Source organism: Dermochelys coriacea, chromosome 15 (assembly GCF_009764565.3).
Source record: "Dermochelys coriacea isolate rDerCor1 chromosome 15, rDerCor1.pri.v4, whole genome shotgun sequence".
In the NCBI taxonomy this organism is placed as follows: Eukaryota; Metazoa; Chordata; order Testudines; family Dermochelyidae; genus Dermochelys; species Dermochelys coriacea.
Window position 1 is genome coordinate 1,892,506 of NC_050082.1, and position 130,049 is coordinate 2,022,554.

General features: G+C 47.7%; 1 protein-coding gene and 1 non-coding gene across 18 annotated transcripts; both read left to right on the forward strand.

Annotated features, from left to right (window-relative positions):
* Positions 1 to 16,415: 16,415 nt before the first annotated feature.
* Positions 16,416 to 103,851, forward strand: AP1B1 (adaptor related protein complex 1 subunit beta 1). 17 transcript variants are annotated; one of them, XM_038372957.2, is made up of 24 exons: positions 16,426 to 16,511; positions 43,709 to 43,769; positions 47,256 to 47,361; positions 57,550 to 57,685; positions 59,026 to 59,271; positions 62,781 to 62,971; positions 66,054 to 66,275; positions 69,832 to 69,952; positions 71,056 to 71,151; positions 74,472 to 74,587; positions 78,060 to 78,225; positions 79,622 to 79,720; positions 82,119 to 82,378; positions 83,002 to 83,203; positions 84,278 to 84,298; positions 84,970 to 84,999; positions 85,110 to 85,250; positions 86,103 to 86,248; positions 88,165 to 88,294; positions 89,112 to 89,196; positions 90,292 to 90,378; positions 98,547 to 98,701; positions 100,281 to 100,289; positions 101,596 to 103,851. In XM_038372957.2, exons 2-24 carry the CDS (start codon positions 43,733 to 43,735, stop codon positions 101,668 to 101,670), a joined length of 2,877 nt encoding a protein of 958 aa, XP_038228885.1. In that variant the 5' UTR covers positions 16,426 to 16,511; positions 43,709 to 43,732; the 3' UTR covers positions 101,671 to 103,851. The 17 variants fall into 17 exon arrangements, with proteins under 17 accessions (XP_038228890.1, XP_038228885.1, XP_038228888.1 ...); XM_043497637.1 differs by having other exon boundaries at positions 16,439 to 16,508; positions 43,703 to 43,769; XM_043497633.1 differs by lacking the exon at positions 16,426 to 16,511 and adding an exon at positions 44,114 to 44,219 and having other exon boundaries at positions 43,752 to 43,769.
* LOC119843999 lies at positions 87,305 to 87,404 on the forward strand. The gene has a single exon (XR_005289126.1). It is a non-coding gene; the product is annotated as a small nucleolar RNA SNORD125 (small nucleolar RNA).
* Positions 103,852 to 130,049: the final 26,198 nt, after the last annotated feature.

The following is a 130,049-nucleotide window of genomic DNA, read 5'->3' on the forward strand; positions in this document are numbered from 1 at the left end:
CAGCGCCTGAAGGCTAAGTTTGAACAGCCAGAGACCAGGGCTATTAGCACAGGGCCATAAGGATCAGGGATGCCTTGAGGCAGCAATTTGAAGCTGAAAGCCACTAATATTTGCTGCTATGCTCAGGATTGCAGTGCTTGTAATGCTAGGAGGTGATTGGTGCACATGATGCAATAAGAGAGTTTAATATAATTGTGTGTTGCTTTGCAGTACTCTTTTTGCTTTCAATTAATGGAATAAAGATTGCTTTCAAAGCAACACCATTATTTTATTAAAAGACAACAACCGGAGGAGAGAGTCAAACAAAAAAAAACATCAGGAGGGAGGGGGATGGGGGAAGGGAAGGTCCCAGGAGGAGGGGTCCCAGGACAGTTACAGATTTGTGTATATCCAGGGATCACACCCAACCTTCTCCTCTGGAGTGCAGTGCAGCGGATACTGTACTTCAGCAGGGCCAAACTGCAGAGGGAAGGGTGTTGAGTGCAGTGGGTAGTGGGAGTCCGCAGGGCTGGACTGTGACGGGGTAGGAGTGGAATGCTGCGGGTACAGACTGGAGCCAGGAGGTTGATAAGAATGTGTTGGTGGTGTCTGGGGGGCGCAGGGGAAAGAGTTTTGTGACAGCAGCTGCAGAGAGGGCGGGTGCGGAGCTGCTCGGTTTGAAGAACTAGTATCGCCTGGAGCATGTCTGCTTGGTGCTCCATAACCTTTAAGAGACACTCCGTGGCTTTGTTCTGGTGTGCCACGTTCTCCTTTTGGTCCCTCTTCTTGCTGTCCCACCACTCCTTCAATTCCTGTTTCTCGGTGGCAGAGTGCATCATGAGATTACGCAGAAAGTCCTCCTTAGGTCTTCTTGGTCACTTTCTAATTATGTGCAAGCGTTCAGCCGCCAATAACAAAGAGGGAGGCTGGGCTCCCAAGGTCATATCTGTGAAGTTTAAATGCAACATTTTACAGAAGCAGCATTGTTTGCAACACAGAAAACACTGATTCAGTGCTTTGTGGGGTGGGATAGCTCAGTGGTTTGAGCATTGGTCTGCTAACCTCAGGGTTGTGAGTTCAATAATCCTTGAGGGGGCCATTTAGGGATCTGGGGCAAAAATAGGGGATTGGTCCTGCTTTGAGCAGGGGTTGGACTAGATGACCTCCTGAGGTCCCTTCCAACCCTGATATTCTATGATTCTGTGAAAATACAGCCAGTACTCACAAACCTGACACTAACTGGCTGACCCCAGGCAAGCACACATGAGCCACAAGACTCCCAAAATGGTGAGTAGCCACAGGGCAGGGTAAATCACTCTTCCCGGACCCTGCTGTACATTGGGCATGTGGCTCCTATGGGGAGAGCCAGCACAGTAGGGGGGCCTGAAAATCATTCCTGTCCCCACACTTTCCACAGGAGGTGATCATTATGGAAGATATTTTGCTGCTGAGGGTGAGCAGGGAATCAAGGAAAGGTCTTCTCCAAGTCTACGGCTTCCACCCTCGCCCCTATGCGGCTCACCTGTGTGCAGCAATGGTCCCACCCCGTGACGGCACAGTGGCGTGGGAAAGTTACCATTAATGGGGAAAGAAACAAAGTAGCTCTGCCAAAGAACCTGCGGCAGTGGATTGCCCAGTATCTGCACAAGAGTTTCCTGGAGATCTCTGAGGGAGAATCCCGTGAAGTGAGGGAGTCAATCAACAGCCTATTCCACCGCTCATACTAGGCATGCGGTGGGAGACAAACCTACTTTCTGCAACCCTTCTGCCCTCCTCCCCCCAACAGCTTGCTGCAGCGATTCCCAAAATCAAATCCACTTACTAGGGGGCTCCTCTCCTGTTTGCGCTTTGCCAAGATCCAACAGCTGTGACTGGCTAGGCTCCTCCAGGGTAGAGAAGAGCTCCTGGCTGCATGCATCTCTGACCTCCAAGCCATCCTCTACCTCTGGGTCCCCCTCCCCATCCTTGTCCAAGATTGCCTCCTCTTGGCTCGGTCCACTCTCGACTGGCACGCGAGCCAACAAAGTATCCACAGGGGCCTTCGCAGTGGAGGTGGGGTCACAACGGAGTATCACGTCCAGCTATTTGTAGAACCGGCAGCTCATGGGCCCAGCACCGGACTGGCGGTTTGTCTCCTGTGCCTTGTGGTAGGCATTCCACAGCTCCTTCGCTTTGACCCTGCACTGCACTGTGTCCCGCTCATGGCCCCTTTCTGTCATGAATCATGAAATCTGTAGGTTGGTGTCATAATTCCTACGGCTGGAGCGCAGCTGGGACTGGACAGCCTCCTCTCTCCAAATACCAATGAGGTCATAGAATCATAGAATATCAGGGTTGGAAGGGACCTCAGGAGGTCATCTAGTCCAACCCCCTGCTCAAAGCAGGGCCAATCCCCAACTAAATCATCCCAGCCAGGGCTTTGTCAAGCCTGACCTTAAAAACCTCTAAGGAAGGAGATTCCACCACCTCCCTAGGTAACCCATTCCAGTGTTTCACCACCCTCCTAGTGAAAAAGTTTTTCCGAATATCCAACCTAAACCTCCCCCACTGCAACTTGAGACCATTACTCCTTGTTCTGTCATCTGCCACCACTGAGAACAATCTAGATCAATCCTCTTTGAAACCCCTTTTCAGGTAGTTGAAAGCAGCTATCAAATCGCCCCTCATTCTTCTCTTCTGCAGACTAAACAATCCCAGTTCCCTCAGCCTGTCCTCATAAGTCATGTGTTCCAGTCCCTTAATCATTTTTGTTGCCCTCCGCTGGACGTTTTCCAATTTTTCCACATCCTTCTTGTAGTGTGGGGCCCAAAACTGGACACAGTACTGCAGATGAGGCCTCATCAATGTCAAATAGAGGGGAACGATCACATCCCTTGATCTGCTGGAAATGCCCCTACTTATACAGCCCAAAATGCCGTTGGCCTTCTTGGCAACAAGGGCACACTGTTGACTCATATCCAGCTTCTCGTCCACTGTAACCCCTAGGTCCTTTTCTGCACAACTGCTGCCCTAGCCATTCTGTCCCTAGTCTGTAGCAGTGCATGGGATTCTTCCGTCCTAAGTGCAGGACTCTGCACTTGTCCTTGTTGAACCTCATCAGATTTCTTTTGGCCCAATCCTCTAATTTGTCTAGGTTCCTCTGTATCCTATCCCTACCCTCCAGCATATCTACCTCTCCTCCCAGTTTAGTGTCATCTGAAAACTTGCTGAGGGTGCAATCTACACCATCCTCCAGATCATTTATGAAAATATTGAACAAAACCAGCCCGAGGACCGACCCTTGGGGTATTCCACTTGATACCAGCTGCCAGCTAGACATGGAGCCATTGATCACTATCTGTTGAGCCCAACAATCTAGCCAGCTTTCTATCCACCTTATATTCCATTCATCCAGCCCATACTTCTTTAACTTGCTGGCAAGAATACTGTGGGAGACTGTGTCAAAAGCTTTGCTAAAGTCAAGGAACATCACGTCCACTGCTTTCCCCTCATGCACAGAGCCAGTTATCTCATCATAGAAGGCAATTAGATTAGTCAGGCATGACTTGCCCTTGGTGAATCCATGCTGACTGTTCCTGATCACTTTCCTCTCCTCTAAGGGCTTCAGAATTGATTCCTTGAGGACCTGCTCCATGATTTTTGGCCTGTAGTTTCCTGGATCCTTCTCCTTCCCTTTTTTAAAGATGGGCACTACCTTAGCCTTTTTCCAGTCGTCCGGGACTTCCCCTGATTGCCATGAGTTTTCAAAGATAATGGCCAATGGCTCTGCAATCACATCCGCCAACTTCTTTAGCACTCTCACATGCAGCACATCCGGCCCCATGGACTTGTGCTCATCCAGCTTTTCTAAATAGACCTGAACCACTTCTTTCTCCACAGAGGGCTGGTCACCTCCTCCCCATGCTGTGCTGCCCAGTGCAGTAGTCTGGGAGCTGACCTTGTTCGTGAAGACAGAGGCAAAAAAAGCATTGAGTACATTAGCTTTTCCCACATCCTCTGTCACTAGGTTGCCTCCCTCATTCAATAAGGGGCCCACACTTTCCTTGACTTTCTTCTTGTTGCTAACATACCTGAAGAAACCTTCTGGTTACTCTGAACATCTCTTGCCAGCTGCAACTCCACCTAAGTCCAGCAGCTCAGCCGTGCTCCAAGCGGGGGATCGCCTGGTGGGTGTAGCGGGCTTGGCCACCTGGAAAGATGCTTTGAGACCACTGCACGCACCACCGAGCCAACAAGACGGGGACTTTCAAATTTCAAAAGGAATTTACTGGGTGGGGCTTATGGTTGGTCACCAGAGGGCAAGGCAGTGGAGTTCAAACCGATGACCAGAGAGGCAAGAACAGTCATTGTGGGGCACCTCCCAGAGGCCAATCACCAGACTGTAATCGACCACGGTGTCTACACTGGCCCTGCAGCACTGTACCCCCGGCGCAGAAGGCTGCACGTCTCTCATCGGGGTGGTGTTTTTACAGCACTGCAACTGTGCAGTTTCTGCGCACTCAGTGGCTTGGCCGCGTGACCCCTGGGGAGTTACAGTGCAGAACGCTGCTTCACTGCGCAGAAACCTGCCACTGTAGACAGGGCTGTGGAGTCACAGACAGTCCCCCTGGGGTGCTCTGATCTATCTTGTCTCCTCAGCAAGCCAACCATTGTGAGAGATGATCCCTCACAGCAGGAATCACAGTAAGATTCAAGTTACTTCCAGTCCAAAGGACCAGTCCTTACCCCAGGTCAATTGCACCTTAGATCTCACATCAAAGACCATGCTTGTAGCCAATCTTATAATAAACTATTGAAAGATTTATTAATAGGAAAAAGGAAATAAGTGAGTTATTTACAAGGTTAAAGCAGTTATAGATAGATATATTGATTAGATTAGATATACATACACACACTTACAAGTGAGTTACAATCTTAAGGTTCAAAAGGTAACAGAAGCTTCGATAATAAGGAAGCTCCATATGTCATTAAGAGCTAACCCAGGCTAAGCAGCTGGGAACATCTTGCTCATGGCTAGAAATCCCTGCCCTTCAGATTACAAGCAGCATAGAGATACAGTTCCTTCTTGTTAGGGGGGCTTTATTCCCTTCCCCACTCTTGCACTCTGAGCTGCAAACTCAGCTGATGGAAGGAATTCACTTGCATGACTCATCTTCATGAGGAGGAGGTGGGGGAGAGCAATCAAAGTCCTTTGTCTTCTTTAATGTTCCACAGTAGTTCACCTGGTGTCAATGGGCCTTTCTTGTTGGCCAGGGTGTAACACATTCTGTCCAAGACCAGCATTTCACACTAGTTAATGTCTCTCTCCTGCCTGGTGATTTACACAGTCATGGAGGCTTATACTGCAATACAAATGTTTAAATATTACCTTACAATATGGGTTATAGATGTTATAAGGGAGATTAATGCATGCAGCAATTTACAAACATTCAACAAAGTCTACAAAAGAGATGGGGACAAATTGGAGAGAGTCCAGTGGAGAGTAAACAAAAATGATTAGGGGGCTGTGGCACATGACTTACGAGGAGAGGCTGAGGGAACTGGGATGATTTAGTCTACGGAAGAGAAGAGTGAGGGGAGATTTGATAGCAGCCTTCAACTACCTGGAAGGGGGGTTCCAAAGAGGATGGAGCTCAGCTATTTTCAGTGGTGGCAGATGACAGAACAAGAAGCAATGGTCTAAAGTTGCAGAGGGAGAGGTCTTTGTTGGATATCAGAAAGGTGGTGAAGCACTGGAATGGGTTACCTAGGGAGGTGGTGGAATCTCCATCCTTAGAGGATTTAAGGCCCGACTTGACAAAGCCCTGTCTGGGATGATTTAGTTGGGGGTTGGTCCTGCTTTGAGCAGGGGGTTGGACTAGATGACCTCCTGAGGTCCCTTCCAACCCTGATATTCTATGATTCTAAACACTAAGCACATTTTTATCATCCTAATACCTGTTTTAACAATACTAACACACAGGTGAGCCAGACTGATTTCAGCTATGTATCTGTCAGTGTTCAGTTGAGACATAGGAGACACCTGGTCTGCCACCGTTACAATCGTAGTACATTCGAAGGCAAATCTGGCTCAAAAAGTAATATTTTTTACACTGTAGCATATGCCATGTGTCTGCATGCCTCTATGCCCACCTCCACCCATGAGCCAGCACCCTCCTGCTCCTCTCAGTGTCTGAATGCCCTCATGTTCCATACCTTTTTTCCTACTGATAGTCCTCACCCCTCTCTCCTGCTCCTCCCACTCCCCCTGGAGTCAGCTCAGAGATCAATCTGTTTAGATTCTTAGGGCTAGTCTACACTGGCAACATTAAAGCACTGCCATGGCAGTGGCTTGTATAGTTGTGGCAGAGTGCTGGGAGAGAGCTCTCCAAAAAGCCACCTCCATGAAGGGCATAGCTACAGTGCTGGGAGCACAGCTGGCAGCGCTGGGGCACTGTCTACACCGGTGCTTTACAGCACTGAAACTTGCTGCTCTCAGGGGAGTGTTTATTCCCACCCCTGAGCAAGAAAGTTGCAGAGTTGTAAAGTGTCAGTGTAGACAAGCCCTTATACAGCATCCATCACCAGGATATCTGAACCTACTCCGTGCCATCACCCATGTTCAAGAAAGATGAATTCAAATGGGAACAGGGCCACAGAAGAACTACTAGGTGAGCAGGGGAATAGAGGGCCTATTTTATGAGAGGAGACAGGAAGATCTTGTTTTGTTTAGCAAAATGAAGGCTGTGAGGGGATCTGATTGCTCTCTATTAATACACTGAGGGGTAAACACCAGGAGGGGAAAGAGCTACTGGACTATGGACAAATTTTATGTCCTAAAGGACAATGTTGGCATAAGAACAAACAGGGATAAACTGGCCTTGAATAAATTGAGGCTGAAAGTGAGAAGGTTTCTAACCAACAGAGGAAGGTGGGTCTGGAACAGCCCACCAATAGGAATTGTGGGAGCAAACAATTAGTTTCGAGAGAGAGACGGACAAATTTATGAGTAGGATTGTATGGCGGAGTTGCTTGTGATGGTGGGGGAGCAGGACTCAGTAGTCTTGTCGCTCACTTCTGGTTTATGTCTCATGTTCCTAAAAGCTCATTCTTCAGGGCTTCCCCTTCACACAGGTGATTTGGTTTTTGAGGGGTTTTTTTGTTTTGTTTTTTTGGTCTCCGTCCTCTGAAGTATCAGGGCCAGCCACAGCTGGAAAAAGGACACAGGATAGGGTGGGGGAGGGCTGTGAGGTGGCACTGAGCATTCTCTCCTTCAGGTGCTTGGGGGGCTGGTTCTTGCCCACATGTTCAAGGTCTAATTGACCATATGTGGAGTCAGGAAATGTTTGCATTCTGCTGCAGTGTGGGGTCGCTTGCCAGGATTATCTGGGTGTATCTCACTTAACCATTTCTCTGCCACTGCAGGAGCCTCGGGCACTCATGCACCTCGGTCTCTCCCTGTGGCACATACTAGTCTAGTCTCCTGTGGGCTGTAATACTCTGGTATAATTGCGGTTGCTGGGTTTGGTGTCTGGGTGCTGGGTGGTGATGTTGGCTTGTGATAGACAGGTCAGACTGGATGATCTGGTGGTCCCTTCTGACCTTAAACTCTATGACTATATTATCTGGTCAGACTGGGACCCATACAAAAGTATCTCCAAAGGAATTTTCACCCACTAGAAACACACTAGATATGGTCTTAATAGGTCAAACTGGAGAAGATCACAATCATGGATGTCTAGGACAAGGTCTGAAAGAAATTAACATTCATTTAAGAAGAAGAGAAACTGAACACACACTATATTGTACATACCTGGTCCTCTTCCAAGCAAATCTGGAGCTCAACTGCTATCAATACTGTTTGAGATGAAACTGCAAAAGAAACCCTCCACCTATAGTTGTGCAAAGAAATACTATGTGGACCCAGGAGTTTCTCCACCAATGGCTGCAAAGCAGAACTGGGATATTCCCCCACCACCTGCAGAAACTAGAAAAAAATATCAAATCTGGTGCAACTCCAACCAAAGCAGCCAACAATCCCCCCACTGCAATAAGTCAGAGGATCAAAAACTAAATCCAGACAGAAGCAGAGTCCACTCCTATATGACTTCAGACCAAAGACCCCCATGAACTTTGCACCAACAGACTCCCACCAAACCCTTTGCCTTAACAGACCCTCACACCCTGTAATATGCAGTCTCTGACCAAATACAGACTAAGGCCTTGGCTACACTTGCAAGTCAGAGCACATTAAAGAAGTCCCGGGTGCCCTAACTCCTGAGGTGTCCACACTGGCAAGGCACATAGAGCGCTTGCACTCAACAGCTGGAGCGCTCCTGGTGATCCACCTCGATGAGAAGCATAACGCTTGGAGCTCCCCGGCTGGAGCTCCGCGGTGCCAGTGTAGACACCCTGGTCTATTAATGTACTCTGATTGGCCTCCTGTATTAGCCACTCTGGTCATCACTTTGAGCTCTACTGCCCTGCCCTCAGGTGATCACCCATCAGACCCGCCCTTTAAATTCTCTGGGAATTTTGCAAAAAGAAAAGGAGGACTTGTGGCACCTTAGAGACTAACAAATTTATTTGAGCATAAGCTTTCATGTGCTACAGCTCACTTCATCGGATGCATTCAGTGGAAAATACAGTGAGGAGATGCATCCGATGAAGTGAGCTGTAGCTCACGAAAGCTTATGCTCAAATAAGCTTGTTAGTCTCTAAGGTGCCACAAGTCCTCCTTTTCTTTTTGAGAATACAGACTAACATGGCTGCTACTCTGAAATCTGGGAATTTTGAAAATCCCCTTCCTGTTTGCTCAGCCAGGCGTGGAGTGCTCTCAGTGCATCTTTCCTGGTGACCAGGCCTCCATGCGCAGGCGATCCCCAGTATGGAGCAATGGCGAGGTGCTGGCCTCATCACTGTTTGGGGGGAGGAAACTGTCCAGTCCCAGCTGCGCTCCAGCCGTAGGAATTACGATACCGCCGGGCAGATATCAAGGGTCATGATATAAAGGGGCCATGACCGGGACGCACTGCAGTGCAGGGTTAAAGTGAAGGAGCTGCGGGATGCCTACCACAAAGCCTGCGAGGCAAACCGCCGCCCCGGTGCTGCCCCTGCGACCTGCCGTTTCTACAGAGAGCTGGATGCAATTCTTGGGGCAACCCCACCTCCACTCCGAGGACCACCATGGACACGTCAGAGGCCGTAGCAGCACAGAGTTCAACAGGCCAGGAGGAGGAAAGCGGGAGCAAGGGTGCTGAGGAGGAGGGCCCAGAGCCAGAGGACAGCCAGGCATCCCTAGATGCAGGCAGCCAGGAGCTGTTCTCAAGTCAGGAGGAAGGTAGCCAGTTGCAGTGGATGATGCTTGGGGAAGAACAAGTAGCAGAGGAGGTGCCCAGTAAGTGGCTTTAATTTTGGGAAGGTAGTTGTTCAGTGCGGGCTCTTGGGGCGAGGAGGGTTGCAGAAAGAAGGGTTAGGGCTGCGTGCATGCCTAGATGCGGAATAGGGCGTTGATGTGCTCTCACTTCATGGTAATCAGCCTCAGTGATCTCTTCAAAGGTCTCATCCAGAAGCTGGGCAATCCGCTTGCTCAGGTTCCTTGGCAGAGCTAGTGTGCTCCTTGTCCCAGTAAGGCTAACATGTCCGTGCCGCTGTGCCGTGAGGGGCGGGGGGACCATTGCTGCACACAGGCAAGCTGCATAAGGGCCAGGGCAGAAGCCGCATTGCAGTAGAAGATCCTCCCTTGCTTCCCAGGTCAGCCTCAGCAACGAGATCTCTTCCAGGACGAACTCATCCTGTAGAAAATGTGGGGACAGTGTTCAGTATAGGGGCCCTCTGCAGCTGTTGGCTCTCCCCAAGGCACAGAACCCCAGAGGACAGTACAGCCGTGAAACAATCAGTCCCCCTTGACCCAGTGCTTACTCACCATTCTGGGGCTCCTGTGGGTTATGTGCACTCACTTCGGGACGAGCACTGTACTTGTCTTTAAGTATGGCTGAATCATTGCTCTGTCTGGTGTGAACAATGCTGCCTCTGTTAAGTGTTGCACTTTGGCTTTACAGATGCAACCTTGAGATCCCAGCTGTCCTTTTTATCAACAGCTGAAAGACTGCAAAGAATCAGGAAGCAGCCGCGAATAACCAAAGAACTGAAAATCAAAAAGTACAGGACTGCCGGGAGAGGGAAAGGAAGCTCCACCAGCAGAATGCAGATCGCCGGCACCAAAGCACGGAGCGGCTGCTAAGCATCATGGAGCGCCAAGTGGACTTGATACAGGCGCTCATAGCACTGCAGACAGAGCAGATCCGCCCCCACCCTCCCACGCAGCCCTTGTCCCAAAACTCTTTCCCTTGTGTCCCCATGTCACCACCAACTCACTTTCCCCCAACATTGAGTTTCCTGTTGCCACCAGCTGCCTCCAACACATGTAGCTTCACCACCCAGCCCTGCAAACTACAACCCTGACCCACTGCACTCAACCCCCATCACCATGCATTTTAGCCAGCCTGAAGTGCAGCACTCATTGCACGGCACTTCAGACAGGCTGACTATGATAACAGGACATACGCAAATCTATGATTGTCCCGTTCCCCACCCTCCCACACAGTACAGATGTGTCATACCCTTTCTGTTTCCCCAGCAGTTGTGTTTCTTTTCAATAAATGAATTTTTTGGCTTTAAAACATTTTTTATTGCATTAAGTAAAAGATACCGTAACCCAGGAAAGCAACAGGCACTGCAAGTCAGTGCATCGTATGTAGCAAACACAGATGTCTACTAGCATTGGAACCACTGCACTTCAGTCCCGTGCAGGGCACCAGACATTACTGGTGGTTTTCAGCCTCAAATTGCTCCCTCAAGGCATCCCTAATCCTTGCAGCCCCATGCTGGGCCCCTCTAATAGCCCTGTTCTCTGGCTGTTCAAATTCAACCTCTGGGTGTTGAACCTCTGTGGTCCATGCCTGAGTGAAGCTTTCACCCTTCCCTTCACAAATATTATGGAGGGTACAGCACGTGGCTATAACTGTGGGGATGCTGTCATCAGCCAGGTCCAGCTTCCCATACAGACAGCGCCAGTGGCTCTTTAAATGGACAAAAGCACACTCAACAGTCATTCTGTACTGACTCAGCCTGTTGTTGAACCACTCCTTGCTACTGTCAAGGCTCCCTGTGTAGGGTTCCATGATCCACAGCATTAAAGGGTAAGCAGAGTCTCCAAGGATCACAATGGGCATTTCGACTTCCCCTATGGTGATCTTCTGGCCTGGAAAGAAAGTCCCGGCTTGCAGCTTCCTGAACAGGCCTGTGTTCCGAAAGATGCGTGCGTCATGCACATTTCCGGATCAGCCTGCGTTAATGTCCATGAAATGCCCATGGTGATCCACAAGCGCTTGGAGGATCATAGAGAAATACCCCTTCCAATTTATGTACTCAGAGGCTAGGTGGTCAGGTGCTAGAATTGGAATATGCGTCCCATCTCTCGCCCCTCCGCAGTTAAGGAAACCCATTTGTGCAAAGCCAGCCACAATGTCATGCACGGTGTCCAGAGTCATGGTTCTTCTGAGCAGGATGTGATTAATGGCCCTGCAAATTTGCATCAACACGATTCCAGTGCTCGACTTTCCCACTCCAAACTGGTTAACGACCGATCGGTAGCTGTCTGGAGTTGCCAGCTTCCAGATTGCAGTAGCCACCCACTTCTCCACTGTCAGGGCAACTCTCAATCTCGTGTCCTTGCGCCACAGGGTGGGGGTGAGCTCCTCACACAGTCCCATGAAAGTGGCTTTCCTCATTCGAAAGTTCTGCAGCCACAGCTCGTCATCCCAGATTTGCATGATGATGTGATCCCACCACTCGGTGCTTGTTTCCTGAGCCCAAAAGCAGCGTTTCACAGTGGTGAGCATGTCCATGAAGGCCACAAGCAATCTCGTGTCATTTGCGTTATGCGAGTTGACATCATCATCGGACTACTCACTGTCACTTTGGATCATAAGGCATAACTTGACTGCCATTCGTGACGTGCCGGTGAGACCAATCAACAGACTCCTCAGCAGTTCGGGCTCCATCCCCGCAGACCGAAAGGGAAGACAGAGCGCGCAGTACAAAAAACGTTGAAAGATGGCGCCAAATGTGAACGGAAGCACAGGGATTGCTGGGATGCGAAGTGATGCATCACGGGGCGTTGGGACAGGACCCAGAATGCCTTGGACCCCTCCCACCCCCTTCCCACAAGCCACAGCGCCAGAATGGGAAGAGGTGCTCTGAGGGATAGCTGCCCATAATGCACTGCTCCCAATGTCACTGCAAGTGTGGCCACGCCGTTGCACTGGCAGCTGACAGTGTCAACACATGGCAGCGCTTTCCCTGCTGCAGTCTCAGAGGGATGGTTTAACTCAACGCGCTCTACATTTGCAAGTGTAGCCATGCCCTTAGTGACCATAAACTAGATATAGAAATTGGCCATGTCTACACGAAATCAGCACCGCTGTGATCAATGCAGTGGTGTCAATTTAGCGGGTCTGGTGTAGACATGCTAACTCGTTAGGTAACTGAACTGGCCTAACTTAGATCAACGTACCTCATTAGTGTTGACCAGCCCTTCACACAATACTCTTGGGGGAATTCTGTGCCACTGTGTGTGCACAAAATTCAGGTCCCCCACAGATTTCTTTGCTTCCCTGCAGAAAAATGACTTCCTGACAGGGAAGCAAAGGGAAGCTGCAAGAGCAGTTATGCACCACTCCCTAGCAGAGCAGGTACATCATTTCAGGCACCCAGAGCATCTGGCAAATCACTGCAGGGCTGGGGACACCCCAGGCACAAGTATTCCTGTTCTTCATACAGCTAAGGGTAGCCTAGAATTCCTCCTTACCTGTAAGGGGTTAAGAAGCTCAAATAACTTGGTTGGCACCTGACCAAAAGGACCAATGGGGAAAGAAGATACTTTCAAATCTTGGGGGGAAGGCTTTGTTGTGTGTTCTCTGGGGAAAGCAGAAAAGCATCAGGTCAAAAACTCATTCTCCTATAAACCATCCTGTACAAGTCTCTGATATTACAAAAAAGAGTAAATAAATAAGGCAAGGCGCATTAAATTACCTTTTGTTTTCAACTTGTGAATTTCCCTTTGCTAGAGGGAGGTTTATCCCAGTTTTTTGTAACTTTAAAGTTTTGCCTAGAGGGGAATCCTCTGTGTTTTGAATCTGATTACCCTGTAAAGTATTTTCCATCCTGATTTTACAGAGGTGATTCTTTTACCTTTTCTTTAAATAAAATTCTTCTTTTAAGAACCTGATTGATTTTTCATTGTTCTTAAGATCTAAGGGTTTGGGTCTGTGTTCACCTGAACCAATTGGTGAGGATATTATTCTCAAGCCTTCCCCAGGAAAGGGGGTGTAGGGCTTGGGAGAATATTTTGGGGGAATAGGACTCCCAAGTGGTCCTTTCCCTGGTTCTTTGTCTAAATCACGTGGTGGTGGCAGCGTACTGTTCAAGGACAAGGTGAAATTTGTGCCTTAGGAAGGTTTTTAACCTAGGCTGGTAAAGATAACCATAGGGGGTCTTTCATGTGGGTCCCACATCTGTACCCCAGAGTTCAGAGTGGGGAAGGAACCCTGACAAGCTCATACCCTGAACTGGGATCAGCTGCTAGTCCCGGCTGGGCTGGAGGCAGGAGAGGACAGAACTTCCTCTTCCCCTGCAAGGAGCACCTGGGGCTGCGGCAAAGCCACCCCCAGAAACCTCCCCCAGATGCAAGAAGCTCAGCATCCTCCCCTGCTTCCTGCCCCCATCGCTCCTCAGCTGCTCCCCCATCCACCCAACTCCCATGCATCTGGACCTCCCATACCCAGACATCCCCACCAAGCCTCATCGCATACACCCAGTACCCCCTAGCCCTCCATACCCAAACCCCACCCCACTGAACCTCAACCCCTGCATCTGGAGTCCTTCTGCACCCAGATCACCCCCACTTAGCTCCCTGCACTCAAACCCCCACTCTCACAAGCCCCACCCCCATGCACACCCTGAGCCCCCACATCCACACCCCCACGGCACTGACCAACTAGCTGCCCCACTCCCCCAGCACCCAGACACCACTGCTGAGACCCCACACCCAGACACTTCCACTGAGCCACAAACACCTTTCACCTGGAAGCCCCTGCAGAGTCCCATTGCCCCTGCACCTGGAAACTCCTCAACCCCACCGCAATGAGCCTCTTGCATCCAGATCCCCCACACCTAGACCTTCCCTGAGCTGCCTGCACCAGATTGTTCCACACAGAACCTCTCACCCCGCATCTGAATCCTCCCACTCTGAGCCCCTCCACACTTGTATCTTGCCTGGTCGAGCCTGCCTGCCCCACGCCTGGTGCACGGGGGCAGGTCCAGGACTTGTGCTGTGTCGGGGCCAGGTGCAGCCTCACCACTGAATCCGAATCCTAGGGGTGGGGAGGCTGCAGGGTGATCTTCCACCTTCAAACAATCAGTGGCCTGTGCTCCCCACTGCCATGCTGGGGCCTCTGCATTTATTGATTGAGAAATAAAGCTTGCAGAATTTTAAAATATTGTGTGCAGATTTTTTAATTTTTTGGCGTAGAATGCCCTCAGGAGTAAGACAAAGCACAGTGCAACAAGTTGAGAGAGAGTGCAGCCAGCCCGAGAGAGGAAAAAATAAAGTGTAGGAGTATCAATACCATGATCATACTCGAGCTAGACTATCTGTGTAGAAGAGAGTGTCAGAAAGCTACTTCCTCATATTTTCACTCATGAGAAGACTTTCTATCGGGGAAAATCCTAGAAGAAAGGAAAGTGATGGCAGGGAGAGCATCTTGCTAGGGAGCAAGCTGCCACTGATCAGGAATGGACAATAACAACCAAACCCAGGAGTTTGGGAACATTGGAGTTAATCCCCAGATACACAGGCAAACCCTGTCCTGGACCGATGCTGGGACCGAGAGCAGAGATTTCTGCTCTTTTAACACCCCCCCACCCCAAGCTGCTGGCATGTTGGCATAGTTTGTGATGCCAGTAAACAATTTCAAGTGAACTAGCTCTGCCTCCCAAAATCCCCATGCCCCTCCACTGGATTCCCTCCATCCTCCTCTTCTTCTGGTGATCAAGAACAGTCAACATGGATTCACCAAGGGCAAGTCATGCCTGACCAACCTGTTTGCCTTCTATGACGAGATAACTGGCTCTGTGAATATGGGGAAAACGGTGGATGTGATATATCTTGACTTAACGAAAGCTTTTGATGCTGTCTCCCACAGTACTCGTCAGCAAGTTAAAGAAGTCTGGATTGGACGAATGGGCTATAAGGTGGATAGAAAGCTGGCTAGATCATTGGGCTCAATGGATAGTGATCAATGGTTTGATGTCTATTTGGCAGCCGGTATCAAGTGGAGTGCCCCAGAGGTCGGTTCTGGGACCGGTTTTGTTCAACATCTTTATTAATGATCTGGAGGATGGCGTGGATTGCACCCTCAATAAGTTTGCAGATGACACTAAACTGGGAGGAGAGGTAGATACGCTGGAGGGTAGGGATAGGATACAGAGGGCCCTAGACAAATTCGAAGATTAGGCCAAAAGAAATCTGAGGAGGTTCAACAAGGACAAATGCAGAGTCCTGCACTTAGGACAGAAGAATCCCATGCACCAGTACAGACTAGGGACCGAATGGCTCGGCAGCAGTTCTGCAGAAAAGGACCTAGGGGTGACAGTGGTCGAGAAGCTGGATATGAGTCAGCAGTTGCCCTTGTTGCCAAGAAGACCAATGGCATTTTGGGCTGTATAAGTAGGGGCATGCCAGCAGATCCGAAGGACGTGATCGTTCCCCTCTATTGGACATTGGTGAGGCCTCATGTGGAGTACTGTGTCCAGTTTTGGGCCCCACACTAGAAGGAGGATGTGGAAAAATTGGAAAGCGTCCAGCGGAGGGCAACAAAAATGATTAGGGGGCTGGGGCACATGAGTTACGAGGAGAGGCTGAGGGAACTGGGATTGTTTAGTCTGCGGAAGAGAAGAGTGAGGGGGGTTTGATCGCTGCTTTCAACTCCCTGGAGGGGGGCTCCACAGAGGCTGGCTCTGGACTGTTGGCCCTGGGGGCAATGACAGAAGCAGGAGCACTGGTCCCAGGCTGCAGTGGGGGAGGCCTAGGCTGGATATGAGGAAAGCCTGTTTCCCTGGGGGGTGAAGGCTGCAAGGGGCTCCCTAGGGAGGTGGTGGAAGCCTTGCTGGTTTTTAAGGCCCGGCGGGCCAGAGCCCTGCTGGGGTGACCTAGTGCGGCTCGGTCCTGCTCTGAGCGGGGGCTGGGACTGGAAGCTCCCGAGCTCCCTTCCCGCCGCCATCGCCTCGGCCTCCTCCGGCCCCCTCCCGCTGCGTCCCCCCTCTGCCCCGCCCCACGCGCCCCACGGCCCCGCCCCCACGCGACGCCCCGCCCCGCCCCGCCCCGCCCGTGCCCCGGAAGCGCTCGCCCCCCTGCGCTCACTTCCGCTGGGCCGGTGGCAGCTGCAGGGAGCGCGGAGGAAGCGGTGGGGTCGGAGACCAGAACCGCGCTGGTAGGAGCGCGCTGGGTCCAGTGGCCGCCCTGGCCCAGCTTCCGTAATGCGCCCCCCGCGGGTCCCCCGACCCCTCCAGCGCTGTGACACCCCCCGGCCCGGCTCCCGCACGGCCCCCGCCCCCCCCGTGCTGTGACCCCCCCCCGGCCGGCTCCCGCACGGCCCCCCCCGCCGGCCTGCTGGGTCCCCTCGCCACCCCCCCACGGCCCGGCTTCCCGCACGGCCCCCCCCCGCCGGCCTGCTGGGTCCCTCGCCCCCCCCGTGCTGTGACCCCCCCCCACGGCCCGGCTCCCGCACGGCCCGCCCCCCCGTGCTGTGACCCCCACGGCCCGGCTCCCGCACGGCCCCCCCCGCCGGCCTGCTGGGTCCCTCGCCCCCCCCCGTGCTGTGACCCCCCCACGGCCGGCTCCCGCACGGCCCCGCCCCCCCAGTGCTGTGACCCCCCGGCCCGGCTCCCGCACGGCCCCCCCCGCCGGCCTGCTGGGTCCCTCGCCCCCCCCCCGGCCCGGCTCCCGCACGGCCCCCCCCGCCGGCCTGCTGGGTCCCTCGCCCCCCCAGTGCTGTGACCCCCCCCCGGCCCGGCTCCCGCACGGCCCCGCCCCCCCAGTGCTGTGACCCCCCCGGCCCGGCTCCCGCACGGCCCCCCCCGCCGGCCTGCTGGGTCCCCCGCCCCCGCGTGCTGTGACCCCGCCCCCCCAGTGCTGTGACCCCCCGCCGGCTTGCTGAGTCCCGTGACACCCGCCCGGCCTGGCCCCCGCATTGCCCTGCCCTGCGCCTCCCCCGCCACTCCGGCCTGCTGGGTTCCCCCCCTGACCCCCCCCCGGCCTAGCACCCGCATTGCCCTGCTCTGCTCCTTAGCCCTGTGCCTCCCCCTCCTTCTTCAGCCTGCTGGGCTCTCCCCCTGCCCCAGTCCCTCCCCCCCAGCGTGCCACTGCCCTGGGCCTGGCACCTGCCCTGCTCTGCCCCCGCAATCCCAAACACCTGCTGAATTTTTTCTGGTGTCTTATGTTATTTCTGAATGAGGCCTGCCCGGGGAAAACTGACCACAGGGGATCTTGCCAGTGGGCTGAGTTGGGTTTAGCTGCCTTGTTTATAAATATAGCTCAGTTAACCAGCAAAGTAGCTTCTGTTTAAGACTTGTCTCTTCCCTTAAATAAGAAACACAAAGCAATTTCTAGCTGACAAGTAATCGAGGCCTGCTGCATATTTAATACACATCTGTGGTCTGTGAAGGAAATCATTTAAAAGGGCAGTGATATTTCCATGTAATAAATGGCCTCTGTTCACTTACAGTGTAGAATGCATGTGCCACCTCCCATTCTGCTCGTGTGTGTGTGTGTGTTTTTAAAACCAGTGGGACAGTCTTGTTCTGTTACTCCCACCTCTTCTCTCCACAAGCCCAAATTGGCATGGTACTTCCATGTGAAACTTCAAGTTAGAAGTTGATTTTTGCAAACTGATCTGCTAAATATCTTGAGGCTTCAATTTCTGTGGAAAGTGACATTTTGAAGATGCAGAAACTAATCTTTTGAGTAAATAAGCCAGCACTTGGTATTTTCACAAAATGATTTAAATTCACATTTGCATAGGTGCTCTGATATGAGCACAGTAAAAAGGCCGGGATGGACACTTGGGTCTACTCTTAGCCTTCAGACACTCCTTTTGTACTCACTTTTTCCCTCTGATAATGAACAAATCGTTGAGGTTTTTGTAAGGATCCAGCTTTATGTGGGTGTTTAAAATCAGTTGACAACTTTGCTTCCTGTATAAGAGCTGAGTCTCTATTGCAACAACAGAGGTGTCACTTCTCCACCATTGAATGAAGCTGATGATATGAATTGTTCATTTTATGTTGGCATTAACATTCATGCTTCCACTCCACATGGAGCTTAGTTAGGCTAGGAGCAGGTGCTGCAGAAATGCATTTTTTCTGACCAGTTGCTATGTTGGAGTGGCTATAGGTATGTCCACACTATGGAGACAATGTTGGCATAGTCCTGTATTGTAGTCACAGCCGTACTAACAAAAGGGGTTTTCCTGTAGATATAGGAACACGCACACACACCTGAATGAAGCTGGCATCGTCAATGGAACCCATCTTCATAGCTTTGTCTACACTGATTGGTATAGCTATGGTGGTCGTGTGTGGGTTTTTTTCACACCCCTGACCAATGTAGCTTTGCAGATCTACCTTTTCAGTATAGATTGACAGTCAGTTTCCACTCAACGTGGAGGTTAGTGATCTATCAGATGCCAGCATTTTTAACCCGATTGTAACTATCTAAACTAAAACATAGTAACACTGGAAGGCAATGCCTTCCAAATACCTTTAATTTTTAAACTGGATTAATTGTTGTAAGCGGTTGAATATGCTCTGGAGTAGTGTGGGTAAGTGTATTGCAAAGTGGCTCTTGAAGAGGCCTCGTACTCTTCGTCCTATCTACACCAAAGTATTACAGTGCAACCTCGCAGTTAGAGTAGGATAATATTTTGTGCAATATGAACCTTATTTGTCAATCCAAAATAAAACAGATGCAACTTGACTCAGCAGTAAGTTACATATTGAATTATTTTATATATAATGTGGATTTTTTCCCCCCCTTCTTGACTCCAGGTTATAGACATAGACTTCAGGCTTTGTGGAACCATCATCATTGTGCAGTAGATAACAGTAACTCCACAGTTAATACTGCAGGAGCCATTCTATTCCAAACCTTATTCCCATGCTTAATTTTCTCAGGGAAAAGTAATCCTATATGGGTGAAATTTAAGGAAACTGGTGTTCTTCCTTCTTCTCATCTTACCAACATATAAAACATCTTGTTTTGGAGGTGCTGATGTGTGCATCTGCTCATTTCTGTCAGTAGGATTGACAGAATTTGATTTTTTTATTTATCATGTCAGCAGATTATATCGATTATTTTTAAGCATTTATTTATTTAAATTGTCACAGTTGTGGGAAATTATGGCAGGGGTCGGGCAATTATTTAATGACATGTTAAGATTCAAAAAGTTGAAGTTCGTAAACAGTTAAAACACATTACGGACATTATAAATATTATAAAATCAACAAATCATACCTGTTTTTACTATTCATTTGCAAGAAGCCTAATTTAAAAGTCTAAATCCCTGGATTGATACTGAGTTCTCGGGCAGTATTTTTCTTACTTTTCCTATATGTAAGTTTATTGATAGAAATATTTTGTTGTTGGTTTGTGAGTGTGTACAGGGTGAAATCAGTACTTACTAATAATCTAATCCTTCTAAGCCTATCTATCCATTCCCAGTGAGTACAAGCTTTGTGTGTTGCTGGCTGTCAACTGTCCATCTGGAGTATGGCTTTGTAGTTAAAAAGGAGGTTGCATAAACTATTGGAAATGCTGCCTTAGTGTGACCAAAACATTCTGTTGTGATGTGGGTTTTCAGCTAGGCTGAAACATCTTTTTTTATCCAGAGGTTGAAGACTAGTGTTCTAGTTATGGCACTAACAAAGGGTGCTGCGAGTGTCTCTCTCCCTCTGAGGCTGTCTCTACATTTACTCTTTAAAATTCTTCCAATTGCTCCTACCAATACAGCCCCTCTGGTGGGAACAATGTTAGCGCTAGTGTAGACTGGCTGGTGTTTTGACCATTATATCGTCTAACCTTGATCAGAGCAGTTCCAGAAACTGTGATTAAAAGTGCCAGAAGCCTTCCATGTACTAACTATACTCACTCAAGGTTTCCTCACTGGTGAAAGAGTGAGTGTATAAAAGCGGCTAGTGTAGCCTGGCCCTAAGAGAGCATGAGCGATCTCAGCACATCATTAGAGCTTAGGGATCTGGGTTCAGAGTTATGGAATTTCTAGGCAATCCCCTAGATATGGATATCGCAAAGCATTTAGGCAAGTATTTCTGGCCTCATTTATGCAATTGCTGGTGGATATTATAGTGCATGTGTTACATAAATTAATGTATATCCATGTACGCATTTATGTTGTTTTCATGGCTTATTGCCTCATTGTGCAGAATTTCCACTCCATTTCCCACCTCCATTTCTTATAGCTAATCTGTTTTCCTTTTGTTTTCAAATGGTATATTCAAGAAGTTGGCTATGAAAAAGGATATTTGTTTTTCAGTGTGGGTATCCTGTCTAACATGGAATCAAATGTGCCTTTATTAACAGATCCAAGGATTAGGTGTAAGGGATACTATTTTCTTTATTAATAAAATCTGTTGGATCAAAACCTAGTCAATCCAAGAAATTCTGTATCCTAAATATTTCATAGCCAACACTAAAGGAACACTGCCAACTCAAAATTTAGTTAGCTTTGAAACTGAGGCCTGGTCTACACTAAACAGTAGGTCAACTTAAAGGCAGCTTACGTCAACCTAATTATGTCAGTGTACACACTACAGCCTTGTCCTGCCGGTGTAAGTGCACTGCTGCACCAACATAATTCCACCTCTACGAGGGACATATTTTTTGCTGGTTTAGTTAGGGTGACAGTGTCTGTGTAGACACTGCATTACAGTAGAACCCCAGAATTATAAAATGACCGGTCAACCACACACCTCATTTGGAACTGTAAGTATGCAATCAGGCAGCCACAGAGATGGGGGAGGGGAAAGCAAATACAGTACTGTTATACATAAACTACTAAAAAATTAAGGGAAAGCAGCATTTTTCTTCTGCGTAATAAAGTTTCAAAGCAGTATTAAGTCACTGTTCAGTTGTAAACTTTTGAAAGACCAACCGTAATGTTTTGTTCAGAGATACAAACAACCTCCATTCCAGGTTCGTAACTCTGTGGTTCTACTGTACTTACATTCCCTATTGGCTGTCTCGTCAATTTCGGCCTCCATACTGGAGCCATGAAATTGACAAGAAAGGTGGGCAGCTAGAGCCTGGCTGCTGCCAGGAGGCTCCCCACTCAGGGAGCCAAGAAGTGCAGGTGGCTGTCCCTTGCTCTCAGCTGTGAGCAGGGAGGCGAGAAGTAACTACTGCGGTTGGCTGTAGGCTGACCTAACACAGATCGACTTAAGTGTGTAGTGTAGACATGCCCTGAGTTAACAATACTTTCAGCTGCTGCACTTTCTGTGATTTTTAAAACCATGTCTGTCTTCTTTTAAAAAATGGCTTTTCTCTTGCCATTGCAGTCATCTTAGACAGGTTTTTTCCACCAAATGCATCCGATGAAGTGAGCTGTAGCTCACGAAAGCTTATGCTCTAATAAATTTGTTAGTCTCTAAGGTGCCACAAGTACTCCTTTTCTTTTTGCGAATACAGACTAACATGGCTACTACTCTGAAACCTATCTTAGATGTTGTAGCAGTAGTAGCGAAACAATATGCAGCCACAGTTGTGGGCTTTTCCTTATGCTGAAAGTCTCCAATTCTATAACTAGTGAAGTTAAGGAGTGCTCCACTGTTCTCAATCAGGTCCATAGTTAAGCCCTGATATGAAAGGGTTTTTTAATTTTTTTTACTTCATTATAATATCTTACAGTGCCTCTTATCTTAAAGTGCTTTACGAACAATAAGCCCAATTCTGAAAGGTGTTGAGCTCCAGCAACCTCCATTAACTTTGCTGGAAGCTACAGGGGCACCACCTCTCAGGATCAGACTGTACATACAGAGGAATTGCTTCTACTACCATGGAAATGCAGCCATGTCTAGGGTGGACGGCAGCAGTGGTGCAACAGTACCCTGCAGCACTACACAGCGGCATAGGATAGGAAGAGGAAAATTCTGTATCCAACTGAAGTACAGAGGAACACCAGACAGGCAGAAGCCAATTACCTAAAATGAAATTTGGCCAAAATAACAGGATGAACAAGCTGGCTTTGTGGAAAGTTCCATAGGATCTGAAATGGCCACAGGTGTTCAGGACTTCAGGTTCACAGCTCATGTGAAAGACAGGCTTACGATAGTCTTCAAGCCCTGCCTGGAATTATGCCAGCCCTTCCATATACAGATGTTGTAGTTATTTTAGAGCTTGTATCCAATAGCTTTGACTTTTTGCCAGTTGCTGAAGGTGGTGTGGAGTGTTAGGTTCTCTCTAGCTGGCTGATGGGTTAGATGTAGTACTGTTGAGGGTGCATGTTGTTCTGTAATACAGTGGTTCCCAAACTTCTTGCGGAACAACAATACAATAATACACTGCTCTAATACAAAAAGAAAAGGAGTACTTGTGGCACCTTAGAGACTAACAAATTTATTAGAGCATAAGCTTTCGTGAGCTACAGCTCACTTCATCGGATGCATCACATGAAGTTGATACAATGTGCCAGGCCTAGTTTGGGTTATTTGGTGTATCATCTCTCTTCCATTCCCATGTGTGTGGGTGAGGCTGCTGGCTGTGCACTGTGACTTTCTCTAGCCATAAAATAATCTCCTTCCCCCCCATAGCCCTTCTGTTTCTCCGCTTAGCTGCGCTGATCTCCCCTAAAAGCTTTTGCATAGTTACTCTTGTTTGTTTCTTTGCCTGTCTTATCAGGAAGGATCTGGGATTTCTTGGGATAGTATAATAGAAACATGGTGTAGTGTACACATGTCCAGGAACTCTTTCATCCCTCCTAAAACAGTTGACTTTTTTCCTGTAGTCCAAGATCTAGCTTCTTTTTTGCTGGATTGATATTGATTAGTGTTTTGGGGGTCCCTTGAATTAAAATTGAAGCTGTGAAGGCTTTGAGATTTCGTCTCAACTTTTAATTAGTATGCAGATTTTCTTAGACTCTGGCTTTGTATTCTGTAATTATGGCTCTTAAGCTTTGTAGGTTTTCCACAAGGCAAAGGGTTTTACTACGTAATCATCCTTTATGCTCATGAAATAGCGCTGCTGGTCCTGGCTTACAGCCCCTTGCGTGCAGACTGAAGGGGAGGAGAGAGGGGATGCTTGTCTCGCCTTTTCTTGTAATGACCCTGTGCTGTCAGCTTCCTTCATTTTGGACTGGTTATATGAGGCCCTCATTGCTGTGCATCTCCCTATCCTGCTTTCCTACAGGTTCATGCTCAGCATTCCCCTTTGCTTTAGACGCTGATAATTGGTGCCCAGCACCCAGATTCCTAGTTGTCAGAGGAAACAGTATATCCCCATGCATTTGCTTCTCTCCCCTTCCATTTCAAGGCATGTAGTCTCTCATGAGATCAGTTCTAAAGCATGATCCAGTACTGCCAGATTTCAATACGCTTTTATGGTAAGCCAATAAACTTGCATTCCAAGCTCAATGGGAGTCACATTCCCTAAGTATATTTCAAAACTAAACTCTTAAGAACTACTAAAATATTAATAAACACAGTGAGGTGCTCTCTTGTAATGTCATAACCAGCTAGGTCATTCATCATCGCTATGACCCTGTGCCTAATGCATACAGATTAAAATGCTTAACATGGGCATTGCACACTGGTTTGTTTAAAAATAAATGCAGTGCTGCTTTCTTTTCCAAGCAGCATTACATGTTCCTTTGTCCAGGACTTGAAGAATCTGACTGACTGATTTTTAGAAACTAGAGGACTAATACGAATAGTATGAAACCTGTGCTGCCATGTCTCCTCACTCCCTTGAACTCAGAGTTGTGTATTGAATGTAACTGTAATTTGTCAGTGTGACAGGGTATCCCCAGGGTGCCACCTAGAACTGAGGTACCACTGAGCCTCCTGTCCCATCAGCCTGGGCTCCCACTCTCACGGTACTGCTGTGACAAGCTACAGAGCCCTCCAGCCTCACTTTCACCAGCTGCAGTTAAAAGCAGGCTCTGTGACCAAACCCTGCATGGGAAAGCTACTCCCAGTTCCTCAGGTGCACGCCCCCTCTGGAGTATAAACCCAAAGTTATACCCTCTTCTGCTGCATAGGGAACTGAACAGTGTAAAATTCACCCCCCTCCCTCAGTGTGGAGAGGAATATGCAACAGCCTTTTGCCCCTGAGTTATGATTCCCACATACTAGTTTAGATAAAGCAAAAACAAGTTTTATTAACTACAAAAGAGATTTTAAGTGAGAAGTGATGGCAAACAAATCAAAGCAAATAAAAATGCAAACTAAGCTTAATATACTAAATAGGGTGAGAATCTGCTATTCATACCCAAAGAGATGATACAAGCAGGCTGCAGATTCTTAAGGGGCAAGTTGCACTTGCTTATAGCTTGGAATCCTCAGGTGTTCCACTCACAGGCTAAAAATCCCTTTAGCCTGGGTCCAACACATCCCCCAGTTCAGTCTTCCTTCCTCAGGTGTTTCCAGGAGTCTTTGTGTGGGGAGCGAAGAACACCAGATGATATCACTCCCTGCCTTGTATAGCTTTTGCGTATGGCGGGAACCCTTTGTTTCGAAGCTTGGTTCCCAGACTGGTCTGTGGAAAAACACTGACATCCCAGGATGAATCTAGAAACGTGGTCACGTTACATGTCTTTGTAGAGTTATAGCAGCCATTACTGTCTGTAGCCTTCTCAGGAAGGCTCCCCAGGTAGGAGATAAGCCTCTCCTAAGGCCTATTGTTTGTTCCTAATGGCTCATTGCCCTGAATAGGCCCTTCCCCACCCAGCTATCTAGACAGAAAGCATCTTGTCTAGTGGGCGTTACCTAGGTGTAACTGTTTGAAATGCAGATACATAGTTGATATTCATTATTTCAGATACAAAAATGTGTGCATATAAATAGGATAATCATATTCAGCAAATCATAACCTTTCCAAGGACCTCTCACATGACTTATCTTGCATAAAATACATCCTAACTATGTCATAATCATAGCATAATAGTATCATAATGAAGAATATGGGGTGCAGTGCAACAACTTTCTGGTTTTAAAAACGTAACATTACAGCTCTGGATCCCGATGAACTCTTCTCATTCCTGACTTCCCTCCACTTTTTCTTAGTTTTTCTTTTCCTAGAACAGATACTTGTGTCTCTCTTCTGGGTTTTCTTCAGTGTCCATTTCCTTCTTCCTCCTGCAGTCTACTCTTTACCTCTCCTCCTGTATTTTTCCTCCATTTTTTGTTTCTCTTTTCTTTTCTAATGCATCCAACAATCTCTCCGTCCCACCCACTCTCATACATCTCCACACATGCAACCACTTAAAAGGTTTCAAAATGTTAGTAGCCAAAGAACTTAGTCTGAGAGCCCAAGACTGATATGGAAAATGTGGTGGCTCCACTGTTCAGGGAAATTCCCAAAGTAGAAGCCTGCCTCCTCCTTGCCCCCAGCTGTTGGGGGAAACTGGCTGGTGCCTGTCCTGTCCCTTGACTCTCATTACAGGAGTTGTCTCTTGTGGTGTTCTGCGATTAGCAGGTATCTGAAAAATTTATAGTGTCACCCCAATCTGGGCTGGCAGCTGGAAAAGAGAGTTAGCATCTCCAGCTTCCTGGGCGCTCCAGAGGGACGGGGGCTTTACTAGGCTTTGTTCTCCCTACCCCATCTATTTTTGAGTTGCCATTGCTGCTGCTGCTCTTTGCTTTCACAAGCAGCCACAGGGTGGAATTGACTTTATTTTTCAGAGAATCATAGAATTGGAAGGGACCTCGAGAAGTCATCTAGTCCAATCCCCTGCACTCATGGCAGGACTAAGTATCATCTAGACCAGTGGTTCTTAACCTGGGGTGCACGCCCCACCTGGGGGTGTGAGACATGCCAGGTTTCTTCAGAAGGTAAATCATCGAAAACACACATTAAGCACAGGCATTTAAGTACAACTACTTTGTTTCATCAAACCTATGTGTTTATTAACATTATACATTTTTTAACAATTATTGTAATACACAAACAAAAAATATATCTAGGTTTAAAGAACTGACCTACTTCAATAATTTTTGATAAGGGGTTTGAGAACATATTTTGAAAACCAAAGGGGTGCAGGCTGCAGTAAAGGCTAAGAATCACTGATCTAGACCATCCCTGACAGTTGTCTATACTGGAACCAGTCCTATTCAATTTATTCATAAACGATCTGGGAAAAGGCATAAACAGTGAGGTGGCAAAATTTGCAGATGATACAAAACTACTCAAGATAGTTAAATCCCAGGCAGACATTGAAGAGCTACAAAAGGATCTCTCAAAACTGGGTGACTGGGCAACAAAACAGCGGATGAAATTCAATGTTGATAAATGCAAAGTAATGCACATTGGAAAACGTAATCCCAACTAAACATATAAAATGATGGGATCTAAATGAGCTGTTACCACTCAAGAAAGAGATCTCGGAGTCGTGGGCAGTTCTCTGGAAACATCCACTCAATGCATGGCGGCAGTCAAAAAAGCAAACAGAATGTTGAGAATCATTAAGAAAGGGATAGATAAGAAGATAGAAAATATCATACCGCTTCTATATAAATCCATTGTACACCCGTATCTTGAAGACTGCGCGCAGATGTGGTTGCCCCATCTCAAAAAAGATTTATTGGAAAAGGTTCAGAAAAGGACAACAAAAATGACGAGGGGTCTGGAACGGCTTCCGTATGAGGCAAGATTAATAAACCTGGGACTTTTCAGGTTGGAAAAGTGGGGTGGGGGGAGAATATGATCGAGGTCTATAAAATCATGAGTGGTGTGGAGGAAGTAGATAAGGATGTTATTTACTCCTCGTAATTGATGATCTAGGGGTCACCAAATGAAATTAGTAGGCAGCAGGTTTAAAACAAATAAAAGGAAGTCTTTTTTTCACACAATGCATAGTCAACCTGTGGAACTCTTTGCCAGAGGAGGTTGTGAAGGCCAAGACTATAACAGGGTTCAAAAAGGAACTAGATAAATTCATGGAAGGTAGGTCCATCAATGGCTATTAGCCAGGATGGGCAGGGATGGTGTCCCTAGCCCCTGTTTGCCAGAAGCTGGGAATGGATCACTTGATGATTACCTGTTCTGTTCATTACCTCTGGGGTACCTGGCATTGGCCACTGTTGAAAGACAAGATATTGGGTTAGATGGACCTTTGGTCTGACCCAGAATGGCCGTTCTTATGTGTTTGTCTAACCTGCTCTTAAAAGTCTCCAAGGATGGAGATTCCACAACCTCCCTTGGCAATTTATTCCAGTGCTTAACCACCCTGACAGGAAGCTTTTCCTAATGTCCAACTTAAACTTCCCTTGCTGCAATTTAAGCCCATTGCTGCTTGTCCTATCCTCAGATTAAGACCAATAATTTTTCTCCCTCCTCCTTGTAACTGCCTTTTATGTACTTGATAACTGTTACTATGTTCCCTCTCGGTCTTCTCTTTTCCAGACTAAACAAACCCACTTAATTAGACCTTTAATCATATTTGTTGCTCTTCTCTAGACTTTGTCCAATTTGTCCACATCTTTCCAGAAATGTGGTGCCCAGAACTGGACACAATACTCCAGTTGAGGCCTAATCAGTCAGTTTCCTTGCTCTCTAGGGTTCCCAAATAGCCCAAGTGAAAACTGACCAGAGTCTAGGTACTTTGCTGCAGCTGGACAAAGCTCTGAGCAGCCTCAAAGACACTGGTATTGTATGTCTGGCAGACCTAAGGACAATGTTGAATTAGTGACTGTAGTTGATGTTTTGAAGGCTTTCTTTGTGACCACATGGGCTAGAATTTTTTTAAAGAAGGAAGCTTAGATTCTGCAGAAAATTGATGACTCTTGCCTGGGTAAGCTTCATGCTTACCATGGGTGAGAGCATTTATTTATTCCTCCACATGTTGCTCATTTAGAGGCACATATGTTACGCAGCAAATGCAAGTCTGTGCTCTTTATCCTTGACGAACGAGATACTTGAGAGCTATTTGCTTTGCTTTCAGAGAGTAATAAGTGATCAGCTGTTTCCAGCCGCTTTGAGAGTCAGAGATTCTAAGGCCAGAATGGACCATTCTAAGACCAAACGGACTCTGGCTCTTTCCCTGGAGTGGCAGCTGCCCTTGCCTCCTTTCCCTTGCTGTATTAGCATAATACCGTCATACACGTTTTCACCTCGCTGCATGTGTCTCCAGGTGGTGGGAGAAGAGGCTACTGCTGAGAGTTGCTCCTAGCAGAGCTCAGGAGGTCAAGGACTTCTTTCCCCACTCCCAGTGCTGAAGGGTCAGGCCACCTACTTCTCAACAGCTTCCCAGAGGTGGGGGTATAATAGGTGGTTGATTTGGGGAGCTTGATACTTACTGAAAGGACTTTGTCATTTCTTCCTCCGCCACTCAATGGAAAAATTAGTGTCTGGGCAAGGAATGAGACTTCTCATGATCACATGGAAAACAGAGTTGGACTTGTCCTTTGTATAGACCCATTGACCTCAGCTGAGCTTCTCCAGGCATAAATTTGGCTTATTGTCAGCTTTGAGTGCTGTTGTGGTCTTCTCCACGTGCCACTGGAACATTGCACTCAGTTACTGCCTTCAGTCCGACAGCAGAGACATGAGCTGGAAAATTGCCAATAGGATCCAACAGCAGAGCACTAGTTTGGAAGATTAAATACCCTGTGTGTTTACTCTGACAGATAACAGTACTAAAGAATAAGTGATGGCAGAAAATTGGCACAATCTGAATGTCCGCTAGTGGAATTTGAGTACTAGAAGCTTGCTTTCAGCTGAAGCTGAGTTCTTACCCTGGTTACCTTCTAGGATTCAGATGGCTTGGCAGATGCTTGTCAGATGTGGCCAAGCGCATGTAATTTATTTCTCTCCCATCCAAAGACTTTCATAACTGCAGTATCTAGTGCAGCTGTTCCTTGATCTGAGGGTTTGCCTGGCTTGGCCTCTGGCTTATTGGTACTGTAGTGCTTTAGATACACGCTATATATTTGTGGGGTGTTGGCTTTTCCTTTGGTGCCTGCCCTTTAACTTGTCTTTAAAGGCACAGACGTCAGTGAGGCCTAGTAGGCCATATTATATGTATTGTGGTAGCACCTTGGATGTCGCGCACACACATAGTACTAGACAGTTCCTTCTCCAAAATGATTATGGTCTACGTAAATAAGTCAAAGGATCTCAAGGGAAACTGAGGCACAGAACTTTAACATGACTTGCCGTAGGTCAGTGGCAGAACCAGGATTCCATTTTCAGTTTTTTGCTTGTTGTGTCTAGTGTGCTAGGAAAGCTGCTTTACATGCAGTCTGATGATTGTATTTGGATGGAGACTAAACGCTACCTTGATTGACCTCGGATGCTCACTTTTCTCCAACTCGTTTCCACTCCTTCTTTGGAAAGTCAGCACTATCATCATTAAAATCTTGACATGGTCCACCATAAGCTCTGTTAAAGGACTGGCTATTTAGGTTAGAGCCATTTATTCATCAGAGTGTATAGAGTGAAACCAGAGCTTGTGGTTTGTGCTGCAACCATCATGTGGTTCCCACCCCCCCACTTGTGGTTTCTGTTTAGCATTGCTCATACTATGGGTATCCCAGAGCATTTAACAGCATTGAGTAACCTACTGTGGCTGTTGCCACCACTGGGGATCCGGTTCAGCAGGAGTTCTTGTAGCTTGTGACATTACAGCCTGTTTGTTAAAGAAACTGTTTTAACGGCACTAGACTTATCAATTGCTGTCATAGGAAAGGACTTTAAATTTGCATCTGGGCAGCCAGTAATGGGTAGAAGGAACCTCTGGCATCTTGGGACTGGCTTAACTGCATCGTTAAACTTGATGTGGTGCATTGACTCCCAGGATTCCTGACTTCATATTTTAGCAAGTTCAAATAGTCTGTTCCAATTCTTAGGTCAAAGTTGTGCTGTCAGTTTTGATGCTTGGCTTCTTAGCTTCAAACACTTTTAACTCACTAAGCTGAGAGTCTTAAAACCTTGTAAAGTTTTCTGAGAAAGAAAAGAAGAATGGGTCATGATATCTAGCTAGAACAAAGCCAAGCAAGAGAGGCTACACAGATAGAATGGTCAGCATTGATACCAGAATCCTATCTGTTCCCTCAGCAGGTGTTCGTTCACTCCACTCACTCACTCAAAATATTTGATCAACACCTGAAGTTTCTAAAGACATCTGCCAATTGCCAAGACTTTGTCACAATGTGTTTGGTAGGTTGGAATTCCTTTACCCCAACAATCTCTCCCTTGGCTTGCTGGTTTCCTCAATCTGGGTAGGAGTGATGGGAGGAACACAGCAATCTTAGGAAGGATGGCCAGCAGTTAGAGCACTAGGGCTTTGAAGACCCAGGTTCAATTCCCTGCTCCTTCCAGACTTCCTGTGTGATCTTGAGCAAATCACTTAGCCTCTATGTGCCTCAGTTTTCCCATTTGTAAAATAGAGATAATACTTCGCTATCTCACAGGGGTGTGTGAAGATAAATACTTTAGATTGTAAAACACTTTGAGATCTACTGATGAAAACATCCTATATAACAGCTAAATATTTACTTTATTATTAAGCAGGACTGTAAGTGGGGAACAGTACCAGGAACTAAAACATTCTCAATTCTTTCACTTTCCATCTTGTCCCTGTATACTTGTTCTGACGCCAGCTGAAGCTCTAGCTAGTGTCTCCTAAAGGGTTCTTTTCTGTACAGCATGCTGGTGATGTCTGGCTAATTAGCTTCTGCCATGCCTGCTTGAAAGGCAGTGTATTTTTAGTGGTTAGGTGGGTCAGAGGGATTGGCAGTCCAAATACCCGAGTTCCAACCCTGATTTTGTTACGATTCACTTTATGGCCTTGGATGTGATGCTTTGCTTACACTTGTCTCTGTCTGTAATCTGAGGTTAATTCTCACCTTTATAGACAGCATTGAGATCCTTGGATGAAAAGTGCTGGATAAGTGCTAAGCATTTGCCAAGCATTCCTTCACACTTCTAAATGGCTGGCTTCCTTTTGCCAAGATGGTGGTCAAGCCTTTCAGCTCCATATTTCACTCTTTGTAGATCCTCTGCATCCTGATATTCCACCATTCTGAATTGTTTTCCTTAGGTGATATTATCATTATTAGATGGAATGAGACCATATGACCCACTTCTATCCATCACCCCATCTGTCCAGTTTGTATCTTGTAGCCTTTCCCTAAGTGATTATGAAAATAGTCAGTTAACATAGGTTTCAGAGTAGCAGCCATGTTAGTCTGTATCCGCAAAAAGAAAAGAAAAGTACTTGTGACACCTTAGAGATTAACTAACAAATTTATTTGAGCATAAGTTTTCGTGAGCTACAGCTCACGTCATCGGATGCATTTTCCACTGAATTTTCCACTGCATGCATCCGATGAAGTGAGCTGTAGCTCACGAAAGCTTGTGCTCAAATAAATGTCTTAATTAGTCTCTAAGGTGCCACAAGTCCTCCTTTTCTTTTTTTTTAGTTTAACATAATGAATCTTCACTGCCTTGGAAAAAGAAAAGGAGTACTTGTGGCACCTTAGAGACTAACAAATTTATTAGAGCATAAGCTTTCATGAGCTACAGCTCACTTCAGGGAACACATTCCACATCCTGCCCTCTGCACTAAGAAATTTCCCCACACTCATTGCCTGCTCCTAGCTTCGGGCCATGCCCAATGAGAGTCTTGTGGAGTTTACTTTCATTAGGGTTATATAAACATCATTAGTTATGTTCTCTTCAAAATCTTTCATAATTGCTCCCCAGAATGCCTTGTTACCAGTGTCCCTCCCCTCTTCGCATGATATAGTTTACAGGATTGGAGGTACAGCCATAGAATCCTTTGATATGGATCCGCATCCTGTTTGTTTTCCCAACCACTGCCAGATGCTGAGCTAATGGCTTTACATTTCTATCCACTACTTTACAGAGTTTGGTTTTACTGTAGCATGGGATACCAGACCCCTTACACGGATTCCAATCTATTCTCCAGCCTGGAGCTGGGAAGCCAAAAGCAAGATAACAGCATCTGATTCCAATCTGTTCATGCTTGCTCTGAAAACAGGCTGTTTCAGGATCTTGCGCTCTCCTTCCCTTTCGGTATTTCTGCCCCTCTTTGCCTCTGCCAAGGTTCAAGTGAAAAAAATAAAACATTTGGAGATATGGTTTGAGACTCCCCCATCCAGCTTACTCCTCTTCGCACTTGAACCTTAATGAATAAACTACTCATAAAATCCCAGTGTTGGCACCTTGGAGTTCAAGGGGTCCATAAGGATACAATGGATCTTAAAATGGTGGTTTGCTCTCTATTTGAGATCAGATTAAAGATTGGATATGAAAGCATGCACTGTAATATCTGAGAGCTGGGAGACCAGGAAGCAAGAGGGAGCTAGCTGCTTTAGCTAGTGACATGACAGCCCCAGGTACTAGCCCAGGGGTGGCCAACCTGTGGCTCTGGAGCCACATGCAGCTCTTCAGAAGTTAATATGCGACTCCTTGTATAGACACCAGCTCTGGGGCTGAAGCTACAGGCGCCAACTTTCTAATGTGCCGAGGGGTGCTCTGCCACAGGCCCTGCCCCCACTCCACCCCTGAGCCTGCTATGCCCTCGTTCCTCCCCGCCCCTCCCCCCAGCCTCCTACATGCCTCGAAACAGCTGATCCGCAAGTGTGGGGAGGGAGGGGGAGGCGCTGGCACTGGTGGGCAGGAGGCACTGGAAGCAGGGTGGGTGGGAGAAGCTGATGTGGGGCTGCTGACATATTACTGTGGCTCTTTGGCAATCTACATTAGTAAATTCTCGCTCCTCCTCAGGCTCAGGTTGGCCACCCCTGTACTAGCCAAATAGTTCTTGCCCTAGACACTAGGAATCATTCTTGGTGATTCTGTTCTGTTTCGGTATCTAGGCTGTTATTGCATGATGCCTCTGACCTGGACCACTTAGCCATAGTTGTGGCAAAATTCCTCCTCCTTTTGTGTGTCTGATCCCTTGTACTACACACAGTCCCTATGCCTGTGGCTCTTTAATGGAGCGTCTGGCAATTCCTCTGTTTCTTAAAAGGTCAGACCAGTGTTGCATCTCGTCTCCAACATGGGATTGTACCAGCTGCTTCACAGGAAGGGACAAAAAGTTCTCCAGGAGGCAGTTATGTTGCTCTACAGCTTATTTTGAAGCAAGGATGAGAATGTAAGACTGTATAACTCTCGTGTGATAAGAGCAGTATAGTCTTAGGCTGACAGAGGCATTGCAGCAAATCCTCCCTATTGTCATACTGCAAAGAATAGGGTATCCGCAATAATATGCGAAAAGATGCTGCAGCATAATCTGGAAGCTAAGTGCAATTCACCGGTGAGGTTGATGTTCTGTCCTCAGTCACTGAGTAACTCTGCAGAGTGACAGATCTCGGAGCAGCAGCCGGGTTTGTCTGTATCCGCAAAAAGAAAAGGAGGACTTGTGGCACCTTGGAGACTAACAAATTTATTTGAGCATAAGCTTTCGTGAGTTACAGCTCACTTCGTTAGTCTCTAAGGTGCCACAAGTTCTCCTTTTCTTTCTGCAGGAGAAGACATTGATTAAATCCAAGGGAAGTTAGAGCACAAATCTTTTCCTCCCTTTAAACTCATAAAAGCAAGGACATCTGGAAAGGTAAATGTCCAGTCTTACCCTTCAAGAGACAGAGTAATAGCTTTGTGTGGTGTATTCAGGTATGTCTGTGCTGCGGTTAGACACCCATGGCTGGTCCGTGCCAGCTGACTCAGGCTCCCAAAACTTCAGATAAGGGGCTATTTAACTGGGGCTAGGTGTTTGTGCTTGGGCTTGCAGCCTGAGCTCTAAGACCTTCCCACCTCAGAGTCCAAGAGCCTGAGCCTGAACATCTACACCACAGGTGAATAGCTCCTTAGCTCAAGCCCCTTGAGCCTGAGTCAGCTGGCACTGGTCAGCCATGGCTGTCTAACTGCAGTGTATGGATATCTAAGGGATTGAGCAGCCGGCCATGTGAGCGTCACCATCCAGGTACAGGCAAATGAGTTAAGATTACTTTGTGGCAGCCTTCTCTGAATATTCTTTGTAGCAGCTTTGCCCCCTACTGGTTAAAAAGACAAAACTAACAAGAATAATAAAAAACCCTCTTCCTATGTTGTTTTTGTGGCTGAAATACAAGACTGTTTGTCAGGACACCTAAGTTCTCTTCCCAGCTCTGCTACCTTGCACTGCCACTTCCCTGCTGTGTGCCTTTTTCCCCCCTCACTTATAAAACAGGGGTGATATCTTACCTAGTTCACAGGGAGGATGGGCCTTAATTCATTAATATCTGTAAAGCTCTTTACACTTTTCCAGATGGATGCTGCTGTCTAAGTTCAAGAGATTAGCCTCAAAGACGGGCAGGGGGAGGGGGGGATGTAGAGCCTGATTCTTACTTATTGTAAAGCCCCTTTTTGTGTTAATAAGAAACAGGCCCCTAATTCGTCACATCTGGCTTTTTCTTCCTTGTTCCCCTCTTAGCTTGGACAGTGACACAAACCCAGTCAGTTCTCTCCTGTTGGTGATGCTTGGGTTTCCAACACAGAAGTTTACTACTTAAGGAATTTTGCATCATTACGCGTGTACAGAATTCATGCCCCCCACAAATTTCTTTGCTTCCCTGCAGAAAAATGACTTCTGGCAGGAAAGCAAAGGGAAGCCGCAAGAGCGGTCATGTGCCCCTCCCTGGTAGTGCAGGCAGGTCGGTTTGGGTGCCTAGAGCAGCTGGTAGAGGCGTAAATCAAGGCTCCTTTACATTGCCATTGTGGTGTAAAGGACAGTATGGCCTTACAAATGCTTATGGTTCTTTAGTGATTAGAACTGGTCTAAATTTTTGGACTGAAAATTTCCTATCAAAATGTGCTCCATGAACGGTTTGCTACTGACCTTTCTGGGAATGGGTAACGGGATAGATCATTTGATTACCTGCTCTGTTCATTCCCTCTAGGGCACTTGGCATTGGCCACTGTTGGAAGATAGGATACTGGGGCTTTTCTGACTAGGGGTCCTATAAAGGCAGCCAGCCAGTCACGCAGCGGAACAGATGCTAGCAAACAGAGCTGTAAACAGGGGAGTTTGAGTGGGAGTTTGTAAGGGGCATTTGTATTGTGGTGCTTGTTTGGGGTTTGTTTTTGCTGGGGGGGTGGTCTTTTTGGTGTGACTTTTGTTTCCCAGATTAACAGGATTTAGGTGGGAAGGTGATGACAGATACGGAGGCAGCTGTGGGAGTGACTCCTGTAGTGGAAGACACATTGAGGATGACTGGATGTGGAAGCTGTGGTATGTACATGATCCTGGAGGGGGGACCTGGTAAGGGTTTTTTCTGCATGAAATGCCGTCTGATAGAGCTGATGGAGGAAAAGATGCAGGTAGAAAGTCTGAGTTTATGAAGGGGTTTGAGCAGATGATGGAGCAAAGACATGAGGTATCTGAAGGGAAAAGCTCAGACTCACAGATGGAAGCAGGGCTGGGGAATTTTGAGGGGAGACTGGGTGAGGAAAGTGGTCAGTGGAAGATGTGACTGAAAGAACCAGGCAGAGGAAAAGACGGGCTAGTGAAGAAGAAATAGAGCTTAGGAACAGGTTTGCAGAGTTGGAAAATGAAGAAGGGGCTCAGCAGGTACTTGTTGAAGGTGGAAGGGCAAGGAAGAAGAGGAGAGGCTAGTCCTATAGGAAAAGCAGAAGAGTCAAGGGAGACTACACCAAATATGAGCCCCAGGAGGATACAGGATGGGTTGAAGAAGATTATAAGGGAAAATAGGAATGGAAAGAACTTGCAGCCAGAGGGAACAGGGGAGAGACTAGAGAATAGCACCATCACCAGGAAAAGGCAGGCCTATGTGACAGGGGACTTTTTATTGAGAAGAATAGACAGGCCTGTAACTAGAGCTGATCCAGAGAATAGAAGGGGGTGCTGTCTTCCGGGTGCTAAGATACGGGATGTAGACCTGAGGTTGAAAAGGATCCTAAAGGGAGCGGGAAAGAATCCCCTAATTATCCTTCATGTGGGAACAAATGATACGGCTAGATTCTCTCTGGAAAGTATTAAAGGAGATTATGCTAGGCTGGGGAAGACGCTGAAGGAAATTGAGGCTCAGGTGATCTTTAGCAGGATCCTGCCTGTTCCTAGAGAAGGGCAACAAAGGTGTGACAAGATTGACTGTCAACAGATGGCTTAGGCAGTGGTGCTATAAGGAGGGCTTTGGGATGTATGGCCACTGGGAGGCATTCACGGACAGAGGACAGTTCTCTCGGGATGTACTTCATCTGAGTAGAGAAGGAAATAGACTTCTAGGATCAAGGCTGGCACAACTGATAAAGAGAGCTTTAAACTAGGAATTTGTGGGAGATGTCCAGGTAATCTCCATGCCAGATTTTAGCATTGAGAGGGAAGAAGATGAAGTAAGAAAGGATACAGCTGTGGGTAGGAGAATGTATATAAGGAGCGAGGACGGTGTGGATACTAGTCTAATAGGTTCTACTGGCTGTAGAATGACTGTTCCTAATAGGGTACAAAATGTGAGCGAGGCCAAACAGCAAAAATTAAGATGTTTGTACATCAATGCGAGGAGCCTAGGTAACAAAATGGAGGAACTAGAGCTACTGGTGCAGGAAGTGAAACCAGATATTATAGGGATAACAGAAACATGGTGGAATAGTCGTCATGACTGGACTACAGGTATTGAAGCGTGTATGCTGTTTAGGAAAGACAGAAACAAAGGTAAAGGTGGTGGAGTAGCATTGTATATCAATGATGAGGTAGAATGCAAAGAAATAAGAAGCGATGCAATGGATAAGACAGAGACCGTCTGGGCAAAAATTACATTAGGGAAGATAACTTGTAGAGCCTCTCCTACAATAGTGCTTGGGGTGTGCTATAGACCGCCGGGATCTAATTTGGATATGGATAGAGCCCTTTTTAATGCTTTTAATAAAGTAAATACTAATGGAAACTGCATGATCATGGGAGACTTTAACTTCCCAGATATAGACTGGAGGACCAGTGCTAGTAATAATAATAGGGCTCAGATTTTCCTAGATGCGATAGCTGATGGATTCCTTCATCAAGTAGTTGCTGAACCGACTAGAGGGGATGCCATTTTAGATTTGGTTTTGGTGAGTAGCAAGGACCTCATAGAAGAAATGGTTGTAGGGGATAATCTTGGCTCAAGTGATCATGAGCTAATTCAGTTCAAACTGAACGGAAGGATTAACAAAAATAAATCTGCAACTAGGTTTTTGATTTCAAAAGGGCTGACTTTCAAATATTAAGGAAATTAGTTAGGGAAGTGGATTGGACTGAAGAATTTATGGATCTAAAGGTAGAGGAGGCCTGGGATTACTTTGAATCAAAGCTGCAGAAGCCTGTATCCCAAGAAAGGGGAAAAAATTCATAGGCAGGAGTTGTAGACCAAGGTGGATGAGCAAGCATCTTAGAGAGGTGATTAAGAAGAAGCAGAAAGTATACAGGGAGTGGAAGATGGGAGGGATCAGCAAGGAAAGCTACCTAATTGAGGTCAGAACATGTAGGGATAAAGTGAGACAGGCTAAAAGTCGAGTAGAGTTGGACCTTGCAAAGGGAATTAAAACCAGTAGTAAAAGGTTCTATAGCCATATAAATAAGAGGAAAACTAAGAAAGAAGTGGGGCCGCTAAACACTGAGGATGGAGTGGAGGTTAAAGATAATCTAGGCATGGCCCAATATCTAAACAAATACTTTGCCTCAGTCTTTAATAAGGCTAAAGAGGATCTTAGGGATAATGGTAGCATGACAAATGGGAATGAGGATATGAAGGTAGATATTACCATTTCTGAGGTAGAAGCGAAACAGCTTAATGGGACTAAATCGGGGGGGCCCAGATAATCTTCATCCAAGAATATTAAAGGAATTGGCACCTGAAATTGCAAGCCCATTAGCCAGGATTTTTAATGAATCTGTAAACTCAGGAGTTGTACCGAATCATTGGAGAATTGCTAATGTAGTTCCTATTTTTAAGAAAGGGGAAGAAAAAAAAAAAGTGATCCGGGTAACTACAGGTCAGTTAGTTTGAAATCTATAGTATGCAAGGTCCTGGAAAAAATGTTGAAGGAGAAGTTAGTTAAGGACATTGAAGTCAATGGTAAATGGGACAAAATACAACATGGTTTTACAAAAGGTAGATCGTGCCAAACCAACCTGATCTCCTTCTTTGAGACAGTAACAGATTTTTTAGACAAAGGAAACGCAGTGGATCTAATTTACCTAGATTTCAGTAAAGCATTTGATACCGTGCCACATGGGGAATTATTAGTTAAATTGGAGAAGATGGGGATCAATATGAACATCAAAAGATGGATAAGGAATTGGTTGAAGGGGAGACTACAACGGGTCCTACTGAAAGGCGAACTGTCAGGCTGGAGGAAGGTTACCAGTGGAGTTCCTCAGGGATCAGTTTTGGGACCAATCTTATTTAATCTTTTTATTACTGACCTCAGCACAAAAAGTGGGAGTGTGCTAATAAAGTTTGCAGACGATACAAAGCTGGGAGGTATTGCCAGTTCGAAGACGTATCGGGTTATCATACAAGAGGATCTGGATGACCTTGTAAACTGGAGTAATAGTAATAGGATGAAATTTAATAGTGAGAAGTGTAAGGTTATGCATTTAGGGATTAATAACAAGAATTTTAGTTATAAGCTGGGGACGCATCAATTAGAAGTAACGGAAGAGAAGGACCTTGGAGTATTGGTTGATCATATGATGACTATGAGCTGCCAAAGTGATATGGCTGTGAAAAAAGCTAATGCGATTTTGGGATGCATCAGGAGAGGTATTTCCAGTAGGGATAAGGAGGTTTTAGTACCGTTATACAAGGCACTGGTGAGACCTCACCTAGAATACTGTGTGCAGTTCTGGTTTCCCGTGTTTAAGAAGGATGAATTCAAACTGGAGCAGGTACAGAGAAGGGCTGCTAGGATGATCCGAGGAATGGAAAACTTGTCTTATGAAAGGAGACTTAAGGAGCTTGGCTTGTTTAGCCTAACTAATAGAAGGTTGAGGGGAGATAGGATTGCTCTCTCTAAATATATCAGAGGGATAAATACAGGAGAGGGAGAGGAATTATTTAAACTCGGCACCAATGTGGACACAAGAACAAATGGGTATAAACTGGCCACCAGGAAGTTTAGACTTGAAATTAGACGAAGGTTTCTAACCATCAGAGGAGTTTTGGAATAGCCTTCCAAGGGAAGCAGTGGGGGCAAAAGATCTATCTGGTTTTAAGATTCTACTCAATAAGTTTATGGAGGAGATGGTATGATGGGATAATGAGATTTTGGTAAGTAATTGATCTTTAAATATTCAGGGTAAATAGGACTAATCCCCTGAGATGGGATATTAGATGGATGGGATCTGAGTTACCCAGGGAAGAATTTTCTATAGTATCTGGCTGGTGAATCTTGCCCATATGCTCAGGGTTTAGCTGATCGCCATACTTGGGGTCGGGAAGGAATTTTCCTCCAGGGCAGATTGGAGAGGCCCTGGAGGTTTTTCGCCTTCCTCTGTAGCATGGGGCATGGGTCACTTGAGGGAGAATTCTCTGCTCCTTGAAGTCTTTAAACCACGATTTGAAGACTTCAGTAGCTCAGACATGGGTGAGGTTTTTCGTAGGAGTGGGTGGGTGAGATTCTGTGGCTTGCGCTGTGCAGGAGGTTGGACTAGATCAGAATTGTCCCTTCTGACATTAGTATCTATGAATCTAGATGGACCTTTGGTCTGACCCAATACGAGGGTTCTTAAGAGACCAGTGTGATTATATTGTGGTGTTTTGATAAATAAAATATGTATAATTTTGCAGAATTTTTAATTTTTTGGTGCAGAATTCCCCCAGGAGTAGAAGTTGCACTTGGAAGTCATGTTTAAATTTGAAAAAAAGAAAATCATGGGGGAAAATGTATTAAACTTTTTGTGTGTGTGTGTGTGTGTGTGTGGAACCAACCTAATTTAACAGTTCGTTCTGAAGTTCTGCTTATCTAGTATATTGAGGGACTCCTGAATGTCCATGTTGCATGGCTTCAGAGTAGCAGCCGTGTTAGTCTGTATCCGCAAAAAGAAAAGGAGGACTTGTGGCACCTTGGAGACTAACAAATTTATTTGAGCTTAAGCTTTCATGAGCTACAGCTCACTTCATCAGATGCATGCAGTGGAAAATACAGTGGGGAGATGCATAGATATATATACACACAGAGAACATGAAACAATGGGTGTTACCATACCCACTGTAACAAGAGTGATCAGGTAAGGTGAGCTATTACCAGCAGGAGAGGGAAAAAAAACCTTTTGTAGTGATAATCAAGGTGGGCCGTTTCCAGCAGTTGACAAGAACGTGTGAGGAACCGGGGGGGGGGGGGAATAAACATGGGGAAATAGTTGTACTTTGTGCAATGACCCATCCCCTCAGTCTTTATTCAAGCCTAAGTAAATTGTATCCAGTTTGCAAATTAATTTCAATTCAGCAGTCTCTCGTTGGAGTCTGTTTTTGAAGTTTTTTTTGTTGAAGAATTGCAACTTTTAGGTCTGTAATCGAGTGACCGGAGAGATTGAAATGTTCTCCGACTGGTTTTTGAATGTTATAATTCTTGATGTCTTATTTGTGTCCATTTATTCTTTTACGTAGAGACTGTCCAGTTTGGCCAACGTACATGGCAGAAGGGCATTGGTGGCACATGATGGCATATATCACATTGGTAGATGTGCAGGTGAACGAGCCTCTGATAGTGTGGCTGATGTGATTAGGCCCTAGGATGGTGTCGCTGAATAGATATGTGGACAGAGTTGGCAACGGGCTTTGTTGCAAGGATAGGTTCCTGGGTTAGTGGTTCTGTTGTGTGGTGTGTGGTTGCTGGTGAGTATTTGCTTCAGGTTGGGGGGCTGTCTGTAAGCAAGGACTGGCCTGTCTCGCAAGATCTGTGAGAGTGATGGGTTGTCCTTCAGGATAGGTTGTAGATCCTTGATGATGCGTTGGAGAGGTTTTAGTTGGGGACTGAAAGAGATGGCTAGTGGCGTTCTGTTATTTTCTTTGTTGGGCCTTACTCACTACAGGAAACTTCTGGGTACTCTTCTGGCTCTGCAATCTGTTTGTTCACTTCTGCAGATGGGTATTGTAGTTGTAAGAATGCCTGATAGAGATCTTGTAGGTGTTCGTCTCTGTCTGAGGGGTTGGAGCAAATGCGGTTATATCGTAGAGCTTGGCTGTAGACAATGGATCATGTGGTGTGTTCTGGATGAAAGCTGGAGGCATGTAGGTAGGCATAGCGGTCAGTAGGTTTCCGGTATAGGGTGTTTATGTGACCATCGCTTACTAGCACCGTAGTGTCCAGGAAGTGGATCTCTTGTGTGGACTGGTCCAGGCTGATGATGGGATGGAAATTGATGACATCTTCATCATCTGGACCCATGGAAAAGAAGCCCTTGAGGAATTCCACCATGACTTCAACAATGTAGCACAAGTAGAGTAGGGGCATTAGGGGACGAGAGCTGAGGAAGCGTTGTTCTAAGTCAGCCGTGAAAATGTTGGCATACTGTGGGGCCATGATGGGTACCCATAGCAGTGCCACTGATTTGAAGGTATACATTGTCCCCAAATGTGAAATAGTTATGCGTGAGGACAAAGTCACAAAGGTCAGCCACCGGGTTTGTCGTGACATTATTGGGGATACTGTTCCTGATGGCTTGTAGTTCATCTTTGTGTGGAATATTGATGTAGAGGGCTTCTATACCCACAGTGGCCAGGATGGTGTTTTCAGGAAGATCACCGATGGATTGTAGTTTCCTCAGGAAGTCAGTGGTGTCTCTTAGATAGTTGGGAGCGCTGGTACCTTAGGGCCTGAGGAGGGAGTCTACATAGCCAGACAATTTTGCTGTCAGGGTGCCTGAGATGATGGGGTGTCCAGGATTTCCAGGTTTATGGATCTTGGGTAGCAGATAGAATACCCCTGGTTGGGGTTCCAGGGGTATATCTATGCGGATTTGTTCTTGTGCTTTTTCAGGGAGTTTCTTGAGCAAATGCTGTAGTTTCTTTTGGTAACCCTCAGTGGGATCAGAGGGTACATGGTTAACTCTCAATTGAAGGGTTAGTAAAATACCTTAGAAAAAGACACAGATCTAGAACTTCCCAACCAACCTTCTAAAAAGGCCATCCACTGCATGGATATCGGACTCTTGCAGAGTGCCAGCCTTGTAAAGCTTACCTCAGCTGCTTGGGATTATATAATATGGCGTAAAGTGCTTGGCGCAAGTACTACATGTTTGAACTTAAAGGAACGGTGCTTGAGAATTGGTGCCTAGTGTTGGTGACTTGGAAAAGGACCATGTCTTGTGAATACATAGAGTACAGAGGTGAAGACTTGCACTATGTTTTGAGCTGCAATTATTCCCTTACATTTACTGTAGAGGGAGGCTTCCTTGGTACTAGTTTCATCATCAGTTTTGCCTTGTTCTTCCTCTCTTCTGAGAACCACTTCCTATGTGGGGTAGGAGAAGGGCTCAGTGTGCATCTTCACTGGAATAAAATTTTCTTCCTGGAATGAAGTTAATATTGCACTAGTCAAGCTACTTTTAGTTAGTCTCCAGCAAAACTGCTGCTCCCCCCCTTCACATGCTACTCTGAGACTGGTTTGGCTAATATGCCCCATAAAGCTTTGCAATGCAGCAGTTTGTCTAAGAGCCCCAGGTTGTGTTTTTTTCATGAAAAGTGCTGACATGACAGCACTGGATGCAGAAATGCTTGCTTGCTTCACAGAATAAACACAGCAAAGGCAGTACAAACTTCCCTCCACAATGCCCCACTGATGTGCCCGCATGCTCAATTGGGGGGAGGGGATCATCATGTTAGAGATGAGAGGGGGAGCTGAATCTCTTTAGTCCAGTCCTCTGAGGCTTTTGATAAGAGAGCCAGTTAACACCAGTTGGGATGGACTGTGTGGTGGACATCTCCCCATCACCACTGCCCAGTCACTGCAGAACTGCAAGCTGGTATTGAGGCTTGGTCACTATTGAGGTACATTGGATTTGAACCGGGGTAGCAGCAGTGATTACCATCCAGTCCAGCTGGAGAGCCACCAAAATGGGCCAGCTGGGATAATGACACATTAGCTTTCCTTCCCCTACCCACCAAAAGGGCAGTGGGATACACTACGACCTACTTACTGACCCTCCTCTGAGGGTTAGGAGTACCCAGGCACCCTGCCACGCATGTGTCTTCCTGTCCTTGCCGGAGGAGATGAGCACTGCTCCGTGCGTGCTTGGGTCTCGTTGCTTTTCCTGAGGGAGAGCAGAGTTTCTTTCCCCTTGTTTTTTCCCTCCCAGTGCTTCCTCTGCTGTTGCTGCTTCAGCATAAAAGCAGGGGGGTTACCCAGTGTCAGCATTTTGTGTGTGTGTCTGTCTGTCTCTCTCTCTCTCTCTCTCCTCAGACGTGCTACAAACCAGGGACCAAAATGACAGACTCCAAGTACTTCACCACCACAAAGAAAGGTAACGGTGAATGCGCGGGCTGCTTTACCCAAGTTTCCCAACATCTCTCCTGGCCCTCTCAGCTATTCCCAAGGAGGATGCCTCTGCCTGGGCTTGTTAGCACAAGTCCTGCTCACTTCCACGCTGAAGGGTGGGTCTGACTCTGTTCCCAAATTGGGGAACCTCCAAAACCCTGATAATTAGCAATTGCCCGCACCCCACTTTAGCATTTGCCATCTAAAGATAGCTGAAGATGTAGACACAGAAGGAATTTTTAGTAACAGGAACTGTGTAGTATGAAATGGGGGAAAGAAACTGGTTAATGGTTAAAAGCTTTTAAAAACTCTGTTCCTGCTTGTATGCAGTGTGCTAAGCTAGATGACTGGCATATGTGCAGTTCTCTCCCATCCTTTGAGCGAGAGCTGCAGGATCTCCATTTTGTGAACAGGCGAAGGAGCACTGTGCATGCAGGTGGGGTTGGTTGCTAACTTGTTGGTTGGTAACTTGCTCGTTAGTTGCAGACAAAACTGCCCATCATTCAGGCTTTCGAACCCCTGACGGATTCCAGATGGTGATCTAGCTCCCAGGCTGCTGGGTGGCAAAAACAGTTGTTCACCCAGCCTCATTGGCCTGACAGTGAATCGAGACAAGCCTTTTAACTGTCTTATCAGCTTTTGCAGCTTAGTAACACCCATCAGTGCAGCTGTCAGACTGGCCCTTGCAGATGGCCTGTTTCTTTAATGCACTTGTTAAAATGGTTTGGCGGAAAATCCCAATAGGCCTGAAACCTTCACTAACCACTAAAGCAGCAGTGCAGGTGGCTCTTGGGGTGTTAAATTTAAGTATCTGCCAAACCAAGGAAATAATGTAAATGAGTGGGGTCGTAGTTTCTTGCTGTTCAATCCCCTCCACCAGAGGCTTTAGTTACCCCTTGTCAGTGAAAGGTGGGAAGGTTGAGTTAAAAAGAGGGCATGGGAGGTTAGCTGTGATCCCAGCGAAACATTGATAGCAACAAAACTGTCCTCTACCCTCTCATGTCATTGCTGTGACAATAGCATATTCTTTCTGTTGCTGTGCATACACATTTGTATCTACTGCATATGACTGCACCATTTGGTGACGGTGGAGGTTTGGGGACAATGGTGTGTCAGTGTCCTCTGACTCTGAAATTTGAGTCAATGGACTCTGGGCCACAGTGAATTTTCTAGATCACACCCCCCTGGAGCCCTCTTCCACATGCTTAATCCAATCCCTGTCCCCACTTTCCATCCTATAGAGTTTGGCATAACGTGTTACTCTTTGCTGAAGAATGAGCTAGCAGAGATACCACAGGACCCAGAGCTAATGGTGCTGTCAGGCTGGGTTGGATGAGTGGGGAAAATATAGACTTGTATCCTTGCTACTTTTGCCACTTGTCAGCTAGCACCAGTGTGTGGCTCTATGAGAGATGGACAGCTAATCAGAAATGAATGGTCTAGCAGCCTTAGTCAGACCACTGCACTTATCCATGTGAGAGCTGAGCATGTTGCCTCGGAAACTCCACTCCTTCAAAACTGTGGAGGAGAGTGTGAGCTGGCACCCAGCAAACCATTGGCAACCATCTCCTGCCTTAGTCTGGGGACTGTGTTCTCAGAATGCGCTTGGTGTCAGTATAGGACTGGCGTGCTCTGATCATGTGGGGTTGATTCTGCTACTGGAGAAAAGCCTCAGCCATAATTATGACTTGGGGCTGACTCAGGAAGAGTGGGTTCAAGCTTTTCAGAACTTACCAGATAAGTAGTAACTGCGGGGGAGGGATAGCTCAGTGGTTTGATTATTGGCCTGCTAAACCCAGGGTTGTGAGTTCAATCCTTGAGGGGGCCATTTAGGGATCTGGGACAAAAATTGAGGATTAGTCCTGCTTTAAGCAGGGCGTTGGACTAGATCTCCTGAGGTCCCTTCCAACCCTAATATTCTATGACCTAATTCAGCTGAGGAAAGATTGGATGGGCATTGACACTCAGGGATAATGCCTTGTTAGAAAGTCCAGCTTCCTATAGTTGCTGGGATATGAGAGATTCTGGGATACACACCACAGTGCTGTGTCTACCAGACACTCGGGCAGCCAGTGCTGTGATAGGTCAGGTTCAGAAGGTGTTCTTAACATAATCCCTAGAAATGTTTTAATTACAATGAGAACTTGAATTCTGCAGTAATTGATGGCATAGTGCTTTCCCCTACCAGCCCTCCTCTGTTCATAGATTCTCTCCACTGGTGAATGGATTTTTCATGCCTTGCCTGGTTTGTAGCCATCGTGCAGTTAGATTTTGTCTGCTCACCTCTGTTTCTCCTTCTGAATAACTGGGATAATATCTCTTGCACAAAGATGTTGATGCTTAATTCCCTAATGTGCTTTGAGATCCCTAGATAGTTGATACTAAAGAAACACACAGATTCGTAGAAGCCACAGTGAAATTTCAACATCTTTTCAATTCCCTTCTGAAAGTGCTGGCAGTTCCCATTTCTGCATATGCAAAACAATACTTACCAAAGAATTACTGTGTGTTGTGTATTTCAATGAGCTGAAGGGGAAGGTCAGTGAAGAGCTACCCATTGGCTATTGCCAAGTTCCCCCTTGCAGATCCTCTCTTTGTAGAGGAAGTGCCAGGCCTGATTCATAGATTGGAAGGCCAGAAAGGATCATTGTGATAATCTAGTCTCACCACCTGTATAATGCAGGCCAGAGAACAGTGCCACAATAATTCCTGGTTAAGCAGATCTTTAAAAACAAAAGTCTAATCTTGATTTAAAAATTGCCAGTGACAAAGAATCCACCACGACCTTTGGTAAATTGTTCCAAAGGTTGATTACCCTCTCTGTTAAAAATTTGCACCTTGTTTCCAGTCTGAATTTGTCTAGCTTCAACTGCAACAGGATCTTGTTATATTCCCCCCTCTACTCCTTCCTTCCTTTGTGTCGATTTTGCTTCCAGCTAGGTGCCTTTCCTTTTGGATCCCACTGACACTGATTCTGAGCCAGCCAGTAGGGAATTGGCAAATGCAAGCTGTGCTCTCTCTGAGCGCACAGATTCTGAGGCAGTCCCAGCCTGGGGCAGCTATCGAGCCCAAACCTTAAACTCTCATCCCATGAGCTGGTTAGTGCATTGTGTTCCCACTCTGTTTTCTGCCAAGTTATTGTAAACTCTTGTTGGCCCAGGCGGTGTAGAGTACCTGATGGGGGAGAGTAGCTTGGTTGTGGTTATGTTCCTGGCTAAGACCATTACCTAATGTGGTATCTTGAGATGTTACTCTACTGACTGGGCTCCCTTGCCAGCCTGGGTCGAAGAGAGCTCTTTGCCTTCATTTAATAGAAACAGGCAAGCAATTGCTTTTAATTCATGTGGGTAATTGAAATGGAGCATTCATCTAAGCAGCTGACTGTACCTTTCTACCAAAACCCGCTGCTTGCCCCCAGTCCGTCCAGGGCAGGGAATGTTAACTCCTGAATTTCTTTCGCCCTCTTCTCCAGGGGAGATCTTTGAGTTGAAGGCAGAGTTGAACAGCGACAAGAAAGAGAAGAAGAAAGAGGCAGTGAAGAAGGTGATCGCATCCATGACCGTTGGCAAAGATGTCAGGTGCGCTGCCATGCACAGGGTGGAGATGCTTTTGGGATGCCATCTATTGCTGTAGGATTGGAGTGCCCAAACTATACCCAGCTGCAGGGATGCACTGGCAGTGTACCCAGAACCAGAGAGCTGCACCTAATGTGTGTTAAACTAGTAGATTATAGCAGCCAATGTAAACTGCAGGTCCCAACAACAAAGCTCCTTGGATCGAGACCAAATGTTGCATAATGGAGCCTATGGCTTCTTGAGATCTGCCTTCATTTCCATGACAGAAGGCTCCTTTTGGCTCTGTGGGTGATCTGCATGTCAGCTACCCTTTTGTCTTGTGTGAGAGCTGGGTGAGAGTTTGCCTGTCACTGCAGCTTTTGCTCTGAAAGATGAATGTTATATTCAGGTCAAGTAGCCCATCAGCTAGCAAGCTTGACTTGTTTTTAGTAAAAAGAAAAGGAAGACTTGTGGCACCTTGGAGACTAACACATTTATTTGAGCATAAGCTTTTGTGAGCTACAGCACACTTCATCGGATGCATTCAGTGGAAAATACAGTGAGGAGATGCATCCGATGAAGTGAGCTGTAGCTCACAAAAGCTTATGCTCAAATAAATGTTAGTCTCTAAGGTGCCACAAGTCCTCCTGTTCTTTTTGCAGATACAGACTAACACGGCTGCTGCTCTGAAACTTGTTTTTAGTAGTAATCTAGCTAAAGGAGGACTGGGCTGGTTTCCAGATTAGTTTATTGGAATTATTGCTGCTTTCTTAAATTTAACCTTTTTTTTTAAAAAAAAAAAAAAAGCAAACAAGCCCCTTTTGGCAGAGGGCAGATATCTTTGTTTCATAGATCTTGTTATGATGATCCAATAATAAAATATTAAGCTGAGTTCTTCCGTTTTCCTCTCCCCTTTACCTCATCAGGTAGTTGTGTTAAAGAAATATGGCCTGCCTCCCTACGCAGGCTGTACCCCAAAAGCTCTGTTCCCATTTTACAGATGTGGGAAACAGGCACAGAATGTTTAAGTGACTTGTCTAGTCTTGCACACCGAGTCAGTAGCAGAGCTGTGACTAGAACCCAAGGGTCAGGACACAGGTCAGGGCTCCAAGCACCATAGGTTTACATGGCACTTCCCATAGACCTGTTCTGTGCCATGAAGAGCTCACAAAGTAAAACAAGATAGGTCAGTGCAAGACCCAGGAGGACAGTCTAGGAGAGTGAGGAGGGTGGATCTGAAGGAGCAGGATGTAAGGATTGGATGGAGGGTTCCTGGCATGGGAGCACAATGATAGAAGGCACAAAATACAGAAAGGGGGCAAAGGATGTGTCTGTGTAAAGTAAGGTGAGGCGCATAGGGAGCAGGTGTCTGTAGCCAGAGTCTGATCCCTGCATCTAACCAGAGTGAAGTTTCTCTGAAGTATGAGATAAGTAATGACTGATTCCTCAGAAGGGAAGCTACCTTCTTGACACACGAATGCAGAGTAGGGTTTCAAGCAGAATCCATTTGAGTTCAGGGGAAGGCTGGGAGCCTCAAAGTCTTAGATTCTGGAACTTCATCAAGTGTTAATAGAGATTAAGTCAACTGAAGAAAAATATTTAACGTTTGAGCACTTTGAAGATCCTTTTCTCATGCTCGTGAAGGGTTCTGCTTTCTAACAGCTTTGTTGCGCCTCATCAAATGTCTGCGAAGTATCAGGACAATGGTAGCTTCAGAGTCCATTCCCATCAATGGAGAGCATAACAGCGATTTAAGAGACTTTAAACACAGTAAATATTTACTGTCTGGCAGATAACTAATCTCTGCTATATTCCATATGTATGTGTTCCCCCTTAACTGATCCTTGATGTAACACCTCCCCAGAGGTGAAAGTAAGCCAGTATGCCCCGGTACGGCGTACCGGTAAGAGCCAGTGTGCTGTACTGGGACCGGCTTTCCCAGACAGCAATTTAAAGCCCTGGAGTAGCGGCAGCGGGGCTGCAGCGGGATTTAAAGGGCCCCGAAGCTCCAGCCACTGCTACCAGCCCGGCCCTTTAAATCCCCGCCGCTACCCCAGGGTTTGGGCAGCAGGGCTCAGGCAGGGATTTAAAGGGCCCCAGAGCTCCAGCTGCTGGTACCCCCTGGGGCCCTTTAAATCCCTGCCAGAGCCCTGCTGCCCAAGCCCTGGGGTAGTGGCGGGGGCGGGGCTCTGGCGGGGATTTAAAGGACCCTGGAGCTCCAGCCACCGCTACTGCCCTGGGCCTTTAAATCCCTGCTGAAGAAGCCCTGGGGTAGTGGTGGCGGGGCTCTGGAGTGGATTTAAAGGGCTGGGGCGGTAGCAGCGGCTGGGGGGCCCTTTAAATCCCTGAGAGAGCCCGGCCACCGCTACCCTAGGGCTCGGGCAGCAGGGCTCTGGCGGGGATTTAAAAGGCTCGGGGCTCTGGCAGCTGCTACCACAGCAGAACCCCAGGCCCTTTAAAGCTCTGCCAGAGCCCTGGGATAGCAGTGGCAGCTGGGAGCCCCCAGGGCTCCTCAGTGATTTAAAGGGCCTGGGGCTCCACTGTGGTAGCAGCAGCTGGAGCCCTGGGCCCTTTAAATTGCCCCCAAGCCCCGGGGCTCCCAGCCTCCTCTGCAGCTGGTAGCTTGGGGATGATTTAAAGGGCCCCAGGCTCCCAGCTGCCACTACTGCAGCTGGAGCCCTGGCCCTTTAAATCAAGATTTAAAGGGCCCGGGGATTTAAGGCCACCCCTCTTCAGGTTGAGGCCATGCCCTCTGCTCAGGATTCCGGCGTACCAGTAAGTCCTCTAACTTACTTTCACCCCTGCACCCACCCCACATATTGCATCATATTGTTATTAGAATCATAGAAGATTAGGGTTGGAAGAGACCTCAGGAGGTCATCTAGTCCAACCCCCTGCTCAAAGCAGGACCAATCCCCAACTAAATCATCCCAGCCAGGGCTTTGTCAAGCTGGGCCTTAAAAATTTCTAAGGATGAAGATGCCACCACCTCCCTAGGTAACCCATTCCAGTGCTTCACCACCCTCCTATTGAAATAGTGTTTCCTAATATCCAACCTAGACTTCCCCCACTGCAACTTGAGACCGTTTTGCTTCTTGTTTTGTCATCTGCCACCACTGGGAACAGCCGAGCTCCATCCCCTTTGGAACCCCCCTTCAGGTAACTGAAGGTCCTCATAAGTCATGTGTTTCAGTCCCCTAATCATTTTCGTTGCCCTCTGCTGGACTCTTTCCAATTTGTCCACATCCCTTCTGTAGTGGGGGGACCAAAACTGGATGCAGTACTCCAGGTGTGGCCTCACCAGTGCCGAATAGAGGGGAATAATCACTTCCCTCGATCTGCTGGCAATGCTGCTAATACAGCCCAATATGCCATTGGCCTTCTTTGCAAAAAGGGCACACTGTTGATTCATATCCAGCTTCTTGTCCACTGTAATCCCCAGGTTCTTTTCTGCAGAACTGCTGCTTAGCCACTCAATTCCCAGCTTGTAGCGGTGCATGGGATTCTTCCTTCCTAAGTGCAGAACTCTGCACTTGTACTTGCTGAACCTCATCAGATTTCTTTTGTCCCAATCCTCCAATGTGTCTAGGTCACTCTGGACCCTATCCCTACCCTCCAGCATATCTACCTCTCCCCCCAGTTTAGTGTCATCTGCAAACTTGCTGAGGGTGCAATTAATCCCATCATCCAGATCATTAATAAAGATGTTGAACAAAACCGGTCCCAGAACCAACCCCTGGGTTACTCCGCTTGATACCGGCTGCCAGCTGGACATTGAGCCATTGATCACTACCCCTTGAGCCCAACAATCTTTCTATCCAACAGCTTTCCAACAGCTTTCTATCCACTTTGAAGATGCTCTTCCCTCTCTTTGTTAGGTGGATCCCATCTATTCCTAGCAATCCTTCTTCCCAGAACTACCTCCCATGGTCAAAAAATCCAAAGCGCTCTCTCCGACACGACGTGTGTAACTGTACATTCACCTCCACAATTTGACGGTCCCTACCTGGGCCTTTTCCTTCAACCGGGAGGATGAAGGAGAACACAACTTGTGCCTCAAACTCCTTTATCCTTCTTCCCAGAGCCACATAGTCTGCAGTGATCCGCTCAAGGTCATTCTTGGCAGTATCATTGGTGCCCACGTGGAGAAGTAGGAAGGGGTAGAGGTCCGAGGTCTTGATCAGTCTCGGCAAACTGTCCGTCACATCCTGGATTCTAGCTCCAGGCAAGCAGCACACTTCTCAAGTCTCCCGGTCTGGTCGGCAGATGAATGACTCAGTCTCCTTTAGGAGGGAGTTCCGACCACCACCACCCGTCTCCTCCTCTTCGGAGTGGTGGTCATGGAACCCCCATCCCTAGGACAATGCATGTAATGGATTTGCTGGGGTATGGATGTTAGCTTAAAACAATGAGAGAACTGGCCAAGTAGACTGGTTTGAGAGAGTTAGCCGTCTGAGGAGTCTTTTTTTAAAAAAACAAAACAAAAAAACAAAAAAATCCCACACTCTGCCCAGATTCAATCCTGAATTGTTCTAGCCTCATTCTGCTTTAGACTTGGTGGCCTAACAAGCTTTTTTAGATGTAACATCGTTGCAAGGGAAGACTCACTAACAATCATGTGGATCTAGGCTCTGCTGTAGCAATAGCAAAAGCTGAGCTTGTGTCCATTCATCCAGCTCTGATGCTGTCCATGGGTTCTTACACAGGGCTATTACTCCATACAACTTACCTTGCATACTGCAGCTCTAGAATATTTTAACTCATTCGCTAGGATCCGAGACTTTAAAAAAATAGACTTCTTTTCTAGCTGCACTCTGTTAGGGAACTGTTACAGCTCTGGAATTCAGTGCTGTCCTTGTGAAGCTGTCTTCCTCATAAGAAGGGTACTGAATAAAGTGAAGCGTCTGCTGTCTCGCTTTTTCTGTTCTGTCTTTGATGCAATGAAGTTTCCCTTCAACACCATGGAAAGCTGTGACCATACAATCTTTTTTGACTGAGCATGCTGTTATGTCTGAACAGCCATTGAATGATTACTTGTGGTGCAGGTGCTCTGTTCAGCACACAGTTTAGCTCTTAAAAGAATTTACTCTTCACTATGAAATTGTCTGTCTTGAAGCACGGTTGCTCAACATGGCTGTAGGTAGAGGAAAAGCAAGTCTCCGCACTTAACCATGGTTCTTTTTAAAAACTATATGTGACTAAGGGTATGTCTACAGTACAAAATTATTTCAAAATTATTCTATTTGAATTTTTGGAAGCGATTTTATACATTTGATCTTGTGTGTCCCCACTAAAGCGTGTGGATTCGGCAGAATGTGTCCACAGTACCGAGGCTAGCATCGAATGTCAGAACAGTACATGGTGGGTAGCTATCCCACAGTCCCCGCTGCCCAGTGGAATTCTGGGTTAAGCTCCCAGTGCATGATGGGGCAGAAACATTCTCGCGGATGTTCCTGGGTGTGTGTTGTCAGTCATTCCTCCCTCCGTGAAAGCTATAGCAGACAATTGTTTCATGCCTTTTTGGCGTGCAGATGCCATACTGCTTTCAGCAGACGGTGCAGTACGGTGCACCTCTTCTCTCCTGATACTATGAATCCACCTCGCGTTTCCTCTCGTCTTTCTATGTAATCCCTATAAGTATCTACTCTCTCTTCCTCATCGACTGCTTCCACTGCCAACTCTGCTCGGCCATCGTGAACCGAGCAGCACAGCTTCCGCCGCCAACTCTGCTCTCCCGCTCTTGCCGCGCTACCGAGCTTCTCCATGTTGTCTGTCCTGGGCTCCTGCCTCCGTGAAAGCTACAGAAGACAACCATTTCCTGCCTTTTTTCGGCTATCGTGAACCGAACAGCATCTCTTCTGCTGCCACTGTGCTCTCCTACGTTTTGCACCCTTTTTCCAGAATTACCCATGCAGGTGCCATAGTGCGGCAAACATGAAGCCCATTCAGATCTCCGCTGCAGTTTTGACCATTGCAAATACTTCACGCATTATCCAGCAGTGTGTGCAGTACCTGCAAAACTGGGTGAGGAAGTGATGACAGTGTGATTACTATACTGATGAGGACATGGACATAGACATTCCTAGAAGCACGGCATGTGGCGATTGGGAGATCATGGTGGCGCTGGGCCAGGTTCATGCCATGGAACGCTGATTCTGGGCCCGGGAAACAAGCACAGACTAGTGGGACTGCATAGTGTTGCAGGTATCGGATGATTCCCAGTGGCTGCAAAACTTTCGTATGCGTAGGGCCACTTTCATGAAACTTTGTGACTTGCTGTCCCCTGCCCTGAAGTGCAGAGACACCAAAACGAGAGCAGACCTCGCAGTTGAGAAGTGAGTGGCCATAGCCCTGTGGAAGCTTGCAACGCCCGACAGCTACCGGTCAGTCAGAAATCAGTTTGGAGTGGGGGAAATCTACTGTTGGGGCTGCTGTGCCGCAAGTAGCCAGAGCAATCATTGACCAGCTGCTATCAAGGGTAGTGACTTTGGGAAATGTGCAGGCCATTGTGGATGGTTTTAATGTGCTGGGATTCCCTAACTGCAGAGGGGCGATAGAGGAACGCATATCCCTATCTTGGCCCCGGAACACCGGGGCGGTCAGTACGTAAACCGCAAGGGGTACTTTTCCATAGTGCTGCAAGCACTGGTGGATCACAAGGGACGTTTCACCAACATCAAAGTGGGATGGCCGGGACAGGTGCATGACGCTTGCATCTTCAGGAACTCTGGTCTGTTTGAACAGCTGCAGGAAGGGACTTACTTCCCAGACCAGAAAATTACTGTTGGGGATGTTGAAATGCCTATAGTTATCCTCGGGGACCCAGCCTACCCCTTAATGCCGTGGCTCATGAAGCCATACACAGGCCCCCTGGACAGTAGTAAGGAGCAGTTCAACTATAGGCTGAGCAAGTGCAGAATGGTGGTAGAATGTGCTTTTGGACATTTTGAAAGCGCGCTGGTGCAGTTTACTGACTCGGTTATATCTCGGCTCAATATTCCAATTGTAATTGCTGCTTGTTGTGTGCTCCACAATATCTGTGAAAGTAAGGGGGAAGACGTTTATGGCCGGATGGGAGGTTGAGGCAACTCTTCTGGCGATCAATTTCGCACAGCCAGACAACAGGGCAATTAGAAGAGCACAGCAGGGTGCACTGCGCATCAGAGAAGCTTTGAAAGCCAGTTTCATGTCTGGCCAGGGTATGGTCTGACAGTTTTTTCTCTTGAAGTTATCCGCTATATATATATATATATATATATATATATATATATATATATATATATATATATATGAAAGGAAATTGTTTTTTAAGCAATTGTGACTTTCTTTATTATTTGTTGCACAACACATTGAGAGAAATCAGAAGGTAGACCAGGGGAGGCGGGGGGGGGTATTGTGTTAGGGGGATGGAGGAGGAGGGAAGGACAAGTCCAGAAACCAAATCAAAATTTCGGATATGCCAGCTTTCTGCTGCTTGTGCAGTCCTCTGGGATTAAGTGTGTGGGTCCCCGTAGCCTTCCCGCCTGTGTTCTTGGGCACCTGGGTGAGGAGGCTATGGAACTTGGGGAGGAGGGAGGGCGGTTATACAGGGGCTGCAGTGGCAGTCTGTGGTCTTGCTGCCTTTAAATTCACCATACAGTGGAGCATGTCAGTTTGCTCCCCCATGAACTTGACCAGAGCATCCTGCCTGCTCTCATCGCACGCATCCCTCCTCTCTTCGCGTTCATGTAACGCTTTACGGGACTCTGCAATTGTTAGGGCCCAGCCAAATGCATGGAGGCAATCGGTGCGGGAGGACTTCATGAGCTCGGTGAACATGTCATCCCGAGTTCATGTTTTTTTCTGCCTTCTAATCTGGACCAGCCTCTGGGATGGAGTAGATAGGGCCCGCGTTAAAACATTTGCACCTGCAGGAGGAGAAAAAGGGAGGGTCGTATTTTAAGATACATTTTAGAGAACAAAGGGGACACTCTCTTTCTCAGTGAAACAGGCAATTCACAGTACACAGCACATGTTCTTTCTATACAAGGTCGCAACTTGCCTCTTATACTGAAGTGCCTGCCACTTTGGTGTGAGTAAGCCATCACGTGCGGCCGGGCAACAGAATTCTGCTTGCAGGCAGCCATGGTAAGCCCTAGGGGCATGCTGGGTTCTGCTTCTTCTGCATTCATTTCAATGCTTTCAAACTGCCGGGCCCCCTTTCCCATAGCAAGCAAAGCCTGGTGGGTTTGCCATATAAAAGGAGGGCCTGCAGGCTCTCTGGGATGATTGCTTCATACGACACACACCCCCGCACCTACTACATGGCTCCGATGAGGCTCTGTGCAGGGATGAGTCCTTTAAACTAAACACGAACAGCCCAGCCTGGCTGGGTTTCCCCCCACTGCATAGCTCCGATCAGGCTCTCACTTGCCAGAAGTGCCTTCTCCAGGCTCATGGTCCGGGAGCCCGCCTTGGGAGTTGGGGGGAGGCTGTTGGCTCCAGCGTTAAGACTAGTTCCTGGCTAGGGGGAAAATAGATTCCCCACTTACCGCCTGTGCACTGTCTTCCTCCTCCTCCTCATCCTCCTCGCTCCCTGCAACTCCCCCCTTGCAGGTGTCCACGGACAGTGGTGTGGTAGTGGTGTCGTCACCCCACATCATTGCATGCAGCTCATGGTAGAAGCAGCATATATGGGGCTGTGACCCAGAGTCCCCATTCGCCTCCCTGGCTTTTTTGTACGCTTGCCTGAGCTCCTTGATTTTTGTACGACACTGCTCTGTGTCCCTGGAGTAGGCTCTTTCCGTCATGGCCCTGGAGACTTTAGCATACGTATTTGCATTTCTTTTTTTTTTTTTTTTTTTTTTTTTGGAATGTAGTTCTGCCACAACAGATTCATCTCCCCAGCATGCGAGGAGATCCAGTACCTCCCGTTCGGACCATGCTGGAGCTCATCTGCGAATCCGGGGCTGCGTGGTCTCTTGCGATGGTGGACTCTGCATGGTCACCTGTGATGATGGACTGTGCTGATGGTCACCTGTGCTGATGGTGACCAAACAGGAAATTAAATTCCCGGGGCTTTTACTGCCTACCTGGCTAGTGCATCAGAGTTGAGTGTGTTGTCCAGAGCGGTCACAATGGATCATTCTGGGATAGCTCCCGGAGGGCAATAACATTGAATTGTGCCCACAGTACCTTTAACCTGGAACTGCGTTCTTGATTTTAGTGCTACTCCACTTGCTGAGGTGCAGTACAGAAATTGGATTAAAGAGCCCTTTCAATCGAAAAAACCAGTTTGGTTGTGTGGACGAAATCAGTTTTATTTTGAATTAACTCTGCTAATTCCGAAATAACTGCGTACTGTAGACCAGGCCATAGTCCACAACGCAGATTTAACCTGGTCAGTTTCATAGTGTAGACTGATTCTAATTGCCGGAGTCACTGATAAATGGTTTTCTGGATTTCTTTTATTTCAGAACATCAAACAAATTTTTAGGGGAAGGGGGGTAAAAGAAGGGGAAATGGCTACTGAATATAAAAGTGAGGACAAAGTCCCAGAATGAAACAACAAATATTTTAAAAAGGGAGACTGCCAACGAACAAATCTCTAAAGGGAATAGCTGCTAAGCAGTTAGCCTGGAGCATAGTAGAGAAAGCACAGCAGTCGAACAAGGAGTGTGGCTTTAAATAGAGGACATTTGTGTATTTGATGTCTGCTCTCTTCTGTATGTGCTACAGAGCTGTGCAGCTGTCTGAAGATGAGCTGAGGGAGATTCCAAAAGCCACTAAAAGTTTCCTTGGTTATCTTACATAAAATTGATGTAGGTTTCTTTAATTTAGTGAAGGTCTATTAAGACTGGATCAGGTTTCAAGTAATTGGAGAACCAGCTTTGCAACCAAAATTCCAGGGTAGAGCATTCTGGGGTGCAGAAGATGACCCCAGGCTTTATCCGTTAGGGACTGCTTTGTTGAGCTTATCTTAGTGGAGATCCATGAAGAATTCCAGATGTTGGAATGGCTCCTTCAGAGAAATCAATGGAGTCTCACACTTAGGTACATAAAAGGTTTTGGAAATACTGTGGCAGCTGGGAGGGCCAGAGGAGGTGATATGTGACTGGGTACATGCATGCCTCTGATTATAGAAATGAAAGTTGAACATGCCCCAGCTAACACTCTCTCCTTCCCCTGTCTGAGTAGCAGTGGGATATTTTATGCTGGCACTCTGTGTTTCAGTGCGCTCTTCCCAGATGTGGTGAACTGTATGCAGACTGATAACCTAGAGCTGAAGAAGCTGGTCTACCTGTACCTGATGAATTATGCCAAGAGCCAGCCAGACATGGCCATTATGGCTGTCAACACCTTCGTAAAGGTGAGATGGGAGTGCTGCTTATGGTGGCAATGTACACCCGTGTCATGGAGGGCTCAAGCTTGATTTGCCATGTGTATCCAGAACCTAAATCATTCAGGAAAGACCCTGACTGAATTTCCACTCCTCCTCCTCCTCCTCAATGAGCTTAGTATTGCCCTTCTAGGGGAGGAGGAAACGGGACACCCATCACCCAGTCCACCCTTACTTGTGCACTATATTCCTTCAGTCTTGGGCTTCCCTTTTCACCACTCCACCTAAGAACTTAATCCTGACTTGGCAGGATCTCCCTACGAGTGGGAATTCAGTCTCCATGCTCATTGAGTGTTCCCCTCACATCAGTCCTACCAGTATGCATTTGATGGGAAACCAGTATGGGGCCTGGGAAGCCTGCAGACTAAATTGCCACTTAACCAGCTCCAAAGAATTGGGCGTGGGTTGGCTTTCTCAGCCTCATCTCGGATTCCAACCCTATGGTGATTTTTCTTTTTGACTTTCATTCACTGCTCTATGGTGTCTTCCTCTCTTCTCCTCCAGACTGCAACAGACTTGGTCAGTTGCTCTTCCCACTCACTTGTCCTCTCCCACAAATTTACCCTGTGGTCTTGGGTAAATCAGCTGTGATTCCCTGGGGCTTGAGCACTGGATGAAGAAGCTAAACTTGGCCTTTATTTTAGCTCAGAAGAAATACTTCCATGGCAGTTGTACTTCTGTTATCCTCTGATAAATGAAGTTCTGTCCCCTCTACGAGCCTCCCATGGCTGTTGTCTGTCCTGGACCATCAGCAGAGTTCACCAGTAAGGCTGGCTGCAGCTGGAGAAGGTCTTCATGTTCTTGCTGTAGGAGTCTGCGGCTGCAGAATGAGAAAGTGTTGGGAGCAAAGATGCTGCCAAAGCAGAATTTTAAATGGTTTTGGATTTGCTAGTTCTAGTTCATGCTGGAAGCCGAATACCCTTTGTGTAGGGGTAACTTACAGGTGAAGAAAAGGGTTACACTTGATGGCTTTTGCAGAAGGAATGTAAGCACTTGGCAGAGTTGGCATTCAGGTGACACCTAACTGGTATCTAAATGAGAAATGATGTCAACATCCAGACAGCTAGCATTAAGGGATTAATATCTGCAGTGTGGTCCAGGCTGTCAAACTCATGTTCCTGAAGTCCTAAATCCGTATTGAGGCACCTAAATGAGTGACCTGATCTTAGCACTCAATGCATGGCACCACTGGAATTCAGATCACTTTTATTTTGGTTCCTAAATATGTACTAAGAGCTTCAGCCCCCCAAGCCTGAAAATTGTGGCCCAAAGAAGTGACTAGAAACTAACATCCCTTTTTAACCCCGTAGGACTGTGAGGATCCCAACCCTCTGATCCGGGCTCTGGCTGTGCGGACAATGGGCTGCATCCGGGTGGATAAGATAACGGAGTATCTCTGTGAGCCCCTGAGGAAGTGTCTGAAGGATGAGGACCCCTATGTGCGCAAGACAGCAGCAGTCTGTGTTGCAAAGCTTCATGACATCAATGCTCAGCTTGTGGAGGACCAAGGTTTCCTGGACACACTGAAGGACCTCATCTCGGATTCCAACCCTATGGTGATTTTTCTTTTTGGCTTTCATTCACTGCTCTATGCTGTCCTCCTCTATTCTCCTCCAGACTGCAACAGACTTGGTCAGTTGCTCTTCCCACTCACTTGTCCTCTCCCACTAATCCAAGCATAAACCTCTGCATGGCTCTGTGCATTCATTGCTTCAGCCAGTGGCACTTGGGAATCTTCCAAAACATGGGTATGCTGAGATCTCTTCAGTGGTCCTTAGAAAATGCCATTGTATAAAGGAGGCTTCTTTGGCCTCACAGGCCGTGGACTCTCCCTCCTCTTCCCCCCCCTCTCTCCTTGCTTACACTAGAGCATTTAGTGACAGCCTCTCCTGAGAGCTGTGCAGATCTTGCTGCCTGCCCTTGTAATCCCCGCCGGGCCGGGCCTGCCTTTCCTTTGCTGTCTCAGCAGTATGCTATTTGTTAACTGGTAACCTATCAGCCCTTCCAGGTGCATCCCTGGAGAGGAGGCCCGGCTCCCTAGTTCGATGTAATCAGAAAGGAGATGGATACTGCAATAGCCCGTGACTGTGTGGTTAGTGCCAGCCTGACAGAGGAATGGTGTAGATGATGCAATGAGACTTCTCCATTGCAAGGTGTTCTGTGCAATGTCACTCACTCATGGCTGTGCAAAACCAGACCGGCTTGGGAGATGAGGCTTGGAGATTCATTAAAACTGTTTTGGGGGGGCAGGGGTGAAAGCTTGTGTCACAGAACTCTGCTGATGGTGCAGAAACGGTTCTGATGCCTGTCCTGCCTTCTGGGTAGCCATTGCCACCAGCGCAGCCACCTTGACTAAAACCCAACAGGTGACTGGTGGCCATGAATAGTTGCAGTGCCTGACAAGAGGGGAGCAATATTGGAACAATCCTGCCTGTGTCTGATGCCTTTTCAGTCTGTCAGAGCAACTTCATGGAGCACTGGCACTAGGCAAGAGATGTGCTTAGTCTAAGGAGCATTCTTGTAAAAGCTATAGATATGTCACAAGTCAGTCTTCTCCTACTCTGCCATCTGGGCTCTTCCTGCCTGTCAGTTTCTTCCTTGTCCCCGAAAGGGCTACACTTTCTTCCTTTCCTTAGGTCTTAGCCCTGCTGCTTCGATCTCCACACCCCTCAAGAGAACCTTATCTTCTGTGACTATCCTGGCTAGCGCTCTCCCCTGCCTCTTTACCTAATGTGTGATCTGGTGGCTCTTGCCTCTATTCTTTGCAAGGGTTCAGTTACTATCGAGCTGCCATCCAGGAAATTGGGGTCTTGGGAAATGGAAGCTCTGGTGTAATGGCTCTTAGTTCATAAAGTGCTTTGGAGTTCTGGATTCCAGTTGGGATGGCTTAGTGGTCTGAGCATTGGCTCTGAAACATCTAGGGAATCTGGAGCCACGATTCAGAATCCTGTCCAGGTCAGTTTAACCCTTCGTCCTTTGGAAGCAGATATGTGACTGTCTTGGCCGAGACCTTTATAATCAAGGCCTGTCTGCTCTGATTGGGCACCCATTGCACTTATGGGTAGCAATTAGCCTTAATTGGACAAAATTTCCCTCCCCGTCTCTGCTCATACCATTTGGCTGATGCTCTCTAGCCCAGAAGTGGCTGCCTATATATAGTTGGTAAGTGCTCTAGGATCCTGCTGAAATGAAAGATGAAAACCCATCTATTCATGTTACATCCACATAGAGCAGTGGTTCTCAAACTTTTGTACTGGTGACCCCTTTCACACAGCAAGCCTCTGGTTGCGACCTTTATAAATTTAAAAACACCTTTTAATATATTTAACACCATTATAAATGCTGGAAGCAAAGCAGGGTTTGGAGTGGAGGCTGACAGCTCAGAACCCCCCATGTAATAACCTTGTGACCCCCTGAGGGGTCCTGACCCCCAGTTTGAGAACCCCCTCTTGTGGAGGGGACTTGGCAGCAGCTAGGTCTGCAGCATTGTCAGAGCTCCCTATCAATGCCAAGGATTTGGGTTCTTTCCTCACAATCAGCCCTTGGCAGCATTTCCAGCTCTGACTGCAGTTTCCTCCCTTGCTGCCAGGATTACTGGCCTAATGGAGGAACAAACTGGCTTGTTCTCTCCAAACCCCTATGCCCTGAAGGGAGCACTACAGCAGAAAGTCAAGAAGCACTTTTGTGCCATTAAAATGCATTGACAAGTCTGTTTGGCCTGTAGGTACAAACAGTTCCCCCTTACATTTTTTTCTCTCAAGCCTGGATGAGCAGATTAGTTTTTAGCTGATGGCCAAGCCCTGTTTTGGTCTCTAGCACAGCACTGATGCCAAAATCCAATACCACTGCTAGCCAGCAACGGGGGACTCAAAGTGAGTGAATAACCCTGCAACACTGGGAGGTATGTAACATCTCTCGCTGTGTTACAGGTTCAGGGGAGACTCATCACACCCCTGATAACTTGTGGATTTGCCCCTTCCCATTATCTCCCTCCTCCCCTAAAAGAGAACCCTGACTTTGGGGCAGGAGAGTATTTCAAACCTTGATAACCACAATGTCTCCCTCGCTCCTCTCTCTGCTGCCTGTCAACTCTTACCACCCATCCAATGCAGCAGCTGCATTGCTGTGCAAACCTTGCAAGCAAGGAGCCAATGGCTTCAAAGGAGATTAATGGTGGTTCTGTGTTTAGGGAGCAAAGGTCTTGCGGTCAGTGTCTGAATAATGGAGGATCCCATCTTCCAAGCCCTAGGGTGAAGGGCTGGATCTGACTCCAGCTTCACTTCACCAGCACACACTGAATATTTAAAGAGGTTACCATGTGGTCCACAGGACCATGCTAACAGTAATTACTCTCCTGTCTCCTGTATGTTTAATGATTTGTGTGAGGGGGTTGGCACTCAGTTGTCATTTGGATTCTCTGAGAGGTGCTATTGGCAAGGATGTACTTTGTCTGTTTTCGGGGGGGGGGGGGGGGGCTGGTAAATCCAGCTCAGGTTCTGAGCCACTTCTTCCTATCCCTCATGGACTTTCCCCTGCAGGCCAGGTTGGTGGTGGTGGTAAGAAATTGCTTGTGGCTGGTGCGATGGTGAGGCCGCTGATATTACCATGGAGGAGCGTGTGTCTTAAAGCTTTTTCATGTATGGTATTTGAATGTGTCTTGCCCAACAAGCCTTTGGTCAAAGAGCTGCAGTTCCCTGGCAGCGTGTGGTGTTCTTGGCTGCCTTGTGGGCTGCCCTGTGGCTGGAGTGCCAGCAGCTGTTAGGCACTTGTTCCAAGCCTCAGTAATGCTCTGCAATTCTTAGTGCCTTTTGCTGAGGTGACCTAAGCGCTTTACAGAGGTGGATAAGCCCCCTGGCTTGCAGAAGGAGGAACTTGGGCACAGAGGTTATCCGCAGTAACGCAGGTAGCCCCTGGCAGAGCCAGAAATAGAACCTAGATTTCCTGACACCCAGGTCCCCATTCGCTGTCTCCCGGGCAATACTGCCTCCTTGCATGTATGTGACTATGAATGGGAAGGTGTTAAACATGCAAAATGGATGTTAATTGCCTGCCTGTCCTCTCTCAGGTGGTGGCTAATGCAGTAGCAGCCCTTTCGGAAATAGCAGAGTCTCACCCAAGCAGTAACCTGCTGGACCTGAACCCTCAATCTATTAACAAGCTGCTGACGGCCCTGAATGAGTGCACAGAGTGGGGCCAGATCTTCATCCTGGACTGTCTGGCTAACTACATGCCCAAGGATGACCGGGAGGCACAGAGGTGAGGAGGTCAGGGGAAGGTGTGGATCCTGCTGTTGGGAGGCCCGGAGGTGGGGCCGGGTGGAAGGTTTGTGGATCCTGCTGGTGAGTTGCTGGGGCATCTGGACATTAGGGATCCAGAAATCCGGCTGATTGGCTAATGACTTATAATATTTAACATTCCTGTGGTGGGAAGAAGACCTCAACAGCCCAACACTGTGGCATTTAATTTCAGAAAGGGGAACTATACAAAAATGAGGAGGTTAAACAGAAATTTAAAAGGTACAGTGACTAGAGAGAAATCCCTGCAAGCTGCATGGACACTTTCAAAGACACCATAATAAAGGCTCAACTTAAATGTATACCCCAAATTAAAAAACACAGTAAAAGAACTAAAAAAGAGCCACTGTGACTTAACAACCATGTAGAAGAAGCAGTGAGAAATAAAAAGGCATCTTTTTAAAAGTGGAAGTCAGATCCTAATGAGGTAAATAGAAAGGAGCATATACACTGCCAAATTAAATGTAAATGTAATAAGAAAAGCCAAAAAGGAGTTTGAAGAACAGTTAGCCAAAAACTCAAAAGGTAATAACAAAACGTTTAAGTACATCAGAAGCAGGAAGCCTGCTAAACAGCCAGTGGGGCCCCTGAACTATTGAGATACAAAAGGAGCACTTAAAGATGATAGTCATCACAGAGAAACTAAATGAATTCTTTGCTTCAGTCTTCACGGCTGAGGATGTTACGGAGATTCGCAAACCTAAGCAGTCTTTTGTAGGTGACAAATCTGAGGAATTGTCACAGATTGAAGTGTCACTAGAGGAGGTTTTGGAATTAATTGAGAAACTTAACAGTAACAAATCACCGGGACCAGATGGCATTCACCCAAGAGTTCTGAAAGAACTCAAATGTGAAATTGTGGAACTACTAATTATGGTTGATTTGTAACCTGTCCTTTAAATCAGCTTCTGTACCCAGTGACTGGAAGATAACTAATGTAACGCCAGTATTTAAGAAGGGCTCTAGAGGTGATCTTGGCGATTAGACTGGTAAGTTTAATGTTAGTACCGGGCAAATTAGTTGAAACAATAGTAAAGAATAAAATTGTCAGACATGTAGAAGAACATAAATTGTGGGCAAAAGTCAACATGGTTTCTGTAAAGGGAAATCGTGTCTTACTGATCTATTTAGAGTTCTTTGAGGGGGTCAACAAACGTGGACAAGGGGGATCCAGTGGATCCATCCATACATTTCCAGAAAGCCTTTGACAAAAGGCTTTCCCTCACCAAAGGCTCTTACATAACTTAAGTTATCATGGGATAAGAGGGAAGATCCTTTCTTGGATTGAGAACTGGTTAAAAGACAGGGAACAAAGGGTAGGAATAAATGGTCAGTTTTCAGAATGGAGAGGGGTAACTAGTGGTGTTCCCCAAGAGTCAGTCCTAGGACCAATCCTATTCAACTTGTTCATAAATGATCTGGAGAAAGGGTTAAACGGTGAGGTGGCAAAGTTTGCAGATGATACTAAACTGCTCAAGATAGTTAAGACCAAAGCAGACTGTGAAGAACTTCAAAAAGATCTCACAAAACTAAGTGATTGGGCAACAAAATGGCAAATGAAATTTAATGTGGATAAATGTAAAGTAATGCACATTGGAAAAAATAACCCCAATTATACATACAATATGATGGGAGCTAATTTAGCCACAACTAATCAGGAGAAAGATCTTGGAGTCATCGTGGATAGGTCTCTGAAGACGTCCATGCAGTGTGCAGCGGCAGTCAAAAAAGCAAATGGGATGTTAGGAATCATTAAAAAGGGGATAGAGAATAAGATGGAAAATATCTTATTGCTCTTCTATAAATCCTTGGTATACCCACATCTTGAATACTCCGTACAGATGTGGTCCCCTCAACTCAAAAAAGATACACTGCTGTTAGAAAAGGTTCAGAAAAGGGCAAGTAAAATGATTAGGGGTTTGGAACAGGTCCCATATGAGGAGAGATTAAAGAGGATAGGACTTTTCAGCTTGGAAAAGAGGAGACTAAGGGGACATGTGATAGCGGTCTATAAAATCATGAGTGGTGTGGAGAAAGTGAATAAGGAAAAGTTATTTACTTGTTCCCATAATATAAGGACGGGGGCCACCAAATGAAATTAATGGGTAGCAGGTTTAAAACAAATAAAAAGAAGTTCTTCTTCACTCAGCGCACAGTCAACGTGTGGAACTCCTTGCCTGAGGAGGTTGTGAAGGCTAGGACTATAACTGGGTTTAAAAGAGAGCTGGATAAATTCATGGAGGTTAAGTCATTAATGGCTGTTAGCCAGGATGGTAAGGAATGGTGTCCCTAGCCTCTGTTTGTTTGTCAGAGTGGAGATGAATGACAGGAGAGAGATCGCTAGACCATTATCTGTTAAGTTCACTCCCTCTGGGACACCTGGCATTGGTCACTGTCGGTAGACAGGATACTGGGCTGGATGGACCTTTGGTCTGACCCAGTATGGCCCTTCTTATGTTCTTGGGTCCCATGTAGCTTAAGAAACTATCTACTTCTTTAAATGAGTAGACCATATAGACCACATCCCTCCAGTGCCAGGTCTCCCTGCAGAACCCTGGTTTTTATACCCTGGCCAGTGCAAGGAGTCAGTATCACTAGTTCCCTGGGGCATATCTCTTCCTGTTCTTTATCTGAGAATCCACTGTTATGCTGTTCTGTTCGATCAAGGAGACCTAGACTCTGCTTCTTCCTGAGTGTGTTTTGGCTTCCAGGTCTCCTCGAGGTGATGGCTCAGAAGTGGCATGAGATACTTTTCTTTGCTGGCTGAATTAGTGCACTGGCAATGAGGGCTCAAGGTTGGGACCCTATCTCTGATCCATTGTTGGGTTTGCCCCTGCAGCAGTACTGTGAGCCCAGATTACTTTCAGGGCAGCGGAGCATGAAAGAAATGTCTGAAAGTAGTCCCTAATGTGAACCAAATACTGGCACAGGCTTGTAACCTTGGTGGTATTTGCAAAGTTTTGCCTTAAGGGTTAAAACTCTTTTCTATCCAGTGGCTTTGTATTTGTCTTTCTTGTTCTCCCTTCTCCCCACACCCATCCCAGCATCTGTGAACGGGTGACGCCCCGGCTGTCCCATGCCAACTCTGCTGTGGTCCTGTCAGCAGTGAAAGTGCTGATGAAGTTCATGGAGATGCTGTCAAAGGACCTGGATTATTATGGCACCCTGCTGAAGAAATTGGCTCCTCCTCTGGTCACACTGCTCTCGGCAGAGCCTGAGCTGCAGTACGTGGCTCTCCGCAACATCAACCTCATTGTGCAGAAAAGGTGAGATGCAGCTGTTTAATGCTGCAGGGAGGCAGGGTAGGGAGGTATAGTCAGCTCCTCCTCTATGCCAAGCCTGGCTGGCCTCAGGCAAACCCTTCTCCCTGCTCAGACCTCAGCAGTGGGGCCTTAACCACCCAGGAATCGAATCCCATGAATATAAATTACTTTGTAAGCTACACAGCAGAACCCAATATATGTGGCCCAGCTCCTGTTCTGATAGTTGTTACAGATGTACAGCTTGAGCTTTCACAACCTCCAGTGATGAGAATCGTTGGCATGGGCTTGCTTTAAATCCCAATAGAATCCTACCTCTTTCCTCGGCAGTGTTGGAATCCCAGAGACTCTGTGAATCAAGAAATGAAACAGATTAGAAACTAAGGGTTTGTCTACACTGCCATCACAGGATGCCATTGCAGCTTATGGGGCATAGCCAAGCTCTGACTGAGCTATTTCAGGGCCTGCAGCAGGAAAGCCACTAAAGCACATGCTGTCATGGCTTCACTGCGGTGCTACCTGAACTAGCCAGATCAAAGCTAGGTTTAAACCAGCTCTAATGATGCCCTGTGATTGCAGTGTAGATATATCTTTAGATACAAGCATCACTCTCCAAGTGAAGTGTGTACTGTTGGTTGCCTTCTCATGCTTTATACTGTACATGATACAACTGTAAAATTTTTTCAATTATCAAATGTGTCTAATGACTTAGGAAAAAAAATCATTTTTATGTCACTCTTTAAAACGTAGTTGTTCCTTTTCAAATAAAGGAATACCTGAAAGGGCCCTTTCCTGCTTCATTCAACTTCTAAAATCTGCCTATGTCCAATGGGGCGTTACAGGTTACAGGTATGTAGACAGGGTCTTCCTTACAAGTTCTACAAGACTAACCAGCCACTGTAAACCATAACTAGATGGTGAGTTCTGTCCATCAGTGGTTAAGGGAGAGTCCAGATCAGATGTTTACATTTTTTTTCTTAGCTATTATTGCATGTTGAAATTAGAAGCTTCTTCTAGAAGTGGAGAGCAAACAGAACTGAGAAAGGTGGGTCAGCTAATAGGTCGTAAATCTAAAAGCCAGTCCCATTCTCAGTTTGGAGAGGACTGATGGTCTAGTGCAGGGGTGCGCAAACTTTTTGGCCCGAGGGCCACATCTGGATGGGGGAAATTGCATGCAGGGCAGGAGGTTGGGTGTGGGAGGGGGCTCAGGGCAGGGGTGCGGAGAGAGCAGGGAGCTCAGGGGAGGGAGTTGGGGTGCAGAAGGGGTTTGGACTCTGGCCCGGTGCCGTTTACCTGGAGCTGCTCTGGGATGACAGCGGCGCACACTGCTGCCAAGGCAGGCTCCCTGCCTGTCCTGGCCCTGCGCCGCTCCCAGAAGCAGCCGGCACCACATCCCTGCGGCCCCGAGGGGAGCGGGGGCAGAGGGCTCTGCGTGCTGCCCTTCCTTGTGGGTACCTCCCCTGAAGCTCCCATTGGCTGCGGTTCCCTGTTCCCGGGCAATGGGAGCTGCCGGGGGGCGGTGCCAACAAAATAAAACCACCTCGGTGAGAGGCATAGAGCTTTTTGCAGCAAAGTTAAAGCGAGAAAGCCTCAGTGTAGATGCTGCTGTTTGTTATGTCGCCAATATCCCACAATGCCCACCATGGCTGTTCTGCTCACTGTTCTGAAATCTGCTGCCCTGCAGGCATGCACCCCTCCCCTTTCAAAGGCCCAGGAAGCTTTGACATTCCTCAGCATGGAGAGCCCATATGCTGAGCATGCAGCTTCAAGGAGCAAAACAGTCCAGGCCGGAGAGCCTTTGCTACCTTGGTCTGTGGGCTGAGGGAGAATTGGGAGAGAATCACAGAACCATCCTGCTCTCCCCAGCACGAGGAACACAGCGGGAGGCAGAGGAGGCTGCTGCTGCTCAGGGATACGAAGAGGGACTGCAGAGCTGTGTTGAGCCAGGGAATGAGGCTGGGGCTGATGTGAGGGTGGGTGTCCCCCTCCTCCTGCCTCAGGATTGGTTGGTTCCGGCTGCTGTCTGAACTTGGAGACAGCATGCTGACACTCGCGCTCCCCCAACACACACGTACTCTCTCTCTCCCCACATACACACACGCTCCCTGTCACGCTCGCTTCCCCATCACACATGTCAGTTGAAAAGCAGCTGGCAAGGCAATCCTAGTAGGATGCCCATGGAATGTTGGGTTCAGAAATCTGCATCATGTGATGCTGTTCCTACCCCATGAGGCACTGCAAACCCTTTCCAAAGCACTGTGCAGCCAGTTACAGAGTGGGATAGTTACCCACAGTGCACTGCTCTGTTGATGCAAGAGTTGCTAGTGTGGATGTGCTCTGCCAACACAAGGAGTATAGTGTGGACATGCAACAGCAGTTTAATTAAAGCAGTTGCTGTATGTTGGCTTAACTTTTGTCTACAAAACTCTAATGAAGACAAGGCCTAAAGATTGATTGAGCTCAGATGCTATGGTAATGGTGGGCATACAAGTCCCCAAGAGTTTTCTATCCTCAGCCCTTCCATGTTGCCTTGTGCAAACCCCAGAAGCAGTTGTTGCTGCAGAAATAACCCTCTTGTCCTCGAAGAAAGTGTGTTGGGGAAGGGGGGGGGATTGTATTATCTCCAGATTTGTAGCTGTTTTCCCCCCAATTGCGATACTCTTCTCAGCCCTGCTCAGTACTGTTCTTGAGCACTGGTATCGAGGTGGAGCCTAGTGGCCAGCTAGATCGGAATCTCCTTGTGGTGGGCACTGTGCTACTCTAGGCTTTCACAAAAAGAAAAGGAGTACTTGTGGCACCTTAGAGACTAACAAATTTATTAGAGCATAAGCTTTCGTGAGCTACAGCTCACTTCATCGGATGCATTTATGCTCTAATAAATTTGTTGGTCTCTAAGGTGCCACAAGTACTCCTTTTCTTTTTGCGAATACAGACTAACACGGCTGCTACTATGAAACCTGTCTAGGCTTTCAGGAAGCTTTATTGTGCTGCCATCTGTGGTTAAGATCCTCTATCACAAGGTCTTGGTCAGTTCTTCAGCCCTCTCTACGCACCAGCTACAGCATGTGACCAACGCTTCTAGCTAACTCAAAAGGGAATCAGTTTCATGTTTCAGGACATCAGATGATTGCAAGAGTCAGGACATATTTCTCTTCCACATGTACGGCATTGTACAACGCAGTTAGCTGTATTAAAAGGGAGAATTGGGGGGGGTCACTTATCTCAAAAGATTCAGGTACTGCCACTGCCAGAAGCAGGATATTGGCCTTGAAAGATGAATGACCTGATCTAGAAAATCCCATGTTCCTATCCAAGCTGGATGTGCTCCTTCGGACTTGGAAAGTTGGGGGAATGGTGATGAGGAGCAGCATGCGGTTAAAACCATCGAGTCACTCCCCACCTCACCACGAGGCTGAGGTTTGGGAGGCAGTTATGTTAGACATCCTCAGCACATGGGGGTGGGGGGAATCAGCACTGGATTTTAAAATGGCTCTTTGCTGGCTCACATGATAAAATGTAGAGAGTTAGAGTGCCATTTAACACTGCCTGTCTCCCCCTCCAGGCCTGAAATCCTGAAGCATGAGATGAAGGTGTTCTTTGTGAAGTACAACGACCCCATCTACGTAAAACTGGAGAAACTGGACATCATGATCCGTCTGGCTTCCCAGGCCAACATTGCTCAGGTCAGCCCTCCTCCCCAGGTGATCTAGCCCACTTTGTGCCTGCTGGATGGGGCAGGCTGTGGGAAGGTTGTTCCCCACTATCACCCTTTGGCCTGGTGTAACAATCTGCAAGTACCTGAAAGGTGTAAACTGTGACTAGAAGACCTGTTCTGGCCAGTGAAATGGGGGAAGCGGGTGATGATGGGGTGAAACTAAACCGAGGAGTTGACAATGTTACTAGTGGGAGTGGGGATTCCCTAATGGAGAGCTCTGTTAGGGTCTGAACCCACTGAAGCCAATGGAACAACTCCCCTTCTGAGTTCAGCCTTTGGCTCTGGGCCTTAGACTGAGGACTCTTCTCCCAAGTGCAGTGATAAACCCCAGGGCTGGCAATATTTAAAGTGGCCTGGACTAAGGGCAGAACCCTGTTTTCGTCCCAAGGAGGGCTGGACTGGCCGCCTGGTAAAAGTCCGTTTTTCCAGCACCGGTTTCAGGGGCGGGGGCTGAGTTCTCTAGCATTGCTGCCTTCCAGCATTCTCTGCAGAGTAATGCCTGCTGAGAGCTAAGAAGGATCCCTCTAGAAGGATCCAACATCCCAATCCCCTTTGTCTCTCACGTCCCCTCCCATATCAGCATCAACACTATACCGTCACTATTACAGTGGGAGAGGTGGAAATTTCTGCTTCACGCCTGTGCCCTGCCTATGTACATGCACACCTCAGTAGCATGTGCTTCCTTACCTCAGTGCCTCCTCATTACCTAAGAGTAGCATTGCAAGCTTTCTTGCTTTCAGCCAGCATTGAACACTAAGGGGGAGCCTTGTCAAGCAGCCATATCTGGTTAGCATTCTGCGAGGGTTTTATTTAGCCTCAGCATATGAATATTGTGGCTAATTAGATACTAAGGGTGTATAGCTCTTCAGAACATTGGCAAACTGTGCCTATATGAAGCCAGCAGACCACGATGCTGTCAAGCATGTCAGCCCTGAGCCTCTGGCTGTTTAGCAACCCATTATCACATCCCTTTTGAGGGATCCTGGCCCTCTACTGCCAAAGGTCAGGGGCATCTGCTCCAGTGACTCCTCCCTGGCGGGACAGGGCTCACCTTTCTGCCCTCCCTGGCAGGTGCTTGCTGAGTTGAAGGAGTATGCGACGGAAGTGGATGTGGACTTTGTGAGGAAGGCAGTCCGAGCCATCGGCCGCTGTGCCATCAAGGTTGAGGTGAGTGGCAGGATGTGTTGGCCAGCATGACAAGGAGAAGCCTTTCTCTTATGGGGAAAGCTGGGGCTGGGGTTAGTTTAAAGAAATTCAAGCCTGAGCTGTGTAACAAATCAAAGCTACACCAGCTGGGGGAGAGGGGAAGGGTGATCTTCATACATAGTTCCTCTAGATGTGCCCTCATCCATCAGCTGCTGTTCATGTGCTGTATTAAATTGTGTCCTAACTGCAGGAGGCCAGATTCACAAGTAGGGTACAAAAAGGTGTAACTTCACATTTGGATTTAATTAATCATCCCATGATTGATTCCATATGTCCCCTCTTCCTCTCTCCTCTGTTCAAAGTGCTAAGCACTTACAGCCTCGAGGAACAAGATCTAGAAGAGTCTTTGCTTTCGCTTTTGCGAGCTCGAGAGAGATGGGGCTGCAGTTGTTCCGGGACATATACTTCATCAGTACTTCTAGAGAGGGGCATGGAATTTATTTAATCCATCCACGCAGTAGTCTCAATTATTAAGGCTTGTGCTCTAGTACTGCTGCATCCTTGGGCCTTTTGACCCAGGGCTAAGGTGGCTATTGCTTGTGACAGAATGGACAGGGAAATAGGTATTTATAAGCTTCATCAGTGAAGCAAGTGATTAAAAGTTTGTCTTGCTGAGAGACTGTAGGAGACTTGGGATTAAGTTAAGCCTTTGCTTGAGTGTGTCAGAGGCTTTGTTCCCACTCAGGAGTAATTTGGAGGAAAGGACTATTGAACCTTCCTGAAATTCCAGACGCTTCCCCATGGCTTTGTGTTGTCTCCAAGCCACCTATTTATAGACAAATTCAGGATGAATTTGATTTGACAGATGTTAAATTGTGTATTAATGCCAAATACTCTAAAGCAAATTAGAGAAATAGCTTGGCGATAGCAACCAGCCATGTTGGAAATAAACTGTTAAACAAGGCATAACTGGAGCTAATTTGGCCTTCCTTCACTCGAATCCACTGTGAGTGTGTGAATCTGAGTGAGAACCTAATTAGCCCAGGCTGGAGCTCTCTTTACACACGTCCAATCATTCTGTGGCTGTGAGATCCTCTTCTGAAATGGGCTTCTTACCATGTGCAATATTTGGCTCTGCTGTTGAACTTTTTCCCCTTGTAGTTGACTCTTATCACAGTGATCTCAGATGACCAATGTTAATAAAATTAGACTCCCAGCCTTTGCCTTTAACATAGACATCTGGCAGGCTTCAGAGTCTTCCATGGCCATTGTGGTAATCAGGACAGGAAGCCTCTACTGGCACAGAAATGTGAGAAATGAACAGGCTACATGATTTATTAATAAGTGCTGCTTATAGGCAGCATGTCATGTGGCTCAGGCTTAAATTTTGTGTTTAAAAGTGAATGAAGAAAAGATTAATATTGTCTTTCCCCATAGGTTTCAGAGGGGTAGCCGCACTAGTCTGTATCAGCAAAAGCGAGGAGTCCTTGTGGCACCTTAGAGACTAACAAATTTATTTGGGCATAAGCTTTCGTGGCCTAGAACTCAAGTGGGTTTAGAACTCAAGTGAGTAAGTTTATTACCCAGTCCCCCCCTCCCTCCCTCAGTGTGGAGAGAACAATGCACCAGCTCCTGTTACTGAGCAGATTTTCTTTTGCACTTCAAACACACTATTTTAGGTAAAAAGTATAAAACAGATTTATTAACTACAGAAAGATTTTAAGTGATTGTAATAGTGTACAGATCAAAGTTGGTTACCTAAGAAATAAACAAAATCACGATCTAAGGTCTATACACTAGACAGTATTTGAATCGAGCAGTGTCTTACCCTGATGGCACAGGCAGTTTACAGATCTTTCATACACAGGCTGGGATTCCTTCTTTTCTGCCTGGGACCATCTTCCCCAGTTCAGTTTTTGTTTCTAAGGTGTTTCCAGGTGTTGAGTTGTAGGGGGAGTACGGCCCAGTGGTGGTGTCACTTCCCCCTTTTAGAGCTTTTTCCATTTGGAGGGAACTTCTTTGTTCCAAGCAAAATCCCCAACACAGTTAGTGGAAAAGTACAGGCACAAGATGGAGTCCAATATCACGTGATCTAGTCACATGCCCTTGTATGCTTCGATTAGTCATGGCAGCCATTACTCGTATACTCATTGAAGTGTCCACAGGAAAGCCCATCAGATGAGGATAAGCTTTCCCAATGGCCTCAGGGGGTGCTGGAACAATTTTTATAGTTGTTTGTGGATCAAAGGGGCCCTGGTGTTTATAGTGAGGGTGCTGAGAGCTATTGAACCAAACTGTAAACCCTTTATATAATGGAAACCACTTCAAGCCAGGGGGTGTGGTAGTACTCCCGACACCCTTAATTCCAGCATCTATGCATGGCCCATTGTTTTTGTTGATAGGTCATTACCTTGAATAATCCGTTTACAATGTGCTGATTAAACTAGATGTAAAGTAACTTGTGGGAGTTATCCAGGAGCAAGCACATTTGAAATACAGATGCATAGTCAATATTCATTACTCCAGATACAAAAATGATACATGCATACAAATGGAATAATCCTATTCAGCAAACCATAACTTTTTCCATTGATGCCTCACATGACACATTTTATACAAGATGCATCACAATTATATCACAATTGCCTCATAATTATATAATTCTGATGAATATGGGAGTACTGAGTGTCACAGAAGTATGGGGAGGGAAGCAGAGACCTGGAGTGGAGAAATGGGGAGGGAGAAATGAGGACCGTGTGGGAGGGGAAAAGTGGAAACTTGGAAGTGAGGAGAAATGCAGGGAGCAGAGACCCTGGCGTGGGAGGGACAGTGCTGATCCCTGGTATGGGTGTAGGGAGAAATGGGGGCACACAGAATCCTTGCTGAGGGAGTGAATGGGGGGCAATGGTATGGGGGAAAATGATAATTAAGAGCGCACAGCCTCTGATGTGTGGGAGGAGGAGGAAATGGGGAGCATAAGAGCCACTGGCTGTAGGGAGCATAGTGGGGGGAGTTGCAGGGAGTTTTTGCGAGAGGGGGGGATGGGAGGGTGACCTCCAGTGAGCTTGTAGAGTGGATGGAGGCTACAAGGAGCTCCTGGTATGTGTGAAGAGCTCCGCTGAAACAAGCTGTGAGGTGTGCATCCCTCTAGTGTGTACAGGAGCTGTTGGAGGGGATACAGGTGCCTCTGTTTTCAGTGTCCAGAAATTCTGCCTTGCTGCTGGTACCACTCTCACTCCATCTCCAGGGATGCACCAAATGCAGTGGGACTCCCTCATGGGGCTGTCAGTTCTATCTGTTATCTGCTACTGACTGACCATGTCCCTCTCTTCTCTGAATAGCAATCAGCAGAGCGCTGCGTCAGCACGCTGCTCGACCTCATCCAGACAAAAGTCAACTATGTGGTGCAAGAAGCCATTGTGGTTATCAAGGACATCTTCCGCAAGTACCCGAACAAGTACGTGAGCACCACCTGCTGACCATTCCTCTGAGTGCTGCTCCAGTGAGCCTGAGCAACTGCTCACTGGGCCAGGCTTGCTAGCTTGCTTTGCTGCTGTTCTTACAGCTCAGTCTAGCAAGCCTTTCAAGGGCTTGATAGAAGGGAGGTAATGTTCTGGGGAAATCTTTCTGCACCTGCCCCATTTTTTTAAGACCCTATTAGGAAAGCAGCTAAGCGCATGCTCAAGTTCCATTGACTTCCATGTGACTTAAGTACTTGCTTAAGTCCTTTGTGAAGTTGGAGCCACTACAAACCCCTTGTGTGCCAGCCATAGTTATTCCCAGTGACATGAGGGAGGACGCATGAAGTCTGGGTTTTGCAACACACTAAGACATGGATGGCTGTCGGTTATCTGTGAGGCTGACTGTCTTTGACTGAATCCCTGGCCTGAGCTGGACTGTACATGAAACAGGGGTGGTGTCTTTTGTGAGTATAAAGTTGGGGTACAGGAAAGCCAGCCACGGCTCTGAGCCTCAAGATCCAAAGATGGGATGAAGCCCCAGAAGAGTGATCAGATAACCAGGCAAGAAGTTTAAAGTGATTTTTTGGATCCATGCATTAGCATATTCAACTGGCTCTAACCTCTCTCCTCATGACTCAGCTTCTCTGATGCTAGTATGTGACAACATTCATAGATGTGAGAGAACAGTAGGGCTGAATGAGACAGGAGTCTCAAATGAGCAGTGTCTTTAGTGAAGGGCCCTGGGCAGGAGGGAGAGCTAGGCTCCTTGTTGCATTGTAATGTGCTCAAGTCCTCTTCCTTCTTGTATCTCAGCATAGGAGGGGACTGTCACAAATGGGAAATAATGGCATCTCGGGCAGTAATTGTCTGTCAGCTAAAGGCTGCTGTGATGGGTTGGTCACCCCCCCCCCCCCTTCGGGATGCCACCTGATGTGCTGGAGTCCCACTGAGCCCGCCTGTCCCACCAGCCTGGGTTCCTCTTATTCTGTGCTGCTGTGACAGGCTCAGAAGCCCCCTTCCAGCACACACACATACAGGTAGAGACACACCCAGCTGTAGAATCACATACAGTCTGCAATCAGCTCTGTGTGGGAGGACGCAGCTGGGGGAATTGCTCAGCACTTTGGGGCACACCCCCTCTGGAGTGTAAACCTAAAATTATATTGTCTTGTACGGTATAAGATTTATACAGCATGAGCTCATAAAATTCTCCCCCTCCCTCAATGTGGCGGAAGATATGCACAGCTCTTTGCCCCTCCTCCCCCAGTCATGAATTATACAAACTGGATTTTGGAATAGATAAAAAAACAAGTTTAACTACAAAAGGTAAATTTAAAGTGATAGCAAACAGTCAAAACAGATTACTGAGCAAATAAAACAAAACATGCAAGCTAAGCTTAATAGACTAAGGAATACTGGATACAAATAATAATTTCTTACCCTAAATGTTGTTTCAAGCAGGTTGCAGAGTTTCTTGAAGGTAAACTGCACCGCTTTCAGTTTTCAGAGTAGCAGCCATGTTAGTCTGTATTCGCAAAAAGAAAAGGAGTACCCGTGGGGCCTTAGAGACTAACAAATTTATTAGAGCATAAGCTTTTGTGAGCTACAGCTCACTTCATCGGATGCATTTGGTGGAAAAAGCAGAGGAGAGATTTATATAATGTTCTGTGTGTGTGTGTGTGTGTGTGTGTGTGTAAATCTCTCCTCTGCTTTTTCCACCAAATGCATCCGATGAAGTGAGCTGTAGCTCACGAAAGCTTATGCTCTAAATTTGTTAGTCTCTAAGGTGCCACGGGTCCTCCTTTTCTGCTTGCAGTTTAAATCTCCAGGGATTCCTTTTACAGGCTGACCTTTCTCGCCTGGGCTCAGCCCCTGCCTCCCCCAGCTTAGTTCCTTTGTTTCTTCAGGCTTTTCAGCAGTCTTCCTTTTTGGGCGGGGAGGCAGTGGAGAAGAGCCCAGATGAACTCACTCCCCAGCCTTAAATAGGATTTGCATATGACAGGAATCCTTTTTTTTTTTTTTTTTTTTTTTTCCCCCATCCTGTGGAAAAATACCAGCAATTTAAGATATCCTGTACCAGGTGACATGATCACATGACCCTGCAGTATCAAAGCAGCATCCCAGGAAACTTCTCAGGAAGGAGGGAGATTAGTATCTTCAAAGCCTTATTGTCCTTCCTAATAGTCCATCCAGGCTGTTTGCATACTGTCTGGGCATTCCCCAGGTGAAAACACAGTTGTAATTATTACTTAGTCAATGTTTCTAATTTCAGATACAGAAATGATGCATGCATACAAATTGGATAATCACATTCAGTAAATCATAACCTTTCTAATTATATGTTTTGTGCAAGATGGGTTAGAAAACTCTTAGTTATGCCATATGGGGCGTAATGTCACAGCTGCCACTCAGCTGGAGAAGATAGCAGAGGGTGACCAGGATGAGTTGCTTATGACCTATTTATATAGAGAGGCTAGAGGATCCAGGCCTATACCCTTTGAAAAAGCGATGATGTGGCTGAAGTAGACCCAGCCCTAGTGCACACTGCAGACTCGCACTGTACAATATCTGATTTTGTCAAAGGCAAGAGCAATGGGCATAGACTGCTGCTAATAATGAAGGGTCTGTCTCTAGATGCTGTCTCTGAACAGAGCACAGCAGAGACTCCCCAAAGGCAGCAGTAGGAGCCAGGAACTGGAGAAGTGTTTGCAGGAGAATGCATGTGTTGGAGCCCTTGGAATTTCCTGGCTTTTGTTTGACTGTACCGTCTGAGTACAGTCAGACAAAGGGAGTTGAGCTAAGGGAGCCTCCCTTCTGATGGGCTAACGTGAGTCCTACAAAGGGCTTCCTGTATTCTTTGGTTTCAGTTGATCTAAAGCAAAAATGTTGCTTTCTCAATATCTGACTCTCCTCACAATGTCTCCTGTTCACACTCCACCATCCCCTTCTCCATGGTCTCAACCTCCCTTCCTTTCTTTTTCATTCACTCACCAGTAGCTTCAAGGATCTAAAACCCAGCAGCAAGGGCCTATAGTAACTCTCCTCTTCCCCCACCCCCAATAAATCCCTAGGCCCGTGCTGGCTGTGACACAATGGAATAGACCTGACTGAGTCTCAGTTGCGCTGAACCTAGTGGGAACACTCCGACTGCATGCTCTGAGACAGTGTAGATGCAGGATGTGTTAGTCATGCTAGAAGGAACAATCTTAACTCTTATCAAGATAGAATCATGCTCTGGGGCATTCATTCACTGTTGCTCAGACTTCCCATAGTCTCATCTCTACTGGAAAACAGCCCTGAACTTGAGAGTAGCCTTTCAGAGGGTGGGGGGTGTATGACATCACCTCACTACTTACCACCGTTGGTCACAACATGCCAGTTCACACACCACAAAGAAACTCCTCCAAGGATGGTTGGATTTGTCTGGTTCCCCATGAGCTGCTTAACTCTGTCTACACTGTTGTGAAGGTACGAGAGTGTGATTGCCACCCTGTGTGAGAATCTGGACTCCCTCGACGAGCCCGAGGCCCGGGCTGCCATGATTTGGATTGTGGGAGAATACGCTGAGCGAATTGACAACGCGGATGAGCTACTGGAGAGCTTTCTGGAGGGCTTCCATGACGAGAGCACCCAGGTGATGGGATGGAGCTGGAAAGTCAGATGGACAGGGCTGGGGGGAAGGATAGCTCGAAGTACTGATCATGGTCACAGAGCTTCTCTCTAGGTCACTGCTTAACCTTTTACAAAGGGACCTGGATCTTGAGCTATTCTTTCCCCAAAGATCCGTGCCCCCAAGATGAGGTTTGTAGAGCCAGCATGGGGGAAGCTTTCTTTGCTGCCGCTCATGCTCTTCCTGTCCTCTGGATGAACTGAGGACTCTGATCTCCAGAGCTATGCCTGTGTCACCTGAGACTGTGTGGTGTTTGTTATCCATTAACTTGTAAACTGCCTCCAGAGTCTGTGTGGGGTCCCTGTGTGAATGTCTGTGCTGCTCATTTACAGGAGACTTGGCCAGTAAGCAAAGATGTATTTTTAGCTTGTGTGCTGTGCTGAGCGGTTGAGCTGAGATGAGCAGTGTAATTACTTTTTCATTTCCCTAAACACTTTCACCCCATGGGATGCTCTTGAGAGCATGGCTTCCGCACCTTGTCCCCAGGCGATGGGATCTCAGTCTGTTCTCAGATCAGGACATGCCCACAGTCACTTCTGCTGTGGTAAACTAAGGTCAAGGCAAAACCATTGAAACACTGGGTGTAGCTCTAGATTCTGCCCCTAGCTTAGAGGAGGCAGGGAGTGAGCTTGTGAGGCTGCTCTAACCCTAGGATTGTTTTGGGATTAAGACAATGAACTGGGCCTGGGAGATGTAGATTCTATTCCTGCCACTGACTTCCTATGTAACCTTGGGCAAATCACTTAGTCCCCCGTGCCTCAGTTTCCTGTCTGTAAAATGGGGGTAATACTTCCCCGCAACACTCTCGAAAGACGGGATAAGCCTGTTCATGTTTATAAAATGCTCTGAAACTCATATGGGGAAGGGGCCTGGAGAAAAGCTTATAAATAAACATAAAATATCCAAATAAACTTTGTTTCATAACATTTAGATCAAGGGGAAGAGGGAAATTAACCATCCTCATGTGGGGCTTTCTTTTTTAAAGCCAGGAGAGACAGTTCAGCTCATCCAACCTGACCTCCTGCATACGCTGGCTCTAGAATTTCACCCCAGTTGTTCTCCCATTGAACCTAATAACCTGTGATTGAACCCTCTAAGATTGTGAGCCTTGGCAGGTCTAAATAGGAGTGAGTGGTTTAAGGAGGCTGCCTATCTGGCCTGTGACAGTCTTGTTGGTCTGTTGGCTGATGACTATCTCAAGCATCCCCCACTTCTAGTTGGTCACCCTGTGTTAGAGTTTTCAACTGGTGCATGTTGGGAGTTGCATTTGCTGGTGGGGTGCACGAACTTGACATTCAGATGTGCACGTGCCACCCATGGTCTGCCTGCTTCCTAACTCTCTCCTGCCTGCACTGTGCAGGTCCAGCTGCAGCTGCTGACTGCCATTGTGAAGCTCTTCCTAAAGAAGCCCACTGAGACCCAGGAGCTGGTGCAGCAGGTGCTGAGCCTGGCTACTCAGGTGTGTAACAAGCTCTCGCCCATGAGAAAGGGGCACTTCGCTTTCTGGGGTTTGCCCACCACCTCAAAAGCCAGCAATGCTTTCGGACCAGCATTTATAGACGTTGTGTCAGAATGGGGAACAGCCTGGGCTATCCTGTTACAAAATGGAGAGGGGCAAATAGTGGGACAACTAGATAGAGGGAATCCCCAGCCATTTACCTATGCTCCAGAACCAGATGATGATAGAGAGCAGGTCTGCTGACAGGTCTCTGGACTCTTGAAAGCAATGGAGCAACCGTGTGATTACCACACAGCTACGTTTGATCAAACTTGTCCTGGTGCCAACATAGTGGGAGATCACTGGGCTGTCAATTAGTCCTACTTCCCAGGGCTGCCTGGACTATAAAATCCCTCCAGCAGTAGGTCTTGGCCTTTGAGGGGGGTGGATGATTAGACAGTATTGAGGAACCACTGGGTATGGCTGTGAGGTAGCGGTAATGACTTTACATGGGGTGGTGCTACCACAATGAATCTTGCACCTTAATATTTGTTTTTACCCTCCAAGGACCCCTCTTCTGTTCTACACAAAGAAAACATCAATCCCTTATTTTCTCATTGAGTTGAGCCTATTGGTGTTGGCTCTGATGCTGTAAACCCTTTGATCAGACTGCCCCAATAGGAGCTTCACACTCAATGACATTCTGAGAGACACAGACTAGAGCATTGTTATGAATCATGGTAGGGTTACTGGAGGAGAGCTAGTGTGAGCAGCACACATTTGCCTTTTCACCTCGTTGAGTCTGTTCAGTTTTCAGAGGATGAAGTGCTCCTTCCAGCAGGAGAGGCAGAGCCAGGGCTTGCCCTTCTCAGGAAATCAGTGGAATTGAAGGGAAGACTGGTGTGATAACTGCTATGAAATGTTCAGCAACTATCCAGGGGCAGCAGTAAAGTGCACTGACTCCCAGGGGGGGACGCTCGCTCAGTCCCTCGCCACATGCTTGCCAGGGTAGACTGTCACTTACTGTGTGCTTGGACCCCATTGTGCTAGGTGTTATACAGTCTGATTGTTGCCTTTAGGTGCTACTGCAGTAGAAATGTTTAAACATGGATCCATGTTTAGGGCCCTACCAAATTCAGGGTCCATTTTGGTCAATTTCACAGTCATATGATTTTAAAAACCATAAATTTCATGATTTCAGTTATTTAAATTTGACACTTCATAATTTAATTGTAGGGGTCCAGACCCAAAAAGAAATTGTGGGGAGTCGCAAGGTTATTGTAGGGGATGCTAAGGTACTGCTACCCTTACTTCTGTGCCGCTGCTGGTGGTGGGCTCTGCCTTCGGAGCTGGGCAGCTGGAGAGCAGCAGCTGCTGGTTGGGAGCCCAGCTCTGAAGGCAGAGCCCACCGCCAGCAGCAGCACAGAAGTAAGGATGGCCTGGTATGGGATTGCCACCCTTACTTCTGCTCTGCTGCCTGCAGAGCTGGGCCCTCAGTCAGCGTCCACCACTCTCCGACCTCCCAGCTCTGAAGGCAGCGACGCAGAAGTAAGGGTGGCATGGTATGGTATTGCCACCCTTACTTCTGTGCAGCTACTGGCAGTGCATTGCCTCCAGAGGTGAGTGCCCGGCCAAAAGCCTCTGCTCTCTGGCCTCCCAGTCCTGAAGGCAGTGCAGAAGTAAGGGTGGCAATACTGTGACTCCGCCTAAAATAACCTTCCCCCCGCAACTCCCTTTTGGGTCAGGACTTCCAATTTGCGAAATGTTGGTCTTCCCCATGAAATCTGTATAGTACAAGGTAAAAGCCCACAAAAGACCAGATTTCACGGTCTGTGCCATGTTTTTCATGGCTGTGAATTTGGTAGGGCCCTAATCATGTTAGTTGGAAGGGCTTTATGGAAACGGACGGAGGGTTTTCTTGGCTAGTTTTACACGTATGATGGGGATAGCTTAGACTCTTCTCTACATGCAATTAAATTCTTTGGAGATTATAATTTGTGTTAAATACATCACTAATTAAACCTTTCAAAGCTTTCCAGTAATTCCCAGTTTTGATCTTCTCTTGAGCCCATTTTGCTCTCTGCTGCAGCCTTACCACAAAACTCCTTGAGAACAGACTTCTTAAGAACAGGGAGGAGAGCTGCCTATCTTTCTCTATCCCATGTCGTTTCCCCATTAAAGAACACGTACCAAAACGCTTACACCCTGCAGCATGTGTACAACTGGCAGGCACAGCCGAGTTGATTATATTTTCTATTCTGCCCCCATTCCCTTAGCATTTATGTCGGGGCAGTTGGTCTCTGCCCTGGAGGGGCATTCTTAATGCTGCTTCCTAGGCCCGTGAGTAGCAGTCTGTATCCTCTTCCCTGGCTAGATTCAGCCAGCCTGTGAACTGTTCTAATTGCTGCATTTCCCAAAGGACTCTGATAATCCAGACCTGCGGGACCGTGGCTACATCTACTGGCGTCTGCTCTCCACTGATCCTGTAGCTGCTAAGGAAGTGGTGCTGGCAGAGAAGCCCCTCATCTCCGAGGAGACAGATCTGATTGAGCCGACCTTGCTGGATGAGCTGATCTGTTACATTGGCACGCTGGCCTCTGTCTATCATAAGCCTCCCAGTGCCTTCGTGGAGGGGAGCAGAGGCATCGTGCACAAGAGCTTGCCTCCGCGGACAGGCTCGTGAGTACCTGGCATCTCTCTAGCTGCAGCTAGCAGTCTCTTTCTGTTCCTTCTGTTGACTGTATCTGCCCTCTGCAGGCTCTGCCTGGAAACTGCCAGCTCTTGCTCATTTAGGCTGAGCAGTGCTGAGCCACACTCAGTCCCCCCCCTTCCCAGTGGTGGGCTTCGCCATGGGGCCAAGTTATCCCTCCATATTCTCAGCAGTACATGAGCCCCTCACAGGGTCTGCAGAGGCCGCTGATGATCTCGGCATTGAATTGAAGATCTTTGAGGTGCCGTCTGGTGTTGGCTTCTGGTGCATGGCTTATGTCTCTTCACTGGGGAGAGATTCCCCCTGCAGTAGTAAGTCAGCATAGATTGAAGTAAGTGGCCCCCTTTAGATCCAGTGTTCAGGGTACACTTGCGAGTGGAAGACCAGTCTGTCTCTGATCGGTGTAGTAATGCTGAAATATTGGCCCTCTGGCTTGGGTTGGCTCCAGCTGGGAGAGAGTCTCTCTCAATATTCCTTGCCCTGGCCTGTTGGAATGAAATCTATTCCTTCTAGAGGGAGGCCCGATGTCTGTTAGGTCACCCAGATCTCCTTATGGTGTCACATGTTTCACCTTCTCTAACTCCCTCTGCAGGAGTGAAAGTGCAGAGAGTCCTGACGCAGCCCCATCAGGAGCCCCACCTTCAGAACAACCAGCTGTCATCCCAACTCAGGGTGACCTCCTTGGTGACCTTCTGAACCTTGACCTGGGCCCTCCAGTGAGCGGACCTCCTGTTGCTACATCCTCTGTGCAGATGGGGGCTGTGGATCTTCTTGGAGGTGGCTTGGACAGCTTGGTAGGTCATGGGTCTGCATGCTTGATTTCTAATAGAAAGTGCGTTGGTTGTGAATCCAGGTATGTCCCTCGCTGACAGCTGTGCTCATCTGTTGTCTGGCTGTGTTAATAACCCAGACCACTATGGAGCATCCTGCTAATGGTACACTAGGCTCCCATCATAACCTTAATGGTGAATCCAGGCCCACGTAGTGCATACCTTCCATTCCAGTTGTATGTGCTCTAGCCTAGGTTCTTACCATCTTGAGGCTGGGATTTGGACTTAGAGCACACACAACTTAATGAGAAGCAGTGGACACAGCATGGTCTGGCTTCCCATTATGGGCACACTTTCCCAGCAAGTCTGGAAATCGCTGACCTAGGCAGTCAGTATGTTGGCAGGGCACCCAGCAAGAGAGGCTTGGGAGTTGTTGGAGAGCCAGGCTGATGTCAAAATGGAATGCTGGCTTGGCATGAAAGGTGGCTGGATTCCAGAGTTTCCTCTGAGCTATAGGCCTGTTACTGGTTGAGCGTAAGGGCTGCTCACCTCTTCGTTCTGTCACTAGCAGTCGGATGCCGTGGGAGGAAGGTTCCAGAAGGTCTGAGTAGCCTGTTTGTGAGCTAAAAAATCAGTAACCAGAGAAATAACTGGTGGTCTGCTGGGGCTCTGGAAAGGGGTGTAGATCTGGCCCAAGTAACAAGTCAGAACTGTTTGCTCAGGTTCCTGGGTTGGTGTCGGCAAAGTAGGGTATCTAGAGGAGGGCTCTGCTCGTAGGTGCTCTAAGCTGGCAGGAACCTGTGGTGTCATCGGAGATGCGGGTTCCAAAGGTAAAAAGCACCAGCCAACATGGCACTTCCCTGCCTCTGTTCGCGTCCTGGGGCAGGGGCTCTCTGGGCACCTGTTGACTCCAGTGTTTGTGGCCCCCTGAATACTAATGCCAGTCTTATGTACTGAGTGGCAATGAAGTTGGACTAATTTCTGTTCCCTCCCTCCCTCCCTTTCTCTTATCTTCCTGTTTGTCTCTCTTCTCTCCTGGCTTGTGTCTCTGTGCATGTGACTGGCTCTTCTCTTCACCTTGCCTGCTTCTGCTTGGAGATGGGGGACGAGTCTGAAGGGGTATGGATCAGCCCTTTTTACTAGCTCTCTGGAATATACCTAGCCAACCTCCCGTGTGCTCCCCGCACCTATCCCTGCTCCCTGTCGCTGTAGCATAGAAGGAACAGCTGGAGTTTATGAACCTACTATCGTGCCTAGAGTGGGGTGTGAAGAAATGCCATCTGTTAGTTTGGTTCAAGGTCATCAGACCCATGTTTCATATAGTGCTGTCCCACTCAAATTGTATCCAACCACCTTAAACCTTTTGGGGCTCCCATTGGGAACCTGCGCCAGTACCCCACCTCCAAGGTAGCAGAGGAGAGAGAAACTTTGTTCTATAAGTAGTATCTGTGAACTCCCCATCTCTTCTAAACTATCGGTCTCTCTGGCTGTCTCCGTCCTTGTGTCTGCTCTCGGTTGATGTGTATGATGCTTAGCTTGTTAGATATTGGGGGAAAAGAGCAGATCTGAAGCACAGTGAAATAACAAATGCGTCCCAATGACTCAAAGCCACAGGGCCTGCTAAGCAGTCTTGGAACAGTTCCTGACCCCATCCTTTGACCAGTGCTTTTTAAAAAGCCATTGGTAAAATGGGTTATGGCTGTGTGTGTGTTGGAGATTCCCCATCTGGCCTGCTTTTTATTCACCTGCCACTGCTCTCAGTGATGTTCCTGTTTCTTGTCTCTTTGCAGCTGAGAAGTGATGTAGGAGGCAGTCCTGCAGTGAGTGTGCATCTTCCATGTTTACCAGTCTGTCGCATTTTGCACCTTTCTTTTTGTTCTCTCGTTTCTTTCATGGCACCCAGAGTAACTGGCTTCCTTGCTTCATACAGATGAGTGGCACTGGCTTTACAGCTCCCAGCACGGTTATGCCTGCAAACCTCGGGCCACCCCCCAGTAGTGGCTTGGGAGACCTCTTTGATCTGGCTGGTGGAGCGGGCACACTGTCAGGATCCCATGTGGCACCCAAAACAGTGAGTGGCTCTGCCTGTACTGACCTCCCACCCAAGGCTTTGGCTCTAGCTATCTGGGTTCTAACATTGTCAGGTTGTACGGACTGCTACTATTAAAGATCAACATGGGGTGGGGATCCACGGGCAAGTCTTAAGCTGCCCCAAGCTGGTAGAAATTGTGGAGGATTGTGTCCTGCCTAGTGACACATGGAGGATTTTCAATGGTGACACATACATTAATGTGTCCTAAATACCCTTTCTGTGTCCAGGTGGGCAAGTCTATCAACAGGGCGCCTCCCCACCCTAGGACTGCTGGTGGTGGGATGGTCTGGAGACCCCTCCTTTGAGGAGGGGCTGCCACTTGTTAGGCCTCAGAGTGAAGGAGAGAATGAGGGCTGATCCCAGAGGAACCTGCATCCCTAGAAACCTGAGTCTATCTGTGCATAGAGGCAGCACTAGTGAGCTTGCCTGTGTTCTCACCTGCAGTCCCTTGCAGGGATTCACACCCTGGCCCCCGTTAATGACTCCTTCCAAGAGCCAGTCAGTGCACTGGGAAGATGTGACAAAAAGGGCCTGCATCCCCATGGGTAAGAAAGCGCCTGTTCCTTCACAGTGAGGTTACGTGCATGTCTGGTATGTTCCCTACCTTTGTGACCTGGAGCAGAGCCAGGGAACATTGATGTTAAAATCCCTAACTTCCTACCTGTAGCAGCAAAATGTGAGACTTATAGGTAGACTGTCTGACTCTGTGCTGTCAGGAGCTCCTGCTGCTGAGACCTAGACTCCTAAATCCAGTTTGGCTTCTCTATGATAGCCAGTTCACGGTATGTTTCAGATCAGGTCAAAATCATCTTCTGTCTTCACATAATGTAGGTCTGGCTCCCAGCCATGAAGGCCAAGGGCCTGGAGATTTCTGGCACGTTCAGCCGCCAGGTGGGCGCCATCTCCATGGATCTCTTACTAACTAACAAGGCCTTGCAGGTCATGTCTGACTTTGCCATCCAATTCAACCGTAACAGGTAAAATACCTGCTGGGCTGCTAGTGCAGCACGTTATGCATCAGGTGATCTCGTGGGTCTGCTCAGCTTGGGGAGGGATGCTGTCTTTAGCAGTGTGGGATATGGTTGGAACCAAGGGGTGAGCTGTCTCCAGAGCTCCTGTTGGCCCATTGATTTGGGAGCACAGTTGAGTGAACTTGGCAGTGGCAAAACCTATAAGCCTCTGGCCTGGCAGGTGGGTCTGTTGCTAGTTCTGGAAAATCAGTGTTGCTGAACCAATCATATGCTCATGAGATCTAGGCTCAGAAAAGACCGTAGGCAAGCTCTGGCAAGAGAAGTGCTGGTGTGTGCCCTGGATGCTGTCAGGGGCCATGTGCACTGCACACGGCATGTCTCCTGCTGACCAGCACCTGTGACTTTACAGCTTGTCCTCTTGGGGGAGGAGGCAATGGTGGATGTGTGTAGGGAACAGGCAAAGGGCAGTGATGGCGCTAAAATGACAGTGGGCCTGTCTAGACAAACGCATGATTCGCTGCGAATGGGGGTGTAAATCTACCCTGCACTAGCCTGCTGTATAGTAATTGTCCATGTGGAGCCTGCTGCTGCGCACTAAAAGCTCCATTATTCACTTCGGTGTACTCACATTTCAAAGTGGAGTAGGTCTGTAGTGAGCTCTGATCTACTCCGCTTTGAAGTGGGAGCAGATCAAAATGAAACATGGGACTTTTTGCATGCTTCAACAGGATCCACGTGGACACTTAGAGCACGGTAGGCTAGTGCAGAGTAGATCTGCGCCCCAGCTTGTTACGAACCAAGTGTTCCTTTAGACCGGCCCTAAAGGAAAAGCAATGACCACGTGTCCACCAACCTCTGGGAAGCAGAGCCTGAGTTTTTCCTTTAGTCATTCTAGGGCCATCACTGCTCCTCTTGCCTTACAGCCTGGGGGAGTCCAACCATCTAGGGAAGCTAACCCTCAGAGTCATCTTGGTGCTCAGTAGAAGGAAGTGGCTGTGGAGCCAGAGGGCAGGGGTGGCTACATAAAGCCGGGACAGATAGCGCATCCTGTAGTCCAATCAAGATAGGAACAGCCTCCTGTGATGATCCTTCTCTCCCTGAGTGCCCATGGTGATGAGTAAACCTGAGCCTCTAAGAAGTTGACTGAAGAGGCTGATCCTCAGTTAAGAACAGAGATTGAATGAGGCCCCCACCCCCTGTTGCTGGTAACGGGTCCTCCTCATTCACTGTGTCTTCCTACTAAGCTGAATAGTGCTCCCTGTGTGTTCAAAGGAGCGAAAGGCGCTCCAGCCCCAGCTCACAGGGGTGGCTGTGGAGTTGTCCCTACTAGCATCATAAAGACCCAAAACATAAGATTCTGAGGCGATTTGAGACCCAGCATGAGGTTGCCTAGAAATAAAGATGCAGGGTCTCCAGGCTTGGATACTTGCCAATGCCCCGTACCCACCATGGTTGAGATGTAACGGGTTTGAATCAACAACCTGTGATGGTCAGACATGCCATGCTCTGCTTTGACTGTGGATGATCTGGTGTGTGGCTGTTGAACGAGCTGCTCCATAGTTTGGGAGGAGGATTTGAATGGAGTATGTGTGAGAGGTAATGATGCCATGTGAGTGCCCAGCATAGGCAGAGAGAGGAAGGAAGGAGTTGCGGAGTGGGAGCAGACAGACTATTGGTGTGGCTTAGTGTCCCTGAGAACATCACAGGCCGGAATTGCATAGGCCAATCTGCCACGCTTCCAGATCAGCAAGGTGGAAATACTTGCAAGCTGGTGTGTGCACCATCCAGGGAAGGAGATTTGACATGTGCTGCCATTAGCATCCTCCCACCACCTGGCAGAAAACTTACAACAAGCAACAGAAATCCTAGCAGCTCCCTTTCTTTCCACTAACCCACCTACTCTCTTTGGGGTGTCCCCACAGCTTCGGCCTGGCGCCAGCTGCTCCTCTTCAGATCCACGCCCCTCTTGCTCCCAATCAGACTGTGGAGATCTCCCTCCCTCTGAACACAGTTGGCTCTGTCATGAAGATGGATCCTCTCAACAACCTCCAGGTGAGGCTGTATGGAGGAGACAGCTGAAAGCACACAAGTGTTAGTGGACCAGTCTAAACGGCACAGTGAGGATGGGATGGGCAAGGAGAGCCACAGTGGAGAATCTGAAACTCGTACCAGCAGCCATGCATGTAGGGACTGGCCAGTCCTCTGAGGGAGCTGGACTCTACAGATGGAGTTTAGTTAGGGGAGCAGGAAGGGAAGCTGAGGTGAAATGGATAATGCCAGAATACTGAGATGGGACATGGAGAGATGCAATATTTCCTTGATGCCTTCTCTCTTTCTCCGGGAAAAGGGAAACCTTCTGGTCCAGTGTCGAGCTCTGACTCAGCCTGGTTTCTCTGCTTACGGAACAGGGAGCCCTTCTCAGCATGTGGCTAGGCCAAGAGATGCAACTGAATACACTCTCCCAGCTTCACAGAGTGCTAGCTCAGTACCCCTGCTTGGCTTGAGGAAGGAGACGCAACTGATCTTTTTGCTCCAGCTAGTGAGTGGGAATGGGGTCTAAGAGGAGGATAATTACAGTGGAGTGTAAGATTATAGGTTCGGGACTGGCTGCTGTTCTCCAGTTTTATCACTGTTCTGCTCTTCAGTTAAATAATGCTGGCAGAGCTTAGCCACTGTGAACACCATGTGACCACTTTAACTCTTTGCCTAGGAGATTAAAGGCTGGGATTAGAACTCAGGAGTTCTTGGTTCCCAGCCCTGTGCTGATTGCATCAAATACATCAGTACATATGTCAGGTTTCACCTGTGAACTGCCTTCCTGGGCTAGATCAGGAAGGAAAGCTAACGCCCTCTGTCCCCTTGGTACCAGGTTGCAGTGAAGAACAACATTGATGTGTTCTACTTCAGCACCTTGTACCCACTGCACATTCTCTTTGTGGAAGATGGGAAGATGGGTGAGTTGATGGGACTCTCTATCCTGGAATTGGTGGAGGAGGTAACCAGACAGGGTGTGGGTTAGTGAGTAAATGGAAGAGGGGAGGTAGTGTAAGAACTCTCGTAGGCAGTTCAGAAATGTTGCCTGTATAGATGCAATTTCACCGCTGTGTCCTACTCAGATGAATCCTTACAGTGTGGTATTTCTAGCCCTGTAGTTCATGACTCTTGGGACTCATTTTAAGAGAAATGAGAATGAATCTGGGCATGTCACACCGCAGGGCTGAGCTCTGATGAACAGGACAGGAGGCATCAAAGCCAGGTTAACCTCTGCCTTAGTAAGCCTGAAGTGAGGGCTGAATTGCTCTTTATCAAGCCATTAGTCCTCGCTGCTTTTCTCTTCCACCGCTTTCCACAGTAGGGTTTGGGAAAAGCCTGAAGACCCGTTACTGAGCATAACGAGAGCCAAGCCCCACTTTCATCTGATTCTGACCCTTCTAGGAGTCCTCTAGAATGAGACTTTTTTGCTAGCGTGTGTGTATATATAAAAAATATACACGTGTGCACGCACATACCTGTCTACACAAGACACTATCACCATGCTGCAAAAGTAAGCAAGGTTGTAGAAGAATAGTGCTAAATTTAGCTGTTTTCCAGTACAGTTCTGCCCCCATTGTTCAAAGCCTTGATCGTACAGTCATGTTTTTCTTGTATTCATTGCTATTTTTCTTCTAATTAAATACTTTAAACTGGGCCGGACTATGCTTTGGTAGTTCATTTGATTTAGCTTAATTAAAGCCACTTTATTCTGAATGGATGCCCACACAAGGGTTTAACGCAGTTTAGCTAATCCACTTTCAATTCACACCTTTAGTTAATCTGGATTAATTTTCCAAGTGTCCCCAAGTAGACGAGTCCTAAGGGAATAAAGTACTGATGTTGACCTCCTTCCACAGATTGCTGGAGGCTGCTCCCTGTGGATGTCTATGGGAAGGAAGGGAGCCCTTCTTTAACGGGCTTGGGCAGAGTTGTTTGTCTGGAGTTCATGTGCAAGTGAGGTGGCTAATCCCACAGGGTTCACACTGTGTACCTACTTGTGTCTTCTCCTCCTCCAGAGCGGCAGATGTTCCTGGCCACCTGGAAGGACATTCCAAATGAGAATGAAGCCCAGTTCCAGATCAAAGATTGTCTTCTCAGTGCAGGTGAGTTCCTGTAGTTCAGCTCTTTCAAAACAGGGCCTAAACTCATTTTAGTGTTGAGTTGGTTTGGGCTGTACCTAGTGTCTGCAGGCTGTAGAAACCTCTTGGCTGGAATAATCCACATCTACAGTGCCAAAAGCAATACTTGTCAAAGGCAGCACCAATACTCCCGACCCTTTTGCTCCGATTTCCTCTGGAGTGACAGCAGGTACTGCCAAGCAGAGGCGGCTTGACTTGATTAAGAGTCAGTGGAGTAGATCACTGCTTTGTAATGCACCCATGGAGCCCCGTCAAACCAGGGTGCTCCATTGAATGCTCCAGTGCTGCCCCTTCCTGCAGAGAGGTTGTGGGCAAACATGTCCCTGCCATCTTAGTCCCTCCCTGCTGCCCTATGAGGTTCTCTTTCTGCAGCGACCCATTAGCGCCTGAATTGCCTGCCCTTGCCAAAGCAGAGACCATTAATTGCTCCATAGTGCTGTCTGAGAGTTCTGGATTAGATAAACTCCTGCTGTGTAATCAGAGAGAGCAAGTCTCATCTCATTTCAGTTCCTCCCACACCTCCTTCTCCTCTTGTTTCCAAGCAACTGTGGCTGCCTTGACCAGCTGGGATTTAGTCCTTGTTTTCTGCCTGGGGTCAGATGTCAGGTTTGAGACAGCAGGAATCAAGAGGGTGAAAAACCAATGCAGACCAAATCTGTTTGTCCCAGCTGCTTGTTCCAGTGCAGCACAATGTACTGACCTTTAAGAAACAAAAGGTAGAGGAGACTGAGTGGCTGAGAGACTTGGTAACAAGATACAGAGCTGCTTCTTCGATTGCTTGTTCACGTCCATTCCACATTAGGTGTGCATGTGCCACATGCACAAGCGTTGCAAACTTTTTCCCTTATCGGCTCCTGTCGGACATTGGAACAATCAATCTCTCTCTCTCTCTCTCTCAGAAGAGAAGTCCCTTAGCCTTTAGAAAAAAGAAAAGGAGTACCCGTGGCACCTTAGAGACTAACAAATTTATTAGAGCATAAGCTTTCGTGAGCTACAGCTCACTTCATCGGATGCATTTGGTGGAAAAAGCAGAGGAGAGATTTATATATATATATATATACACACACACACACACACACACACACAACACACACACACACACACACACACACACACACACACACACACACACACACACACACACAGAACATGAAACAATGGGTTTATCATACACACTGGATACAATTAACTTAGGCTTGAATAGAGACTGGGAATGGATGAGTCATTACACAAAGTAAAACTATTTCCCCATGGTATTTCTCCCTCCCACCCCACCCCCCACTGTTCCTCTGATATTCTTGTTAACTGCTGGAATTAGCCTACCTTGCTTGTCACCATGAAAGGTTTTCCTCCTTTTCCCCCCCCTGCTGCTGGTGATGGCTTATCTTAAGTGATCACTCTCCTTACAGTGTGTATGATAAACCCATTGTTTCATGTTCTCTGTGTGTGTATATATAAATCTCTCCTCTGCTTTTTCCACCAAATGCATCCGATGAAGTGAGCTGTAGCTCACGAAAGCTTATGCTCTAATAATTTTGTTAGTCTCTAAGGTTCCACGGGTACTCCTTTTCTTTTTGCGAATACAGACTAACACGGCTGCTACTCTGAAACTTAGCCTTTAGAGTAGCTGTTATCAGTTCGTTAACATCCCTATTGTGGACACTTAAGTCTTTAGCTGCTTGGAGGCTTCCAGCACCCGCTGCAGGCCCACGGCTTCAAGGCTTGCGCCACGTGCCGCAAACATTTGCCAGTTAGTGACCCCCACGACTCATGTTTAAGTTGCCTGGGGGACAGCCATCAAACTGAACGGTGTAGGATTTGCAAGGTGTTTAAGCCAAGGACAAGGAAAGAAAGACTTTCATCTAAAGCAGCTGTTGACAGAGGCTGAATTGCAGCTGCCGGGCCCAGAATGCCTGATGCCAGCTCAGGCTTCCTTGATGCGTAGTGCCCCAGAACCGTCGAGAGACCTGGCACCGGCTAAGCACTGTAATCTGTCAGCCCCAGAGCACCAGGCAAGGCCCCAGCACCGCTTGTCCTCCCGGGTGCGGCCCCCGGCGCAGCCAAAAGGAAGACGTGGTCGTTCCCTGCACAGGAGGCTGGCACCTCCCAAGGCCCCGAGCGCCGATAAGAGCGGGAAGGCCGCGGTGCAGGCGCTGACACCGGCGGTCCTGGCAGCACAAGCCCCACTGAGCCCAGATCTAAGTGAGCTCAGTGCAGATTATGGGCTTGAGGGCGTAATGGATCAGCCCTCTGCAGCCTCAAAGATGCCAAGCGTAAAGGACCTCATCAAGCTGTCAGCGGCGAGCCCCCTCCCGTATGGGGAGAACCCTCTGGCACCCATGTCTCAGGTGCTGTCGAGGGGTAAGCCGGCAATGGTGTGCTGCTCGAGGACACCGTCCCAGCACCTCTCCTGGAGTTGGTCCTGGTCGAGCTCCAACTCCGCAGACTCTCACTTGCCAGCGGCACAGAAGGAGGTTTCAGCACCAGCAGCGGGTCGGCGTGAAGGAAAGGGCACGCTGCTCTCCAGCACTGCCCAGAGACTGGCACCGGGAGGAGTTGAGACGGCCGTCGCCGGTACTGCTCCCGCTCAGCCAGGAGCTGCTCATTCTCCCACTGACGCAGATCGTTGGCACCGCTGTGACCTTCTCAATCAGCATCACCGCAGTCCGGCGTCGACTCCAGTCACTATAGCTACCCGCACCGGGCCCTGGACAGCAGGGACCCTCAGGGGAGCTGGCAACCCCAATGGGGGCCACCAGGCCGTTGGCCCTTCTGGACCCCCTGGGCCTATCAGGAGCGCCAAGGGGTCCCATCCAGGGCAAGTTACTTGGTACAGCGTTCCCGGTCCCCACATCGATGCCAGATGGTGCCGGAGACTATAGTATCCAGGCCTCCAGCATCCCCCCAGCATAAATCGGAGAGACCGGCACTGAGCCCAGGAGAAGGGACTCCCCCCCGGCCTGAGCTGGAGACGCCTCCCATGGGAGAAGGGGAGCAGAGGACCGACCAGAGGGGGTCAAGCAGCAGATAACCTCCTCGTCTTCCCCCGATGAGGCAGTGGCAGGTACAGAGATGTCTGGCCCTCCGCCAATAGACCATAGAGCCCACCAGGAATTGCTGCGCTGGGTTGCCCAAAACTTGGGGTTGCAGGCTGAGGAGACGGTTGAGCAGGAGGACCCCATGGTGGACATTTTGAGCCCCGAAGGTCCATCCACAATAGCGCTCCCGCTCATTAAGAACATTCAGTCTAACTATAAGATTATACGGCAGACCAGCGCTCCAACGGCCAAAGGAGTGGAGCGTAAATACTTTGCCCCATCTAAGGGCTATGAGTTCCTGTTCTGCCACCTGAGTCCATGCTCCCTGGTGGTCTTGGCGGTGAACGAAAGGGAGCGCCATGGACAGCAGGCCCCGGCCCCAAAGGCCAAGGAGGTAAAATGCCTGGACCTTTTTTGGCAGAAAGGTGTACTCGTCGGGGGGCCTTCAGCTGAGGATTGCAAACCAGCAGGCCATCCTCAACAGGCACAATTTCAACTGCTGGGCAGCAGTGGGGAAATTTTAAGGACAACCTCCCGCAAGGTTCCCAACAGGAGTTCATGGCCCTGGTAGACGAGGGCAAGGCAGTAGCCAAGACCTCTCTCCAGGCCTCCCTGGATTCGGCAGACGCGGCGGCTAGAACAATCGTGTCGGGGTGGTCATGAGGCGCTCGGCATGGCTCCAGGAGTCAGGCCTGCCGCCCGAGGTCCAGAATACACTCCAGGATCTCCCCTTTGAAGGGTCCAGGCTCTTCTCAGACCAGACAGATGCGAGGCTGCACAACCTCAAGGACTCGCAAGCTACGCTTAAGTTGCTGGGTATGCACACCCCAGTGACCCAGAGGAAGACCTTTAAGCCGCAGTCTCCCCCTCAATGCCAGTACCAGCCTCGCCATAGGCATGAGCATTACCGTAGGCGAGGCAGGGATAACAGGCGACGGCGTAATAATAATGCACCGGGCCAGAACCAAGGCCAGCACAAACCCCAGCCGGGCACTAAGCTAGGCTTTTGAAGGTGCACTCGAGGACAGTGTACCAGACCAGTCACCGGATCCGTCCCTTTGTCTCCTGAACAGCCTGTCCCGTTTCTCCCGTGTGTGATCCACCATTACATCAGACCATTGGGTCTTATGTATAGTGCGGAATGGGTACTCGCTGCAGTTCACCTCCCTCCCACCCCCCTTTCCCATCCCTCTTCAGAGACCCCTCTCACGAGCATCTCCTACAGAAGGAAGTCCACTCGCCGCTAGAGGCGGGGGCGTTAGAGGCGGTGCCGCACAGCCTAAGGGGGAAGGGGTTCTACTCCCAGTACTTCCTCATCCCCAAAGCCAAAGGGGGCTTTCGCAACATCCTAGACCTGCGTGGGCTCAACAATTTCCTTGTCAAGGCCCGGTTCTGCATGGTCTCTCTGGGCACAATCATCCCTTCCCTGGATCCAGGGGACTGGTACGCTGCCCTCGACATGAAGGACTCGTACTTTCATATTGCCATCCACCCAGCATGTTGGCGGTTCCTATGCTTCACCATGGGCCGAGAACATTACCGGTTTGCGGTTCTCCCTTTCAATCTAGTCGCAGCCCCAAGGGTGTTCATGAAGTGCATGGTGGTGGTGGCGGCCTTCTTACGGAGGCAGAGAATCCAGGTGTACCCGTACCTTGTCAACTGGCTCCTGGTGGGCCGATCTGAGGCGGAAGTGCGGGGCCATGTGGAGGTGGCCCTGAGGTTGTTCCACGAGCTGGGGCTCCTGGTCAACATCCCCAAGTCCACGCTCGTACCCACACAGAGAGTGGAATTCATAGGGGCGGTCCTGGACGCAGTGCGGGTCAGGGCAAGCCTTCCGGTATCCCGATTCCGGGCTATCCAGCAAGTGGTGGCCTCCCTGCGCCAGTTTCCAACAACAACAGCCAGGTGCTGCCTGTGGCTGCTGGGCCACGTGGCAGCATGCATGCACGTGGTCAGGCATACCAGTCTGAGACTCAGGACTCTGCAAAAGTGGCTCATTCAGGTGTACCACCCAGGCAGGGACCACCTGGACTTGGTAGTGACCGCTCAAGGGATGTGCTGGACTCCCTGCTGTGGTGGCAGTCCCAGCCTGTGGTTTGCGAAGGCATCCCCTTTGCTGCCCCACAACTGGACTTGATACTGGTGACGGACACGTCGGACCACAGATCTGGGGCTCACCTGGGGGACCTCATGACACGGGTTGTGGTTCGGAGCAGAGCGGTTGCTCCATATCAATGTGAAGGAGCTCAGGGCGGTTCGTCTTGCCAGCCAGACCTTTCACACCATTCTGAATGGTCACGGCATGGCAGTTCTGACGGACAACACTACTGCCATGTTTTATATAAACAAACAGGGCGGGGCTCGTTCTTCGCCACTCTCTCGCGAGGCTCTCCTCCTCTGGGATCTTTGCATAGCCCATGCAATTCACCTCGAGGCGTCCTATCTCCCAGGGGTACGAAACAAGCTGGCGGACTCCCTCAAAAGGTCATAACGCATGCACGAGTGGACGCTCAGGGCGGACGTTGTGCTTTTACTCTTCTGCAAGTGGGGGTTTCCCCAGGTAGACCTTTTTGCCATCAGGGCCAACACCCAGTGCCCGTGGTTCTACTCATTCCAGGGCCGCAGCCCAGGCTCGCTCCTGGACACATTTGCGATCCCGTGGAGAGGGGGCTTGATGCGCGCCTTCCCCCCACCCCCCCTTAGTGCACAAGGTCCTACTCAAGGTGCGCAGGGACAGGGCGGCAGTGATCCTCATCACCCCAGCCTGGGCCCACCAGCACTGGTACACATAGCTCTTAGAGCTGTTGGCAGAGGCCCCAGTAGTCCTGCCCCTACACAGGGACCTCGTTGTGTAGGACGGCGGGCGGCTTTTCCATCCCAGCCTACAGTCGCTGATCTGACGGCATGGAGGCTTTGTGGCTAAACTCCCTGGAGAGCCAGTGCTCCCTTCCCATGCAGCAGATTCTGCTTGGCAGTAGAAAGCCTTCTACCAGGGCAGTCTATATGGCCAAGTGGAAAAGTTCTTGTCTTGGTTTGAACCCCGATAGGTGCGGCCGTGCCAGGCCCCAGTGCAGGCCATCCTGGAGTACCTCCTGCACCTCAAGCAGCAAGGGCTAGCCCCGTCCTCACTCAGAGTGCACCTGGCGGCCATCTCCGCCTTCCCTCCGGGGTTCTCAGGGGACTCGGTGTTTTACCACCCAATGGTGGGACGGTTCCTTAAAGGGTTGGAGAGGGTATTCCTGTACTCCCGCCCACCAGTCCCTCCATGAAACCTTAATCTGGTCCTCTCTAAATTCATGGGACCCCCTTTTGAGCCCCTCGCTTCCTGTTCCCTCCTGCACCTTTCCTGGAAAGCGGCATTTCTGGTTGCCGTTACCTCGGCCAGAAGGATGTCCGAACTGAGGGCTCTCACCTCTGAGCCACCGTATACACTAGTATTTCACAAGGACAAGGTACAGCTCCGGCTGCACCCCAAGTTGCTCCCTAAGGTGGTCTCCAAATTCCATTTGGGCCAGGACATTTGTCGGCCTGTGTTCTTCCCAAAACCCCATACGGACCCGAGTCACCACAGCTTGCACACCCTGGATGTGCGTCGAGTGCTGGTGTTCTATTTGGAGCACACCAAGCCCTTTCACAAATCCACGCAGCTGTTTGTGGCTGTGGCTGAGAGGTTAAAAGGCCTCCCAGTGTCAGTGCAGCGGATTTCGTCTTGGATTACAAGCTGCATCCAGGCATGCTATGAGCTTGCAGGTGTTCCGACCCCGGCGGTCACGGCCCACTCGACCAGGGCGCAGGCGACTTCCATGGCGTTCCTGGCACGGGTCCCGATCCAGGATATCTGCAGAGCAGCCACCTGGTCCTTGAAGCATCACCTTCACGACCCATTACGTGGTCAACCAGCAGGCCAGAGAGGACGCAGCAATTAGCAGAGCAGTCCTCCGACGAGTTGTTCCATGACTCCTCCCCTCCTCCAGAGGTAAGCTTGTGATTCACGTAATGTGGAATGGACGTGAACAAGCACTCGAAGGAGAAAAAACGATTACTTACTTTCTCGTAACTGTTCTTCGAGATGTGGTGGTCACGTCCATTCCACCACCCACTCTCCTACCCCTCTGTCGGAGTCGCCGGCAAGAAGGAACTAGAGGAAGTCGGGCTGGCAGGGGTATATATGCACGGCACAGTGGCACCACTCAGGGGGTCCCTGCTGGCCCAACAGGAGCCCCTAAGGGAAAAAGCTTCCGATGCTTGTGCACACCTAATGTGGAATGGACGTGAACAGCACATCTCGAAGAACAACAGTTACGAGAAAGTGAGTAACTGTTTTATTTCACCTCTGAGCTGTTTATTGCAATCCAACTTGGGACAGAAGTGAGCAAATGCTACTGCTACTCAGTAATGGTTACCTGAAATGAGCTGCCCTTGCATTCACCTAGGGACTCATGCCTCTGTCACAAAAGCCACACACACCAGGCGGTGTTTAAATGGAGCCCTTGTCAGGGTGCTAGGAAATAGTGAATTGATCCTGTCTGTGGGAGGCCCAGCTAAGCTAGGCCCAGCTCCTCCCTTTAAGAGTCACTATATGGCATAAAGATGCTGGCTTCAAGGGGAGCTCATCTTTAGCAGGAGTCTGTTAAGGAATTGCTGGTGAAGTTTCTGCTTCTTCCACCATAAGTCTGCAGTAAATGATGCAGAGGATATTTTTATGTTTGTAGTAGTGCTGTGGATTTGATTGGACAGTATATTTGCCTATGAGTCACGAGGGGGGAAGAAGGTTGGCTTACAAGTCGGGGGGGGGGGGGGGAGCAGAGCAGCTGTTTTTGCAGCTTAGTGCCATGTGCTAAGAGAAACAGAACCCTGAATTTGGGTTTTGGCAGGTAAACAAGAGGAACAGCTTGTCACATACTTGGCTTTAAAATTCAAAGACTTCACACAGACTCTTACTGATCTGGGATCTCAAACCTCTTTTAAGCAAGGTGTTTATGGTCCAGGCCTTCTAACCAGAAACAGCTGATTCCTGCAGTACACTGCATGTTGACATAGTATTTCCAGTGCTCCTATCCATAGCAACTCAGCTGTGTCTGTCTGTCCACACAGATGCTGTTAGCAGCAAGCTTCAAGGCAGCAACATCTTCACCGTTGCCAAGAGGAACGTAGAGGGCCAAGACATGCTGTATCAGTCTCTCAAACTGACCAATGGGATCTGGGTCCTGGCAGAGCTACGAATCCAACCCGGCAGTCCCAGTTTCGCGGTAAGACCAGCTCCTCCCTCCTGTTCCAAAATAGGCTAGCACGTGGGGTTGCTAACGTATTTCAAAAATAAGGGACTGTTCTCTTAGCACTCCCGCACTGCACCGCCCCACCCCACCTCTCGATATTATTAGTATTAATAACACTAAGCAGGACTCACCTCCATTGGCCAGGGTTATTTCATACTACTTTATGCATCACTCAGCAACTCCCCATCTTGTTGGTCAGAGGTGAAGAAATAAGGGATGTTCCTTGTAATTAGGGACTGTTGGCAGCCCTACTAGTACCCCTCAAGACACCAGGCTTGTCTCCCCACCTGCTCTGCTTGGAAATCTGAATTGGGGCAAACTTTCTCTTTCAGTAAATGACAGGTTTCAGAGTAGCAGCCGTGTTAGTCTGTATTCGCAAAAAGAAAAGGAGTACTTGTGGCACCTTAGAGACTAACAAATTTATTAGAGCATAAGCTTTCGTGAGTTACAGCTCACTTCATCGGATGCAGCTCACGAAAGCTTATGCTCTAATAAATTTGTTAGTCTCTAAGGTGCCACAAGTACTCCTTTTCTCTTTCAGTAAATGTTCCTCTGTGGTGTTGGGAGCCCCAAACACAGCAGCCTTGTGTTGGTGTGTGAGAACAGGTGGTGTCATTGGCCACTCTGTCTTGTTGTTAAGCTGGGTGATCTGCAGTGGCTCTTCATAGAATCTCAGGGTTGGAAGGGACCTCAGGAGGTCATCTAGTCCAACCCCCTGCTCAAAGCAAGACCAATCCCTAATTTTTGCCCTAGATCCCTAAATGGCCCCCTTGAGGATTGAACTCACAACCCTGGGTTTAGCAGGCCAAAGTTCAAACCACTGAGCTAACCCTCCCCATGAGCCACCTCCTGATAAGCGAGGAGTTAACTTGAGCTCAGCTTTCCCTGGCCCTTGTACAGGTGCTCTTTGGAATGGGCTGTGATCTGGCTGGTGGGAGAATGTCTTCAGGAAGACAGGACTCCTCCTTGCGCCTATAGGACTGGAGTGAGCTGCAGGCTTGGAAGTTTTCTGTTCCCCTTTTTATTGTGTTAACTCTTTAATTTCTGGCTATAAGTATATATAACGGAACCCTTCACTGACTGCACCAGCTGAGTTGTTCAACAGTTTATAGGGACACAGGATAAATGCTGGGGAAACGTATTAGATAAATCATTTTTACTGTGTTAGTAACTAACACAAGTAAAGAAAATTCTTATTTTCATAGTGTTCCTTTAAATTCAGACTGATTCCTTTTTAAAAAAAAAAAAAAAAAAAATTCCTTTGAGCATGCATCCTGGACAATAGAGAGAGCCAGACAAAGCAGTGCAAAGAATAAACCCGAACGCTGACGATTGCAATTAGCCCTGCACGTACCTTGTCTGAGACACGAGTGCTCAGTCATCAGAATGTGGTTTCCTGAGCTATTTCAGCCAGCCCTTGGCTGTAGAGGTTCCCCTGGCAGTTTTTTTGTTCTGTTGCATTTTGATGAGCTCTCCGTTTGCATCTGGGTTCACATTTCTCTGTATGTTTTGTTGCTGCATGCCCACCGCTGACCTGCCCCTGATGATGCAGGATTTGGAGGTTAGCAGAGTATTTCCCCCCCCCCTTTTTTTCGCTGTATACAGCTGCCATCATCATTTCACCCCTGCTGTTGCCTCCCTCTGTTCACCTCATTTCATTTCTTTCCCTCATGCTGTTGCTGCCTCCAGCACACCCTGAGTAGCATGGGATGGCATGGGGCCGCTGATGCATGGTAGATCCAACCACAGAAGGAAAGTTTGGGAAGGGGGCTGGGGGAAGCAAGAACCACAGCTCTGAGAACATAAAATGCCCCCACACCCTTCTGGAAAATGCTAGCAAAGCATGGCTTGGCCCAGACTTTCAAAAGTGACTAGCCATTTTGGATGCTTAACTTGAGTAGCCTTAAAGGGGCCTGCATCTTAAGTGCCAAACACCCACCCTCTGAACATCAGGCCCATTTTTACGGTGTCTCCGGACAAATACTCCAAAATCACTAGTGACTTCTGAAAAACTTTGCCCTAGTTACTGCACCGAGTGTCCAGCCCCCAAGTGGACCTTGCCAGTTGTGTTCTGGATTTCTTCTTTCCTGTTCATTTCTGGTGTTAGGAACTAATTGAGCTCAAATCAAAGAGAATTGTGTACCTTTTAAATCTTATCTGGTAAGTAACTTCAAGGCATTAGTTTCAATGAAAGGTGAGACATAAGACTTCAGGTTCCTGCCCAGGTGAATAATGTATTAACTGCCTGTTCGGGGCTTTGAATTGTTGGCTGAGGTAGGGAGTGTGCGTGCATGCGCGAGTGACTGTCTCTAGCTCATTTGTGCTCCCTACACCTTTTGTGCCTATAGATCACATACATATGGCTTGCAAGGGACTCTGCCTCTCAACCTGCCGTGGGGAATGATGCTGGGTGAGGGAATGGATGGACGGGACCCAGGTTGGGAAGGGAAGCAAGCGGGAGACGTTAAAAAATGTGGGAATTAATTTCTTTAGCCTAAATAACTGTCTCTAACCTCAGTCTCATGACTCAGTATCTCTGAAGTCAGTTTTACAACAACAAGGGGAGACAGCTGGTCTGTGGGATGGAGGTGAAGTTTGGCCCATGGAACCCAAGGCCCGGTTGAGTGGCAGGGCGTCGGAGGTTTGGCTTTGCTGCACATCCATGGCACCGAAAGCTTTCAAGGCTTTCTTCAAAGGCTTTGGATGACCGTTCCACTAGGTCATGCTTCTCTTCACCCACCTCAAAACCTTTCGCTAGAGGTTCAGATCCAATGCCCCAGTTGCTAACAGCTGGCGAGTTGAAGGTGAGTGCCTCCCTTGCAGTGCTGAGTAAGGTGCCATTGAGTTGTTTCCCTCTTTCCGTGCAGCTGTCCCTGAAGTGCCGAGCACCCGAGGTATCCCAGTATGTTTACCAAGCATATGAAACCATTCTGAAGAACTGAGGCACCCACCTTCTCCTCCTCCTCCTCTCTCCCCCCGCATCCCAGATGAGGAAATGGGGACCAGAACCTGTGGGCATGTTTCTTCTTGACCTTGGAAGGAACAAATGCAAGATCAAGATGCTCCGGAAACTTCAAACTGGCATCCCCCGACGCTGAAAATGGTGTGAGCGGCAGTGCCTAGCATTCCATCTTCAGCTCTCTGGGGATGGGGTGGGAAGGGGGGGCAGGGGGAGGGATCTTGTTGCGATTCAATGCACCAGTGGAGAATTCTTTCATGTGAAGTAATGCGGTGTCCTCTTTGCTGACGTTGCCCCTTTAAGAGCCATGTTTTTTGCCCTTGTACTCCTACTGAAATTAAGAGAGCGTGCGTGAGAATCTGGATGGGAAGGCAGTGCTCAATGAGACTCATGACTATCTTCAAATCCGTCTCCCCTGACCTTCCCTGACAAATAAATGAATTGACACTTTGGTGCTTAAATATGCCTTGTGCTACATCACCAAGCCTAGCCCTGGGAAGTCAGTGGTGATGGGTCTCTTGCATTTGAACGCATGTATTTTCTGGTGAAGAATTCATCGCTAATGACCCCTTTTTTGATGGGATAGCTATGCTGAAGCACCGCTTCTTCCTCCTCCTTCCGTAGTGACATGTTATTTGGGGTGGATTTGCTTCTAATCCTGCTTGGGAAAAATCCAGAAGCATCACTTGTGCTGATCTGTGCTTAATGTGCCTCTGAACTTCCCTTATTTCTAGGAGTGGATAATAAAAAGGGACTCTTTGCTGAAGCTTGGCACAAGTTCTCAGCCTGGGGGGGATTGTGGGAATTTGGGGGCAGGGAGAGGTGTAACAGGAGTTGGAAATGATTTGGGGCTCTTTGCCTCCGCAGATTGAGTTTTGTAACTTGCCAAAAGCAGTGTCTGCAGAGTGGACAGCTTCAAAGGCAACTAGCTAATGAATCGTTGCCTTGAGTATTTTTTCAAGGTGGCAATCTTCATTTAGACCTCTCCTTCCCCCTTTTAAATTTAACTGACCAAGGAACTTGCTTTTCTTTGTTCTGCAGATACAAGCTTAATTCTCTTCCCTCTGCAAGCCCTCAGGTTCCATAAGGGATAGTGCAGTTCCAGACCTGGTGCTCTTATACCCTGAAACAGAGAGATCTCGGTAGATTGCATCTGCTCCTTTAAAAGGCTAGTTCGAGTTTACCCCCAAACACTGAGGTTCCCTTAAGCAGAGGGCTTGATCGCTTCCTAGGCTGTAAGGGTTTAATAGGAGTAATCTGTGTCTTGGAACGGAATAGACCCTTTTCTTGCACTGCAAACCCCCGTTCAGCATGTATTTCCTCAGTCTGGTTGGGATAGTCAAAGAACCTAGGGGGCTAGGTACCATTGGAAGTCAAAATCTGTACCCACAACTGCTGTGAAGAGGGCCGTTACTATCTCTGGGGGACATAATGAACATTCAGAATTAACACAATGTTAGTATTAGGGTCACAGTGAGTCCATAGGAGATGACTCTGAAGACTGAGGGATGTACCAAACCATATGCTAATATTCATCATAATCCTCCCATCACCATGGAATGCTGGTCCTTGAATTGAGCTTTCCAGGAAGGAGTTTCCTCATGTTTGACTGACTCGCTAACTGCCCTGGGACACATCAGGCTTCTGTTGCTGTCTCTGTGAGGCTTCCCCTTCTGTCTATGTGCCGTTCTGATTCCTTAACCACAACAGCAGATGTGATCAGCCATCTGAACAAACTCCCTCCCCATCACTGTTCTCAGTATAGGTTTTGGTGAGTCAGGGGAGTGGGTGGCATCTGCATTTTTGTGCCCTTAGGGCTCGTGTAACTCTTGTGCTCATCAGCTACAGCAATCCCAGCAGAAGTGGGACACGGCTATTTCTCTGCTGAGCATTTAAGCCTTTTCCTATTTGTTGCTGCTGTAGTGGGGAGGGAGGGGAAGGGGATATGGCCTTTGGAAATCAGTGACACTAATTGTTTTTTTTTCCCCCCTCCAGAAATAATAATAAAAGCAATTGACCGCCCTTAAATAGAAGTGTTTGGTGCGAGTTTTCAGATCCCTACAGTAAGTGTGTGTGTGTGTGTGTGTGTGTGTGTGTGTGTGTAGTAAGTTTACTTGTGTTTTAAAAGAAGTAACATTGAATAAAGGTGACATTTTCCCATCAATCTGCTCTGTGTAGAGGACGGGGTCAGGGAAATAGATGGCTCCAAGTGACAGATGCTCCTTCTATGCTGGTCTCTGCTGCCTCTGATTGTTTGGTTGCTAAATTGTCTTGCTACTCAGACACACTTCTTCCACCTCTGGCATCAGTTCAGCCCTTTCACCTGAGTTTATTGCTGCTGATCAGCCATGTGGCCTGCACGGGAGGAGCTGTCCTATTGAGAAACCAGAGCAGGGTTCTATCCCTTCCAGCAGAGGTTTATACAGGTGCATTTCCCCCCTGCAGGACCCCAAAAGGGTTGTTTGTTACTAAGTGGCAGCCAAGAATTCCAGCAGCTTGAGCTTCCTCAGGCTATGTCTACACTACAGTTGTATCGATGCACTGGGGGTCGATTTAGCGGGTTTAGTAAAGACCCACCAAATTGACCCCAGATCACTCTCCGGTCAACTCTGGTACTCCACCCCGAATGAAAAGAGTAAGGAAAGTCGACTGGAGAGTGTCTCCCGTTGACCCAGCGTGGTGTAGACACCGCAGTAAGTCTACCTAAGTTACATCAACACCAGCTATGTTGTTCGTGTAGGTGGAATAGCGTAACTTAGGTTGACTTACTGCAGTAGTGTAGATATAACCTCAGTGTGGTGTCTGGGCCAGCCTAAGATATTGGCCAGCAGGAGCTATTAAAACTTGATCAGCACTTTCCGCTCAGAGCAGAAATCACAGGGTGTTTTATGTATCTGAACTGTCTGAAGACTAGCTGATCACACCACTCAGCACTGGCTAGCCACAGCTGGTATCGCCCATATGGCCGTCAGCTCAGGTGGTCATGGATATCCATACCATCCTTCCTCTGTCAGCCACTGACCTGAAAATCCAACCCCCTTTCCATTACTGCAGCCTTGGACACCTGCTACCATTGCTTTTCAGTCTGTCTTTGAACTTCCTTCTGCTTGAAAGCCTCTGGAGGAGTATAGACAGCAATAATCTCACCTTCACTGAATAGAGCAGGAGCCGAGGCAACACACCCGTCTGCATGAGCTCAGAAATGGGAGTAGAGGAGAGAGTAAGCTGGGGAAAGTTGTTCCATTCCTCCTGTCCTATTCTCAGGTATATACTGCATTTACTCCTTTTCTCAACTCAAGTTGAAGTGGAATCTCTTTCCCAGCCTCTGCTGTGTCTCCAGGGGAGTAAAAGCTTTTATACAGATATGGACTTTATGGCTCCAGGTGGTCCAAAGTGGTTGGGTTGGAGGTAACGGGGGGGGGAAGGTCTGGACCCCCATAGTCCTGCCCATTTTCTCTCCCTATCCCTCACCACTGTGTGTAGAATATGTAAATGCTAAGGGTAAAATCCATGCCTCATTGAAATCAATTGGGAGTTTTCCCATTCACCTTAGTGGGGCCAGGATTTTATCTTCAATATTTTAATACAGGACTACCAACAGATAAGTAGTCTCCTGTCCCAGTATATTTTGAGAGTGGATAAGGAAAGGTCTGCAATAGTCATTTACTCACTGCATTGGGAGACTGAGCATCAGCTGCCGATAAACGGTAAACGCAGTGGAATAGAAAGAGCCAAGGCTGTAATGCCTTGTAAAAGAGCACTGCAGTGGAGCTGGAATGTGCTGCTTTAGCTGAGCTATGAGCTGCGGATTGCTGAGGTCTCTTAATCTTCCTTGCTCCTATGGAAGCCAGCTCTGTTTACATCCCTGGAAGGAACAAGAAGCTGTAAAACGGTTGAGTGGAGTGGACGCTTAAGTCAGGATTGTGTGTTAATGGGCCAGTGGTCTCTGTCTCAGATGTTACAAGATTGTTGCTGAAGATTTCATTCTGTACTGAATCTGCCGAGCAGAGGAGTTTGTCACTGGTCATGGGACACATCTCTTCTGCTGTGTCCATAACACTTTGGCTTCCCCTTTAGCCACACAAGCAGGACAAGAGGGGATTTAATTTAGTACAAGGCTAGTTTTGTGGTCGTTGTAGCAATCATTTGAAGTACACAGAGTTCAAAAGTATTCTGCTCAATCCCAGTGTTAAAGTTCAACCTGCTCCTGGCCCTCTGATCATCTAGTCTGCGTGGGGAGCCGAAGGACAGGCCTTTTATAATAGCTGGCACTTACAGCACCCTTCATCCCAATAACACAAGAGTTTCCCAAAGATGGTAAGTAGTGCTGCTTTCACTTCCTCTGCCCCTCGAACACAGCACATTCAACACTGGAATAGAGACACAGAGGTGAAGTGACTTAGTGATCACACAGCAAGTCCCTTCCTAGTCCTCTGCTCTAACTATTAGACCTGCTACTGCCTCCTATCAGGGTAAAACTATCGAAATACCTGTTGGCTTACTCTGTTTGCTGCACTGGCTGAGGCTTAATGGCTCATCAATCCCTTCCTTTGCCAGTGGGCAAAGATTAATCCATTCTGCTGGTCTCTGCACCCATTGGGGCTGTACTTGGGCTGGAGCTGGCACTGTCTGTCATGCAGATCACTGCTCTCTGATCTGTGCAATGGCTTCCTATCTCTTCTTAACCATAATGGAGTTGGACAAATCCCTTCTCCCTGGCCAACTGCTTTCTCCTCCCATGCCCTGTCTGACCTAGCTGCCTTCACCCCTTGTAATCCATTGATAACACCAATTAAATTAAAAGGTGGCATTAGCCGTTTTGCCAGGGAGACTGAAGAACTGGTGGAGTGGGGGGGAGTTGGGTCAGGGGGCAGAAAGTATGCCACAGTGTTTGTTGTGGGTGTTTGCCTGCTGACCTTGCATCTCCTATCCAATCAGCACAAGATTAGTTTATTCGGACCCAGTCTGAACACACCGTTGGCCTGGTTAAACTAACAGGGTAATGGGGTTTTTGTACGGCTTATACCTGGTTTATATCAGTTTAGCTAGTATCAGTAAATGTACAGGTACAAGTGAAGCTGAGAGAAGCTGTTCTAGACTGCTATAAGAAAGTGCCTGCACAAAAAGTTGCACTGGTTTAACTAAACAGATTGGATTTAAACCAGCACAGCTTGTTGTGGCTGAGCCCTTGGAGATCATTTATCCTGGTGATAGCTGTATCTTAACCTAATAACTCCTTGGTATTGGATCGCTGTATAATTCAATCCAGGCAACAGGTATGTAAAAAAACCACTCAGGAGCGTCCTTCCCCCGGGTCCAATCAGCTGTGAGGTAGGTGTGCCCAGAGGGATTCAAAATACCCCTGCCCTTGTAACTGGCTGCTGGGGAGGAAGAGGGGAGTAGTAAGGTGACTGGAAGTGCTCCCTGCCATTGCTGTAGCAGACCCAGTGTCGTGGGCAGGATGAGAACCAGGAGCTGGTTTGCTTTCAGGCTGTATAGAGCTCCAAATCACTCTGCTGAGCCTTTTATCCTGCAGGCAACTTTCTCTGTGCTGGGAGCCCTGTCCCCTTCATTCAAAGGCACCAAGGCCCCAGCAGTCCCAGATGACTCCTTCTCTTTCTATTCACCTTCCATCTGTTGCAGAAGAGGAGCAGTATCCTCCTCATTAAGCCCATCAAAGGCTCTGAGCACTAAAGCAAAGTGCTACCTACCACTGTCCTCTGTTTCAGTGTGCTATGGCTCCTGTCTGTTGATCCCTTCTGCTGAGTAATTGAAGTAACTTATAAGTGGTGTTAGTCTTGGTGACGCTGGCTTCTTAGCTCATGGTGGAGAGACACCCTCTTGATGCAGAGTTATATCAGTCATATGTTGGAAATCCCTCTCCTCACGAAGCAGGGCTTGCATTTCCCTCTAATTTTATAGATGGGGAAACTGAGGCACAAAGGAGGTCAGCCAATGAGTCAGTGGCAGAGCTAGGAATAGAACCCAGATCTCTTGGGATTTGGGGGTTAAAAATACTCCTTTCTGTTACTGCCCAATTTTATTTTTTAGCATGTGACTAGAAATAGATCAAAATAGATTTGAAATTGGCTACATTGAAAATCGTGTTTGTGCCCTTCTAAAATGCTGGGGGAGGGAGCGCAGTGGCTGTAGCATAGGAAGCGTATTGTGAGAATTCTCCTTCACTTGGGGGATGCACAGAAGCCAGAGCTGCTGCAGATTATTCTCAAGGATCAGCATCTCCAGTTTAGCTGATTGCTTCACAATGTGCCCTTAAGGGGGTGAGGCTGCCCTGGTCATGCTTTACTTCAAGGCGTGACTCACCGGTGGTGGTGGTGGTGTGGGATGCTAACTAGGCTGTGAGATGGAAACCTCTAATTTTGTTTGTCAAACTCCAGCTGACTGCTCTCCATCCTGCTTATGAAAAGCTCTAATTAAATTCCAGTGGTTGTGATTGCATCTCTGGATGCACTATGGGGCTGGATGGCAGCACCGCTCTCCTTTCGCACCCAGAGGATGGTTCACCAGACTGTAACTTCTCTTAGGAATGCAGGAAGTGCTGTACTGGATCAGATTCTTGGCCCATCAGGTCCAATATCCTGTCTCTGACACTGGCTGGCACTAGACGCTATGGAGAAAGGCGCAGGTGTGGGGAAATCTGCCTGCCAGTGCAGTTAGACATCAGGTTAAGCCAATAAGCAACAAGGTTAATATTCTAAAACCTCTTGCATTTTACTCTCTTGGGCTGTTCTATCCAGTGTATATATCCAATTCCTCTTTAAATCTTGCTAAATTCTTTGCCTCAGTAATGTCTTAAGGGAATGAAGTCCACAGTCTAATTAGGCCCTGTGTGAGATTTTTTTTTTCCCTCTTCAATCCAGTTTTGTATGTGCTCAGTGGGATACTGTTTTCCCTCTGTGTTGGGCTCTTTGCACTTAGGCGCCCTCTTTCATGGTTGAGTGGTTCATGCAGCTTGAAGTTTTCTGTAACTCCTGGGCTCTGCCTCTGACTCAGCGCATGATCAAGGCAAGTTGCGTCACCTTTCTTTTACCTCCATCTCTGAAAGGTCCCTGAGGGTGTTTTGAAGGGTGTTTTGGGATTCTCCGGTGGAAGTTGCTATTAAAGCAATATTGTTACCCATCTATGTGCTATACTCTGTGTGAGCAGGAACTAGACAGTCACTATCCATGTCAATGTTAATTATCTTTAATAGCTACAACTCTGGTTAAAAGACCTTCACAGCCTCTGCCAGCTTATGCAAATATTTTTTTCCCCCCTCAGTGCCAGGGGCAGAGAAATTGCAAAAGCTTTTTTTTGCTTGCCCAGCAAAGCAAGTAGGGCCGCCACTGGTGGTAAAAGATGTAAAGGATCACACATCCGCTTTTTGAGCGTGACCTCAGAATAGGCAGCAAAGTGGGGGTTGCTGGAGTTACACTGCACCTCTTGGTGGGTTGTCTGCAGTATGGATTGAACCTGGGATGTCCAGATCTTAAAGACACAGCTACGGCTGTAGTTGCCCATCGACCTAGCCACTGCTGGAGGGGGACAGAGTGCGACAGTGTGTGTGGGGCTTGACAGTGGAATCCACTCAACTAGGCCTGATAGGGCTATCCATCCACAACCTGCTCTAAAGGGCACCAAAGCCCATCCTCCTAGAGCTTTCAGGAAGGCTGAGCTGCATAGTGGGGCATGTCACTCTTAGGGAAGCTTGGGTGGGAGGGGGTGGATTTTGGGGCTGGCTATTTATAAGCATTTGGACTGTGACAGTCTCTGTCTAGTGAAGAATTCATTTCTGGCTGCCCTGGCTTGCAACTTGGACCCTGTGTTTTCTTTAAGCTGTCTGGGGGTCGAGTCCTCACAATAGACTTATTCCTTGACTTTAGCAAAGCTTTTGATTCGGTCTTCCACAGTATTCTTGCCAGCAAGTTAAAAAAGTATGGGCTGGATGAATGGACTATAAGGTGCATAGAAAGCTGGCTAGATCACTGGGCTCAAAGGGTAGCAATCAATGGCTCCATGTCTGATTGGCAGCCAGTATCAAGTGGAGTGCCTCAAGGATCGGTCCTGGGGCCGGTTTTGTTCAATATCTTCAACGATCTGGAGGATGGTGTGGATTGTACCCTCAGCAAATTTGTAGATGACACTAAACTGGGAGGAGAGGTAGATACACTGGAGGGTAGGGATAGGATACAGAGGGCCCTAGACAAATTAGAGGATTGGGCCAAAAGAAATCTGAAGCGGTTCAACAAGGACAACTGCAGAGTCCTGCACTTAGGACGGAAGACTACCATGCACTGCTACAGACTAGGGACTGAGTGGCTAGGCAGCAGTTGTGCAAAAAAGGACCTAGAGGTTATAGTGGATGAGAAGCTAGATATGAGTCAACAGTGTGCCCTTGTTGCCAAGAAGGCCAATGGCATTTTGGGATGTATAAGAATGAGCATTGCCAGTAGATCGAGTGATGTGATCATTCCCCTGTATTTGGCATTGATGAGGCCTCATTTGGAGTAGTGTGTCCAGTTTTGGGCCCCACACTACAAGGATGTGGAAAAAATTGAAGAGTCCAGTGGAGGGCAACAAAAATGATTAGGGGACTAGAACACATGACTTATGAAGAGAGGCTGAGGGAACTGAGATTTAATCTGCAGAAGAGAAGAATGAGGGGGGATTTGATAACTGCTTTGAACTACCTGAAAGGGGGTTCCAAAGAGGATGGATCTAGACTGTTCTCAGTGGTAGCAGATGGCAGAATGAGGAGTAATGGTCTCAAGTTGCAGTGGGGGAGGTTTAGGTTGGATATTAGGAAAAACTTTTCCACTAGGAGCGTGGTGAAGTACTGGAATGCATTACCTAGGGAGGTGGTGGAATCTCCTTCGTTAGAGGTGTTTAAGGTCAGGCTTGACAAAGCCCTGTCTGGGATGATTTAATTGGGGATTGGTCCTGCTTTGAGCAGGGGGTTGGACTAGATGACCTCCTGAGGTCCCTTCCAGCCCCAATATTCTATGATTCAAACTTTTAATTCCTCCCCCACACACATTTTTCCCCCTTCAGTTTATTTTCTGATGCTTCATTCCAGAAATACACTCCACTGACCAACTCGTTTATAGCATGCTTCCTCCTCCACTTTCTGCTGTCATATGCTATAGATTTCCACCATCTGTTCTAGTACTCTGCAAATCTATCAATCCTTCTTGAACATGTCAGCATCTCCTTATGGAGAAATGCTGTAGAATTTAACATGGAAAAAACTACCTATAGATGGAAATGACTGTAAAAACCAAAACCACGTACAGCATTTGGACATGATCCCAAAGCTCCCTGAAGTCCATAAAAAAACTTCCCTTTGACTCTATCACCTTACCATTAGCCTTCCACTGCTGGGTTTTGAACCAGCCTATACAGTTCCATAGGACAGTATCGGTTTTTGTTAGAGGCAATAGTGTGATCTAGTGAATAAACAACTGGACTGGGCCTCGAGCCTGGGATCTAGTCCCAGTTTGGCCACTCACCTTAGGCAAGTCCCTTCACGTCTCTGTGCCTCAGTTTCTCCATCTGTAAAGGGGAGATAATGACAGACTTCCATTGTAAAGCGCTTTGAGATGTCCTGGTGAAAGTGCTAGAGGGTAGGTATTGCGCTAGAAGAGTTCTGCTGCATCTGTTCTAGCCAAGGACCCACCATGTATTCTGAAGCCAACCTGACCTACGTTTTGTGACTCTGGTGTGACAGATAAGAAATATTTGCAGCAGTTTCTGGTAATCTTTTTAATAGTTCCTGTTAAATTAAGTATAAAAATGGATATGGTCCTGACAGCAGCTCTTCTCATTCAGTTTGATATTAAATACAATTAAGTTGCCCCTAAATCCATTGTGCATTGAAAATGTAGAGCTGTATTGTAGATGTTGCCAGGGAAAAGCCAGGAGGTCTTGGCCATTGACTGGAGGACAACTGGAGCTCTTAAAATCTAGAAAGAAAAGGAGTACTTGTGGCACCTTAGAGACTAACAAATTTATTTGAGCATAGCTTTCGTGAGCTACAGCTCACTTCATCGGATGCATTCAGTGGAAAATACAGTGGGGATATTGATATACACACAGAGAACATGAAACAATGGGTTTTATCATACACACTGTAAGGAGAGTGATCACTTAAGATGAGCTATTTCCAGCAGGAAGGGGGGGGTAGAGTAAATCTTTTGTGGTGATAATTAAGGTGGGCCATTTCCAGCAGTTGACAAGAACGTTTTAAGAACAGTGTGTGTGTGGGGGGGGGGGGGGGAAATAACATGTGGAACTAGTTTTTTACTTTATATAATGACCCATCCACTCCCAGTCTCTATTCAAGCCTAAGTTAATTGTATCCAGTTTGCAAATTAATTCCAATTCAGCAGTCTCTCGTTGGAGTCTGTTTTTGAAGCTTTTTTGTTGAAGAATAGCCACTCCCAGGTCTGTGATCGAGTGAACAGAGAGCTTGAAGTGTTCTCCAACAGGTTTTTGAATGTTATAATTCTTGACGTCTGATTTGTGTCCATTTATTCTTTTACATAGACTGTCCAGTTTGACCAATGTACATGGCAGGGGGGCATTGCTGGCAGATGATGGCATATATCACATTGGTAGATGTGCAGGTGAATGAGGAAGGTGTGGGAGATGGTTTGGAACTGAACTAAGCTCACAAGCTCATGATCAGCAGTATAAAATACTTTTAAAAATTTTGATGCTGGAACTTGCATCATTAAGTTTGAGTCAATGACTCATTGACATGAATGGAGCCATTCACATCCCTTGCAGAGCTGTTGTCAGAGGCTGCAGAGAGCCTGAAACAGATGTTGCTGCATCAAACCACTCTGTTCAGTTTCAGAATGTTTCCTCTGCAATCATAAGGGCTAAAAAATTACTTTGAAATGAAAATTTAGATTCTGGAGCGCAGCTGTGCAGGAAAGGTTGGATTTTATGGCAGGTTCCCAGGTTATGAAATGGTGGAGTCCACAAGCCTTGGTTATAAGCAGTAAAACCTACCCCTTCCTCAGTTATTGCAAATGCTGTGCCAGATCTCTCGTTGCTAAAAGCAGTAGAGCTCCATTGTCTTCAGTGGAGCGATACCAATTTACAGTCCACCTCAAGATCTGGCCTGATCTATCTCCGTCCAGGTTTTCATATCAAGCTTATCCTCATGATATCTGAGCTTCATCCAGCTCCCTCTACTGTCACCCTATAGCTCTTCTGCTATTTATCCTTTTCCCCCCTCGTGCTCTTGAGAATACTCACAGGCCTCTAGTTACCAAACATGAATGGCTTTTGCTATTGAGCTTATGGCCTCCCAGCCATGGCTCCTTCCTTGTATGCAGAACTAAAACATACAGTTTAGGCTGGGATCGAGCCGCTCAGACCTATGGCAAGAGGAGGGAAGTGGCACGTGGCATGATGGATGCATTCCTCAGGCAAGCTCTCCAGCTCAGTGATGATCCTGCTGCTTGGATTTCTCAAGGTGGCAGATAGGAGCATGCAGCATCATATTGGCCTTACTCAGATACATCAGATTAATGTAAAGCTCTCAGGTCCCAATTCGATATTGGCTACACTGAGGATGTAATCGTGTTACTGCTCATAGCTGCATCAGTACAAATGCCTCATGGAAATGGGCAAAGCTGATGCAGAAGGTAGTGGGTGTTTCCTGCTTGGAAACCCAGTTAAGATGCACTGCTGCCATTCATGTCTTCCCCTCACTGCACTATGGGTTTGCACTGGGGAAACTGCATCTATGTCTGGAATCGGGGACATGCAGACAATGTCCCCATTTGATCCCAAGAGCAGAGAGTTGTCTGGAGCCTGCTTTCCCCTCGCCCTGTGATCTTTCACGACCCTCGTGTGAAGGATTTGCAGAACTGGGCCTTTAGTGTTGATCATTCTGTGGACACCTGTCCAGCAGGAGCTAACCTGGCACCCCCCTGTACACTCATTTCACTCAGGCCCCCAAATAACCACAAGTTAGTGCTCCAGCCTCCTTACTTTCTGCAGGTGAGGCGTTTTTCTTCGGGCTGCTGTTCCCAGCCATGCAGCTTTGCAACAACAGACCTGATGTCTGACAGACAACCAGAGCAGGGGCTTCTTTTGCGTGGAACAATCTTGCTCAGTGCTGCTCGGAGAGCCTCTGTGCATGAAACAAGCTCAGTTAGTTATTCCTGAGAAATGCATTTTAATGAACGGGTTTCTTTTACATCCCTCTCTGTTCTTGATGGAGGCTCTTAGCTTTGAGTCCTGTCCTTAACACCAAGAGCAGGCTGTAGGAAAGCACTTGCTATTCAGGAATAAAGCCACCTGCATTCCCGGGTGATGACAGATGGGGGGGAGGGGGAATAATTAAATATTCAGTGTTTTTTTTTTAATTTTGAAGTGATCCACGTATCACTTTTTTTTTTTTTTTTTTTTTTTTTTTTTTTTTTTTTTTTTTGCAGACAACTCTCTGGTTTGCTTCCTTTGACCCACTCTGTCCCTTTGTAGTGTAAAGACCCATGGATTTTTCAATAAAGGATCGGTAAAGGCCATGGAGTGGTTTAGTTCTCTATTTTATATGATTAATATTTGAGTGGTTCCTAGAGCCCAGCTGAGAAGATTAAATTCCCCTTCCCTGGGGCTTCTGGCAGCTTGCTGCAGTCCACAAACGCTGCTTTTGGTGCTGTGTGCAGCTGGGTTAGTACTTCCTGCATGCTGGCAAGAGGGAGAGCTGCAGCTCTTTAAAGATTCAACAAAAGAGATCCACTACATATGTCTCATGATTCTTCTCCCCAGAGAGTTTGCTACACGCTCTGCAGCAAATGGTTCCCGCAGAGAGGGGCATGTGAAATGTTCATGCGTTTAAAGTGCACATTCAAAGCTTTGTCTGTGTTGTACTCGTGCTATAATGTCAGCTGCTCCATGGCTGCTTTTCTCCTAAGGTAAAAAGATGACCTGCTCCAATACTCTCCAGCCCCACTGGTGGTGTCAATAGAGATGATTCCTAGGGGGTACTTCTCATCAATAGATCTGTCTCACAAAGGACAATGTAGGAGCCAGCAGCCTCATTATACTTGTCAGGAACCATGACACACCGACTTGCCCAAGGTCACCCGATAGCTCAGAGGCAGGTATTGTGCCCAAATCTGATTCCCAAGCCAGTTACCTTCCTTCTGGATCACGTTGTCTTTGTCTCCTCTGAAGACTGCACAGTGAGTGAGCTGCCTACCCTATTTCCCTGTGTGTGGAGGGATGGCTCTTTAAAATGTCTTTAGTTGATTGTGACAGGATTTCTCACTGCTTATTTCAGATCTTTCTGATTGTGTTAGCCTCATGGGAGAGCTATCTCTCGTGTGCAATCGTAATCTTAGTGTCAGTGCAACACAAACAGAATCGTACAAACCATTCACTCTGAAATAGCAGGCGATGCTCAGCTGTGATTACAGTTTCAGCTCATCTTAATCCACCAGCCATTCTCACAAAAAGGGAAAACGAGAGACAGAGCCCTCCTGAGACCAAATAACCAAAGTGCAAGCCGTGGGGGAATGACTCCAGCAATTCCAGCTCCTAGGCAGTGCAGGATTTAGAAGCCTGGCCTAGCCAGGTAATTTAAAACTAACTGACCAGCTGTAGAAAAGGGCACAATGGCAGTCTCCAGTGGGTAAATGAGCTGTAAATACTCTGGTACCAGAGTCTGAGCACACTTATGTGAGGTCATTTAAATCCTGTCACGGGGCCTTATCCCCATCTAAATTGACTGTGGAGGTCACAGTGGTGGCTCATAGATTCCAAAGAAGGTACAAACCTGCACAGTATCTACCCATGGGCAATCGGAGATGGATTGCATTCCTTCTTGGCAGCTGTCGGCAGAGAGGATATGAAGACTATTATCCAGGGAGCTAATCCTGCAGTCCTTGTGCATCCAAATCCAGGTGAGTTCTCAGTACATGAGGTGAAAGGGACCAAGCCCTAGGCTAACATTTTACAAAAGCAATCAAGTCCCATTTACAAAGGTGACTTAGGATCAGCTTGTCAAAAGTCTTTAGGCACTTCAAGACATAGCTGGGCATTTTTGTAGGTCCCACTGAGTGCCTAAATACAAGCGTAAATCTGGCTAGTCTACACTACCAAGGCTCTCCTGGCAAGGCCCCCTACCTAAGGTGCCGCTCATATTGCCAGCAGCAGTTCTTCGGCGGGGGTAAACTGCATCTACGTGGAGGGTTTTGCCAGCCCAACTATGTCAGCAAGGGGAGGAGAGGGTTCTACACAACACAGCTATGCCAGCAAAAGTTAGTACTGTAGAGCTGGCCTTAGGCTCCTAAATCACACTTCTGAAAACGTTCCCCTCGATACTAGACCCACTCAGCAGAATGTTAAATCACTGTCCCTTGGTCCGTGTGTCTCCTGCCTTGGAGAACTGCAACCTAACTTAGTTTTGCCAGAAAACACCCACAAGTAGCTCAAGAAAAATCATAGAATATCAGGGTTGGAAGGGACCTCAGGAGGTCATCTAGTCCAATCCCCTGCTCAAAGCAGGACCAATCCCCAAATAAATCATCCCAGACAGGGCTTTGTCAAGCCTGACCTTAAAAACCTCAAAGGAAGGATATTCCACCACTTCCCTAGGTAATCCATTCTAGTGCTTCACCACCCTCCTAGTGAAAAAGTTTTTCCTAATAGCCAACCTAAATCTCCCCCACTGCAACTTGAGACCATTACTCCTTGTTCTATCACCTGCTACCACTGAGAACAGTCTAGATCCATCCTCTTTGGAACCCCCTTTCAGGTTGTTGAAAGCAGCTATCAAATCCCCCCTCATTTTTCTCTTCCGCAGATTAGACAATCCCAGTTCCCTCAGCTTCTCCTCATAAGTCATGTGTTCCAGTCCCCTAATCATTTTTGTTGCCCTTTGCTGGACGCTTTCCAATTTTTCCACTTCCTTCTTGTAGTGTGGAGCCCAAAACTGGACACAGTACTCCAGATGAGGCTCATCAATGTCGAATAGAGGGGAATGATCACGTCCCTCGATCTCCTGACAATGCCCCTACTTATATAGCCCAAAATGCCATTAGCCTTCTTGGCAACGAGGGCACACTGTTGTCTCATATCCAGCTTCTCATCCACTGTAACCCCTAGGTCCTTTTCTGCAGAACTGCTGCCTAGCCTTTCGGTCCCTAGTCTGTAGCAGTGCATGGGATTCTTCCGTCCTAAGTGCAGGATTCTTCACTTGTCTTTGTTGAACCTCATCAGATTTCTTTTGACCCAATCCTCTAATTTGTCTAGGTCCCTCTGTATCCTATCCCTACCCTCCGGCGTATCTACCTCTCCTCCCAGTTTAGTGTCATCTGCAAACTTGCTGAGGGTGCAATCCACACTATCCTTCAGATCATTAATGAAGATATTGAACAAAACCGGCCCCAGGACCGACCCTTGGAGCACGCCGCTTGACTGCCAACTAGACATGGAGCCATTGATCACTACCCGTTGAGCCCGGTGATCTAGCCAGCTTTCTATCCACCTTAAACTAAAGTCCCTTCATCCAGCCCATACTTCTTTAACTTGCCAGCAAGTTACTGTGGGAGACTGTAACAAAAGCTTTGCTAAAGTCAAGGAATAACACGTCCACTGCTTTCCCCTCATCCACTGAGCCAGTTATCTCGTCATAGAAGGCAATTAGATTAGTCAGGCATGACTTGCCCTCTGTGAATCCATGCTAACTGTTCCTGATCACTTTCCTCTCCTCTAAGTGCTTCAAAATTGATTCCTTGAGGACCTGCTCCATGATTTTTCCAGGGACTGAGGTGAGGTTGACTGGCCTGTAGTTCCTCAGATCCTCCTCCTTCCCTTTTTTTAGTGATGGACACTACATTAGCCTTTTTCCAGTCATCCGGGACCTCCCCTGATCGCCATGAGTTTTCAAAGATAATGGCCAATGGCTCTGCAATCACATCAGTCAACTCCTTTAGCACTCTCTGATGCAGTGCATCCGGCCCCATGGACTTGTGCTCCTCCAGCTTTTCTAAATGGTCCTGAACCACTTCTTTCTCTACAGAGGGCTGGTCACCTCCTCCCCATGCTGTGCTGCCCAGTGCAGTAGACTGGGAGCTGACCTTGTTCATGAAGACAGAGGCAAAAAAAGCATTGAGTACATTAGCATATGCCTAGGGTCTTGGGTTTGATCATACCTTGGGAGGCCAGCCACTCCTCCTGCTGGGCTAAAAACCTTGTCGCACACTGGCTCACTCACAGCTAGTTTGAGTGCATCTCCTCAAGCAGGGAATTTCAGCTGCAGCATGAAGCAGATGTGCTCAGAGGGTGACGGGCCTTGTGCAGTCAATAGAGACAAGCAAGATAATAGGGACAGGAAAGTGAAAAACAGCCAAGTAGGAATTGCCACACTAGCTCAGATCTATGGTCTGTGCTTACTAGTCTGTAATTCCAAGATCACCCCTAAAACCTTTTTTAAACAGAAGGATAACATTTGCTACCCTCCAATCCTCTGCTCCAGGAGCTGCTTTTAATGAGGGATCTTATGTTTTTGCTAGCAGCATAGACTCTTCATAGTTGAGCTCTTTCAGAAGTCTTGGATGGTCCAGCAAACGTAGTGCTTTTTAACGTGTCAATCTGTTCCAGCCCTTCTTTTTCTGACCCCTCCTTCTCTGAGTGTAACTCGTATTTATTACCAGAAAAGAGTAAGTCCAGGTTAGGAATCTCCCCAGCTTTATCGAGGGGTGAAGACTGATGCAAACAAATCATAGCTTCTCTGCAATGTCTTTGTTTTCCATTTGCTCCCTTTAAGCCCTGGTGATCTAACAGACCACTGATTCTTTTGCAGGTTTCCCCTCTCAGATATACTTACAGTATCTCCCATTAGCTACTTGCTCTTGGAATTCCATTTTAGCTCTAGACCCTATGGACTCCTTTAGGTACAGTGCTGCTTCCCGCTTCTTTGATTGGTCTATCTTGGATAGCTCAAGCCAGGCATCAGTCTTCCACTAATTTTTGTAATTCCACCATGTTTTTGTAATGCCTGTCATAGTAAGGCCCTTGGCCAGTGAGACATTTTAGCACATCAAGTTTTTGCTTTTAAGTGTCTAATTTTTATATAGCCATTTACAGTATTTATTTTGGCCAGGAGCCTGTATGAGTGGAACTGTCTATTTAACTTCTTAATCTGACACCTGGCGCACCAAAGAAAAGCTTCCTCTCTGTTCTTTTCCAGTCTCTGCTCTACATCAGTTGTGTTTTGCATCCTACCTTTTACTGGATACAGAGTTACTATTGTATTATCAACATCTTTAACAAGTGTCTCCTCAGCAGCTGTCACATTTCCCCAGCTCCTCATTTAAACATTCACCTAAAATCTTACTAATGTGATGTGCCTCTAGTCTGTCTGTTTTTGATTAAGGTGCAGCCTTTTATCCTCTGTACAGGTTTCCCCTTCTTCAAACAGTGCCCTAGCACCTGATAAATGTAACTGACCCTTCACAGAAATCAAGGCCCCTATTCAGGAAGCTCCCTACGCACATGCCTAGTTGTGAGCATGTGCATGATCACATTATCACCTCGGTTTAACACACCCTTCACTATCTCATTGAAAGGGGGCCTAAGTGACTTGCCCAAGGTCATACAAAACAACCCTGGGCAGAATTGGGAACTGAACCCTGCTCTTTTGAATCCTAGTCAAGGGCCTGAAGCCGAAGGCCCTCCTTTCCTCTAGTGATTCCCTCCCCAATCAGATTTCACACTGTGGGAATCAGGGTCTGAGGAGGAGTGGAGAGGGAGTTGATAACTCCTTTCCTTAATAGCAACTGGGAGAAAAGTTGTTCTTCGAGTGCTTGCTCATACAGATTCCAATTAGGTGTGTGTGCGCTGCATGCACAGTCGTTGGCAAATTTTCCCCTAGCAGCACCCGGCAGGTCAGCTGCGGAACCCCCTGGAGTGTCTCCTTCATGATGCTCAGTATATGACCCTGCTGACCCGGCACCTCCTCAGTTCCTTCTTACCACCAGCGATGGTCGTTGGAACTGTGGCATCTTGCTTCGCCAGCTCTCCACGTTTCCCTAGCATTTCGACTGTACTTTGTAGTTTTTAGTTAGTTCTTAGTTACTATAGTTAATAGTTAGTTAGCTGTTGGACTGGGGGGGTTGCCCTCCACCCCGACTGTGTTCCAGGGTTCAGATCTGCAACAAGCCCATGCCAATGGGCAACCCCACGATGCTTGTTTAAAGTGTCTGGGGGAAGCACACCAAGCAGACAAGTGCAGGATTTGTAAAGGGTTTAGCCCCAAAACAAAACAAGAGTGAGACTTTCACCTCAAGCACCTCCTTATGGAGGCGGCACTCGGACCACAACCTACATCGGCGCTGCAAGACCGTGCACAGCGCCCCGGCGGCAGTGGTAGAAGCGGCACCACTGAAAGACTGTCTGGGAGAGACCCACGGCACCACTGCTCCCCGGCACCAAAACCAGCAGAATCGACCCGGCACCGGTCCTACTCCCCAGTGCAAAAGCAGCACCAGAAGCAGGGGAGGAGTGGATCTCCGGCTCGGAGACCCACCCCTTTGGAGCCAGCCAACGGGGTGCATCCCAGGGAACAGCACCCAGTGCCAAAATCTTTGGAGACAGCACTGTCAACTTCAACCCCACAAGAGGGACCATCGAGTCTGGTGCTGTCAGACTCCCCAGGCCAGGTCATTGAGGGGATGGAATTGCCATCCACCCCAGACACCTTTTGAGTCCGTGAGGGACCATGACAGCGCCAAGGTCACCCACCCTTTGCGCCAAGCCTCCAGTACCACAACGTGTGGCACTGTCTTGAGGTAAACTGGTGATGCTGTCCCTTGGCACCGCTGATGGAGCCCTGGAACCAGTTGCACTCATGACACCACTCCAGGTCGTGCCAGCGCTCCCACTCGCAATGCCAATCCTCGCGTCGATCCCCATCACATAGCCGGTCCTGCTCCTGGCACCGATCAGTGACCTGGCACTGCACCAGCTCGCAGCACCGCTCCCCAGCATCACGATGCTGCTCGCCGATCCAGCTCTGCTCGGCACTGCCCTGGCCATCGTGGTCTCAGTCCCTGTCTTCGGACTTGGAGACTGGGTCTAGATACTTGGTGCGGGGCCGGCACCGGTCGGGCCATGGAAGTCCTGAGGTGTGGGCCGGGCCTTGGCCTGTGCAGTGGCCATTTTCGACCCCGTGGGTGTACCACGAGGCCCAGGGCACCCAATCTAAAGGTTCCCGGTCAGTGACCTCTGAACCGCGGGTGCCGGAGGCTTCCGCCAGTCACTCCACCACTAGGGTGCAGAGGAGGTACCGGTCGCACTACCTCCCCTGGAACCAACCCTAGTTCCAGAGCCTGATCCAAGTGTGGCTGGCCCAGTCAGTGAGGTAGGACAGGAGGACCCTGTTCCCCCATTAGCTTCTCATCTTCCTCCCTGGATAAGGCAGATGCAGGCACCTCCATCTCGGGACCACCCCCCATTGACAGCCACACCCACCAGGACCTCCTTCGCAGGGTGGCTCGAATATGGACTTGCAGGCCGAGGAGGTGGTGGAGTTGGAGGACCCGATTGACATCCTGGCCCCAGAAGATCCATTGAGGGTGGCTCTACCTCAAGACCATACAGGCCGATGCTAAGACCATTTGGCAGACCCCGGCCTCCATCCCTCCCACTGCGAAGGATATGGAGAGGAAGTATTTTGTCCCATCTAAAGGGTACAAATACCTCTTCACACACCCTCAGCCTTGCTCGTTGGCAGTGGCTGCAGTAAATGAGAAGGAGAGGCAGGGACAACAAGCCCCAGCGCCTAAGTCCAAGGACACCAAGTGCCTGGATTTATTTGGGTGCAAAGTATATTCTACAGTGGGGTTGCAACTCAGGATTGTCAACCAGCAAGCAATTCTGAGTAGATATAGCTTCAACTCCTGGAACTTGATGCTCAAATTTAAGGAGCTTGTGCCAACTGAGTCAAGGGAGGAGTTTGGAGTGATAGTGGAGGAGGGCAAGGCGGTGGCACAGGCCTCACTGGACACTGCGGACTTGGCAGCATGCACCTGGTATAGCCATGAGGCGTAGCTCATGGCTGCAGGTGTTGGGACTCCTGCCCAAGGTTCAACAGACCATGCAGGACCTGTCTTTTGATGGGGCAGGCCTGCTTGCAGAGCAGACTGACTCTCGGCTGCATAGTCTAAAGGACTCATGGACTACCATGAAATCCTTGGGTATGCACACACTGGCAACCCAATGTAAACATTTCAAGTCGCAGCAGCAGTGATCCTATCCTCCTCGGCCAAGGCAGGACTTTTATAGGAGAAGGGTAAGGAATGGCAGATGAAAGCCTTCAAACCCCCGGCCCAGGCAGGCCAGGGCCCAACTAAACCATTGTCAGTTTTCCAAGGAGGCCTTTTGAAGGGGCGCCTGAGGATGGCGCACCATCCTCACTTCCAGATCCTTCCCTGTGGTTTTTTTTTTTTAATAGTCTCTCCCACTTCTACCATGCTTGGTCCTAAATAATTTCAGACCGCTGGGTTCTCCATACAGTGGAAGTAGGATATTCTCTCCAGTTCCTTCAACCCTCCCTCCCACCCCAATTCTCTGTCCTCCTTCAGGGACACTTCTCACGAGCAACTCCTTATCCAGGAGGTGCAGGTGCTCCTCACCATGAGAGCAGTGGAGGAGGTTCCTCAGGGGCAAGGGATTCTACTCCCGATACTTCCTAATCCCCAAGGCCAAGGTGGGGGTCTCAGACACATTCTAGATCTGCAAGGACTCAAACAACATAAGTTCATGGTAAAGTTGAAGTTCCTCATGGTCTCCCTGGGCACCGTTATTCCCTCCCTGAATCCGGGAGACTGGTACGCTACCCTTGACTTGAAAGACGTGTACTTCCATATAGCAATTCCACCTGCACACTGGCAATTCCTACACTTCGTGGTCCACCACAAGCATTACCAATTCACTGTGCTTCCATTCAGCCTCTCAACAGCCTCCCAAGTGTTCACCAAGTACATGTCGGTTGTGGTTGCTTTCCTCCGTTGGAGGCATGTGCAGGTATACCCCTACCTCAGGGGTCGGACCAGGGGGCAGGTGGAGTCTCAAATCTGATTAGTTGGATCCACATTCGAGTGACTGGGTCTCCTCCCCAATTTGGGGAAGTCGACTTTGGAACCAACCCAAAGAATAGAATTCATCAGAGCGGTGTTAGACTCGGTAAAGGCAAGAGCACTTTTGCCAGAGCCCCGCTTCCAAGCCATCACAAACGTCATTCATGGCCTCCAGCAATACTTGACCACTTCAGCAAGGGGATGCCTGAGTTTCCTTGGTCACATGGCTGCCTGCACTTTGTGTCTCGGCATGCCAGACTGAGAAGGAATAGAGGAAGTGCTGGGTCAGCAGGGTTGAGCGCCATGAAGGTGCCACTGCAGGGGGCTTCACAGCCAACCTGATGGGTTCTGCTAGGGGAAAACTTTCTGATGACTGTGTGCACACAGCGCGGACACACTTAATTGGAAGGGATATGATCAACACATCTCAAAGAACAACAGTTACGAGAAAGTGAGTAACAGTTTTTTATTCATTTAGTTACATGGGATTTTCTTTAACAGCTACCTAGACTCCTGTCCAGGCCTTGATGCTGAGGGTGGGGTTTCACTGAAGACTGTCATTTCTTTTTATAGTCAGCATAATTAAATCACTTCATAAGGCAGTGTCTGAAGCTAATGAGCACTCTTAAATTGCATTTACACCACTTAAGCATATGCTATGTTGGGATCTGTCATGAGTTTCTAATGGACAGCTGTTGCAAACAGCAGAATATTATCTGATCATTCTAATGAAGCTCTCAAATAATATAAACAGTTCAGTTTTCTCAAACACGGATGTTTCTTAATCAGGGCTCTTCTTTCAACTATAGCTTCAAAAGCCACTGTTTTCACTAAGGTCTGATCTAGTTTTTTTTAATGCCTGGGCCTTGCTGTAGGTGTTTCCATGCAGTTTGTCCTCTCTCTAGGCTGTGAGCCTGCTGCAGTTTCCACACAGCAATAGCCTCACTAATGTCCATTGACTACTTCAGCTGCATTAAGTTAAGCAAGTGTTTTCAACACCAGACCTATAGTTTGTAAGCATGTGTGGATAGGGGCCCTACTCAAAAATTTCAGACTGGGGAGCTTAAAGTCACATTCCTCAATCTCTAGTTAAGCCCCTAAATAAATGGCCTGATTTTTCACAGGTCCTAAACAGCCCGCACCTGAAGGCCCTGGGCAGTGCTGGGTGCTCAGCACTTCAGCTGATCAGGCCTTTCCTGTGTAGGGAGGTGCCTAAATAGAACTTGACCCTGCCACCACTCACCCCTCTGCTCAGCTGACTGTCACGTTGTCTGGAGTGGCTCACCACCGTAGGGCAAAAAGAAAAGGAGAACTTGTGGCACCTTGGAGACTAACAATCCAATGAAGTGAGCTGTAGCCCACGAAGCTTATGCTCAAATAAATGTTAGTCTCTAAAATGCACAAGTCCTCCTGTTCTTTTTGCGGATACAGATTAATGTGGCTGCTACTCTGAAACCTGTCACCTTAGGGCAGACTGTTAAGAACCAGAGCCCAAACCAGCTGTGTGAACTAAGGGCTTGGCTACACTTGCACATTATACCGCAATAAAGCCTCCTAGAGTGCTCTACCTTACTCCCCATCCACACTGGCAAGGCCTGTGGAGTGCTCCTGGTACTCCACCTCCATGAGAGGAGCTGTTGCGTATTGGGTGAGACCTGCAGCTCCAGTGTAAACGAGGAGTTACAGCACTCTGATTGACCTCCCGAAATGTCCCATAATCCCATTAATTGACAAGGAAGTGGCCCTTTCAAGCTCTGTTCCGGAGTGCCAGCTGCTTATCTGGTCCAAGAAGAAAACAAACAGCAAATGTTAACTTTGAGTGAGTGTGTGTGTGTGTGGGGGGGGGTTTCTGAACTTACAAGACAATGTGCTGACACGCTCTCAGCACCCCCAAAAACCCACTCTGTCTCCTCCCACATACACACAACAACAGTAATTTCCCTAACCCCCCCTCCGAATTTCTCCAACACCCCCCCCCAGTTTTGTGAACTAGTTGCATGCTAATTTACTGACTGTTTGGAAATTTGAATTGAAATTGAAACATTAATACACCCTTTAAAAGCATATACAGTGCATGATAAAATACATGTATCTGAAAAAGTGTAATAGATTTGAAAAGTATGAACATGGACTAGCTTCCTTGTACAGCTGTTGTTTTTATGACCATGTCAGTGCATTCATTTTGGTGCTGTTGGCCAACCTAATTGCTTACAAATCATTTGAAAGTAAGTCTAAATGAGCTTTCCCTGGCAGCTAGTGATGAGCTGGGGCTTGGGGGGAAAGGCTTCGGGACCAGACTGTATTTACATCCACACCTAATTACCTAGGTATCCAGCAAACAGAGCTGTGTTGCCCAAGTGATAGATTTTGGCTGGGGTTGGGTTGCAAATCACTTGTGGGCGGGGAGGGGGGATATGAAATGTTGTTGTTGTTTGAGTAAAGGGCAGTAGAACTGTACTTAGCCTCTGCTGATTGAGGGCGTGTGTGTGTGGGGGGGGAACCTGTCCCTCTCCACTGGCCGATTAGGCTCCATAGAGACTTTTGTTCTGTTACGTGACCACTGCAGCTGAAATCACTGATGATCAGATCTAAGTGCTTAGTCCTGCTGTGGGACAGTGTTTCTGTGGAAGAGACGGCCCAGTCTGCCCTAGCTGCGAGGTTCCCCCACTGAGATCTCAGCTGAAATCACTGACAGCTGGTGGAACCTCAAGAGACCAACTCGCAGAGGTCACAATGGCAGGTGGCAGCAGAAGGTGACGGCGCAGGGCCATTGCAACAGAGCGATAGAGTGAACGGTGGCACAACGAACAACAGTGACCAGAGCGAACAGTGAGCAGCTGGAGGAACAAGCAAGGTGCCTTCTTGCCCCCGACCTGGGACCTGAACTTGTGTGAAAGCACCTCTGAACTCTGAGTCTCCACTGACCAAGGGCAACACTGGTGAGTGGGGTGCGGTGGAGGGAAAAGTGAGGGGCACGTTAAATAAACATTTGTTTGTTGGACTATATTTTAATGACTTTGCTCCAAAATGCTAGATTTGTGACTGGGAATGGAAACATATAAATAAGTTTCCTAGTAGGCCAAGATTTTTAAAATGCATTATTTGCCAAGGTTGTTCTCACATCGTTGCTGTCTGAGAGGTCATTATGTTGGGGAGCTTCTGTACTAAACATTTGTATTATAATTTTTTACATAAGAATGGTCATACTGGGTCAGACCAATAGTCCATCTAGTCCAGTATCCTGTCTTCTGACAGTGGCCGATGCCAGGTGCCCCAGAGGGAATGATCAGAACAGGGAATCAAGTGATCCATCACCTGTTGCCCATTCCCAGCTTCTGGCAAACAGGCTAGGGACACTCGGAGCATGGTGTTGCATCCTTCCCCATCCTGGCTAATAGCCACTGATGGACCTATTCTCCAGGAATTTATCTAGTTTTTTTAATCCTGTTATAGGTTTTGGTTTTCACAACATCCCCTGGCAAAGAGTTCCACAGGTTGACTTTGTTGTGTGAAGAAATACTTCCTTTTTGTTTTTTAAAACCTGCTGCCTATTAATTTCATTGGGTGACTGCTTGTTCTTGTGTTATGTGAAGGATTAAATAACACTTTCTTCACACCAGTCAAGATTGTATAGACCTCGATCACATCCCCCCTTAGCCGTCTCTTTTCTAAGATGAAAATTCCCAGTCATTTTAATCTCTCCTCCTGTTTCATACCCCTCATCATTTTTGTTGCCCTTTTCTGAACCTTTTCCAATTCCAATATATCTTTTTTTGGGATGGGGTGACCATATCTGCACGCAGTATTCAAGGTGTGCACATACCATGGATTTACATAGAGGCAATATGATATTTTCTGTCTTATCTATCCCTTTCTTAATGATTCCCAACATTCTGTTGGCCTTTTTTTAACTGCCACTGCACACTGAGTGAATGATTTCAGAGAACTATCCACAATGACTCCAAGATCTTTCTTGAGTGGTAACAGCTAATTCAGACTCCATCATTTTATATGTATAGTTGGAATTATGTTTTCCAATGTACATTACTTCGCATTTATCAACATTGAATTTCATCTGCCATTTTGTTGCCCAGTCATCCAGTTTTGTGAGATCCTTTTGTAGCTCTTTGCAGTCTGCCTGGGACTTAACTATCTTGAGAAGTTTTGTATCATCTGCAAATTTTTCCACCTCACTATTTACTCCTTTTTCCAGATCATTTATGAATATATTGAATAAGACAGGGCCCAGTACAGACCCCTGGGGACACCACTATTTACCTCTCTCCATTCTGAAAACTGACCATTTATTCTTACCCTTTGTTTCCCATCTTTTAACCAGTTACTGATCCATGAGAGGACCTTCCCTCTTATCCCATGATGGCTTACTTTTCAAAAGTAAATTTAAATTAAATACATTTTTGTTTTTTTTAGAAATCTAGACCTGTTATTGTTTTGGTGTAACTTGCATTATTCTTATGTTAAATTTGCATTATTCTAACAAAACATTTAGTTTATTCATATCTCTTTTTTATATGTTGCAGGTCAAAGTGAAAATGAAAAGACAAAAAATACAACAATTTTTCCATTCAAAGTCCTCAAAAACTAACCAAGGTGAAGAACATATCAACATGTCGTCTGAAGATTCAAGTGGTGTATCTACATCCGACCAGCCAGAAGCACAAATACAGCTGCCTACTGAAGAAACAGCGTCTCCAAAACCTAAAGACATTTCCCGATGTTTGTCGGTCAAAGTGTTCCCATTTATTGAAGTTACAAAAGATGGCTACTGGTGTACCTCTTGCAAAAAAGCTTATGAAGAAGGAAAGCTTACCAATTATAGCATTCGGAAAAGTGGAGAAGCTGGGCTTGTCAGACCGATCAGCAAAGCCAATGCTGACAAACTACGTGAAAAGGCAGCAAAACACCAGGCCTCTGGACTGCATCAAAATGCAGAAAGCCTCATAAGCCCCCTTTCAAAGCCAATTTTAGAAGTACTTAATGAGGCTGTTAAGAATGCTGGAGACACAACAGTTCATGCGAACAAACATGGCTGTGGCATCCTACTTTCTATTTAAGCAAGAGATACCGCACACTGCAAACTGGAGGCCAATGTTAAGTGCATTGTCACTTGTTCATCCTGAAGTTTAACACTGGTTACAAACAAGATCAGCAAATGTTCACGATCTTTCTTTCTGCAAGAAACTCAACTGACTGGCTAGATGCATGTGGTGCAACAGTGAAAAACGCAACAGTTGAAAAAGTGAACTCTCACCACGTTCAAAAAATTTGCATACATGGCTGACGAATGCACCGATGCAAATGGGCAACAAGTATTAAGTCATTGTGTACGTTATCTTGATGTCAGGGGTAGGCCAGTAGATGCATTTCTAGATCTTCAAGTTATAGAAGATGCATCGGCTGCATCTGTGATAACCCACATCTTACAAGAGTTAAATGTTTGTCAGTTGGACCTCAAACAGATGGCTGCTTATGCATTTGATGGAGCTCCAGGCTTCTCTGGAAGACATGGTGGAGCACAAGCTTTGCTCAGAGAAAAGTGTAGTCTCTCCTAGTCTCTCCTATACACACTGCAGAGGCCATCTACTCCAACTAGCACTAGTACGAGCTGCAGAATCTTCAAAAGACATTTAAAAAGCTATAAATTTAATGTCTTCATTATATTCTTTATTCAGTAAAAGTCCAAAGAGACTGAATATCTTGGAAAATATAGAAGATACACTGGGACTGAAGTTCAGATTAGCCCAACCTGGGAAAACCCGCTGGCTTTCTCCTTGGCTGTTGTCTTAAACTTACTCCCAGCTGTTGTTACTGGCTTTGGAAAGTATCTACCAAGATGGGATGGATCTAAGTTGTGAGGCTGGTGGATTACTTTTGCTACTATGTTCAGAGAAGGCTATTACCATTCTCTCTCTTGTAAGTCTACTGCTGAAACCACTTGGGTCATTAAACAATGCCATCCAGGTATCTACTTCAACAGTAGTAGAGCTTTGTGCAGCAATAGAAGCTACATTTGGATCAATCAGAGAGCTATCCATTGCAAAAGCACTGGAAGAAGCAAAGACTTCAGTCCAGAAGTTGACTAATGAAGGCATTTATATTGAATCATTAAGTGAAGAGGGCAAGAAGTGTTAAGACAACTGAAAAAGTACACAGATTTGATTCTTAAAAATCTACAACAGTGACTTCTAGATTCTACTCAACCTCTACGTAGCTTTTACAGATCCCTGTCCTATAAAACGCCAACAGTTGAGTGGAGTGAGGCACTACCAGCAATGGGGCTGCCATATTCTCAGGACGGAATAGAGAATTTGAACACACAGTGGAATATCACATGACGAATGAAGATTTGACTTCAACTTCTTTTTTTATCATCATTAGTGGCTCAACCTGATCTTTGTGCTCTGTTTCCTGGGCTGAAAGAAGTAAGAATTCATCTCTTGCTACTCCCAGTCACAACGGCTACAGTCGAGCGTTCTTTTTGATCGTTGAATAGAATGTTGTGTTCTGAAAGACGTCGCCTTCTGCCTGATCATGGGAATGAACTAATGAGCATATCAATTGAAGGAATGGAAGTACCGGACACATGAGAAGCCACCGAAGATGAACACACTGCATTCAAGAAGTTTATTAACAGAGTTGTACAAAATTATAGCAGGAAACCAAGAAGGATGTCACCATAGTGCTTCATCGAAGGCTTGAGTAGCCACCTTCAATTTGTGTGATGATTTTAAAACATGAGTTAAATTTAATAAAATAGTCATGAAACATTTTTCAGTTTTTACTATGGTGCTATACGGCCACCTTCATGGTCTTACCCGTCATAGGCCCTCACCCCCACCCTGTAAATTTGAACACCCCTCCCCCCCCAATTTCAATTCCTGGGGAAACCACTGCACAACACCTTCCACTCCACCCACTCCCCATTTGAAAAACATGTTGCCAGCCACTTGAACGTTGGGATAGCTGCCCATAATGAGCTGTTCCCAATGCAGCTGCAAGTGCTGCAACTGTGGCTACACTAGTGCACTTTCAGCTCTGTGTGGACAGACTGGAGCACTTTCCCTAGTGTGCTCTCCGAAGGCTGGTTTAACTCAAAGCGCTCTACAGCTGCAAGTGTAGACAAGCCCTTAAATTTCACTAGCCAAGTATCCAGTATGACCTCCTAAACACCAATAGCCTCCCTATGGAGACAGACCATCCCCTGGGGTACGGTGGACTGCCTCGCCACCGGACAAGCCTG

Excerpts from the sequence above, each read along its gene's own strand:
- AP1B1 (XM_043497633.1), top strand. The coding sequence starts at position 44,138 with ATGTGCAGTTCTCTCCCATCCTTTGAGCGAGAGCTGCAGGATCTCCAT. Across the intron at positions 71,152-74,471 it reads GCTGTGCCATCAAGGTTGAG|CAATCAGCAGAGCGCTGCGT; the intron begins GTGAGTGGCAGG and ends TTCTCTGAATAG. Across the intron at positions 82,379-83,001 it reads TTGCCTCCGCGGACAGGCTC|GAGTGAAAGTGCAGAGAGTC; the intron begins GTGAGTACCTGG and ends CTCCCTCTGCAG.